Below are 144179 nucleotides of genomic sequence, written 5' to 3' on the forward strand. Positions count from 1 at the left end.
GGGGCCATGAACCCTTCGAAGATCAATTCTCCTCCGATATCGGCGACATAGATTAGGTTCCCGAAACCGATCTGATGACCAGGGGCGTAGCTATCGATCTGTTCAAGGTGGCCAATTGAGTTGGCACGCAGAACGAAGCCGCCGAACACAAAAATCTGGCTGGGGAGGAAAACTTCCCTGGAGACGGCATCATTGGTGATTTTTGATCGAGCCATCAAACCTTCTGTCGACAGCACAGTGGAACTCTCAATGAAAGCACCAATGTCGGTGTCAAAACCGGCCGATCTCGGGTAGGGGGTCCCGAACAGTGCGTCTGAGGATCGAAGGTAACAAGAGACAAGGGACACGATGTTTACCCAAGTTCGGGCCCTCTTAATGGAGGTAATACCCTACTTCCTACTTGATTGACTTTGATGAGTATAGGGGTTACAAGAGTTGATCTACCATGAGATCGTAATGGCTAAACCCTAGATGACTAGCCTGTATGATTTATCTTAGCCTCTACGGACTAACCCCTTCGGTTTATATAGACACCGGAGGGGCCTAGGGTTGTACAAAGTCGGTTTACGGAGAAAGGAAACTATACATCCGAACGCCAAGCTTGCCAGCCACGCAAAGGAGAGTCCCATCCGGACATGGGGGAAAGCCTTCTATCTTGTATCTTCATGGCCCACCAGTCCGGCCCATATCACATAGCCCGGACGCCCGGGGACCCCCAATCCAAGACTCCCCTAGGGGGCGCGGGTCTCACCATAGTCCATACCTTTGACTTGAGTGTAGCCTTGAGCAACGAGATGAGCCTTATTGCGTATGACTTGTCCATCCTCATCTTGCTTGTTCTGAAACACCATTTTGGTTCCGATGACGTTTTGCTCGTCTTTGGGCTTCTCAACCAATATCCACACTTTGTTCCTCTCGAAGTTGTGTAGCTCCTCCTGCATAGCTTTCACCCAACCAGAGTCTTCGAGGGCTTCATCAACCTTCATAGGTCAATGCTAGAGATGAATGAGTAATGCTCATAAAAATTAGCTAAATGATATTTAGAGCGAGTAATTCTCCCAGATTTGATGTCACCAAGAATTTGTTTGACAGGATGATGCTTGTCAATTCTTTCTCTAAATTAGGGTAACTTTTGCTTGGGTCGTGGTGATGCATCCTCATCATCTCATAGGGAACGAAGCAAGAAAATCAAAAAAATCCTATGAACACCCATGATCTATCTAGGAGAAGCATAGTAATGAGAGGGAGAGTGTCTCTACGTACCCTCGTAGACCAAAAGAGGAAGCATATATAACACGGTTGATGTAGTCGTACTGTTCGTGATCTGATCATGATCCAACCGATCTAGTGCAGAACGGATGACACCTCCGAGTTTAGCACACGTGCGGCTCGATGGTGCCTCCTCCTCCTTGATCCAGCAAGAGAAGGCAGAGAAGTAGATGAGATCACAACCAGCACGACAACGTGGTGGTGGTGGACAGACGGCAGCGCTTCACTAAGCGAAAAATTGTGGACGAGAACTATGCCGGGAGGGAGAGACGGGGCACCAGCCAAGGCCAATGTGTTGGGATGCCTTGCTGCGCCCCTCCCATATATTTATATGTGTGGGAGGAATGGGAGTCCAGCCCTACTCCTAATAGGAGTTGGCGCCAAGGAGGAGAGGACATGGACTTCAAGTCCAATCCTATTTCTACTAGAACTCCCCTTTTTCCCTTCCCTACACCACAAAAAAATACACATCCGTGACATGTTGGGCCGAACGAATTTTTTTCCTGTCATGCTTATGACACTTCTATGACGATAGTTGTGGCAAAAGCACGTATCATCATAGATGTTGTGGGCTCCTACTTCTATGACAAAAAATCATGATAGAAAATGGGCTTTTCGTCGTAGGCGGGCTGGGGACGCACCTGCATGACATTCTTTGGGCTATCCATGATGGAAAAATCATGGCAGAAGCGAGGGCGAGGAAAATTTCGGGGATTTCCCGGTGACGGTGGGTGGTCGGAGCCGAGCGATGCACGGAGGGATTGCGCGTTTCTATCGTACATGTACGCCCGTGTGTGCGAGGCGTTGGGTTCTAACTGAACCCGAACAAGGCATTCGCTTACTGAACCCGGGCGATTGCACTAGATACGCGTTACTGAACCTGAGCGATCGATTGATCCCTAGCTGTTAACTGAACCCGATCGAGGGATTCCTTCGCTACTGCTGCTAACTGAAGCAAATCAAACCTGTTGCCTCTTGATGAACAGTGAGTGTTGTTGGTGGTTGCATGAACAGTTCCCAGTGGGGGTTAGATGAACAGGACCCCGTGGTAGTAGAGGTCGTTGCCGCTGGTTGAACAGGACCCCGACCGAGAGGAGGCCGCCACACACCCGAGCTGGTTGGGTGGAGGAACAGGACCCTGTGGAGGGCTGGTTGAATAGGACCCCGTGTGGAGGGCTGGCAGAACAGTAGCCAGTGGAGGCTGGATGAACAGGACCCCGTGGTGAACAGTAGCTGGTGGAGGCTGGAGGAAGTCAGCGGTGGATAAACAGTAGTAGGTGCAGGCTGGAGGAAGTCGACGGTGGATGAATAGTAGCCCGTGGAGGCTAGAGCGAGGGAGTAGACAGTGGATGAGTAGTAGCCCGTGGAGTCCCGTTTTGCAGTATGCCACACCCCTCTCAATGAACAGGACCCCTGTTTCGACCGTAGGTGCTCCAACACAAGTCTGTTTCCTCCGTTTTGCGGTACGCCACACCCCTCCTGATCAACAGCACCCCGTTTTGACCATAGGCACTCGAACACAAGTCCGTTTCCTCCGTTTTGCGATACGCTAGACCCCGTTTCGGCTGTTCCGCCCAAGCCGGTTGGCTCCCGATGAACACGACGCATTCCGACCTAGTTTGTTGCCTCCTGATGAACACGATGTTGTTTCTCTGTTCCGACCCAGTCGGTTGGCTGCTGATGAATAGGATGCCGCCGTTGTATGCATTCGAGACCCCACCTGTATGTACGTACGTAGCCGTATTTACTTTCTTGCAGTGTGGCTGTAAGTATGTGTACACAATATAGACGAGACTGCCTGAACAGCTATTGCTCCTTACTGGGCCACGGTTCATCGTGGCAGAAAGACCGATGGACGAGTATGTACTTACACGTTTGCCACCAGAATGACAACGCTACGTACGCCTCGACCGGGTGGGTCCTGGCTGTCAGGGAGGATAAGGAGGTACTTCCTTGCGTGCGAAGATATTAATGGTGGGTCTGAGCTGACAGGGGGATAATTCTTTTGTTTGCGTAATAAGGAGGCACTTCCTTGCGTGCGAAGATGTAGCTGGTGGGTCCATCTATCAGCCTCACTGTCGGTGTCAAAACCGGCAGATCTCGGGTAGGGGGTCTCGAACTGTGTGTCTAGGATCGATGGTAACAGGAGACGGGGGACACGATGTTTACCCAGGTTCAGGCCCTCTCTATGGAGGTAATACCCTACTTCCTGCTTGATTGATCATGATGAATATGAGTGTTACAAGAGTTGATCTACCACGAGATCGTAATGGCTAAACCCTAGAAGTCTAGCCTATGAGTATATGTTAATGAATCTGTCCCTATCCGGACTACGCTCTCCGGTTTATATAGACACCGGAGAGATCTAGGGTTACATGAGGTCGGTTACATAGGAGGAAATCTTCGTAATAGGTCGCCTAGCTTGCCTTCCACGCCAAGTAGAGTCCAATCCGGACATGGGCATAGTCTTCGGTCTTCATGTCTTTACGGCCCATCAGTCCGGCCCATGGATAACAGGCCGGACGCCCGAGGACCCCTTAGTCCAGGACTCCCTCAATAGCCCCTGAACCTGGATTCAATGACGAGGAGTCCGGCGCGCAGATTGTCTTCGACATTGCAAGGCGGGTTCCCCTTCTTCCGAACCCCAAGGTAGTCTTCGGATGTGACGATTATATCCGGACCTGTGTATATAATTTGCAGAAAATACAATACTTCCACGAGTCCAATCTGCTGACAACTGTTTATGACATTGTATCACGCCTGCCCGGTTATTATTTCCAACCGTTGACTAGCCCGTCGCCCCACGTCTCGGGAAGCTGTTTTATTGGCACGTCTTTGTCAAACCAGAGATCATGTTCCCTTATTTGCGGCATTATCAACAATGAAGGTATGGGTAACCCAACCGTCCCCTGGGTACAACTCTTTGGGGATAGGTAAGTTTCAAGACCCGGGAGGGGACGCTCGATATTCTGGGCCTTCATATAGGGGCCCAGACATGTCTTCTTCTTCCGTGCTTGCTTCTTCCTCAACCCCAGCCACCTCGAGTTCTAGCCCTCGAGTTCCAGTCACCACCAGCCCCAATCATGTCTGGGTCTAGCCGTTCAGGCCGGTGGTGGCCTCTTCCGTCACGGAGGAGGATATTGCGAAGATCCGCGTAGCGAGGTACCCGACCCCAGAAATCCTTCAATGGCTTCCTGCCGAGGGGCAGATTATTCCCACCCCCAAATCCGGCAAGAGGGTAGTATTTGTGTCCCACTTCCTTCATGGGTTAGGTTCGCGCTTAACCCCTTCGTATGGGGGCTCATGTTCTACTATGGGCTAGATTTTCACGATCTGGCCCCGGACTCTGTTCTTCTCATCTCAGCATTCATCGTCACGTGTGAGGCCTTCCTCCGGATTTCTCCGCACTTTGGTTTGTGGCTCAAGACTTTCGACGTGAGGCCGCGGGTGACAGAGGAGGAGCGGGCAGAGTGCGGCAGCATTGTAATAAACAAGCTTGCCAGCGCAGTTTGGTTTGAAGGATCTTTCGCCGAGTCTTCCGAGCTATGGCACCAGGGGTGGTTTTATGTCAACGAGCCGCGGGGCTCCAAGTGGGCAGCTACGCCCGCGTTCCGACCCGGCCCTCCAACTCAGCTCGCTTCATGGATCAATAAGGGATTAGACTGGGGGTCCGCCAATGAGGTGCAAACTCTGCAAAGTCGCATTTGAAGCCTTACCGAGAAGGGCATCGAACTTGTGAATGTTGTTCAAGTAATGCTAGTCCACCGGACCCTGCCATGTCAGCGGCGGCCTCTCCGTATGTGGGAGTTTAATCCAGAAGGGCGGCGGACTCTTCAGCACTTCTTCGGCGCTACGCACGAAGGGATGTGGAGATTATATTTCGGGGAGCGAGAGCAATGGCCGGACACCACTGGAGACGTTGGCCTTGACTGCAATCATCCGGACACTCCGGTAAGTATTCAATATCTGAACACCTTTCATTCAAGCATCTCTTGACAAGATACTGAACGACCCGTCCTTATACAGGACTGGATAAAGAAAGCGGTGTTGATCTGGTGTCCGGCGCCCCTTCCCGAAGACCCCGCGTCCGCCCTGCTCACACTGATGTTAACTCTGACACCGTACCAGGTGTCTGCGGAGGGGGGTGAGAGCGAGGAGCCCAAAGGAGATGTCCGCCCTGAGGACGATTCAGACGCTGTGTTTGGGGAAACTGAAACCCTTTTGCCCAGGGGCAAAGGTGTAGAGGGGGCCTTCCATAGCAAGAAGAGGGCCGCTTCTGGAGATCGGGAGGGGAAACCTTCCAAGAAAGGAAAAACGCCATCGTCGGGCGGCTTGGGTCGGGCGAGGGATGTCGATGTAGAGCTTGATGATGAGGATGAACCTCCGGCCAGACCGTAAGTGACACAGGGTACTTTAACCATACCTCATTCCTTTCTTATTACTGAAGTAATCCTTCGACATATATACGTCCTCGCAAGTTAACGCCTGGTGTTTCTCAATCGCCCTCCTCCTCGGGAGACCTTCTGCCAGAGATGATGGAGAGTGACACGCCTTCTCAGGCCTCCTCGCCCAATAGGGCGGATGATCTTGAGGTGTCGTCCCGGAGGGCTCCTCCCAACCGGCAAGTAGCGCAGGAAACGAGGAAGGAGTTGCCCGAAGGTGGCGCCTCTGTCACTCAGGGTTCGGGGATCAAGAATGACGGCCCCGAACTATCTGGTTTACAGCCGGAGACGATTCTGGAGGCGGGTGAGCGGATTCCTTCAAAGGAGTGTCGTGCTCCGGCGGCGGTGTCCGAAGACCCAGGAGTGCCGGAGTCGCTGACGGACATGCTGCGACAAGCGTCCGTTTCGGAAGAGCACCGTGCCTTAATGGTTACGGTGGTCGAAAAAGTTCTCTCCGCGAAGAGTGGGTTGAACGAGGCCTTTACGAGCCTTCTAAGAGGTTTTGAGGTTTGTGATGTAATGTTGCCAATTGAATGACATTGACAGAATGCACCTGTTGTGTATGCAGTAGCCCCTGAGACTCGGATTGCCTTTCGAAGGAAGCAATCGGAGGATCAAAAAAGATATGCTCAGGTACTGATCTCGAATGAATTTGGAATGCAGGCTACCGCCCCTCCTGCCACCACTCGCAATACGGAAGTGGCCGAACTACAGCGAAAGCTGGATATTGCGGAGGATGATATTGCATTGATCAACAGGCGTCTTGACGACTCGCAAGGTATATATTTCGAGCATTCCTTACACCAATATGCTTGTAATGTAAGCCTGACTCTGAAGAGAGTTTGATATGAAATGTGCATCAATGCAGATGGTGCTGCCGCCGTGGAAGCCCTTCGGGCGGAGCTAGCCCGGGCCAAGGAGCAGGCCCGGTTTAGTAATGCGGCTGCCGAAAAGGCATCGACTGAATTGAAGGTCGAACAAGCCGCGTGGCGCCAGGACAAGGAGGCAATGTCCACCATGGCGCGCGAGTTAGAGAATGCGGCTGGCCGCTGTAAACTTCTTGAGAAGGAAAATGAAGCCAAAACGGCTGAACTTGACAAGGCCTTACAAGAGGCGAGGGAAGCGCGGTCTGAATCAAGAGCAGCCCGTGAGGAGATCTGGCAAGCTGGGGAAATTGTGGCTGGCAAGCCCTTTTTGCTACGGGCTAAGTACGGCGACCCGAACTATGCTCAGCTTAACCAAGTATGGAGTTCTCCGGACAATTTTTTAGACTTGCCGAAGAGTTCTTCCGATGCGGCGCAGTTTTATCAGGCGCAAGAGGGGTATGCAATGGAGAAGCTCTTCTGGTTGCAATTAGTCGCGTCGAAGCGCCCTCTGTTGCTGAATGAACAGATGTTCCAATGGGCCGAGCCGCGTGGGATATCCGGCGTTGCCATGAAGAACTTCTTAGTCCATTTGTGGCCGACTGAACCTATTCCGAGTAGTTACTTCGGCCTGGTGTAGCGGCTCACTGACGCAGTGCTGCGTATCGACGCTGTGAGGCGGTCGGCGTGCATTGAAGGTGCACGGATGGCCTTCGCCCGAGTCAAGATATTCTGGGGGAAGATGAAGGCCATCGAAGTTGCGATGAAGAGTCCACCCAAATGCAAGGACCGTCCGGAACCGGAGCATCATTTTGGAGACGTCCTAGAGGCCGCCCGCTTGATAGAGGGTCAATGCTCGAAAGACATAATATTCGAGTGATGTGTACAAGGGTTGTAACAGACAACTTTATAGTTAACTAGTAAGATTCCCGTGCTACGCTACGGAATGACAAAATATCGGGTGGAACATTATTTACTCAGTGTCATGAGTCTAGTAAACAATAAAAGATGTACCAAAACATTGATCAAAGTGATGATGCCATATTGTTGACAGGTACATCGACTAAAATGAAACATAAGGTTTCCAACATAAACCCCCTCAATTTTCACCTTGCAGAAGACTTTGGTTCTCCCTACCCAATTTTCTCATGGCTCTCCCATATTAAGGGGACAAAGAGCATATGACAAATAGAAAATCTGTCCACATAGCAGTTTGTTCATACAGTGCAAATATCTGACAGAGGCAACAACTGAGCTCCAAGACAGTTTTTTCTTAAGCCTAACAGCAGAACTATTGATTTCATTGATAGGAGCGAGTAATGTACAAACACATGTAAAGCAAATGAGAAAACACAGAATTGAGAGGGGCCACTAAGCTAGATTACTATCACAAAATGATGTGTGGTGTGTCAGCCTCCTTCCAACATTGGCTTCGTCAACGACAAGGCATGTAAGCATAGCAGCCGACGAATCCAAATTGTGAAAAATGCGGCAATTGCGCTCACGCCAAATCTCCCAAATCACCGGCACGGCCTGCGTTCTCCGGGTACATACTATCATGTACAACCTTAAAAGAACTATTGCAACATAACTGTTGTTTTCCTTGGAACAACTGTAGAAAATAAAACAATATATATTGTTACCTTTAACCAAGGATTCAACAATGTTGATTTCGCAGTATATTAGGCAAACAAGACTTAAATGTGAAGACAAATGGCAGGAATTAATAAAGTAAACGATGATTCCTTTTTTGGGGGGGTAGTAAAAGATGATTCTGAAACATATGTTGGATGTGGGGAACCATGCTTATGACATCTAGAGAGAAAGTATAGATATGGATACATAGATAAAGTTGTACCTCTCAAGATCATGGTCAAAAAACAGAGTCATCTCCACTTGTGTCGTACAGTGGAAGCCCAAGTCTATCAGACCATGATATCATGTGTGTCAAGCATACCTTAGGCATCTGTGTCGAGCATACCTTAGGCATGACTCATATTGTTAGTTCCAATTACTTAGTTACATACCTTAGGCATCTATCAGGCCACGGAATCATGTGTGTCAAGCATAGTATACCTTCTTTTAGTTGTTTGCCCAAAACATCTCTGCTAACAATGTTGGCCTTCGAGCTCTGGCTCCATCCATCTTCTCACCTAAAAGGACATCAGGTAATCAGTACTGCATATATATGATGGTCTGTAGTATATTTAGACAAAGGAAAAAAAACAAGGACCCTATAGAGGATATGTACTCTGTACTATATTTAGGCAAAGGAAAAAACAATGGACAACACTTAGTACATTTTGTACAGAGCAAAGAAAAAAATGTAAAGTAAAAGATGTTTTTGAATCATATGTATATAGAAGGGGTGAGTGCACATGTATGTACATAAAAAATATTAGTACTGTGGACTACTTGTAACTTTCTTACATCAACCAGGCTTCTGCAAAGAAAAAAACATGTTGATAACAGACATAGAGGAAACAAATATTCAGGTTGTGGCCTGAAAATTGGATGTGGAGCTACCAAGCAAAGGAAATGCACTGATGACAAAGCAACCTGCTGTCAGTGTTGTCCGAATTTTTTGAACAAAGGGAGTAACAAAGACAAATGATATGCACATGTATGGTAGCCAAAAAGTACAAATCAGAACATAGTAGTATACAGAAGTGATCAAGTATGAAAATTTCACAGCATTTTCTAAGAACCTATCACAATAAATTCCAAGCATGTATAATAATAAGCTTCACAACTTGCAATCTACAGCAAGAAAAGAAAATACGTTCACAGCAACATGCACAAAACTGTGAAGTATGAAACATGTTGCACTTCTTATAAATGTCTAGCACAACCACCAATCTTTAAATAAGTGCACATACTCTATATTCAACCTAACACAACCAGTATGCCCTGACCTTGTGGTTCTTCAGTCTCACACCAAAATCCAAGGGTTTTTCCTGACGACTTTTAATTTATGTTAGTATCTTTTGGACCTGCCATGTGGATCAAATTAGTGATTTGGTGAGAAATAAATCTATTTCTAGTTGGAGCTGCCACTGAGTATTGATGTGCATATTTGATTATTTGGTACCAATGCATATTTGGTCAACTTAAGCAACTCCTTCAAAATTTCAACTGTAAGCAATATTGCAATGCATATATAATGTGGTACCACAAAAGTATAAGATCTAGTGACAAGAATGTGACTATATGCAGTCCAGTAATCTACGCCAATAGATGAATAAAAGATCAGACTACTATTATATTCGCTAATTATCAGTGTAGCAATCATATTAGCATAGAAGAGGCTAGCATAGCAAATCTAACCACAGTAAACTATTCCTCTAATTACATCAGTGATTTCTGTCAAAGCACATATCTGCAATTCCACAAGTAGGAAGATTCACCCATACCAGAAGGCGAAGTCCTCACTGTCCATTCAATCTGAAGATTGGCGTGACCAGCGTCTGGCTTCTCTGGGTGCAGCAGCGTGAGTCCCATAGGCCTGCCCATTTGCTTTATATTTGTCTACAAGAGTAGTTTCTAGACAGCTCCACATTGGCGCACGGATTTGAACTCTGGATGACAGAAAATTTGATATATATTGGCCTGGAAGAGTGTTTCTACTTTCTAGACAGTTCCGCCGGCGTACCTATGCAGTCTGCATTGCAGGATAAGGGGAAGGGGTGGACGAGACATCAACGAAGGGGAGGTGGTGGCGGTAGTGGGCGGTGGTTGGTGGGAACTCTGCGGCAGAAAAAGAGGCAGAAGAAGCGTCGGCGGCGGACCTGCGTCGGTCAGGGTCGGAGGAGACAAGGGAGCGGGCGGAGCAGACGGCGACGAGGATGGGATCGTGGTGGCGGTGGGCGGTGGGGCTGAGAGAAGGCATAAGAGAGGCTGGGATTGTACAGCGCAGGCAGCGGCCACATCGCCGGATCGATTCCACCTCTGCCGGCGGTGGTTCTCACGGTGCCACCATTTTCCTTTTCTTTGGAGATGGCTGGATAAGGTGGGGAAGAGAGAGTAGAACGGGACAGATGGGCTGGGGTTGTGGTGGACATCGCCGGCAGCGGCCATCGCGCCAGATGGACTCCGATGCTGCCGGCCGGTGGTTGCACGGCGCCCCTTTTCAGATGGCTGGATGTGTCGGGGGGTGATGAGGCTGAGTGGGAGAGATGAGGCTGGAGGGGTTGTCTGCAAATGTTGATGGAGTTAGGGGCGGTTTTTTCAAAATTGCCACAGATCGCTTCATGTGCGTTCGATGAAGATCCGACCACCATAAGTAGATAATGGAAGGCACACCATCATCACCAACTCAAACTTTTATAGAAGTAGAGATCTATTTTTTGCTCGAAAGCTTGTATTCCTCCTGTGCGTCCGTTTTAATGTAATTTGAAAGTTTTCCAGTTGTCGGCTTCAGCCCCCTCGTAGGAAATACGGGGGTGTTCGAAAAGGCATTGAATCACTCTTTATCCAACATCTTGGTCCATAAAGGAGGTGATAATGCAGCGAACCAGGCAATCGGACTATAGGGTGTTAACACCTTCACTTAGCCATAGGAGTTTTATGGTGGGGCTACGACATAGCCCCTGGTATGTATGCGGCGTATCGTAATATTGTGCCTTACATGTTTTGATCTGAAAAAGATCCTTCATGTAACACGGAGAATCGCTAAAGATTTGGATTAGTCGTCAAGTGGTTGACCAGCTCTCGCCGCATCATGACAGTTAGTTTTTGGCTTTCTCTACTGAGGTGCTCATCCGGTCAAAGCCAGGGCACAATCGCAGTAGTTCTCTCTTTACTACCCTAGCCAATAGACCGGAACGTAGGGTATCAAGCACAGGAGCCGGGCAACCCAACTATTGACCAAAGACAATGATTCAGAGCTGATGCATATAAGGCCAAACTTGCGACACCGAAGTACGCTATAGAGTTGTTAGGACTTTTATTGGCGTCTCATTTGTTTCCATACCGAGCCCCTGGCAAGTTATGCCGAGGTGCGTCTTGTAACACCGCCGTTGCGGTCGTACTCGTTGTAGAAAGAGTATGGAAGATTAGTTCGGATGAAGTTTACTGGGAGTGAGCAATAAGCCAATGATAAATTCATATATATAAAAAGAAGAGAAAAACCACAACCCGGCTATTTGACATGCTCGGGGTCGGGAACGGAGGAAAAAGGCATAGTACAGGATCAAAATAACGAGTGCGGTCTACAAAAAAGCTGTTTTGGATCTCCTGTCGCACGTCTGCGCCGCCCGTCCTCGGGGAGGGGAGTCCTTAACAGAAGTGGCCCCTTAGGTGAGTGTACGGATCCGAACTCCGATAGAGTCCGATTAGATGTTGTCCTGATGGTCACCCTTTTTAAGAGATAATAAAGAAAAATATGGAAAACAGATAAAAAATGTTATGGGAATGTTTGCAGGGTTGGCCGTATTGTGCTTCCGCCGGTGCCCATGGTATCTTGAGCGCATAGTGATGTATGTGTGGTGTGAATCTTGCCGGTATAGCGGGTGGGTGGCGGAAGCCGAACTGCTATTTTCGTTCCGGGAGTGGTCGAACTTCAGAGGGAAACTGTTTCTGGCCCCGGGTGTTCGGCTGGCGAGCCGCTCCATCGTCTTTATCGCCTGGTGGCCTCCTCCCATTGTGTTTGGCGTTAAGCTTGCCTGCCTGCTTAAAGACCCAACAGTTTCTGTTGGTGTGATTAGCTGGCTTATCAGGGTGACCGTGAATCTGACAAGGTCGGTCCAATATCCTGTCGAGGGTGGATGGTCCATCCTGGTTTGCCTTGAATGGCTTCTTCCGTTGACCGGTTTTCGGATTGTGAAATCCGGCGTTGACCGCTGTGTCGCGTAACCTTTCATTATTGCTGCGACTGTTGTGTTCGTTTAGTCGTGGCTTGTTGTTGCCGTCTCGGATTTCAGAAGTGCCCGGGTCGCTGGCGTTATTGCTTTTACGAGCGAGCCAGTTGTCTTCTCCCACACAAAAGCGAGCCATTAGAGCGGTAAGGGCTGTCATGGATTTAGGTCCTTCCTGGCCGAGGTGACATGCTAGCCATTCGTCCCGAACACTATATTTGAAGGCCGCAAGGGCTTACGCATTCGGACAGTCGACAATTTGGTTCTTTTTGACTAAGAACCTAGTCCAGAGTTCCCTGGCTAACTCGCCGGGCTGTTGGACAATATGACTTAAGTCATCGGCATCTGATGGCTGGACATATGTTCCTTGGAAGTTGTCACGAAAGGCGTCTTCCAAATCTTCCTAGCTGCCAATAGAATTTTCTGGCAAACTGTTTAGCTAGTACCGCACTGGCCCCTTAAGCTTGAGAGGTAGGTATTTAATGGCATGAAGGTCGTCTCCGCGAGCCAGGTGGATATGGAGGAGATAGTCCTGAATCCATACTGCGGGATCTATTGTTCCATCGAATGATGCGATGTTGATGGGTTTAAACCCGTCTGGAAATTTGTGCTCCATTACCTCGTTGGTGAAACAAAGAGGGTGTGCGGCTCCTCTATGTTGGGCCACACTGTGAAGCACCTCCGGCGGACTCCGCTTACGGTTTTCGGACCGAGCATGCTCGGGTCTGTTGTGTCCGAATAGATAACCGTTATTACTGGCCGGGGCATGTCTCCGCGATCTGTGTGTCGATTTTGTGTGTCCTGTTCTACCCTCCAGGTCTTGTTGGATGCCGCGAGTGTTCCCCCGAGCTTCTTTATTCTTGCTTGGATGGCCGGATGGATTGGTATGGTGCTTTGCTTGGGCTGCTGCTTTGTCCGGACCGAACTATGGTCGGCCTACCGGCTTATTCAATGGTGGTGTGGGCTCCAACGCTTTGCCATCGTATTGAGGGAGCCACCTAAAGTTGCGGTGGCTTTTGTCTGGGCCGCTAAGGCCGTGTTCTTCGGCGGCCAGGACCTCGGTCCATTTGTCATTGAGCAGATCTTGGCTTGCTTGAAGCTGCAGCTGCTTTATTCTTAGATTCCTTGTCGTGGCTATTAGCCGGCGTTTAAAGCGCTCCTGCTCAAGAGGTTCCTCATGCACGATGAATTCCTCGTTGCCGAGGCTCTCCTCTTCTTCGGAGAGTAGGAGATAATTACTATCCTCCGAGTCTCTGAATGTGACTTGTTCATCAGGGCTATCTTGCCCGCTTTCCTGGTCCTCCTGTTCGGATCCTGTCTCAACAGGGCCTTCGTTGTCCGAAGTATTATCGCCTCCAGTGCTAGTATTGTTTTCTCTCGAGTGACGTGACTGAGAGTGGCGCCGGGGGCGCAGGTGTTCGGACTGTGTACCAGGAGGCTTATCCTCGACTGGATCCTCCTTGTCATCGTCGAGATCGTCGTTGGGTGTGTCTACCATGCACACGTCATACCAGGAAGTGGTCGCCCCGCGTCTAGCGGATAGTAAGCTATGGCCTTGCCCCTCATTGTCGTCCAGACCATCGATGTCTTTGGAGTAGAGGCCAGACGTGTTGGTTGGGTCTTCGTCGGTGGCTATGAAGTGGGTGGCGGGTGGGAAGCAAAATTCTCCATCGTCCGCTGTAAGGTCGAACCGTACATAGTTCGGCGACGAGCCGTCTGCCAGAGATAGGTTTTAGTGAGTTTAGTAGGTCGCCCATGGGCGAGTGTTGGAAGATATCCGCGACGCTGAACTTGAAGATCGATAGCCTATCGAGTTCAGTATCCGCGGGCTCGCAGGGTTTGGAACTCGATATCGGAGACAAGTCCGGGGCTCCGTTGATGCAAGTATCATACGAAGTGGAATCTGCATGTGGCTCCAGCGCCGCCGAATCGGTAGCCCCCGTGATGGGGTTGAGTTTCCCATCTTCAGATGACCTGATCTGTTCCGGATCTAAGGCCAGAGTTGTTACAGGAGCTATCTCCTGGGTACGGCCCGATGACAGGTTTAAGCCATGTTCATCGGGGCGAAGGGGAGCGGTTGCCGCGGTCTCGAATCCGTCGAACATCAAGTCTCCACGGATGTCCGTGACGTAGTTCAGGCTTCCGAATCTGACCTGATGGCCAGGGGCGTAGCTATCGATCTGCTCCAAATGGCCAAGCGAGTTGGCCCGCAGCACGAAGCCGCCGAATAGAAAGATCTGTCCGGGAAGGAAGGTTTCTCCTTGGATCATGTCATTACTGATGATTGAAGGGGCCATCAAACCTTTCGTTGACGGCACAGTGGAACTCTCAATGAAAGCACCAATGTCAGTGTCAAAACTGGCGGATCTCGGGTAGGGGGTCCCGAACTGTGCGTCTAGGATCGATGGTAACAGGAGACAGGGGACACGATGTTTATCCAGGTTCGGGCCCTCTCTATGGAGGTAATACCCTACTTCCTGCTTGATTGATCTTGATGAATATGAGTGTTACAAGAGTTGATCTACAAGAGATCGTAATGGCTAAACCCTAGAAGTCTAGCCTATGAGTATATGGTAATGAATCTGTCCATATCCGGACTATGCTCTCTGGTTTATATAGACACCGGAGAGATCTGGGGTTACATGAGGTCAGTTACATAGGAGGAAATCTTCATAATAGGTCGCCTAGCTTGCCTTCCATGCCAAGTAGAGTCCAATCCGGACATGGGCATAGTCTTCAGTCTTCATGTCTTTACGGCCCATCAGTCCAGCTGAGGGAGTCCTGGATTAGGGGGTCCTCGGACAGCCGGACTATATCCTTTGGCCGGACTGTTGGACAATGAAGATACAAGATTGAAGACTCCGTCCCATGTCCGGATGGGACTCTCCTTGGCATGGAAGGCAAGCTTGGCAATACAGATATGTAGATCTCCTCCCTTGTAACCGACTCTGTGTAACCCTAGCCCCCTCCGGTGTCTATATAAACCGGAGGGTTTAGTCTGTAGGACGACAACAATCATACCATAGGCTAGCTTCTAGGGTTTAGCCTCTATGATCTCGTGGTAGATCAACTCTTGTAATACTCATATCATCAAGATCAATCAAGCAGGAAGTAGGGTATTACCTCCATCGAGAGGGCCCGAACCTGGGTAAACATCGTGTCCCCCGCCTCCTGTTACCATCCGCCTTAGACGCACAGTTCGGGACCCCCTACCCGAGATCCGCCAGTTTTGACACCGACACCGGCCCATGGATAACAGGCCGGACGCCCGAGGACCCCTTATTCCAGGACTCCCTCACTCACCGCATACAGTCCTCTTCTGATGGCTGTCGTTCGTTGACACGTTGACCACGCCGCGCGGACAGCACCAGGTGGTGGACGATGGTGAGGCAAGGAACGACGCGGAGCGTGGGAACATGCGGAGGGTAGTACGAGGGTTGACTGGTTCAGCTACAGTGTGAGGTTGCCGTCGCCGCAGAATAACAGGGGGTGTGGGTGAGTAGAGAGATGGCCTGGCTAGAGGTGGGACTAGTAGGGGCGGTGAGGCCTGCGCGGCAGCTCCGCCGGCCAAAGGAGGTTGGAGCACATGGTGGTTTGGACGGCTGGAGCAAGAAATTCAGAGGTTGAAGAAGCAGGACGATCGTTGGATGTTAACAATCCAACAGTCCCTAGTGAAAGAATCGTTTGTTGACTAAGTTGACAAAGCCATGCATACGCGTCAACTTAGTAGGGCCACAAGTCAGCCTCCAAATCTGGTGGGCCCCAACTGTCATGGGGAGCACTCATTATTTTTTGCTTAATAAGGAGGCCCTTCCTTCCGTGCGAAGATATAGCTAGTGGGTCCCAGCTGTCATTGGGAGGATTCATTCTTTTTGGTGTAATAAGGAGGTAATTGCTTGCGTGCGACCATGGACCATGTGGGTCCCAACTGTCAGCCTCTCCATGTACATCCCTCTTCCGATGTTGTCATTTGTTGACAACGTTAACCAGCCGTACCGAGAACACCAACGTGATGGACGACGGCGAGACCCACGAAAGTAATGACCCGAAGGCGGCGAAGCCACAGGAGTGGAGGGATGTGGGTGAGTAGAGGGATGGCCTGGCCAGCGGTTGGAGTGGTAGGGGGCGGTGAGGCCTGCGCGGCAGCACAGCCGGCCACGGGAGGCAGGAGCAGGCGGTCCCGCCGGCGCTGGATTTGGCAGCTGGAGCAAGAAGGTCAGAGATTGAGGAAGCACCACGGCCGTTGGATTGACATCCAACAGTCACGTCTGCTAGAATCATTTGTTGACATATATAATAAGTAAAAAAATCTTGCATACACGTCAACTTAATAGGCCCATAAGTCAGACCATTCCCTATTTTTAAAATAATTTACAGCTCATTGCAACTTCTTATGCAATTTATTGCAGTCCGTTCATTTTGTTGGCCAGGGCCAGGGTTAAAAATTTAAACAAAATTTCGCATATTTCGGTGGGGTCCAAACTATTTTTAATACCGAAATGTGGAGCCAGATTTAAAGTACTTTGAAGATATATTTAAATTAGGTTAAAGCCCAGTGAAATTGGAATCTGAAAATGTGAAAAAATTCAGAAATTTGAAAGTAATTGCCAATTTGTCATCTGTTTTTTATATTTACAGCCCATTTCATATTACTTTCAAGATTTGCTGCCGTCTTGAAAGAGTTGCAACCAGCAGGGCATAGAAAAATAAGTAGGCCTGGATTGGGTATTCTTCAGAAAAAATAAACTGGGCTCATTTTCACAAAGAAAAAAATAGCTGGGTTGGTCATGTGGTGAACGTAAAATATAAGCCTGGGCTAGACGGGCCACAGCCCAGTTGAAACCCTGCTCCATCTCAACAATAACAAAAAAAATACTGCTCGAGCAGCTATGTCCCAGGTGTCATCCGGTCTTGTGCTGTTCTCTTGTCTATTGACTATACGCTGACAATGTCATGGGTCCCAGATGTCAGCAAACCACTAGGAGGAAGCATTTTCTTTTTCTATACGCTGACAATGGAGTGTATAACAAAAAATGAGGAACTTGCTTGCGTACGGCCATGGACATGGTGGGTCCCTACTGTCATCCTCTCCATGTACAGTCCTCTCCCGATTCCTCTTGTTTGTTCACCATGTTGACAATGCGAGAGGGCAGCGCCGCGACAAGCGCACCAAAGCACGCGAAGGACGATGGCGAGGCCTCGGATGTCGGTGTTAATGATTTAGGAGACGATGGGGCGGCGATGCGTGCGCTGAGGTGCGGCTAGCCGTGGGAGGTGGAAGCAGGCGGCCCCGCCGCGCTGGTTTGGTTTTGGCGGCTAGAGGAAGACAGGACAGAAGAAACACGACAGACTGTAAAAGCAGCAGGAGTACTTAACAACCTTAACTAAAACCAGCAGGGGCACTTAACAACCATAGCTGAAAGCAGTATGAGTACTTATATAGGTTCAACCATACAAAGCACGCCTTGAACAGTGCTACTTTGCCTACAGTTAACCAAGGGTGAGACCACCAAGCCCCAAGACAAGGCCCAGGCGCCACCCTGAGCATCCACAACCTTCTGAAAACGGCTTCATCTCACAATGTGGTCAATAAACAGGGTATTTGCTTTAAAGCCATGGAAAAGCATGAGCATAACCTTCTGTCCTATTCTCCAAGATGGACGGGCCTTCATTATTTGAGACTACCCATCAATAAGTATCTTTTCATCTCCAAGGGAAATGGAGTAGGTCGACATAAACATCATGTTGTGACCAAGCGCAAGTCTGACCCAGCCATGGTCAGGCATCTGTATAGGAACAATACAACTGGGCAGTTTCTGTTTCAAGAAGATCACAGTTGCAAACCTGTGTATAAGCAAGAGGTTATGAACAACATATATAACAGAAAACACCTCGTACCATAAGTTTCTCGACACAGTTGGATCTGTTCAACGTGTGCAGCAGTGGCACACATATCCCACGTGGCCTTCCACCATTGAAACGCCCCACAAGGACCTCAAGATGATCAATAAAGTGTAGGAACTAGTGGATGTCGTCCCAGTAAACTTCAGTGCCATCAGTAACAGTCGAGTTCTTATAGAATAACAAACAAGTAACGTGCTTAACTTTGAAATAACCTACACGTGCCACCAATTATAAGAAATATTAGTTAGAAGTGGCATCTTAGTGAGAGAAGGGAATCACAAATTGTTGCTACTTCTAAAGTTAAATTGTGATTATTTAGACAGAATAGGTGGATTAAGAAGTAATCGAGGCAACAAGCAAGAACTAGATACAAAACTAACATGGATGAACTACTGGAAGGACGTCAGGGTGGAAGATCACAGTGAAGATGAGACCATGTTCTGCTATTTCCGTCAACATTCGTGCGCCAACTTTCAGTCCGTAATACTTGAGAAAGTTTATCCAAGTTCGGCCATAAAAAAGCAGCGATCTTCTTGGTTCATGAACCCAGCTCGGAACTTATATCCATGATTTGTCTTCAGTGTGACCATTAAACTGGTGTATTCATTTATGGCAAGGCCGACCATCTTGAGTACATGTGTTCTAGCAGAGCAAGGAATGCACTGCAGGAAAAATAATATGAGAACACAATGTATTCGCTATCCAAATCTAGAAATAATTTCCTCCTTTACGTCAGTGTTGACCATGGTACTAGTAACTTTTATCCAAATATAGCAATCCAAATTTCCAAATTAGTCGACATCAAGTTCAAAAACCCCCACCCTCTCGGATAGAAAAGAGGATTCTAGGAACATACTGTGCGCATTTTAAAATCATGTGTTAGGATGAGAAGGAACAAGTGTGGCGTCTCACCGAGGGTGCAGAAACCAATAGGGTCCTTGTCGTGGGAAACCACGACCACCTATGGGACCAAGAGCCCCTTTCTGGTTCGGTGGGGGGATGGCACATTGCACAAAGAGCAGAGGAGTGTGGAACAACACGATTGAGATCACACGGGCAGTCTTTACCCAGGTTCGGGCTGCCACGAGGCGTAAAACCCTACTCCTGCTCTGGTGGATTGATGGTGGCAAAATGGTGGTGAGCGCAACGTGCTTGCCCAGCAGGGTTGCCTCCGGGCGAAAACAGCTACACACGTACGAGTCTGTGAGGGGATGGATTAGCCAACCCACCCTTTCTATGGTTGCCTTGGGCTTCCTTTTATAGATAAAAGGGTCACCACCGTGGCAAATCAGTCATTATGCACTGATTAGATAGCAAACAGTGCTATCATACCTAACTCTGCAGGCTGACAGAGTGCATTAAATGAGCCACTCAACGTCACATCACAGCTTGCCCGGCATGCCCTACAGGGATGTTTTGCCAGGTTCACACCTGTTTGTCCGACACATCGCAGGACGGATGTCGCTTGGAGGTATTTCCTGTAGGAAGTGGCTGCCATGTGGCGAATAGCATCCACTTAGTCACTTTGGAGGGTGACACCGCACTGATTGATGACATGCGTCGTGATGAGGTGGTGCGGTGGTGTGGCTCTGCCTCAGTAAGCCCCGGCAGGCCTGCCGGGACGACCCGAAGGCTTGCTTCCAAGGGTAACCACGTCCTTGCCGGGCTCGCCTGCCCGGCATGGGTGGTTTTTCCCTTAGTAGTATCCTGCTCTTCTGGCTAGTATTGGTCCTCTTGTGCTGCACGTTGGTCATTCGAAAAACTGATCCCTTGTGCTCCAATCTAACCTTGGTGCTGCGATCTTGTTCTCATGCCTGTGCACAGTCTAGGCAACGGACCCAGGGTTTGTTGCACCGACAGAAGCCCCCGGGCCTGGACCGAACGTGCTGCCGGGCATCGTCGGGGTAGGCCCTAACAAATGCATAGGCAGGGGCGAGGAAGTGGCTGGCCCCTTGAGATCTTCTTTGCTTCTTCATTAACTTCAGCCCGGGCCAGTTTCTGATTTTCCCGCGTGTCGTGTAAAGCCAATCGTGGTGGGGCCACTCTTGTAATGGCTTGTGAATGACTCTAATGCACGGGGGAGTAACTGCCAACTCACTCTTCCCACCATGCCCTTATCCTCAGCCACGTATGCTGCATGCATCGCGCGGGGTAGGTAACGGAGGCGCGTGGTGCGGGAGAGCATCAAAGGAGGGGCCCGGTCTTCTTGAATTGGTGGAGGAGGGCGGCTGTCACCCGTTGAGGGATTAGCTCTCTTCCCCAACCCGCCTATAAAAAGAGGGGCAGGGGAGAGTGGAGGTGAGGGAGTCCTGGATTAGGGGGTCCTTGGGCGTCCGGACTATGGTACATGGGTCGGACTGATGGGCTGTAAAGATACAAGACCGAAGACTATCTCCTGTGTTCGGATGGGACTCTCCTTGGCGTGGAAGGCAAGCTTGGCGTCCTGGTATGAAGATTCCTTTCTCTGTAACCAACTTTGTATAACCCTAGTCCCCTCCGGTGTCTAAATAAATCGGATGGCTTAGTCCATAGGGACGACAATCATACTCATAGTCATACAGGCTAGACTTCTAGGGTTTTAGCCATTACGATCTCGGTGTAGATCAACTCTTGTAATACTCATATTCATCAAGATCAATTAAGAAGGAAGTAGGGTATTACCTCCATAGAGAGGGCTCGAACCTAGGTAAACATTATGTCCCCCGTCTCCTGTTACCATCGACCTTAGACGCATAGTTTGGGACCCCCTACCCGAGATCCACCGGTTTTGACACCGACATTGGTGCTTTCATTGAGAGTTCCGCTGTGTCGTCATCAAGAGGTTCGATGGCCCCGTCAATCATCTACAACAATGTTGTCCAGGGAGAAACCTTGCTCCCCGGACAGATCTTCATATTCGGCGGCTTCGCACTGCGGGCCAACTCGCTTGGCCATCTAGAGCAGATCGATAGCTACGCCCCTGGTCGTCAGGTTAGATTTGGAAACTTGAATTACGTCACGGATATCCGCGGAGACTTGATCTTCGACAGATTCAAGACCACGGCAGCCGCTCCCTGTCGCCACAATGAACATGAATTAAATCTATCAACAGACCATGCCCAGGGGATAGCGCCTGTAACTGCTCTAGCCCTAGATCCGGAGCAGATTGCGCCATCCGAGGACGGGAGGCTCAACCCCACCACAGAATCCGTGGACTCAGCGGCGTCAGAGCCGCACACCGACCCAACCTCGAGTGGGATCCATGTCACCGAAACCTCGGACCCATTTCCGGCTACAAGTTCCGAACCATGTGCGTCCGCGCACGACGAGCTTGATCAGGCATCGATCATCGAATTCAGCTCTGCGGACATATTTCGGCACTCGCCTTTAGGCGACGTGCTAAACTCATTAAAAACACTCTCCTTAGCGGGGCACTCTCAGCCGAATTATATCCGGTTCGAACTGGAGGCTGACGACGGAGAATTTCGCTTCCCACTCCCCACCCACTAAAAGCCACTGTCGAAGACTTAACCGACATGCTCCATTACGTCTCCGAAGACATCGACGGTATGGACGACGATGCTGGAGAGGAGCAAGCTGAAAACCCACCGTTCACCGGACGATGGACGACCACCTCCTCATACGACGTATACATGGTGGATGCACCAAAAGAAAATAGCGGCGATGACAAGGAAGATCCAGTTGAGGATAAACCTCCTGAGATACAACCAAAGCGCCGGCGTCAGCGGCGCCGCTCTAAATCACGCGACAGCAAAGATAGCAACACCGGCACAGGAGAAGATAACACTCCGGACGGTGCCGAAGACAATGAAGACCCCGTTGAGGCAACTTCCGAACAAGATGAACAGGAAGACGGGCAAGTTAGCCCTGATGAACAGGCCACACACGAAGACTCGGAGGACTGTAATTATCTTCCGCTCTCCGAGGATGAGGTGAGCCTCGGCACCGAGGATTTTATTGTGCCGGAGGAACCTCTCGAGCAGGAGCGCTTTAAGCAACAGCTAATAGCCACTGCAAGGAGCCTGAAAAAGAAGCAGCAGTAGCTTCAAGCTGATCAAGATCTGCTCAACGATAGATGGATTGATGTCCTGGCAGCTGAGGAATATGGCCTCAAACGCCTTGCCAAAAGTTACCCGAAGCACAAATTGCTACCTCAGTTCGATGATGAGGCGCTAGAGCCCGTATCATCATCGCGCAATGCGGCTGACCGACCACCACGTGGTCGGGACAAAGCGGCAACTCAAGCCGAACACCAGCCCGCCCCACCTCACCATAAAGGCAGAGAAAAAACAGCTCGGGGACATACATATGACCTGCGGCAGGACTTGGACAGTAGAGCAGGTCAGAACAGATCAATCTATGGATCACGGGGACGTGCCCCGACACGCAATAACGGCTATCTAGCCGGACGCAATAATCATACTCACGCCCGGGCCGAGAACCGCAGATGGACTCCATCCGAGCTACGTCGTGACGTGGCCCGATATAGAGGCGCCGCACACCCCCTTTGCTTCACTGACGAGGTAATGGAGCACGAATTCCCAGAAGGGTTTAAACCCGTAAACATCGAATCATACGATGGGACAACAGACCCCGCGGTATGGATCTAGGATTCTCTTTTTCACATTCATATGGCCCGCGGGGATGATCTGCATGCCATCAAATACCTCCCACTAAAACTCAAAGGACCAGCCCGGCACTGGTTGAACAGTCTACCTGAAATCTCCATTGGTAGCTGGGAGGACTTGGAAGAGGCCTTCCTTGACAACTTCCAACGTACATATGTTTGACCTCCGGATGCCGATGACTTAAGTCACATAATTCAATAGCCCGGAGAGTCAGCCAGGAACTCTGGACTAGGTTCTTAAATAAAAAGAACCAGATTGTCGACTGTCCAGATGCCAAAGCCTTGGCGGCCTTTAAACACAGCATCTGGGACGAATAGCTCGCCCGACACCTCTGCCAAGAGAAGCTGAAGTCCGTGGCAGCCCTTATGGCACTTATGACCCGCTTTTGCGCGGGCGAAGATAGCTGGCTAGCCCGTAGCAACAACAATGCAAGCGAACCTGGCACGGCGGAAGCCAGAAATAGCAACGGCAAGCCCCGACGAAACAGACACAACCGTCGAAACAATGGTGATAATACCGACGACACGGCGGTCAACGCCGGATTTAGCGGCTCCAAGTCTGGCCAGCGGAAGAAGCCGTTCAAAAGGAACAATTCGGGCCCATCCAGCTTGGACCGCATACTCGATCGCCCATGCCAGATACACGGCACCCCCGACAAACCAGCCAATCACACCAACAGAGACTGTTGGGTTTTCAAACAGGACGGCAAGTTAAATGCCGAGAACAAGCAAAATGGGTCGCAAAGTGAGGACGATGACGAGGAGCCCCGTCCACCGAACACAGGTGGACAGAAGAAGTTTCCCCCCAAGTTAAAATAGTGAACATGATATACGCTACCCACATCCCCAAGAGGGAACGCAAGCGCGCGCTCAGGGACGTCTATGCGATGGAGCCAGTCGCCCCAAAGTTCAACCCATGGTCTTCATGTCCGATCACTTTTGATCGCAGGGACCATCCGACCAGTATCCGTCATGGCGGTTCAGCCGCACTGGTCCTCGACCCAATCATTGATGGATTCCACCTCACGCGAGTCCTCATGGACGGTGGTAGCAGCCTGAACCTGCTCTATTAGGATACAGCGCGCAAAATGGGCATTAATCCCTCAAGAATTAAGCCCACAAAGACTACCTTTAAAGGAGTCATACCAGGTGTAGAGGCCCGCTGTACGGGCTCAATCACCCTAGAGGTTGTCTTCGGATCCCCGGACAACTTCCGAAGCAAAGAGCTGATCTTCGATATCGTCTCCTTTCGCAGCGGCTATCACGCACTGCTCGAACGAACCGCATTTGGATGCTTCAATGCGGTGCCACACTATGCTTATCTTAAGCTCAAGATGCCCGAACCACGCGGCGTCATAATAGTCAATAGAAACACGGTCCCTCCGTACCGAGGAGCACACCGCTGCGTTAGCAGCAGAAGTACAGAGCGGCCTTCTCAAGCAGAACCTTAATTCAACGGCCGAGCTCCTGGACACTGTCAAACGAGTCCGGACTACTCTGCAGGAGGACAGCCCAACTCGTCAAGAGCTCGATTAGCAATTTGGCCTCCGTCCCAGTCCCAACCAAGTGGCGGCATTCGTACCGCGCGTACATAACAACGCACTCAAAATACCATGGGCATAGACGGAGGCATAACTAGTTTGTGATCCATAATACGGCTCGACCGCTCCTGGACACACATACTTGCAATTTTTTTCTTTTTATCCTCTTCATGTTTCTTTTCCGCAGGCTTCTTCTGACAACCTGATCATCGGTCCTCTCGACAGGATGGATACACCAAGATGGAAAGAAGCGCTGGCGTATAAGGGAATTTCTAGGTGGTCTCTTTAACTATCACTCTACCTGCTTTCAGGACCCGCACGCAGCTCTCCCTTGGTTGTGGCATGTCAAATAGCCCGGTTGCTTATTGCACCACTTGTACAAATACGCTTTGACGTATTAATGAAACTATAATGGAAACAGTCTGCGGCCCAGCTTATGCGGCAATAGCTTACTACCCCCCTTTTTTCCTTTCTTCTTGATAATCTTCTCAAGTTGCACCTGTGCACTTTGGTATGCTTTAAATCTGCCAGGGGCTTCATCACGACCCATAATACGGCAACAAAGTCCGAACACTTTTTACAATATAGTTCGGCACCCCGAATTTAGCATTATATGCATTGGCTCCGAATCATGTCTTAGGTTAATAGTTGGGTTGCCCGGCTCCTGTGCTTACTACCTTACGTTCCACTATATCGGCTAGGGTAGTAAAGGGAGAACTACTGCGATTGTGTCATGGTTTATCCGGATGAGCACCTCAGTAGAGAAAGCCGAAAACTGACTGTCATGATGCGGCGAGAGCCGGTCAGCTCGTCGGAGGTTCCAAATCTTTAGTGATTTTTCCGCATCATGCGATGAATCGCTCTTACCCGATCAGGTGTTTACTGTACCCTAGTTCGGATACTAGGGGCTGCGCCTAAATTTTCATTGTCAAACTCCTATGGCTAAGTGAGGGTGATAAAGCCACATAGTCTGATTGCCTGGTTCGTTGCGCTAAACACCTCCTTCAAGGACCAAACAATTGGATCAAGAGTGTTTAGATTCCATCCCGAATACCCCCGTACTACCTACGTGGGGGTTGAAGCCGACGACTGGCCAACTCTCAAAATTTCATAAACACGGTCGCACAGGAGGTAAAATATTAAACAAGCACTATATTACATAGCCAAACTTGTTTCATAAATACAGAGCGAGACAATATGAAAGTATTCATTCAAAGATTACATCCTTCGTACATTGCTCTGCCACAATGCGGGATCCCTCCAGGACATCGCTAAAATATCGCTCGGGCGTGCGGTGCTCCTTGCCCGCGAGCGGTCCCTCGGTCGCGACCGTGACGGCATTCATCTTCGCCCACTGCATCTTGACACAGGAGAAGGCCATCCGCGCACCTTCAATGCAGACCGACCGCTTGATGGCGTCAAGCCGAGGGCAGGCATCGACTAGCCGCTTCACGAGACCAAAGTAGCTGCTGGGTATGGCTTCAGTAGGCCACAGCCCTTTTACTAAGTCCTTCATGGCCAGTTTGGACACCCTATGCAGTTCGACCAGCTGTTTTAGCTGATCGCTAAAGGGCACGGATGTTCTGGCGCAAGGTATTGCAACCAGAACAGCTTCTCCGTCGAGCTCCCTTCTTCGGCTCAGAAGAATTCTGCAACGTCAGAAACACTGCACGGCAGATCCACAAACGCCCCCGGGGAACTCCAAATCCGGGTTAGTAAGAGATACCTCTTCTTCACATACTTGCTTTGGATACTAAAAGCCTTACCCGCCATGATTTTCTTGGCCTCCTGGATCTCCTGGATGGCGCCCTGGGCTTCAACCCGGGCCTCTTCTGCGCTTCGGTGAGCCTTGGCGAGTTTGGTCTCTTGAGCCGAAACATCACGCTCCAAGGACTCGCATTTCTTCACGGCATCCTGGAGCTCTTGTTGGATCTCATCAAGCCTGGCCTCGTGCTTCTCACGGGCGGCTTGTTCCTTGGCAGCTTTCTCCTCGGCCTCGGCAAGCGCCTTTTTAAGGACCTCGACCTCGGTCGCCGCTCCTACAAATATCATGGCACTACGATCAATACGAGTCATTCATTCTTTCCGAATGTACAGCAAGTTACCACATACCTTGCTTGTCCTCCAGCTGCCTTTTCACAAGGCCGGGATCTTCTTTGGCCCACTCCAGACTCTGCTTTAGTCCGTAGAACTCAGCAGCATGAGAGGTTGCGGCCAGCAACGATGCCTGCTTATTCACATAAGACATATTTAGTTAGTTTCCTGCGAAAATTACTTGATCCTCTGTCCGGCTTTTCTTTTCGAACACCGGACATTGTCTCAGGGGCTACTTTCTATACTATGACTTTCTCTTTTGCGTCGCTTACCTCAAAGCCTGTCAGCAGGCTGGTGCAAGCTTCGGTCAGTCCGCTCTTGACGGACTGAACCCTCTCAACCACCGTACCCATAAGGATACAGTGTTCCTCCACAATGGAAGCGCCTCGTAGCGCTTCTAGCAGATTATCCGGTGCCTCTGGATGGACAGAGGTCGCCGGTGAAATAGGCACACCTCCACCCTTCGGAGGAGGCTGCTCGCTTGATTCCACAGCCATGTAGGTCTCCGGGATGGTATCCGGCTGGGGGCCGAATTGGATATGGCCCCCATCGCGAGTCTCCATGGGGGCTTTCTCCCCCAGGTGTCCGGCGGCCGAGGGGTCATCCTCTGGCGCCGCCCTAACGGCCTCCTGAACCTCTCCCTAGCCGGGGAAGGTCCTTCGGGACAGCACCTCGGCGTCGCCCTTGGCCTTGGGAGAGTGAGCCGTCGGTGGTGACTCGCTAGCCATGGCCTTTCAATCCAGCGAATCCCCCGATGAGGACCGCAGGGAGCTGTCGCGGGCCGGACTGCAATTGCATAATTCAACATGTTAAAACAGTAAAGAAGAGAGGCCATATGGACGCATCCGGGTTTTTAGTACTTACGATGCGGCCAGGGGCTTGTTTCGGGGGCGCGGCTCTGGGCTGCTGTCAACATCCCACGCGGAGTTACCCGCGAGGGAACCCTTCCCCCTCTTGGACGCTCCTGCCTCCAGACTAGTGGAGGCTGCCCTCTTCTTCCTTCCCCCCTCAGGGGGAGAGTTGCTTTCTTCCTCCTCCTCGTCGTCGTGTTCAGCGGCAGAGGAGTGAGTCTTGTTGTCTTCGGACGACACGTCCAAAGATCCCTTGCGGGGGAGGCCACTTCTGGCCCCCTTGGCCTTCGTCTTGACCTTCTTCTCTGGCGCCTGGTGTCGTGTCAAAACCGGCGGATCTCGGGTAGGGGGTCCCGAACTGTGCGTCTAAGGTCGATGGTAATAGGAGACAGGGGGCATGATGTTTACCCAGGTTCGGGCCCTCTCTATGGAGGTAATACCCTACTTCCCGCTTGATTGATCTTGATTAATATGAGTATTACAAGAGTTGATCTACCACGAGATCGTAAGGGCTAAACCCTAGAGGTCTAGCTTGTATGACTATGGTAATGAATATCTCCCCTCCGGACTAAGTCCTCCTGTTTATATAGACACCGGGAGGATCTAAGGTTACACAGGGTCGGTTACAAAGAAGGGAATCTACATGTTTGATCGCCAAGCTTGCCTTCCACGCCAAGGAGAGTCCCATCCGGACACGGGTAAAGTCTTCGGTCTTTGTATCTTCACAGCCCATCAGTCCGGCCCATGACTAACAGGTCGGACGCCCGAGGACCCCTTAGTCCAGGACTCCCTCAGTAGCCCCTGAACCTGGCTTCAATGACGAGGTATCCGGCGCGCAGATTTGTCTTCGGCATTGCAAGGCGGGTTCCTCCTTCCGGACTCCAAGATAGTCTTCGGACGCATTGATCGTGTCCGGACCTGTAACACATGCACCACACACAACCGCAGAGAATATAATATTCCACGAGTCCAATCCGCTGACAACTTTTTGCAACATGACATCACGCCCGACCGGTCATAATTTCAAACCGTTTTTCGTCTGCCACTCCATGTTTCGAGACGCGGTTGCCATTGGCACGTCTCGTCGAAGCAGACATCGTGTCCCCTTATTGCGGGATTCTCATCAATACAGGCGTGGGTAACCCAACCGTGCCGTTTACCCAGCCCTTGGGAACAGGCGAGTTTCGAGGCGAGTGGGGAGGCGTTCAATATTCACTGCCTTTATAAGGAGATAAGAATCCCCTTTCTTCACCCACGCCTTCTCTTCCTATCTATCCTTCCATTCTCGAGCTCTAGCGCCCAAGTTCCCATCTTCTCCTTCTCAAGGAAGCACAAAATCATGTCCGGATCCAGAGGCCAAGGCAAGTGGATGGTCTCCTACGTCAAGGAAAAGGACATCACCCAGCTTCGGGCGGTCGGGTACCTGGCAAAAGGAATCGCCCACCGTCTGCCCTCCAAGGGGCAAGTCATCCCTACCCCGAAGCCTACTGAGAGGGTAGTTTTCCTCCCTCACTTCGTCCGTGGATTGGGGTTTCCAGTTCACCCCTTCGTCCGCGGACTGATGTACTATTACGGGCTAGATTTCCATGATCTAGCCCCGAACTCCTTCCTCAACATCCCGGCATTTATTATCGTGTGCGAGGCCTTCCTCCGCATGCATCTCCACTTCGGCCTATGGCTCAAGGTCTTCAACGTGAAGCCAAAGGTGGTGGATGGTCAGCATGCGGAGTGCGGAGGCGCCATGGTGAGCAAGATGCCCAATGTCACTTGGCCTACAGGAACCTTTGTGGAGACTGTCAAGGAGTGGCAGAAGCAGTGGTTCTACATCACAGAGCCGCGCGACGCCACTTGGGCGGCGGCTCCCGAGTTCAAGGCCGGAGCCCCAATGCGGCTCACCTCCTGGAAGGAGAAGGGCCCCAACTGGTCGGCGTCAGATGAGCTGATAGCGCTGCAAACATGAATTCAAAGTATGGTGGATAAAAACGTCAAGCTTGTTGACGTGATCCAGGTGATGCTGGTTCACCGGATTCTCCCCTGCCAAAGCCGAAGCTTCCCTTTATGGGAATTTGATCCGGAGAAGCACCAGACCCTGGGAGGGCTCTTCGGAACTACTCACGAAGATACCTGGAAGTTGCTCTTCAAGGGCAACGAGAAGCCGCTGGTCATAGATTCGGACCGCGGGCACGATCACTCCCATCCCGCCAATGAGGTAAGCTCTCCTTTTCTTAAGGCGTACCTTCTACTTGTTTGTTCAAGGAGGATGCCTAACCTTTGCTGTATTTTTTCAAGTGTGGACGGAGAGAGCGGATCAGATCCATAGTACGGCTCGGCTGCTCGAAGAGCCAGTCATCCCACTCCTGGCGAAGATGCTGGTTCCGGTGCCCTATAGGCCGCCGAAAAAGAAGGCCAAGAAGAAGGCCAAGGGGGCCAAAGGTGGCCCCCGTCGCAAGGGTGCTTCGGACGTGACGTCCGAAGACGAAGTAACCCTTTCCTCCGCCGCCGAGGACAACGACGAGGAGGAGGAGGAGGAGAACAACCCTCCCCCTGATGAGGGAAAGAAGAAGAGGGCGGCCTCCACAAACCTGGAGGCGGAGACGTCCAAAAAGGGGAAGGGCTCCCTCGCGGATAACCCCGCGTGAGACGTCGACAGCAGTCCGGAGCGACGCCCCTGCACTAAGCCTCGGGCTGCATCGTAAGTGCTAAGACTCATACATACCCATGAATCTAGCCTCTCCTCTTCGTTGTATTGACATAATTAGTTATGTTGTTGTAGTCCGGCCCACGACAGCTCCCAGCGATCCTCGTCACGAGGTTCGTTGGATTCAAAGGCGATGGCCAGCAAGTCACCGCCGACCGCTCACTCCCCCAAGGTCAAGGACGACGCAGAGGTGCTGTCCCGAAGGACCTTCCCAGGCCGGGGAGAGGCTCAGGAGGTGCCAGAAGGCGAAGCCTCTGTCGCCGGAGACCAGGGGGAGCCGATCCCCATGGAGAATGGTGATGAGGGCCGTATTCAATTTGGCCCTCGGCCAGATTCGATTCCGGAGACCGACACGGCTCCCGAATCCGGCGCGCAACCTCCTTCGAAAGAAGCGGGTATGCCTATTCCGCCGGTGACTCCTGTCCAACACCGGATAATTTGCTGGAAGCGCTGCGAGGCGCTTCTATTGTGGATGAGCATTGTGTTCTTATGGGCACGGTAATTGAAAGGGTTCAGTCCACCAAGAGCGGACTAACCGAAGCCTGCAGCAGCCTGCTGATAGGTTTTGAGGCAAGTGACGCGAAAAGAGAAAATCCCAATATAGACAGTAGCCCCTGAGACACTGTCCGGTATTCGGAAAGAAAAAGCCGGACAGGGGATCAATCCCTTATTGCAGGAAACTAACTAAATTTGTCTGAAATGAATACACAGGCGTCGCTATTGGCCGCAGCCTCGCATACTGCCAAAGTCCCCAGACTGAAGCAGAGACTGGAGCAGGCCGAGGAGGAGCTCGGCCAGGTGAGGAGGCAGCTCCAAGAAAAATAAGGTATGTAATAACCCGTTATATATTCGAAAAGAGTAAAATGATGTATAATGACCGAAGTGTCATGATATGTATAGAAGCTACGACCGAGGTCGAGGCCCTGAAAAAAGGTCATGGCCGAAGCCGAGGGGAAGGCTGTCAAGGAGCAGGCCGCCCTTAAGAAGCTCAAGGACCGGGTCAACGAGGTCCAACAAGAGCTCCAGGACGCTATGAGGAAGTGCGAGACCTTGGAGCGCGATGCGTCGGCTCGAGAGACCGGACTCGCCAAGGCTCGTCAGAGCGTGGAGACGGCCCGGAATGAGGCCCAGGGAGCCCTCCGGGAGATCCAGGAGGCCAAGAAGATCGCGGAGGGTAAGGCATTTAGTATGCAAATCAAGTATGTGAAGAGGAAGTATCTTTTACTAACCCGGATTCGGAGTTCTCCAGGGGCTTTTGCTGATCTGCCACGCAGTGTGTCCGACACCACAGAGTTCTTCCGAGCCGAAGAAGGGAGCTCCTCGGAGAAGTTGTTCTGGTCGCAATATCTTCCGCCAGAACATCCGGTGCCCTTCAGCGATCAGCCAAAACAGCTGGTCGAGCTGCATAGGGTGGCTGAACTGGCCATGAAGGATTTAATAATCTAGCTGTGGCCAGCCAAAGCTATACCCAACAGTTACTTCGGCCTCGTGAAGCGGCTGGTGGATGTCTGTCCTCGGCTGGATGCCGTCAAGTGGTCCGTCTGCATCGAGGGTGCGCGGATGGCCTTTGCCCGCGTCAAGGTCTGGTGGGCGAAGATGGACACCATCAAGCTTATGACCGAGCGGCCGCCCGCGGGCAAGGAGCACCGTATACCCGAGCGGTATTTTGGAGATGTCCTGGAGGGGTCTCGTACTGTAGCGACGCAGTGTTCGTAGAACATTATCTTTGAATGAATGTATTCGAGTTGCTTCTACCTTGTATGATAAAGCAAAGTCGGTTTGTAATATAATGCTTGTTATGTTTTAAATTTTACCTCCTCTGCGGCCGTGTTGTATGAAATCTGAGGGTTGGCCAGTCGTCGGCTTCTGCCCCCACGTAGGTAGTACGGAGGTGTTCGGGATGGAATCTAAACAATCTTGATCCAATTATATGGTCCTTGAAGGAGTTGTTTAGCGCAACGAACCAGGCAATTAGACTATGCGGCTTTAACGTCTCACTTAGCCATAGGAGTTTGACTATAAAAATATTGGCGCAGCCCCTAGTATCCGAACTAGAGTGCTATAAGCGTCTGATTCGGAAGAACCGATCCTTCTCATAATGCGGAAGAAATCTCCAACAATTTGCAACCTCCAAAGAGCGGACCGGCTCTCGCCGCATCATGACAGTCAGTTTTCGGCTTTCTCTACTGAGGTGCTCCTTTGGATAAACCAAGGCACAATCGCAGTAGTTCTCCCTTTACTACCTTAGCCGATATAGCAGAACGTAAGGTAGCAATCACAGGAGCCAGGCAACCCAACTATTGACCAAAGGCATGATTCGGAGCCAATGCATATAGTGCTAAATTCGGGGTGCCGAACTATACTATAAAAAGTGTTCGGACTTTTGTTGCCGTAGTGCGGGGTGCTATGAAGCCCCTGGCAAATAAGAAACGTACCAAAGTGTACGGGTGCTAACTGATAAGGTTTCCCACAAGAGAGAAAGAGAAAAAAGAAGAAAAGAAAATAGAAAGGGTGCAGAGGTGATAAGTTGGGGCCCTAAAGCTCGGGCCGCGAACCGTTTTCCATTGTAATTTGATTATTACGTCAAGGCGCATTGATACAAGTAGTGCGATAAGCAACAGGCTATTTAACATGCCAAAAACCAAAAGGAGAGCTGCATGTGGGTCCTGAAAAATAGGTAGAGTGATCGTCAACGGAACCACCTTGAAAATCGCCCATACGTCTGTGTTTCTTGCCGTTTTGGTTTGTTTATCCTTCAAGAGGACCAGTGATCAGGCCGTCAGATGGGGCCTGTGGGATTGAAACCTGAAAAGGAAACAAATAAAAGTGAAAGTATGTGTGTATTCGTTGCCGGTTGTACCGTGCTGTGGATCACAAGCTAGCTATGCCTCCGTCGATGCCCATGGAATTTTGAGTGCGTAGTTATGTACGTGCGGTGCAAATGCCACCACTCGAACAGGACTGAGACGGAGGCCAAACTGCTAGTCTAGCTCCTGACGAGCCGAGCTATCCTGCTGCAGGGTAGTTCGAACCCTTTTAATAGTGTCCGTGGGCTCGGCAGCCACATTAAGGTTCTGCTTGAGAAGGCCGCTCTGTGCTTCTGCTGCTAAGGCAGCTATGTGCTCTTCTGTACGGAGGGAGCGTTCCGTATTTCCGTTGACCGTTATGATGCCACGTGGACCGGGCATCTTGAGCTTGAGATAAGCATAGTGTGGCACTGCGTTGAATCGAGCGAATGCGGTCCGTCCGAGCAGTGCGTGATAGCCGCTGCAAAAGGGGACGATGTCGAAGATTAACTCCTCGCTTCGGAAATTGTCCGGAGATCCGAAGACAACCTCTAGAGTGATTGAGCCCGTACAGCGGGCCTCTACACCTGGTATGACTCCTTTGAAGGTAGTCTTTGTGGGCTTGATCCGTGATGGATTAATGCCCATTTTTCGCAATGTATTCTGATAGAGCAGATTGAGGCTGCTACCTCCGTCCATAAGGACACGGGTCAGGTGAAATCCATCAATGATTGGGTCGAGGACAAGTGGGCTGAACCGCCATGACGGATACTCGCCGGATGATCCCGATGATCAAAGGTGATCGGGAATGACGACCATGGATTGAATTTTGGGGCGACTGGCTCTATCACGTAGACGTCCCTTAGTGCACGGTTGCGCTCCCTTTTGGGGATGTGTGTAGCATATATCATGTTCACTATTTTGACTTGAGGGGGAAACTTCTTTTGTCCCCCTGTGTTCGGTTGCCGGGGCTCCTCATCGTCGTCCTCGCTTTGTGATCCCTTTTCTCTGTTCTCGGCGTTTAATTTGCCAGCCTATTTAAAAACACAACAATCTCTGTTGGTATGATTGGATGGTTTGTCCGGAGTGCCATGTATCTGGCATGGGCGATCGAGTATGCGGTCCAGGCTCGATGGTCCCTGATTGTTTCTTTTGTACGGTTTCTTCTGCTGGCTGGACTTGGAGCCGCTGAATCCGGCGTTGACTGTAGAGTCGTCGCTATTATCACCATTGCTTCGGCGTTTGTGTCTGTTACGTCGCTTGCCGTTGCAGTTTTTGACCTCGGAGGGGCCTGCCTCGCTGGCTGTGTTTTTACTACGAGCCAGCCAACTATCCTCACCCGCGCAAAAGCGGGTCATGAGTGCCGTAAGGGCTGCCATAGATTTTGGCTTTTCTTGGCTGAGGTGGCGGAGGAGCCATTCGTCGCGGATGCTATGTTTAAACGCCGCTAGGGCTTCGGCATCCGGACAGTCGATGATTTGGTTCTTTTTGGTTAGGAACCTAGTCCAGAATTTCCTGGCTGAGTCTCTAGGTTGTTGAACTATGTGGCTTAAGTCATCGGCGTCTGGTGGCCGGACATATGTACCTTGGAAGTTGTCGAGGAAGGCTTCTTCCAAGTCCTCCCAGCTACCGATCGAATTTTCAGGCAGGTTGTTTAACTAGTGCCGAGCTGGTCCTTTAAGCTTTAGTGGGAGGTATTTGATAGCGTGGAGGTCATCTCCGCGGGCCATGTGGATGTGGAGGATAAAGTCCTCAATCCATACCGCGGGATCAGTTGTCCTGTCGTATGATTCAATATTCACGGGTTTGAAACCTTCGGGGAATTCGTTATCCATTACTTCATCAGTGAAGAAAAGAGGGTGTGCGGCGCCTCTATACCTGGCCGCATCGCGACATAGCTCCGATGGAGTCCGTCCGCGGTTGTCGGCCCGGGCGTGACTAGGTTTGTCACGTCCGAATAGGTAGCCATCATCACGTGTCGAGGAACGTCCTCGCGATCCGTAAATCGATCGGGTATATCCTGCTCTACTATCCAGGGTCTGCCGAAGGTCTTATGTATGACCCCGAACTATTTTGTCTCTATTTTTATGTGGTGGTGGGGCAGGCTGCTGTTCGGCCTGAGTTGTCGCTCTATCCCGACCACATGGTGGTCGGTCCGCCGCACTGTCCCGACCACGTAGTGGTCGATCGGCCGTATTACGCGAGGGAGGTATGGGCTCCGGCGCCTCTTCATCGAACTGAGGTAGCAAACTTCGCTTCGGGTAACTCTTGGCTGGGCGTCTGAGATCGTATTCTTCGGCTGCCAGAACATCAGTCCACCTGTCGACGAGTAGATCTTGGTCAGCTTGAAGCTGCTGCTCCTTCTTTTTCAGGCTCCTGCGGTGGGTATTAGCTGTCGCTTGAAGCGCTCCTGCTCGAGAGGTTCCTCAGGCACGATGAAATCTTCGTTGCTGAGGCTTTCCTCATCCTCGGAGAGCGGACGATAACTACCATCCTCTGAGTCGTTGGGCCTAGCCTGTTCGTTGGGGCTAGCTTGCCCGTTTTCTTGCTCCTCCTGTTCGGATGTTACTTCAGCAGGGTCTTCATTCTTTTCGGCATCGTCCGGAGTATTATTTTCTCTGGTGCCAATATTGCTGTCTTTTGAATGACGTGACTTAGAGCGGCGCCAAGGACACCGGCGTTTTTGCTGTGTCTCAGGAGGTTTATTCTCAACTAGATTTTCTTTGTCATTGTCGTTGGTTGTTTTGGGTGTATCCACCATGTACACGTCGTACAAAGAAGTGGCCGTCCAGCGTCCAGTAAATGGCGGATTTTTTTTTTGCTCCTCATCGGCATCGTCGTCCATACCGTCGATGTCTTCGAAGCCGTAATCAAGCGTGTCGGTTAAATCCTCGACCATGGCTATGAAGTGGGTGGCGGGTGGGAAGCAAAATTCTCCATCGTCAACCCCTAGTTCGAACAGGACATAGTTCGGCTGTGAGCCCCCCGCCAAGGACAAGTTCTTTAATGACTTTAGCACATCGCCCAAGGGCGAGTGCTGGAAGATGTCTACGTCGCTGAATTCAAAGATCGACAAGCGATGAAGTTTGGCATCCGCGGACTCACATGGTTCGGAACTTATAACCAGAGACGAGTCCGGAGTTCCGGTGACACAAATATCGTTTGAGGTTAAGTCTATGTGCGGCTCCAACGCCGGGGAATCTGTGGCCTCCGTGGTGGGGTTGAGCCTCCCGTCCTTGGATGGCGCGGTGTGCTCCGGATCTAAGGCCAGAGCAATTACAGGAGCTATCTCCTGCATGCGGTCCGATGACAGATTTAGGTCATGTTCATCGAGGTGACCAGGAGCGGTCACTGTGGTCCCGAATCCGGCGAAGATCAAATCTCCATGTATGTCCACGACGTAGTTCAAGCTCCCGAATCTGACCTGATGGCCAGGGGCGTATCTATCGATCTGCTCCAGATGGCCGAACGAGTTGGCCCGCAGTGCGAAGCCACCGAACACGAAGATCTGTCCGGGGAGGAAAGTGTCTCCTTGGACAGCGTCATTGTTGTCGATTGAAGGGGTCATCAAACCTTTTGGGGACGGGACAGTGGAACTCTCAATGAAAGCACCAATGTCGGTGTCAAAACCGGCGGATCTCGGGTAGGGGGTCCCGAACTGTGCGTCTAAGGTCGATGGTAACAGGAGACAGGGGTCACGATGTTTACCCAGGTTCGGGCCCTCTCTATGGAGGTAATACCCTACTTCCTGCTTGATTGATCTTGATGAATATGAGTATTACAAGAGTTCATCTACCACGAGATCGTAAGGGCTAAACCCTAGAGGTCTAGCTTGTATGACTATGGTAATGAATATCTCCCCTCCGGACTAAGTCCTCCGGTTTATATAGACACCAGGAGGATCTAGGGTTACACAGGGTCGGTTACAAAGAAGGGAATCTACATGTTTGATCGCCAAGCTTGCCTTCCACGCCAAGGAGAGTCCCATCCGGACAGGGTAAAGTCTTCGGTCTTTGTATCATCACAGCCCATCAGTCCGGCCCATGGCTAACAGGCCGGACGCCCAAGGACCCCTTAGTCCAGGACTCCCTCACCTGGTAAGGCACCGGGACCAGCATCATCGTCAGAAGCGGGATGGCTGGTTCCTCGGGTAGCGGAGCCGGAAACTTAATCCGCTCTGCTTTCTCTATCCATACCTGAAAAAATAAATAGTGAGGTTTAGATATCTTCCTCGGCTAAGCATGTAAAGTGTGTGCCTTGAAGCGTGAAATACTTACCGCATTGGCGGAACGGGCAAGGGCGTGCCCACGGTCCTCGGTTATCTCCGGCAGCGTCTCGTTGCCCTTGAAGAGCAACTTCCAGATATCCTCGTGTGTGGTTCCGAAGAACTGTTGCAAGGTCTGGTGCTTGGCCGGATTGAACTCCCATAAATGGCAAGTCTGGCTCTGGCATGGAAGGATCCGGCGAACTAGCCTCACCTGGATCACATTGACGAGCTTAATGTTCTTGTCCACCATGCTCTGGATGCGCGTCTGCAGCGCTATCAGCTCGTCCGATGAAGACCAATTCAGTCCCTTCTCTAGCTAGGAGGTGAGCCACATTGGAGCTCCGGACTTGAATTCAGGAGCCGCGACCCAGGTGGCATCGCGGGGCTCTGTGATATAGAGCCATAGTTTCTGCCACTCTTTGACCGTCTCCACAAAAGTACCTTTGGGCCATGTGACATTGGGCATCTTGCTCACCATGGCACCTCCGCAATCTGCGTGTTGGCCGTCCACCACCTTCGGCTTCATGTTGAAGATCTTAAGCCACAGTCCGAAGTGGAGTGGAATGCGGAGGAAGGCCTCGCACGCGACAATGAATGCCGAGATGTTGAGGAAGGAGTTTGGGGCTAGATCATGGAAATCTAGCCCGTAATAGAACATGAGTCCATAGACGAAAGGGTGGAGAGGAAACCCTAACCCGTGACGAAATGGGGGATGAACACCACCCTCTCATTGGGCTTTGGGGTGGGGACGATTTGCCCCTTGGCCGGAAGCCGGTGGGCGATTTCTTTCGCCAGGTACCCAGCCTCCCGAAGCTTGGTGATGTCCTTCTCCTTGACGGAGGAGGCCATCCACTTGCCTTGCGCTCCAGATCTGGACATGGTCGAGTGCTTTCTTGAGGCGGAAAAGATGAGGACTTCGGCGCTGGAGCTCGAGAATGGGAGGGCAGAGAGAGAGAGAAGGTGTGGGTGAAAGAAGGGAATCCTTATCTCCTTATAAAGGTAGTGAATATCAAGCGCCTCCCAATTCGCCTTAAAACTCGCCTATTCCCAACGGCAGTGCAAACGGCACGGTTGGATTACCCACACCCGTATTGATGAGAATCCCGCAATAAGGGGACACGATCTTTGCTTTGACAAGACGTGCCAATCAGACCGCATCTCGAAGCGGCAGGCCGAAAAACAGTTCGAAATAATGACCGGCTGATGACGTGGTGTCACATTACCAAAAGTTGTCAGCGGATTGGACTCATGAAATATTATACTCTCTGCGGTTGTGTGTGGAATTTGTTTTGCAGAGCCGGACATGTTCGTTGCGTCCGAAGACTGTGTTGGAGTATTCGGAGAAGGAACCCGCCTTGCAATGCCGAAGACAATTTGCGCGCCGGACACCTCGTCATTGAAGCCTGGTTCAGGGGCTACTGAGGGAGTCCTGGATTAGGGGGTCCTCGGGCGTCCGGACTATGGTACGTGGGCCGGACTGATGGGCTATAAAGATACAAGACCGAAGACAATCTCCCATGTCTGGATGGGACTCTCCTTGGCATGGAAGGCAAGCTTGGTGTCCTGATATGAAAAGATTCCTTTCTCTGTAACTGACTTTGTATAACCCTAGTCCCCTCCAGTGTCTATATAAACCAGAGGGCTTATTCCATAGGGACGAGAATCATACTCATAGTCATACAGGCTAGACTTTTAGGGTTTTAGCCATTACGATCTCGGGGTAGATCAACTCTTGTAATACTCATATTCATCAAGATCAATTAAGCAGGAAGTAGGGTATTACCTCCATAGAGAGGGCCCGAACCTGGGTAAACATTGTGTCCCACGTCTCCTGTTACCATCGACCTTAGACGCACAGTTCGGGACCCCCTACCTGAGATCCACCAGTTTTGACACCGACAGGAGGCATTCATCCTCGCATCCTTTCTCCTCCATCCTCTGCTTTCTGCTGGTTATGCTGAAGAGAAGGGCCTGGGGCCAGGCCCCAGGCAGTAGCTTGAGGTTGGCGGCACCCAATGCTCGTGCTGATGCTTGGGGAGTGAGTCTGGTCCAAGCCCGGAGAAGACGCGGCGGACAAGTCGTCCGTCGTGTGGGAGATATCAAGCTTCCCCATTGCGGGGAAATCCTTGTCTCTTCTGCCACAGTTGGTAGTCCGTCAGGTAATGCGGCATCCTGCCTTGGCCTGCTGCCGATTGTAGGCTTGGCGACCAGGTTCTTGGCGCCTCCGATGCTCGCTCGGGAGGCAGGGCTGGGGGTCGTTGGTAATCCCAGCACTGCCCCTTCCGGTGGATCTGGGGCTGATGTTGAAGGGAGGCGCGCCTTCCTGCCTGCCAAGGTGGGGAGTGGCATGCCCCGAGCCCCCTGGTCGTCTTGGCTCTTGGCTGCTCCTCCGGGGAAGTCGTCGGGCTGGGGCCTGGCGTTTTTCCGGAGCAGTGGTGATGGAGAGAAAACGAGGGAAGACAGAGAAGGCGGGTGGCAGGGCGTCGGGACGGAGTATGATGGCGTTGACGCCTTCGTCTCCTACTGGCAACCTGTCACCTCATCTTTTTGCTCTTCCCCTCCCTCCCCGGCACCATCAGCACCAGTCTCTTTGGGTGATAGCTGGGGAGGGATGTTCCCTTGGTGCCTTCGCCTCCCCTCCAGCAGTCTTCCAGATGAGCTTTGGTGGATGATGTTGGGAAAAGTAGCATGCAATTTCAAAAAAATTCCTACGCGCACGCAAGATCTATCTAGGAGATGCATAGAAATGAGAGGGGGAGAGTGTGTCCATGTACCCTCGTAGACCAAAAGCAGAAGTGTTGGACAACGCGGTTGATGTAGTCGAACTTCTTCTGTTCCGACCAATCAAGCACCGAACGTACGGCACCTCCGAGTTCTGCACACGTTCAGCTCGATGGCGTCCCTCGAACTCTTGATCCAGCAAAGTGTCGAGGGAGGGTTCCATCAGCACGACGGCATGGTGACGGTGATGGTGAAGTGATCCGCGCAGGGCTTCGCCTAAGCACTACGAAGATATGACCGGAGTCGTAAACTGTGGAGGGGGGCGCAGCACACGGCTAACAATTGTTGTTGTGTGTTCTAGGCGCCCCCTCCCCACGTATATATAGGTGGGAGGGGGAGGGGGATATCCAAGGGGCGCCGCAAGCAGGAGGAGTCCTACTTGGGGGACTTGTCCAATTCGCCCCCCCCCTTACCATATCCACCGGAGGGGGAAGGAAAGAGGAGGGAGGAGGGAAGGAAGGGGGAGGCCGAATCCCTCCCCTTCCTTCTCTCTTCCCCTCTTTCTCTTTCCCTTAGGTGTGGCCCATATGGGAGGTGCAGCAGCCCATGCTGGCTGCTGCGTTTCCCCTCTTGGCCCATTAGGCCCATATCTTTGCCGGGGGTGCCCGGAACCCCTTCCGGTGACCCGATATGTACCTGGTACTCTCCAGAACACTTCCGGTGTCCGAATACTATCGTCCTATATATCAATCTTTACTTCTCGAACATTTTGAGACTCCTCGTCATGTCTGTGATCTCATCCGGGACTCCGAACAACATTCGGTCACCAAATCACATAATTCATATAATACAAAATCATCATCGAACGTTAAGCGTGCGGACCCTACGGGTTCGAGAACTATGTAGACATGAATGAGACACCTCTCCGGTCAATAACCAATAGCGGAACCTGGATGCTCATATTGGTTCCTACATATTCTACGAAGATCTTTATCGGTCGAACTGTTATGACAACATACGTTTTCCCTTTGTCATCGGTATGTTACTTGCCCGGGATTTGATCGTCGGTATCTTCATACCTAGTTCAATCTCATTACCGGCAAGTCTCTTTACTCGTTTCGTAATACATCATCTTGCAACTAACTCACTAGTCACATTGCTTGCACGGCTTCTTATGATGTGTATTACCGAGAGGGCCCAGAGATACCTCTCCGATACTCGGATGACAAATCGTAATCTTGATCTATGCCAAACCAACAAACACCTTCGGAGATACCTATAGAGCATCTGTATAATCACCTAGTTACGTTGTGACGTTTGATAGCACACAAGGTATTCCTCCGGTATCCGGGAGTTGCTTAATCTCATAGTCGAAGGAATATGTATTTGGCATGAAGAAAGCAATAGCAATAAAACTGAACGACCGATATGCTAAGCTAACAGATGGGTCTTGTCCATCATGTCATTCTCCTAATGATGTGATATCGTTCATCAAATGACAACACATGTCTATGGTTACGAAACTTAACCATCTTTGATTAACGAGCTAGTCTAGTAGAGGCTTACTAGGGACATGGTGTTTTGTCTATGTATCCACACATGCATCAAGTTTCCGGTTAATACAATTCTAGCATGAATAATAAACATTTATCATGATATAAGGAAATATAAAATAACAACTTTATTATTTCCTCTAGGGCATATTTCCTTGAGTCTCCCACTTGCACTAGAGTAAATAATCTAGTTCACATCGCCATGTGATTTAACACCAATAGTTCACATCTTTATGTGATTAACACCCATAGTTCACATCGCCATGTGACCAACACCCAAAGGGTTTACTAGGTTCAATAATCTAGTTCACATTTCTATGTGATTAACACCCAAAGAGTACTAAGGTGTGATCATGTTTTCCTTGTGAGAGAAGTTTTAGTCAACGGGTCTGCCACATTCAGATCCGTATGTATTTTGCAATTTCCATGCTTACAATGCTCTGCATGGAGCTACTCTAGCTTATTGCTCCCACTTCTAATATGTTTCCAGATTGAGACTTAGAGTCATCCAGATCGGTGTCAAAGCTTACATCGACGTAACTCTTTATGACAAACTCTTTATTACCTCCAGAACCGAGAAATATTTCCTTAGTCCTCTAAGGATAATTTTGACCGCTGTCAGTGATCTACTCCTGGATCACTATTGTACGCCCTTGCCAAACTCATGGCAAGGTACACAATAGGCCTGGTACACAGCATGTCATACTTTATAGAACCTATGGCTAAGGCATAGGGAATGAATTTCATTCTCTCTCTATCTTATGTCGTGGTCGAGCTTTGAGTCTCACTCAACTTCACACCTTACAATACAGGCAAGAACTCCTTTGACTAATCCATATTGAACTTCTTCAAAATCTTGTCAAGGTATGTGCTTTGTGAAAGTCCTATTAAGCGTCTCGATATATCCCTATAGATCTTGATGCCCAATATATAAGTAGCTTCACTGAGGTCTTTCATTTAAAAATTCTTTATTCAAGTATCCTTTTATGCTATCCAGAAATTATATATCATTTCCAATCAATAATATGTCATCCACATATAATGTCAGAAATGCTACAGAGCGCCCACTCACTTTCTTGTAAATACATGCTTCACTATAAGTCTGTATAAAACCATATGCTTTGATCACCTTATCAAAGCGTATATTTCTACTCCGAGATGCTTGCACCAGTCCATAGATGGATCGCTGGAGTTTGCACACTTTTTTAGCACATTTAGGTTCGAAAAAACCTTTTGGTTGCATCATATACAACTTTTCTTTAAGAAATCCATTAAGGAATGCAGTTTTGATATCCATTTGCCAGATTTCATAAAATGTGGCAATTGCTAACATGATTCGGGCAGACTTAAGCATCGCTACGAGTGAGAAAATCTCATCGTAGTCAACACCTTGAACTTGTCGAAAACATTTTTGTGACAAGTCGAGCTTTGTAGATAGTAACACTACCATCAGCGTCCGTCTTCCTCTTGAAGATCCATTTATTCTCAATGGCTTGCCGGGCATTTGGCAAGTCCCCCAAAGTCCACACTTTGTTCTCATGCATGGATCCTATCTCAGATTTCATGGCCTCACGCCATTTGTCGGAATCTGGGCTCATCATAGCTTCTTCATAATTCGTAGGTTCGTCATGGTCTAGTGAGATGACTTCCAGAATACGATTATCGTACCACTTTGGTGCGGAACGTGCTCTGGTTGACCTACGAGGTTTGGTAGTAACTTGAGATCTAAAGTTTCATCATCATTATCATTAGCTTCCTCTCTAGTTGGTGTAGGCATCACAGGAACGGCTTTCTCTGATGTACTACTTTCCAATTCAAGAGAAGGTACAATTACCTCATCAAGTTCTACTTTCCTCCCACTCACTTCTTTCGAGAGAAACTCCTTCTCTAGAAAGGATCCATTCTTAGCAACAAAGATCTTGCGTTCGGATCTGTGGTAGAAGGTGTACCCAACAGTTTCTTTTGGGTATCCTATGAAGACGCACTTCTTCGATTTGGGTTTGAGCTTATCAGGTTGAAGCCTTTTGACATAAGTGTCGCAACCCCAAACTTTAAGAAACGACAGCTTAGGTTTCTTGCCAAACCACAGTTCATATGGTGTCGTCTCAACGGAATTAGATGGTGCCCTATTTAATGTGAATGCAGTTGTCTCTAATGCATAACCCCAAAATGATAGTGGTAAATTGGTAAGAGACATCACAGATCGCACCATATCTAATAAAGTACGGTCATGATGTTCGAACACACCATTACGCTGTGGTGTTCCAGGTGGCGTGAGTTGTGAAACTGTTCCACATTGTTTTAGATGAAGGCCAAACTCGTAACTCAAATATTCGCCTCTGCGATCAGACCGTAGAAACTTTATTTTCTTGTTATGATGATTCTCCACTTCACTCTGAAATTCTTTGAACTTTTGAAATGTTTCAGACTTGTGTTTCATTAAGTAGATATACCCATACCTTCTCAAATCATCTATGAAGGTCAGAAAATAACGATACCCACCATGAGCCTCAACACTCATCGGACCGCATACATCGGTATGTATTATTTCCAATAAGTCATTAGCTCGCTCCATTGTTTTGGAGAACGGAGTTTTAGCCATCTTTCCCATGAGGCATGGTTCGCAAGTATCAAATGATTCATAATCAAGTGATTCCAAAAGTCCATCTGCATGGAGTTTCTTCATGCGTTTTACACCAATATGACCTAAACAGCAGTGCCACAATTATGTTGCACTATCATTATCAACTTTGCACATCAATATTATGAATATGTGTATTACTACGATCGAGATTCAGTAAACCATTCACCTTGGGTGTATGACCATAGAAGGTTTTATTCATGTAAACAGAACAACAATTATTCTCTGACTTAAATGAATAACCGTATTGCAATAAACATGATCCAATCATATTCATGCTCAATGCAAACACCAAATAACATTTATCTAGGTCCAACACCAAACCCGAAGGTAGAGAGAGTGTGCGATGGTGATCCTATCAACCTTGGAATTACCTCCAACACACATCGTCACCTCGTCCTTAACTAGTCACTATTCATTATGCAATTCCCGTTTTGAGTTACTAATCTTAGCAACTGAACCAGTATCAAATACCCTGGGGTTACTATGAACACTAGTAAAGTACACATCAATAACATGTATATCAAATATACCTTTGTTCACTTTGTCATCCTTCTTATCTGCCAAGTATTTGGGGTAGTTCCGCTTCCAGTGACCATTCCCTTTGCAGTAGAAGCACTCAGTTTCAGGCTTAGGTCTAGCTTTGGGCTTCTTCACGGGAGTGGCAACTTGCTTGCCATTCTTCTTGAAGTTCCCTTTCTTTCCCTTGCCTTTTTTCTTGAAACTAGTGGTCTTGTTAACCATCAACACTTGATGCTATTTCTTGATTTCTACCTTCGTCTATTTCAGCATCGCAAAGAGCTTGGGAATCATTTTCGTCTTCCCTTGCATATTATAGTTCATCACGAAGTTCTAGTAACTTGGTGATAGTGACTAGAGAACTCTGTCAATCACTATCTTATTTGGAAGATTAACTCCCACTTAATTCAAGCGATTGTAGTACCCAGACATTCTAGCACATGCTCATTGCCTGAGCTATTCTCCTCCATCTTGTAGCCAAAGTACTTGTCAGAGGACTCATACCTCTCGACACGTGAATTAGTCTGAAATACCAGTTTCAGCTCTTGGAACATCTCATATGCTCTGTGGCGTTCAAAATGTTTTTGAAGTCTCGGTTCTAAGCCGTTAAGCATGGTGCACTAAACAATCAAGTACTGATCATACCGAGCTTGTCAAACGTTCATAACGTCTGCTTCTGCTCCTACAATAGATATGTCACCTAGCGGTGCATCAACGACATAATTCTTCTATGCAGCAATGAGGATAATCCTCAGATCACGGACCCAGTCCGCACATTGCTACTATCATCTTTCAACTTAGTTTTCTCTAGGAACATATCAAAAATATATAGGAGCTATATCGCGAGCTATTGATCTACAACATAGATATGCAAAACTATCAGGACTAAGTTCATGATAAATTAAGTTCAATTAATCATATTACTTAAGAACTCCCACTTAGATAGACATCCCTCAAGTCATCAAAATGATACGTGATCTAAATCAACTAAACCATGTCTGATCATCACGTGAGATGGAGTAGTCCTCAATGGTGAACATCTCTATGTTGATCATATCTACCATATGATTCACGTTCGACCTTTCGGTCTCCAGTGTTCCAAGGCCATGTCTATACATGCAAGGCTCGTCAAGTTTAACCCGAGTATTCCGCATGTGCAAAACTGCCTTGCACCCGTTGTATGTGAACGTACAGCCTATCACACCCAATCATCATGTGGTGTCTCAGCACTATGAACTGTCGCAATGGTGCATACTCAGGGAGAACACTTATACCTTGAAATTTTAGTTAAGGGATCATCTTATAATGCTACAGCCATACTAAGCAAAATAAGATGCATAAAAGATAAACATCAAATGCAATCAAAATATGTGACATGATATGGCCATCATCATCGTGTGCTTTTGATCTCCATCTCCAAAGCATCGTCATGATCTCCATCGTCACTGGTGTGACACCTTGATCTCCATCGTAGCGTCGTGGTCATCTCGCCAACTATTTCTTCTACAACTATCGCTAACGCATAGTGATAAAGTAAAGCAATTACATGGCGTTTGCATTTCATACAATAAAGAGACAACCATAAGGCTCCTGCCGGTGGTGAGTGACTTTTACAAAACATGATTGTCTCATACAATAATGTGTATCACATCATGTCTTGACCATATCACATCACAACATGCCCTGCAAAAACAAGTTAGACGTCCTCCACTTTGTTGTTGCAAGTTTTACGTGGCTTCTCCGGGCTTCTTGCAAGAACCGTTCTTACCTACGCATCAAAACCACAATGGTGATTTATCAAGTTTGTTGTTTTAACCTTCAACAAGGGCCAGCCGCAGTCAAATTTGATTCAACTAAAGTAGGAGAAACAGACACCCGCCAGCCACCTTTATGCAAAACTAGTTGCATGTATGTCGGTGGAACCAGTCTCATGAACGTGGTCGTGGTCATGTAAGGTTGGTCCGGGCTGCTTCATCCAAAGATACAGTCGAATCAAAATAAGACATTGGTGGTAAACAGTATGACGTTCACCGCCCACAACTCTTTGTGTTCTACTCGTGCATATCATCTACGCATAGACCTGGCTCGGATGCCATTGTTGGGAAACGTAGCATGCAATTTTAAAAAAATTCCTACGCTCACGCAAGATCTACCTAGGAGATGCATAGCAACAAGAGGGGGAGAGTATGTCCACGTACCCTCGTAGACCGGAAGCGGAAACGTTTGACAACGCGGTTGATGTAGTCGAACTTCTTCTCGTTCCGACCAATCAAGCACCGAACGTACGGCACCTCTGAGTTCTGCACACGTTCAGCTCGATGACGTTGCTCGAACTCTTGATCCAGCAAAGAGTCGAGGGAGAGTTCCATCAGCACGACATCGTTGTGACGGTGATGGTGAAGTGATCCACGCAGGGCTTCGCCTAAGCACTACGAAGATATGACCGGAGGCGTAAACATTGGAGGGAGGCGCCGCACACGGCTAACAATTTTTGGTTCTAGGCGCCCCCTCCCCACGTATATATAGGTGGGAGGGGGAGGGGGACAGCCAAGGGGTGCCCCAAGTAGGAGGAATCCTACTTGGGAGCCTTGTCCAATTCGCCCTCCCTTACCATATCCACCGGAGGGGGGAAGGAAAGAGGTGGGAGGAGGGAAGGAAGGGGGAGGCTGAATCCCTCCCCTTCCTTCTCTCTTCCCCTCTTTCCCTTTCCCTCATGTGTAGCCCATATGGGGGGCGCAGCAGCCCCTGCTGGCTGCTGCGTTTCCCCTCTTGGCCCATTAGGCCCATATCTTTGCCGGGGGTGCCCGAAACCCCTTCCGGTGACCCGATCTGTACCCGATACTCTCCAGAACACTTCCGGAGTCCGAATACTATCGTCCTATATATAAATATTTACCTCTCGACCATTTCGAGACTCCTCGTCATGTCCGTGATTTCATCCGTGACTCCGAACAACATTCCGTCACCAAATCACATAACTCATATAATACAAAATCATCATTGAACGTTAAGCATGCGGACCCTATGGGTTCGAGAACTATGTAGACATGACCGAGACACCTCTCCGGTCAATAACCAATAGAGGAACCTAGATTCTCATATTGATTCCTACATATTCTACGAAGATCTTTATCGGTTGAACCGTTATGACAACATACGTTATTCCCTTTGTCATCGGTATGTTACTTGCCCGAGATCCGATCGTCGGTATCTTCATACCTAGTTCAATCTCGTTACCGGCAAGTCTCTTTACTTGTTCCATAATACATCATCCCGCAACTAACTCATTAGTCACATTGCTTGCAAGACTTCTTATGATGTGTATTACCAAGAGGGCCCAGAGATACCTCTCCGATACTCGGAGTGACAAATCCTAATCTCGATCTATGCCAACCCAACAAACACCTTCAGAGATACCTGTAGAGCATATTTATAATCACCCAGTTACGTTGTGACATTTGATAGCACACAAGGTATTCCTCCGGTATCCGGGAGTTACATAATCTCATAGTCGAAGGAATATGTATTTGACATGAAGAAAGCAATAGCAATAAAACTGAACGATCAATATGCTAAGCTAATGGATGGGTCTTGGCCATCACATCATTCTCCTAATGATGTGATCCTATTCATCAAATTACAACGCATGTCTATGGTTAGGAAACTTAACCATCTTTGATTAACGAGCTAGTCTAGTAGAGGCTTACTAGGGACACCGTGTTTTGTCTATGTATCCACACATGTATCAAGTTTCCGGTTAATACAATTCTAGCATGAATAATAAAAATTTATCATGATATAAGGAAATATAAAATAACAACTTTATTATTGCCTCTAGGGCATATTTGCTTCAGATGACTCCATCGGTGCTCAAGCCGGGGCTTCTTGCTGCTCCTGGAGGTGGTGACGAGGGCACCGCCACGCTGCTCTCCGTGCCTCTCCTTCGCGGCCTCGCCACTCCCGATCTTGTCAGGCCGCACCCGACAGGTCGTGGCGGGACCGGGATGGGCTCCTGCTTGGGTGCTTCTTTAGTCCTCTCCTCGTCCCACCACAATACCCGGCGGAGGGAAAACAAAAAGAGGAGATTATGGCGCACTTATCTTTTTTCAATCTTAAATCCATAGGCATTTGCCAAATTTTAGTTCAAATAATGTAATCTCTTGAATCCATGTCTATGTCCTGTAAGGTCTGTACTTGTTTGATCAGCATATAAATGAAAAGGATGAACCTTGCCGGGGACTCGTGCATATATATGTTCATGAAGTGGTGGAATGCCTCTATATTTTAAATAAACGAGTTTCCCCCGGCAGGCCATCCTGCCGGTACCCTCTATTTTGTTGTCGGGGACTTAAGCCTACCGGGCACAAATTGTGATGAGGGACCAGCCCTCGCCAATATTTTTTCATCAAAGGCCACTGCGACCACCCTGACCGAAGCAACAATCGTGTCAAGGGATGGGAGCACCTAAGTTTCAAAAAAGCGGTGAGGTTCTCTTATGCACAAGACTTTGCTTACAGAACACGTATGGACAAGAGATAGAACTTCTCTATTTGGCTTGCCGGAGATCGCAGTGCTGGTTCATCTTTTCCAGCTTCCCTTAGAGGCCAAGTTCTCAGCAGGAACCTGCAGTTTTATGCAGATGGAAATGATGCAAGATGCGATCTTATCTACATGAAAATGCAACTTGTTGGGGGGGCCCCAGCGCTTCATTTATTTCTCTGTTGCTCAAGGTCTGCGCCTGGCTTTGTACAAGGGCTTAAATGCAATTGAGGCAAGGCCTATACAAAAGGGTGGATGCCGGGCAGGGCCCGACAGTCGCGCCTTATGGGTAGAACTTGCGGAGATGCTCAATATTCCATGAGTTTTGCAATTAAATGCCATCTCCGGTCTCCAGACGGACTGCACCAGGTCTGGTGACTCGAACTACCCGGTAAGGGCCTTCCCACTTTGGCGTCAACTTGTTTTTACCCTTGGCGGATTGAACGTGCCTAAGGACAAGGTCCCCTTCCTCAAAACACCAGGCATGAACCCTGTGGCTGTGATAGCGACACAGGGCTTGCTGATAGCGTGCAACACACGTAGCAGCCCGGAGATGGTTCTCCTCGAGAAGCATACCATCGGCATGCCAGTGCTAATCCTGCGCCACTTCATCGTAGGCAAGCACTCGAGGTGACCCGTAAATGAGTTCCGTGGGGAATAACTGCTTCTGCCCCATAGACTAGGGAGAAGGGAGTCTGCCTGGTAGCTCGATCTGGTGTCATTCTGAGGGACCAGAGGACTACCGGCAGCTCATTGATCCATTGCCTGCTGCACTTCTGTAGCATATCAAATGTTCTTGTCTTGAGTCCTCGCAATACTTCAGCGTTCGCCCTCTCATCTTGTCCATTGCTTCTGGGATGTGCAACAGAGGCAAATGATATCTTGCTTCCGAGGGCATGTGTCACATCCCTAGCCTTGCTATGCACTTGGACTAGCTTGGTTGTTGCATCATGTCTAAATTTACTTGAAAGTTGAAATGGGGATTGCTCAAACCCCTAGCACCATAACAATGCAATAGGTTCAACTTAAAAATATTTTCAATGAACCCAAAATGCCCTTCAAAAATGTTCATAATTTATGGAACAAGATGATAACCTAAACCAAAAATGGTGGACACTTTTCCAGGACATAAATGGGCTTTGAATTAATCCAATATGTATTTGAATTGGAGCTTTAAAATTATATAAATATTTTTACAGCTCCAAATGTTTCGAAACTTTCTGAGGGTCTCTGAAATAATTCAGTTAGTGCCCATAAGAAGTTCAGAATTTTACAAATGGTTTAGTGTCAAAACTAAATCAAAAACAATTACATAAAATAGAAAACAGGAAGCAAAACAAAAAAAAAGGCAGAACCTCACCTGTAGCTTACCTGGCACCCAGTTGGCCCAGCACTGTTGGAGGCCCAGCCCACCTGGCGACTTGCCAGTCGTCATCAACCTCTGCCAGTAGGCAGAGGCGAAGGCGGGCACGGCGCGCGCTGAGGCCGCCACCTCCTCCCTGCCTGCCTCACGCCCCCGTGGCCTTCTCGCAACGCCCAGGAGACGTGGACGAAGCCCCGCACCGATCCCCTCCTCCTCCGGTCACTCTTCCCCTTCCCCCTGCTTGATCTCGAGCTCGACCGAATGAGCCCGTCGGCGCCGCTCGTTGCCACCGCGGCCACCAGCCAGCTCTAGCCCCTTGGACGTGTTCCCGAGCTCAGTTTTCTTCCTCTACGTCGTCTGCCCCAAGACACGCGACGCCGGACGCGCTGCAACGCCAACTACGCCATCGTCCTCGTCCTCTGCATCCGACGGCCGCCGTCGCACGATTCGCCGCCTCCAGAGCGTCCCCGAGCCTGCTGACCGCCCCCTCGAACCCGCTGTGAGCTCCTGCTCCTCCCCCCTTTCTCACCCCCTCCGTTCTCGCCCGTTAGCCGCGGCCCCCGCGAAACCGAGCTCCGGCCATCGCCATGGCCAGCGAGCCCCGCGCTCCCGAGCTCCTCCGCTCGCCCCAGAGCACCCGCCTGCTAACCATGCTCTCAGGAGCCGAACGCACGCACCAGCTCCCTCTCCCGTGCACCGCAGCGTCGTCCTCACCGACGCCCGAACTCCGGCCGCCGCGCAAGTCGCTGCCGCCGTCGACTTAGGCCACTGGAGCCGCTGCTGCGTGCACCACTCGACGCGGACGAGCCTCCCCGTCGCGTAGATGCCCTCCGCCGGCCATTTGGTCGCCGTAGGAGGAATCCCGAGCCCCTCCGACGTCTCTGGCCCTGCCGGCGACGAGCCTCGGGTCAACTCCGGCGAGTTTGACCCGGGTTGACCCTGTTTGACTTCCCCCTGAGTCACTAACATGTGGGGCCAACCCCTAACTAATTTCTAGTTTAGGATTAAATTAGTGTTAATTAACCCTGTCAATTAGCTGACCAGATGACATGCGGGCCCCACTGTCAGTTTGACCTGGACTGCGCGTTGACCTGCTGAGGTCAGCATGACGCAACGCTGACGCAGTAAAACACTTTCTGAATTTAAGTTTATTCAGGAAATTCCAGAAAATAGTGCAAACTTCTAAAATTCATAGAAATTCAACCGTAGCTCCAAATCATACAAGTTATATATGAAAAATGATCAGAAAAATCCAATCTACCCATCTGTACTGGTTTCATGCATGTTAGAGCAACCTAACCATGCCGTTTAGATGAAACAAGATAATGCACTTATATGACTCTATAAAATGGGTTTGCATTTGAATCTTTGGTTCAATGGACTCATCCCAATCTGTTCTAGCTTGCATTAGCCCAAAACACATTCATATTGCCATGTCGTGATCATGCATCATATTGTGCATTGCATTGATTGTATTTCTTCTCTGTTGCCGGTATTAGTCCCCTCTCGGTAGACGATGTTCCGGCGTTGTGATCGTTGACACTAATGAAGACTCAATGCTATCTTCAGAAGTGCCAGGCAAGCAAAACCCCCTTGTTCATTCCGATACAATCCCACTCTCCCGCTCCTGCTCTCTTTTATTGCATTAGGACAACAACGATTCAACTGTTACATGCTGCGGTAGTTGAACCCCTTTCCTCTGCATGACCTGTCATTGCCACAGTAAATAGATGAAACCCACTAGCATGAGTAGGAGTTGTTTGAGCCCTGATGTGCCTACTCATTCATGCTTGTTTGTCATGCCTGCTACTGCTTAGAGTTGAGTCAGGTCTGATTCATCGGGGATGAATTGGAATGTGGTGAACATGTCCTACTGTGTGTGAGCTAAGTGTGTGAACACGATTTGGTAAAGGTAGCGGTGAGAGGCCATGTAGGAGTACATGGTGGGTTGTCTCATTGCAGCCGTCCTCAGGAACTGAGTTCTGTGTTTGTGATCCATGAACAGTTACTACCACACATTGGGTTCCGGTAACTCGACCCCTCTCGACTTATTAATCAACTTGATCTCTGTCCAGGAGTTGCAACTAGTTTCTGGTGTTTGTAGGTAGTGTTAGTAGTCTACCAAGTGGCACCCGGTACAGGTGGGCTTGGGACAGACTAGGCACCGTGGCACGGTGTACCAAGCGTAGATCCATCCGTCGAGGTGGGCTTGGGAACCCTGTTCACATCGTTTGGGGCCGTGAGCGACACCCCGGCCGGATCTCCTTGCGGATGGAACCCGAATAGGCGATAAACCTGGACTAGAGACTTGTGTGGTTAGTCAGGTCGTGGCCGACTCCCTCGCCAGGCTTCCGCTTGAAGGTTGCCGAGGTACACGACGTGTACATGGTGGTAAGTGGCGAGAGCGTGTGTGACGAAGTACACCCCTGCAGGGTTAATATGATCTATTCGAATAGCCGTGTCCGCGGAAAAGGACTTCTGGGTCGCCTGTACAGTTCATAGACAAGTGAAAGTGGATACTCTAAAATGCGCAAGATAAGCGTGAGTGCTATAGATGGCGTTCTCGTAGGGAGACGGGAGCGGATCCATAGTGGTGTATTGATATGGTGAATATGTGGACTCGTGTGCACCACCCCAAAATAGTTGCTTGCAGTCGTAGTTCAGGTTAGCCACTGAGTCAAAGCTGGCTTGCTGCAGTTAAACTCCACCACCCCCTTTGTAGATACCGATGCATATGTAGATAGTCCTGATGTAAGTCTTGCTGGGTACATTTGTACTCACGTTTGCTTATTTTATGTTTTGCAGAGAGACGTCAGTCTCGCTAGTAGTTCCGTGTGGACTTCGACGTTTAGCTTGATACCTCAGCTACGATCTTGTGCCCTCGGCAGGATCTGGTAGATAGTCAGGCTTCTCAGCCTTTTTCATTTGTAGACGTCTGTACTCAGACATGTTAAGCTTCCGCATGTGCTTTGACTTGTATGCTCTGAATGTTGGGTCATGAGACCCATGTTTGTAATATCTGGCTCTTCGGAGCCTAATGAATAAATACTCTGAGTCGTAGAGTCTTGTTGTGATGCCATGTTGTATTTGCACATATCGAGCATATTGTGTGTATGATTGAAATGCTTGGTATGTGTGGGATCCGACAATCTAGTTGTCTATCCTTAGCAGCCTCTCTTATGGGGAAATGTAGTCTAGTGCCTCCTTGAGCCATAGTAGTCCGCTACAGCCCGGTTCACCGGAGTCCTGCTAGCCCAGCACTACTGCTCTGGACACTTGACTGGCCGGCATGTGTTTCATATCGTTTCTGTGTCTGTCCCTTCGGGGAAATGTCACGCGGTGACATCCGGAGTCCTGCCTAGCCTGCTACAGCCCGGGTTCCCGGAGTCCTGTTAGCCCAGTGCTACAGCCCGGATTCGCACGCTGCTGACCGACACGTTCGATGTTGATTCATGTATGCCTGTCCCCATACGTTAGTGCCACTTTGGGTTCACGACTAGTCATGTCGGCCCGGGTTCTCTGTCATATGGATGCTAGCGACACTATCATATACGTGAGCCAAAAGACGCAAACGGTCCCGGGCCATGGTAAGGCGACACCCGTGGGAATACCGTGCGTGAGGCCGCAAAGTGATATGAGGTGCTATCGGCTAGATCGATGTGACTTGGAATTGGGGTCCTGACAGCATGAACGTATTGCATGAAGGCGCGACTCGTGAACTGGGTGTCATTGTCGGTGATGATCCGGGAAGGGACCCCGAAGCGGCATGCTACCTCTTGAGCTTGCGTTGGTTTTTCCCTTGAAGAGTAAAGGGTGATGCAGCAAAGTAGAGTAAGTATTTCTATCAGCTTTGAGAACCAAGGTATCACTCCAGTAGGAGATAACACAACAAGCCATCGAATACCTACACAAAGAAACACCAACTTGCACCCAATGCAATAAAGGGGTTGTCAATCCCTTCACGGTTATTTGCAAAGTGAGATCTGATAGAGATGGATAAACGGTAAAGTAATATTTTTTGTATTTTTGGTTTATGGAACGGAAAGTAAAAGATTACAAACAAAGTAAAAATAGGAAACTAAAATTGTATATCGGAAACTTATATGATGGAAAGTAGACCCGGGGGCCATATGTTTCACTAGAGGCTTCTCTCAAGATAGAAAATATTATGGTGGGTGAACAAATTACTGCCAACCAATTGATAGAAAAGCGCAAAGTTATGATGATATCTAAGGCAATAATCATGAATATAGGCATCACGTCCGTGTCAAGTAGACCGAAATGATTCTGCATCTACCACTATTACTCCATACATCGACCCCTATCCAGCATGCATCTAGAGTATTAAGTTCATAAAGAACGGAGTAACACCTTAAGCAAGATGACATGATCTAGAGGAATTAACTCAAGCAATATGATGAAAACCCCATCTTTTTATCCTCGATGGCAACAATACAATACGTGTCAGTTCCCCTTCAGTCACTAGGATCCAGCACCACAAGATTGAACCCAAAGGTAAGCACTTCTCCCATTGCAAGAAAAACCAATCTAGTTGGCCAAACCAAATCGATAGTTCGAAGAGACTTGCAAAGATATCAAATCATGCATATAAGAATTTAGAGGAGATTCAAATAATATTCATAGATAAGTTGATCATAAATCCACAATTCATCAGATCTCGGCAACACACCGCATAAAAGTATTACATCGAATAGATCTCCAAGAACATCGAGGAGAACTTAGTATTGAGAATCAAAGAGAGAGAAGAAGCCATCTAGCTACTAGCTATGGACCCGCAGGTCTGTGGTAAATTACTCACGCTTTATCGGAGAGGCAATGGTGTTGATGTAGAAGCCCTCCGTGATCGAATCCCCCTCCCGCAAGACGCCGAAAAAGGCCCCTAGATGGGATCTCACGGGTACAGAAGGTTGTGGCAGTGGAAAAGTGGTTTCGTGGCTCCCCTGGAAGTTTTTGGGATATTTAAGAATATATAGGCGGAAGAAATAGGTCGATGGAGTCACGAGGGGCTCACAAGGGTGGGGGGCGCGCCCTACCCCCTTGGGAGCGCCTCCCAACCTTATGGCCGCCTCGTGGCTTCCCTGACGTGCACTCCAAGCCCTCTGGATGTCTTCTGGTCCAAGATTGCGAAAGTTTCATTCCTTTTGGTATTCCTTTTCTGCGAAACTCTGAAACAAGGAAAAAACAGGAACTAGCACTGGGCTCTCGGTTAATAGGTTAGTCCCAAAAATCACATAAAATAGCATATTAATGCATATAAAACATCCAAAACAGAGAATATAATAGCATGGAACAATCAAAAGTTATAGATACATTGGAGACGTATCACGTCACACCAATCCTTTCAAGAACTTGATAGCTGATTGAGCAGTCACCTTTCTCACGGCATCTACTTCCGGCCACTTTGTAAACTTGTTGATGGCAACAAACAAGAATTCAAAGCCCCCAGCAACTCAGGGGAAAGGGCCGAGGATATCGAGCCCCCAGACAGAAAACGGGCATGACAAAGGGATTGTCTGAAGAGCTTGTGCAGGGAGATGGATGTTCTTGGAATGGAACTGGTAGGCTTCACACTTGGTTACTAGCTCGACCGCATTTTGGAGGGTTCTGGGCCAATAGAATCCTTGTCGGAATGCTTTCGCAACTAATGCCCATGATCCAATGTGGGAGCCGCACATGCCTTTGTGTATTTCCGCCAGCAATTCCTTTCCTTCTTCCCGGCAGATGCACTTCAATTTCACACCATTGGGCCTTCTTCTGTATAGAGTGTCATCGACAAACCGATACATACTGGCCCTCCGGGCTACTCTTTCAGCTTCCTCTTGCTCATCGTCAAGTTCTCCGGTTTGGAGGAAATGGACTATGTGCCTTGCCCAAGTTGGAGCCTGGGGCTCGACAACAAGGACTAGCGGCACCTCCCCATCTGCGGGAGCGCGTTCCTCGACTGCAGGGACCAGTGGCCCGGCAGGAGAGCGCAGCCCGGCAATCGATGGGGAGTTGTTTCCGGCAGGGTCCCTACCAGGAGCCCCGGGAGGCTCTACCGGAATAGGCTTACCTGAGTCCAACTTCCTCCTCTTTCAGGCCATTGTTGCGGGGGATACGGAGGACTGAGTAAGATGGAGAACAAAAGTTCCTGGTTCCACGGGAAGTTTTTGCGTAGCACACTTTGACAGATGATCAGCTATGCTATTTTCTGCATGGGGTACGTGCTCTGTTTGCAATCCGTCAAAGTGCTCCTCCAATATTCTCACCTCCTCAACATATGCCTCCAGTAATGGACTTTGGTAATCCTAGTTGACTTGTCTCACCACAAGTTGTGAATCTCCTCGAATGATCAGCTTCTTGATTCCCAATTCTATGGCAATCCTGATCCCGGCAAGGAGCCCTTCATACTCTGTTGTATTGTTGGTTGCCTCCTCCTGGGGAAAATGCATCTGGATGACGTACTTCAAGTGCTCCCCTATGGGAGCAACGAGAAGCACGCCAGCCCCTACACCTTGCAAGGAGAAGGCACCATCGAAATACATGATCCATTCTTTGGGTGCTTCCTTGCCAGGGGTAACTGTTTCCAGCACTTCTTCATCAGGGGTTGGCGTCCATTCTACAATAAACTCTGTCAATTGCCTACTCTGAATTGTTGATGTGCTCTCAAAATTCAGGCCAAAGCGGGATAACTCCAAAGCCCACTCCACTATTCTGCCGGTATTCTCAGGGTTTCGGAGTATCCTTTGCAATGAAAAGCAGGTGACAACCGTGATCTCATGGGCTTGGAAGTAGTGGCATAGTTTCCTTGAGGCCATGATGAGGCCAAAAACCAACTTTTGCACACCAGAGTACCTCGATCTAGGCCCCTATAACAAGGAGCTAACGAAGTACACTGGGCGCTGCACCACTTTCTTCTTTGCCGCGTCCTTGGGGTTGCCCCTACTGTCGTGCTCTTCTTTGCCTGATCCTCATCCGGTCCTGCCAGGCTTTGCTCACTCTCTGTTTCCTCTACTTCCCGTTGTGCCACTAGGGCTGCACTAACCACTTGATTAGTTGTCGCTAAGTACAGTGGCAACGGCTCTTGTGGTTTAGGGGCAACCAAAGTGGGCACAGAGGACAAGTAGGCCTTCAAATCTTGCAGAGTTGCGTCTGCTTCCGGGGTCCACTTCATAGGTCCTGCCTTCTTCAAAATTTTGAAGAACGGCAGGTCGCGCTCGGCAGACTTGGAGATGAATCTCCTAAGTGCGGCAACGCACCTTGTCCGACGCCTCACATCTTTGACTGTCCCGGGTGCCTGTATCTACTAGATAGCCTTGATCTTATCGGGGTTGGCTTCGATCCCACGATGGGATGCAAAGAACCGAAGTAGCTTGCCGGAGGGAACGCCAAACACACACTTCTCCAGATTTAGCTTCAAGTTGATCTTGTGCAGATTAGCAAATGTTTCCTCCAAATCCTGGATGAGGGTTGATCTGTCATTGGTCTTGACCACAGTATCATCCATATAAGCCTCAATGTTTTTGTGCAACTATGGTTCAAAACCAATCTGGACTGCTCTTGCAAAAGTGGACCCGACACTCTTTAACCTGAAAGGCATGCGTACAAAGTAGTGCGTACCATATGGGGTGATGAATGAGGTCTTCTCTTCGTCTTCCTTGGACATGAAGATCTGATGATACCCAGAGTATGCATCTAGAAGGGAGAGCAAAGCACAACCTTAAGTGGAGTCCACGATCTGGTCGATGCGCGGCTAGGGAAATGGGTCCTTCGGCCAAGCCTTGTTGAGATCTGTGAAATATATGCAAAGCCTCCATTTTCCATTAGCCTTGCGTACAACCACTGGGTTTGCTAACCATGTTGGATGTAGTAGTCCTCTGACCAGACCAGCTGCCTCAAGCTTCTTAATCTCTTCGGCAATGAACTGCTGCCTCTCCAAGGCCTGCTTTTGAACCTTCTGCTTGACGGGTCGGGCATGTGGGCAGACAACAAGGTGGTGCTTGATTACCTCCCTGGGAACACCGGGGATATCAGATGGTTGCCAGGCAAACACATCGATATTCGCTCGCAGTAAGGAAACAAGCGCACTTTCCTATTTTTCATCAAGGGTGGCACTGATAGTGAAGGTACCATCAACGCCAGCCAGCCCTGTCGGGACCTTCTTCACATGTGGTGCAGTGACCTTGGATCTCTTGTTGTTGGACCTCCCGGCAAGTCATCAACAGGCGCAGCACACTCCAAAGAGGTGCGCTTCCCGGACTCCTTGCTGGTGTCCCTGCTATCCCTCTTCTTTCCTCTGCTTTCCTTGGCGGGAGCTGCCGCTATCGTGGCCTCTGCCGCGAATGCATCCCGGTACATCTTATCCACACAGATGATTGTGTCCTTCTCGTCTGACAGAATGGAAATCACTCCTACCGGCCCTGGCATCTTCAAAGTGTTGTAGGCATAATGGGATGCCTCCATGAATTATACCAGAGCTGGGTGTCCAAGGATCCCATTGTACGGCAAGGGGAGGTAGACCACATAAAACACAACCTTCTCAGTCCGATAGTTCAATTCTCCCCCAAATGTCACTGGCAACATGACCTTTCCCTTACGATGACTCCGGCTGGAATTGACTCCTTGAAACGTGCCCATGGCCTTTAGTTCTTCCTCTGCTATCTGAAGCTTGCTCATAACCTTTGGGGAAATCAGATTCAACCCGGCCCCGCCGTCAACCAACATCTTTGTGACTTTGATGTTGCTAATCGTTGCAGAGACCAACAACGGCAAACACCCTACCGCGGTGGTGCGGTCAGGATGGTCCTCTTGATGTTTCTTCAAACAACCAATGTAGATATCATGTACATGCACCATTATTAGTCTTGCATTCAAATTCATTAGTCTTGGATGATTTAAGGTTCTATTATGAAGTAATACATGTAATGTTCATATATGAATTCAACGGTACGCAATTTATGAAATGGAGGCTATGTAATCATATGAGGTAACACTTTTAAGTAGCGGACTACAATATCCATTTCTTTTGTGGGACTAGAATATCCATTTCTTTTTGTGTGCCTCTACAATAACACGTCAATGAATTATGTTTAAAGTAAATAACCAATGGCACTAAATTATCTATTTACACGAGAAATACATAGGCTGAGTGTTTGATCCCTTTTTTGTGAACGCGCCTCTACACCCATACAATTGGCCGCGCCCATGTGAACGTCCAAGTTACCGATGCATCATCCCAAGTTATTGTCTTTTTTCTGGGGTGGACTTCACACCAGTTATTAACTGCTGACGCGTGCCCCGTGTACACAGTCTCGCATGACCTTCCCGCTAGCACTATCCAAAATTAGTTGAAACTGGATACGAACGATCCCGCGGGCGGCAAAATCTCCCGCCTCCTTCTAAAATTTCCGCCACCTAGTCTTTAGCATGCCAAATTTCCCTTTTGTCCTTGGTGCATGGAGAACAACAGTTACAATACCGCCCTCATTTACATAATAGGTCGGGGCTGCTTTGGTAACTTCCGGTTCCCCCCACCACACGGCACCCCCATTTCTTCTCCCCCTCCTAAAAAACGACTAACTCCACAGCACCAGAGCATCTTACATCACGTCGTCCGTACTTCATCAGCCTTTCTACCCCGCCCGTCTCGAAACCCTAGACTGCTCATCCACCGGCGTCCCAGAGCCCATTCACTGCCGGCGGCGTCCACCTCGCCAGATCTGCTTCTGTGGCCGCATCTACCCCTCCCACCTCCCCTAGAAACAAGTAGACTGCTCATCCACCACTGTACCACAACCCATTCAGTACCGGCCTTGTCCACGGCGCCGGATCTGCTTCACCGGTACTCCCGTCAACCATAGCGCATCTGCAGCGGCTCCTTCGTACTCCCCGCCGGAGACACTTCGCCCACACCCCCCGGAGCCGCCCCACCGACGTCCCCGTCGACGGCCTCTGATCCTCTTCGCCGACACCTTCCTCAACCCTACCGGAGCTGCTTCGCCAACACCATCGTCAATCCTACCGGAGTAGCTTCGCCCATACCATTCTCAACCCTACCGGGGCCGCTTTGCCAACTCACGAGTCCATGGCCTCAGATCCGCTTCGTCACACCCTCGTCCAACCTACCGGAGCAGCTTCTGACGCCCCGTCCATGACCGCAGATCCGCATCGTCGACACCATCCTGAACCCAACCACCGGAGCAGCTTCACCGACGCCCTCGTCCACGGCCTTAGATCCGCTTCGCCCACACCGTAGTCCACCCTACCGGAGCCGCTCCACAGACACCCTACTTGACGATTCTGGATCTCCTTACCAGACCCTGACAGCCAGCGCAGCGTCATCACCCTTGACGTTTCTAACCTGATTCCCACCGTCTGGCAAGATGCCAAGCACCCGCCACGGCCTAGGTACTTGTCACCTTTAAACCCGTCCAGCATCACCTACCCGATGTACTTCAAATATACTAACAGGTCGTTGTTACATTATGCAGCTGGCAAAAACTACAAGGACAATGTTTCTTCTAGATCTAACAACTTGGCCAACCAAGATCCTGGACTGAGGCATTGCTATTATCTTGTAAGTGTGTCTCTCTCTCTTGTATTGTTCTGTGCCTGCCAGAGTGCTTTGCTAGGATTTTCGACCAGTAATCCCTTTGTGCAGATAATGATTTCTACTACTGGCTGCTAAATTAGATATGTAGATGTCATACATGATACTACCTCTGTTCCTAAATATAAGTCTTTCTAGAGATTCCACTATAGGCTACATACAAAGCAAAATGAGTGAATCTACACTCGAAAATGCATCTATATACATTTGTATGTGGTCCATACTGGAATCTCTACAAAGACATATATTTAGGAACAGAGGTAGTACTTTACACAAAATCATAGGTGGCATGCAGGAATTCCAGTGCACTACATTAGGCTCCCTTAGAGTGCTCCTAGTCCAGCACACAGAGTCATGGCTAGTTTATGCTACGCACACAATCGTTAATTGGTGGTTTAAATATGCGCAAGGGATATGCAATGTATTATCATGTAAACATGTCTGAAATTAGCCGTGTCAACTTGCAGATAGGGTTACGCAATGAAAAGTACAAGATGTATGTGGCAATTTCATGGAACATCGCAAAAAAGGAGAGGTAACAGTGAGCCTATACAGTGTGCTATGGTAGGTCACTCCGACCCAGTTCTTTTGCAGGATTCTCCCAGAATATGCCCCTCTCTAGCTTCTCCTAGAATCTTTGACCCCCTTTTGTTTTACAATCCTACCTAATTAGACCCTAACTAGATAGGATTGTAAAACAAATGGGGCTCAAAGATTCTGGGAGAATCTGGGTAGGGTCAGATTCTGGGAGAATCTGGCAAAAGAACTGGGCCTCCATTGCAATCATCGTTGTCGGCGTTCTGGGAATGGGGGTCCCCAGACTTGCCTGCCTGCGGCCCATGGCGTGGCCAAGTCAGCGGGCCGTACGTCCCATCTTCATCAACGAGGCATCCAAGACCCTCGCGAGGGGCCAAGCCTCGCGAGGCGGACGACGCAAGACCTCCTCAGGAGTGGCCTAGTCAGTGTAGGAGATATGCCCTAGAGGCAGTAATAACAGTTATTTTGTATCTCCAAGTTTGTAATGAATGTTTATGATCCATGCTATAACTACAATGATTCTCGAGTCTACAATATCCACGAGGCTCGAAGGGAACTCATATGCACGTGTGGTATAATAAACGGTAAAATATATTCCTAGTCTTGCCTCTAAGATTAGCTCAAGTATTGCATGATGATCCTGTTTTCCTGATCATGGGCATGACTATGCCGGCAATTTTGAGGGCACAATGTTGGTAGAACGCTTGTGTTGAATCAACCCGGATTGATGTTATGCTATGAGATACCTTCATCACAAGTTTATGGTTAATATCATTGAGATAGTTAATGTTTGCATAATTCCTTAGACCATGAGAGTATCAAGTTCCTTCGTGCTTGCTTCATGAACTTTGGGGTTTGTTAAACGTCATCCGTAACTGGGTGGCTATTACGGCAGCTTTCGGGTTCACGGAAAAGTATAGGAAGTAACAAGATAGCTCAAGATTGGGATTTGCTCCTCCGACGATGGAGAGATATACTCGGGCCCTCTCGGTGTAACGGTATCCATCATCGTCTGGCCAGACACATTGTGATTTGATCACTGGGATGCCGGAACACGGAAACGAGAAAAGAGAACAAAACCGGTAACGAGGTAACTTGCATGCTGGACAAATTGTTGATCCACAGGAATTCAATAAATCTCACCTCGGGTGTTTGTGACATATCACGAAGCAAAAGGAATAGCTCACTGCAACTGGAGGTTCACTCGAATATTTATTCGTGTGGGTATAGGGGTTAATATGGGTGTCCACGGCTCCGATGTTGATCATTGATCGGAAGGGGTTCCGGGTCATGTCTATACTTCACCGAACCTATAGGGTCACACGCTTAAGGGCCGTCTATCTGCTGAATACTAGACAGGGAGTATGAGAGAAAATCACCGAAAAAGTTTCGGACACCGGAAAGGTTTCGGACAGCGGAATCGTACCGCAGAGAGAGGTCATCGGATAAGTTTCGATGGTACCGAAAAGTTGTTTCGGGATATACCATTAAGTCAGATTGGTTTCGGCAAATGCCTGATAATTCTTGGAGGGTGACAGAATTATTCTGGAAGCTTTTTGGAATTTTCTGAGATAAAAACCGGAAATGTTCCGGAGCTGCCGGAGCCACTTCAGATGCGTTTCGCAGATGAAAATCACTAAAACTGGAATTGTTTCGGAACGCGTTGAAAATTATTTTAGTGGGTACTGGAAATGTTCTAAGCCCACATAAATATTTTCAGTTCAAACGGACGCTGAAAAATGTCATCGTGAATAGTGAAAGTGCTTTTTGGGATTATTTTGGAGAGCCACCTTTTTGACTTGGTCAAAGTTCTAGAAGGAAGTGGCTTACAAGGGAAGGAACCCCATTTGGGGGGGCCCCCTAGGGGTGGCCGGCCATGGGTGGTGGAGCTCCTTCGAGCTCCACATGGCATCCCATTTTGTCCTTAACACCCTCATGTGTGACCTAATGCATGGGGTTTTTTGGTAATTTGTGGAGGCACACTACCCCTTGGTTTTCCTATAAATAGAGGAGGTGAGGGCTGCCATCTCTTCATCCCTTGCTCTCATACACATGCCATGCATTATCTGGCTTCTTCTCTCCCTCCCACGAAAAGAGTTTCGTAGATCCGTAAGGCTGTCTGGGTTCCGGCAGGAACTAGTTCTGGACGGCGAAGCCCTGCCGGATAGCTGACACCGTATGTGTGCAACCCCGTAGAGAGATTGTAGTTTCGATCTTTTGCCCGAGGGGCTGTTCGAGTGTCCTCCTGAAGGGCTGTCCGAGTCTCCGTCCGAGTTTCGAGGGTCCTCCCGAAGGGCTGTCCGCGACATTGTCCGGGGGACTGTCCGACCGCCTCCCGAAGGGCTGTCCGGAGAGGGAGTGCATTCTCGCGGTTGGGAGGTTGTAAATCCTAGCTGCGGGGATCTGCACCGACGATCTACACCGACTCTTCTTCCGCTGCGCTTCGAGTCGGTACGGATCAGATCAAACCTTGTATGCAGTCTCCATAGTGGTCCTGGGCGTGCTCGCTATACCGAATATTTTCGTTTTCTGTCGCGTTCCCCTGCAGTCAGGCAGGCTCACGAGGAGCGGAGATATCAAGGCGGGGCGAACCTCACGAGGCTCTCGTGACGTGAGCCATGACGATCGACGCCAGCCAGGCGCCAGGCGGGCACCAGAGCGCGCAGCGTCCTTGTTTCCTCTTTGGTGCTAAGGAAGCCAGCGCAGGCAAGGAGTACCGAGGCATCAGGCAAAGTTTGCTATAACGGTGCAACAAGACCAAGACCAGAAGGACGGCAAGACGGAGGTCATCGTGGAGCCCAAGACGGCGTCACCACCAGAGGCTTTCGCAGGCGAAGACCACTTTTGTCAGGAGATCTTGTACTAGCTGTCCCCCTTCAAATTTGCCCGCCGTTGTTGGCTCCCTTCCCGCTCAATATTTGGGAAGAGGACCAGGGCCTATATAAGTAGAGCTAGCCACCACAGTAGAGGGGATCGAGTAGTTCATCCAGCTCTCACCCGCTAAGACACCAAGCACAAGAACACCTCAACCTCAGGAGGCTGTTCTTCCCTCTGTACTGTTCATCATCAGCCCAAGAGGCAATCCACCACCACCACACTGGAGTAGGGTATTACACCACAACGGTGGCTTGAACCAGTATAAATCTCGTGTCTTTCTGTGCCGTGAGTTCGTCGAGTTTGTCCGCGAGGTCTTAGCGAGCTAGGGCGTAGATCGGTAGGAGGGAAAGACTTCGCGCGCACCCCAGGGTTCGAACCTTAAGGGTTTGCCGGAACCCCACATCCGACATTTGGCGCGCCAGGTAGGGGTGCGCCGTAGCTTCCCTCTAGTTGATCAGTCGCTCCGTCGTCTCCATGGCGGATGCTCGCCGAGCTCGAGCTAAGCGCCGGGCTGCCCTCACCACCCGCGTTGCTCAGACAGCTCCCGTCGGCGGGCCACCTCGTCGCTCTCCGTCCCCTGCCACCAACGCTGCCATCGGCCCTGCGGGGAACAAGCAGCAAGCATCTTCGGTGCATCCTTCGGTGCGGCAGGACAGCCGCACCGCCACTCCGTCGCTGACCCCGGCCAGTTCTTCCTCTCACGCACGCCGCGCTCCCATGGAGGTGCGGGCCGCACTCCTCGCCGCAAACGAACTCCTGCGCTACCGCCCAGCCGACGACCTCTACAAGGAGTGGCTCGACCGCGTCGCCGAGCTCGTCCGCGCTGCAGGGGGCTCCCCGGCGCCGTCCCTCTCTCTACCCCACCCTCAGCCAGCCATGGGCGACGAGGCTCATGGCGCGCCTCCACCACCTCTGCCCCAAGACAGTGCCTTGGCACCAAGGCGCGCGGCCCCGCGGCGTGATCCGCCATGCCCGGCGCCCGCGCGCGAAGAGAGAAGCTGCCAAGAAATCCCGCGGCCGCGAGAAGCTGCACCCGCGCTTCCCGCGCCGCCTCGTCAAGACTGCACACCGTCCGCAGCGGCGCCATGTGGACCTCATCAAGACCAAGCTCCACCTCGGAAGCGGGCCCCAGCAACCACGGCTGGCTGCCGCGCCTTCACCCCCAAGCTGCGTAGCGTCGCTTGGCCAGGCAAGTTCAAGCCGGATCTGCCTCCTCACTATGACGGCACCGCCGACCCCGCGGAGTTCCTGCAGCTCTATGAGCTGAGCATCGAAGCAGCCAACGGCGATGAGAAAGTCATGGCGAACTGGTTTCCCATGGCTCTCAAGGATGGAGCCCGCTCCGGGCTCCTGAACCTGCAGCACGGCTCGATCTCCTCCTGGGACGAGATGCGCGACCGCTGCGTCGCCAACTTCCAGGGCACTCGCGACCACCCGCCGGCCGCGGGTGACCTGCGCCGCATCAAGCAACAACCAGGAGAGACCCTCCAGAAGTACATCCAGCGCTTCAACAACACTCGCCTCAAGATCCCCAAGGTCACGGATGAGGCCATCATCTCCGCGTTCTCCGACGGCATCCATGACGTCAAGATCAAGGAAGAGCTCACTATCCACGAGGAGCTCTGCACATCTCAGGAGCTGTTCAACCTGGCGACCAAGTGCGCAAGAGCTGAGGAGGGGCACCTCTCCCTCCTCGAGCTGCCAGCTGCGGGAGCGGAGGAGAAGAAAGCCAAGGCCAAGGACGTGAAGCGCAAGGAAGCGGCAGTGCTCGCAGCGGAGCCCGACACTAAGCGGGGTAGAGATCAGCCCGAGTCATCCAAGAATAGCCGACCGTTCTGCGCCTTCCACAACATGAACACTCATAACACCAGTGACTGTCAAGAGCTCAGAGCCATTCATGAGGGACGCTTCGGTCGACGCCCCGAGCGCAGGGACCGGGGCTACGGCCGTGGAGGAGGACGTGGAGGCGGACGCTGGGACGACCATGGCCCGCGCCAGGAGTGGCGCGACAGGCCTCGTGAGGACCGCTGGCAGGACCATCCTTGCGAGGAGGCCTGGAGGGACCAACCTCATGAGGATCGCCCCCAAAGCAACGCCGGTCTTCCCCCACTGCCGCCACCAAGAAGGAGCGACGACCACCATCAGGACAAGGGGGCTGGGGGCTTCCAGGAACCGCGTGCAATCGCCTACATCTTGGGCGGCGCCCAGGCCCCAGCCTCTCAGCGCATCTTCAAACAGTTCGCTCGCGAGGTGAACGCAGTGCTCCCCAAGCTCGAGGCCACGCGCCCGCTCAAGTGGTCCCAATGCGCCATCACTTTCAACCCGGTAGATCAGCTCAAGTGCGCGGCCACCGCTGGCGCCCTCCCGATGTTGTCCTCCCCAGTCATCCGCAATGTGCAGGTTACCAAGACCCTCATTGACGGCGGCGCAGGGCTCAACGTCCTGTCCGTCGACACGTTCGACAACCTCCAAGTGTCGTATGAGCAGCTCCAGCCTACCAAGCCTTTCTCAGGGGCGACCGACGGTTCCACCACACCGATAGGGCAGGTCCGCCTGCCTGTCACCTTCGGAGAGCGCAAGAACTACCACACCGAGCTCATCGACTTCGACGTCGCGCACATCCGCCTGCCGTATAACGTCATCCTCGGGTATCCGGCCCTGGCCAAGTTCATGGCAGTCACCCATCACGGCTACAACGTCCTCAAGATGCCAGGAAGCGGAGGAATCATCACGGTCCCATGTTAAGAGAGAGACACAGTGTGCTCCCTCGAGCACGCCTTCCAAGCTACAGCAATCAATGATCCCGACAGCAGAAGTGAGGGCCCTTCGGAGGCCATCCCCAAGAAGAAGAAGCTGCGCCGCGCAGGACCTCAGGAGGATGGCATCGCGGCAGGAGCCTCATCAGGATCAGCGTCCGTCCCAGGGGCGCCTCCCTCCATCGCATAGGAAGGCGCGCCCAGCGCCCTCCTCGGGCAGGGCTCGGGGGCTCTCTTCTGGAGGGCCTCAGACCTTGCCAACCTCACGAGGGAGGCGCTTGGGCACCACTTGGAGGCGTGCTTCGCGGCACGTGTCCCTCAGGAGAGCACAGGAGAGGAGTGCCCACCACTCAGGAGTTCATCACCAAGACCACTCAGGAGCTGCAAGACGCAAGAGCCATGCGCGGCAACAGCCGCTCACGAGGCGCAGCTCCCCATCCAGGCGAGGAAGCTGGGTTGCGTGTCTGCATCGACATCCCAGGGCTCAACAGGGCCCATCTCAGGAGCGCTACTGGCCTTCGCGTGTGGGCCGCTGCGAGGGCCCGCCACACAGCTACGTCCGCATGCCCTTCGGCTTGCCGAGCATGGCGTCAGCCTATCAGCGCAACATGCGGCGTGTCCTGGCGGCTCAGGAGGCCAGGTACCATGTCGTCCTGGAAGAGATGGAGACGGTCTTTAGGGAACCTCCCGAGCCCCCAGAGCCTCCCGAGGCTCGGGGCCCCGGTGGCTCGTGAAGAGTCATTCCTTCGACGCACGCCTTCAGCTGCACCAACTCTACCTCGTCTACAGAAGTAGGTGACATCTTCCAAGCTCGTTTAGCTGGGAGCGCCCCTCGGGCTGCCTCTTTCCCAGCCCACATGGGTCCGTCCCTGTGGCATGTATCCCTTTTGCTTATGTCTTTAGCTTACCTTGCTGGGGGCGCCCCTCGGGCTGCATCATCCCCAAGCCGTTCGGGCCGGACCCAGTGGCATGTGTCTTCCTGCATTTACCCAAGTTGATCTGCTCTCCATGCTTAACCTGCCTACGGTCATCGCCTGCTCAATCGCCACCCGCCACGGGTCCGTTCATCCTGTGCAATTCGCTTGCGCGTTAAAAGGGGGGCTCCTGAGCATCGCGACTCAGGAGCTCTTACTGGCTCTCCAGCCCTCACCCCCTGGCCTTGACCACGGCATCGCGACCTGGCATACCAGCGGCGGCTGAGCTCGCTCGAGGGCTGGGACCTGAGGACGTAGAGTGCTTGCACCTAACCGCCTTGCAGGAACACACAGTCACCAAGACTCAAGACCAGGTGCAACCCGCCTTGAGGTAGGGCCTCGTGAGTCCCGCGCTGGCTCACGAGTGCCCAGATATACCTCGCAGCCCGGCCGTGCAAGCCACGTGTCAGGGCGGGGTTGTACACGCCCCGGGGGCTCCTCCCGGAGGGGGCCCCCATCCCACGCACAAGTGGAAGCACCATGCTCCGCGCTGGCCGTCGACACTGCCGAGGAGCGACTATGCCCGTGCACAAGCGGAAGCACTATGCTCCGCGCTGGTGATAAACAACTGAGGGCGGCCCCACGGTCGTACCAACCTCAGGGAGCCCAGAGCTCAGCGTCCAGCCTCACCGCAACGCCTCCCCTCTGGAGAACCGCGCGAGGGGGCTGGGCACGGGGGCTGCGCTCGGGTCACACCCAAGCGCACACCACCCAACCAGGTCTCCCGGACCTAGGCGTCGCGCGCCCCTCCCGAGGCCTCGGCGAGGGCAGGTATGGAAATGGTTTGCACGTCAAGGGGGGCTCTTGAGCATCGCGACTCAGGAGCCTAACTGGTCACGTAGCCCCTCACTCCTTGGTCCGTCCTAGTCTCCGGTCGGCCCAATGGCGGTTGAGGTATGCGCGGGGCCGGGCTCTGCCGACATAGAACATTAATCTATCCTCGCGAACTCTCCCTATAAGCTGTTTGCGCGTCAAGGGGGACTCCTGAGCATCGCGACTCAGGAGCCTAACTGGTCACGTAGCCCCTCACTCCTTGGTCCGTCCTGGTCTCCGGTCGGCCCAATGGCGGTTGAGGTATGCGCGGGGCCGGGCTCTGCCGACGTAGAACGCAAAGCAAATAGGAAGGAAATCGCAAAATCTCGAAGCAAATATTACAAACATACTGTCCTCACAGTATCAAATGAAAAGTTTAAACGCCTCCACGAGGCCTGATGCATGGTGCAGGAACAAAACAGGAAACTAGCTGCAGTTCACCCCTGAACACCGTCGTCACCTGCAGAAGGTGCTCCATCCCGGGTAGCGACGCCCTCACCTGCACCGCCAGCCGCAGGGTCGGAGGCATCGCCAGACAATGGCGAGGAGGCAAAACCGCAGAACTTCCCCAGCAGGGCCTCCACCTGACCTTGCACAGCTGCGGCGGCGGCTTCGCAGTCATCCTCAGCCACAGGCTCCAGCAGCTCCTCAAGGCAAGCGTTGGGGTCGCGAAGGTACAAGTGGCTGAAAACGCGGGTCAGTGCAGCCGAAGACAGGATGCGAGCCTCTGCCTCCGCCATAGGACCGACGCCATCAACGACTTCCTCGAGCACCTCCACCGGCTTCGGTGCCGCAGGAGCTCCCGGGAGCGCCGGCAGCACCAGCCCGCGCGCGTCAAAGGTCGGCCTGGAGGCGACAAATTCCTCCCGGTCCTTGCGTTGGAACAGGGGAACGAAGGCGCTTGGTGGGTACTCCTGGTTGTCCCCAACTATGAGGCGCAGAACAGCGACCAATTCATCGTCAGGCAGGGCCCCCGGCCTCAGGCGGGTCTTGTTTCCCTCTTCTTCAAGCTCCCATAGGGGGCGTGCGCGCGCCTGGAGCGGGGCAACTCGCAGTGTCAAGAACTCCCTCAAGAGCATGACCCCCGTCACCTTGGTCGCCTTCGCGTTGCCCAGCTTCAAGTCGGTCATCATCTGCCCCAACACTAACGATGCCCGATCATTAGCAAGCTCCGCCTTGGGCCACCCCCTGTTGGAAGAGGGCGCCACCGTTGGTAACACCAGACGCGGATTTGCGCGCTTGGCGTCCATCATGACCCACTTGGATCGAATGTTGTTGGCCCTCTTCCCGGTGCCCGAGATCGAGTTGGCCTTGCCGGATGCGACGAAATTAGCGCATCCGGAGATGTGCCCCTCGCTGACACGGAGGAAGAAGAAATGGCGCAGGAGCACCACGGATGGCATCACGCCCAGGTACGCCTCACAGTAGTAGGCGAAGATGGACAGGAGGAGGACAGAGTTGGGATGGAGATGCAACGCCTGCAGCCCGTAGTGGTCGAGGACTTCATAAAAGAAATCGGAGAAGGGAGGAACCAACCCGACGGCAACACTGCTCGAGAAGAAGGGAAAGAAGGCGCTTTCCTCAGGCTCTGGCATGTCGGAGGCAAGCCGGAGCTCGGTCTCTCCCCACTCATTGCTCTCACCCGCCGTCAGCAGGCGCACGGAGGCGAGGATCTTCTCCGTGACGGTGGGCGCCTCAAGGGCCGGCTCATACCAAGCCGGTGCTGAGGAAGTCCTGACTTTGCGCGGCTCCATAGATCGCAGATGCAGGATGAGATTGGAACGGATCTGGAGGTAGCGGCGGGAAGGAGCGAGGAAGGGGACCTGGAGCGAGGCGACGAAGAAGTAATGAAGGCAAGTGCCGAGGTAGCGTGAGGAAGTGAAGACGCCCACGTCCAATCAACCGCCACGCGTCAACCGAGGCCGCAGGCTTTTGGGGCCCGCGGTGCTCCGTACTTGACCTTGGCTTCGCCGCGAAGCCAAGCCAAAGCGCACCTTGGGCCCGGGGGCTACTGTCGGCGTTCTGGGAACAGGGGTCCCCAGACTTGCCTACCTGCGGCCCACGGCGTGGCCAAGTCAGCAGGCCGTACGGCCCATCTTCATCAACGAGGCATCCAAGACCCTCGCGAGGGGCCAAGCCTCGTGAGGCGGACGACGCAAGACCTCCTCAGGAGTGGCCTAGTCAGGCAGGCTCAGGAGGAGCGGAGATATCAAGGCGCGGAGAACCTCACGAGGCTCTCGTGACGTGAGCCATGACGATCGACGCCAGGCGGGCGCCAGGCGGACACCAGAGCGCGCAGCGTCCTTGTTTCCTCTTTGGTGCTAAGGAAGCCAGCGCAGGCGAGGAGTACCGAGGCATCATGCAAAGGTTGCTATATCGGTGCAACGAGACCAAGACCAGAAGGACGGCAAGACGGAGGTCATCGTGGAGCCCAAGACGGCGTCACCACCAGAGGCTTTCGCAGGCGAAGACCACTTTTGTCAGGATAGCTTGTACTAGTTGTCCCCCTTCAAATTTGCCCACCGTTGTTGGCTCCCTTCCAGCTCAATATTTGGGAAGAGGACCAGGGCCTATATAAGTAGAGCTAGCCACCACAGTAGAGGGGATCGAGCAGTTCATCCAGCTCTCACCCGCTAAGACACCAAGCACAAGAACACCTCAACCTCAGGAGGCTGTTCTTCCCTCTGTACTGTTCATCATCAGCCCAAGAGGCAATCCACCACCACCACACTAGAGTAGGGTATTACACCGCAACGGTGGCCCGAACCAGTATAAATCTCGTGTCTTTCTGTGTCGTGAGTTCGTCGAGTTCGTCCGCGAGATCTTAGCGAGCTAGGGCGTAGATCGGTAGGAGGGAAAGACTTCGTGCGCACCCCAGTGTTCGAACCTTAAGGGTTTGCCAGAACCCCACATCCGACAATCATGACATGTTATTTTTATGTCATTCTATTGGCCAAGTTTCTTAGGGACAGTTATTACGAGTTATCCTAAGAAAATAAGCACATGTGAATATAAGCTCCGGGTAATAAGCCAACCAGTTCTTTTCATTGACTTCCTTTTCAGCTTATCTTTGGTATGATCAGTGAAAAGTCTAGATTGCATTATATTTTGTCATTTTGCTGTCCATGTGAAAATTAATTTGACTTGCAAACATCACAAATTGAACCCAATGCAGTAATTAATATGATAGGAAAACAGACCATCAATATTTGTTCAAAATGCAAATACAAAGATACCATCTACTTGGCACAATATACTTTGGTCAATGTCTTCCATATATAGAGATCCCATTGCCTAATTTAAGCGAATAATGCATGACCCAAATTTAAATAAAGAACAATTATTTATCAAAATTCGATGGTGTCGGTGTGCAAAAGTAGGGGCGCACCTTTGTGCCCCTTTACTTGTGCACGGGCAGTCAGAGCCGCGCACCACGGCCACACGTAGCAGGGCAAAGGAGGGAAGCCGGAGAGAAGCCGAAGCCCAACACAAGACGGTCAAGGAAACGCCAAGGCCAAGAACACAAAGAAGCAGAGGGACGGAGTAGTTTCCCCCGGCAAGACCCTTGCCGTGGCAGCATGCCCAAACGCCAACAGAGCGAGCCGCCCTTGGGCCACAGGTTCCAACCCAACTGGCTACGATTCGGCCAGGGCTCGGGAGGCACCTCTGTGGTGGCATGCAGATCTTTGTCAAGACCATAGATATATGAGATCAAGATGAGGACCAGAAGAAGGCAACCCTTGGCAGGATCCTTGCCGAGGAAAGCCACAAGATCCCCGGCAAGATCCTTGCCGGGGACGACTATGCACCGCGGCAAGACCCTTGCCGGGCCACCCGACAAGACCCTTGCCGAGAACGCCAGCAGGGCCACCGCCAGGGCCGCACCAGCCAAGCTTCCACCGCCAGGGCCGCACCAGCCAAGCTTCCACCGCCGTTCGCATGCAGCTGCCAGCCCAACCAGCTGGGTTGGCACCTGCGTGGCAACATGCAGCTCCCAGGCCAGATCAGCAAGCGCCTGTGTGGCGGCATGCAGATCTTCGTGAAGACCCTACCACCGCGCCAGCTCAGCTGCACGCCTGCCTACATGGTGCCGCATGCATTGCTGACCAGGGCGCGTGTCGAAGCGAGGGGGGCGGCGACGGACGGGGCGGGCCTCGCTCCCGTCCCCGATAAAGCTAGGGGACACCTAAGCGACGCATTAAATGCATCTTGTCCTGTAATACGAGCGATAAGCTCGCAGTACTGTATGCCTTTCCACGTCCTGTGTGCCACTGTGGCAGCCCCTTTCGACTATAAAAGGAGGCCCATGGCGTACTGGAGGGGGATTCGGCTCTTTGGAACTACTCAGCAACCGTAGCTAGTTCGAGGGCTCAAGAACACTCAATACATCCACCAAAGCAGGACTAGGGTTTTACGCATCCTCGCGGCCCGAACCTGGGTAAACGATCCTTGTGCTGATTACTAATCCTGCTCTTCTTGCAACCCTGCGCCCCTGCAACCGTAGTAGGGATTCTTGTGATCCCACAGGTGTCGTTTCCCACCGACATCTTTGGCGCGCCAGGTAGGGGGCGCAATTGTGAGAATCTGGTCTAGTAGTTAGCCTAGCGGTTCTTCATCGCCATGGCTCAAGAAGAAGACGGCCACGGCGATCGGCTCGTCGGGGGCCGAACGGCCCGTGCCAGTACGTGCAAGCAGCGGCCCGGTCGCGGACAGGACCCGGACCGCAGCCCGAGAGCACCAGCATTGCCCTGGCAGTCAGAGCCTGGCGAGCGGCGCCGTTCGTGCGCCAGGCGACGGGACGCACGCCACCAAATCCAAGGACGGAGCTGGGGCCCCCGCAGGCGGCGCGGGGCCCTCTAGGAGTGTCGTTGTGCCACCCACGGGCGGCGCAGCAACCTCCAAGACGCCCACACCAGCGCCCACAGCACGCTCTTCCCAGGGCGCACGCGACGAGCAGCGCCACCACGCTGGAGACTCCAGACATCGCCGTGGGAAGAGCCCTGTGCATCGTCCTCGGGACGAAGGAGTCCAGCATGCTCACCAAAGTGCTGGCGGAAACGGCACGCAGCCGCTGGGCCATGGTAGAGCTCCTTCTAACATAGTTAGAAGTCGAAGCGCGCCACGGTCCACGCAGCTGTCACCACCGCCCACGCCAGCAGAAGCTTTGGCGCGTGCACAGCTGCTCCTCGACTTCCCTCCTGTTGCAGAGAAGCTCGACGAGTGGAGGGCCACCATCCGGAGCCTCGTCGCCGTCGCCAACAAAGATGATCCGCGACCGGCGGGACCCTCGGGCCGGCGCTCCACCGAGCCACCACATGCCAGCGCTGGGAGGACCGGGGGTGCTGCGGTCACGGTGCACTCTCCACCTTCTCGCCAGCCGCCGCGGGCGTCGGCCCGTCGTGACGATGCTTGTGATAACATCTCTATAGCGTCGTCCTACCCGCGGACCTACCGCGACCAGCGCCAAGTTCTTCGAGAACGACCTCACAAAGATGCTCGAACCACTATCGAGCGCCGGCGTGATACATGCCACCAGTCGGACAAGCGAGCGGGACCCGCTATGGACCGCCCAGCACCGGGGGGCTCTAGCGGCCTACCTTACGAGGTGGGCTGCCCAGCCTTTACCCATGAGCTGCGGCAGTTCCAGTGGCCGTCCCACCGCACGTTCAAGCCCGACGTCGGCGAGAAGTACACTGGCAAGACCCATCCGTCCGAGTTCCTCGGCATCTACACCATCACGATGCAGGCTGCCGAAGCTCGCGACGACAAGGTGCTTGCCAATTACTTCCCATTGGCACTGAAGCCCAATGTTATGTCTTGGTTGATGCACTTGTCGGCGGATTCCATTTCTTCTTGGTCGGATCTGTGCCACGAGTTCGCTGGCGCCTTCATAGGAGGCCACCAAGCTCATGGCCAGGCCAGTGATCTGCATATCATTCCCCAGAAGGAAGGGGAAACCATGCGCAAGTACATCCAGAGATTCAGCCGAGTGCCGTACAACATCCCCGACGTCCATCTCACCGTCGTGATCAGCGCGTTCCATCAGAACGTGTGAAACCGCAAGATGCGCAAAGAGCTAGCGATGACCAAGGTTAAGGATGTGGCCGAACTCTATGTTCTGGCCGATAGGTGCGACCAGGATGAAGAGGGAAGGAAGTACCCCGGCGACGACGCTGGCACGGAAACCGACTCTACTGATGAAGACACCACCGTCCCAACGAAGAAGGGCCGGCGTCACAACAGGAAACGCAAGGGCAAGGCTGTGCTTGCCGTTGAAGGATCTAACGACACCGGCGCTGGCAAGAAGGTCAAGGTAGACGACCCCGGCAAGGAGATCGCCGGGTGCGCCGCCTACCGGGCCTTAGCAGCTGCTGACAAGCCAGGGGGCTCCGGCAAAAAGTACTGCAAGATCCACCGCACCAAGGGCCACGACCTCCAGAACTGCCGGCATGTCGAGCTGCTTGCTGAGAAGCAAAAGGCCGAGTATGAAAGGAGGGACAAGGAGAAGGGCCAGGACGGTGCCGAGGGATCCGGCAAGAAGCGTGGCGGCCAAGGAGGCCGCCGCGGCAAGGAGAGCCAGCAAGAGAGGCCCGCCCGGGGCCGTGATAAGAAGCAAGAAGATGATGATCATGACGAGGACGACGAGTCCGGCGAGCAAGAGTTCCAGAAGGCTACAGAGGCCATGTGCGTCGATGGTGGCGCCTCGCTGTATACTTCTCACTGCCAGCTCAAGCAGTGGGCGCGTGAGATTACAGCAGCGGAGCCGTCGTTCGACGCTCAGAAGCCGCTGAAGTGGTCCAGCACGCCCCTCATCTTTGACGCCGAGGACCACCCTGACCGCACAACCGCGGTCGGGTGTTTGTCGTTGTTGGTCTCACCAACGATACGCAACCTCAAGGTGAACAAGATGTTGGTCGACGGCGGGGCCGGCCTCAACTTGATCTCGCCCGTCGTGATCAAAAGGCTGCAAATTCCTGATGGAGACCTCGAGGAAATGGGCACATTTCAAGGGGTCAATCCGGGGAGGAGCCAGCTGAAGGGGAAGGTCACACTGGCCGTGACGTTTGGAGGAGAGTTGAACTACAGGATGGAGAGGATCGTCTTCGACGTGGCCGAGATCCCCTTGCCCTACAATGGGATCCTCGGCCGCCCGGCACTAGCCAAGTTCATGGCGGCGTCGCACTACGCCTACAACATGCTAAAGATGCCCGGGCCGTTGACCATCATCTCCGTCCCCTCCGACAAGAAGGACGCGCTGATTTGCGCCGACCAACTCTACCGGGAAGCAGTTACAGCAGCTGCCGTCAAGGCACTTGCTCCTGCCGCTGAAGGCCCGGGAGGGAAGAAGAAGCCCGGCAAGACCTCTCGCGCCCACTCCGGCAAGCGCACCTCCTCGGAGTGTTGTGCTACCGTCGAGGACGTGCCAGAGAGCTCTACCGGCAAGAGCAACAAATCCAGAGCTGAGCCACCGCAGACCAAAAAGGTGTCCGTCAGGGAGGATGGCACGGGGGGGCTTTCACCATAGGCTCCACCCTCGACAGCAAATAGGAAGGCGTGCTCGTCACCTTCCTGCGGGCGAATGTCGACGTGTTCGCGTGGCAAGCATCCGACTTCCCCGGTGTTCCCAGGGAGGTGATTGAGCACCACCTAGCTGTCTGTCCTCATGCGCGGCCCGTCAAGCAGAAGGTCAAAAAGCAGGCTCTGGAGAGGCAGGAGTTCATCACAGAGGAGATCAGGAAGTTGGAAGTGGCAGGTTTGGTGAGAGGAGTGCTCCATCCGACATGGTTGGCCAATCCGGTAGTGGTGCGCAAGGCAAATGGGAAGTGGAGGCTGTGTATTGACTACACAGGTATCAATAAGGCTTGTCCTAAGGACCCCTTCCCGTTGCCGCACATCAACCAGATTGTCGATTCCACGGCCGGGTGTGATCTGCTGTCATTCCTCGACGCCTACTCGGGCTACCACCAAATCTTCATGACAAGAGAAGATGAAGAGAAGACAGCATTCACCACCCCATGTGGTATGTATTGCTTTTTACGGATGCCTTTCGGGTTGAAGAGTGCTGGCTCGGCGTTTGCAAGAGCAGTCCAAATTGGTTTTGAACCCCAGCTCCATAGAAATATGGAAGCTTACATGGATGACATAGTGGTCAAAACCAAGGACGGGGCAACTCATGTGCAAGATCTAGAAGAGACATTTGCCAACCTGCGCAAGATCAACCTTAAGCTGAACCCTGAGAAGTGTGTCTTCGGCGTTCCATCTGGCAAGCTTCTCGGATTCTTTGTGTCGTAGTACGGGATCAAGGCAAACCCAGACAAAATCAAGGCTATTGAATAGATTGAGGCGCCCAAGCGGATCAAGGATCTGCGTTGGCTCACCGGCTGCATCGCCGCCATGAGCCGATTCATCTCCAAGTCCGCCGAGCGCGCCCTTCCTTTTTTCAAAATCTTGAAGAAGGCAGGCCCAATGGAGTGGACCCCAGAAGCCGAGGTAGCGTTGCAGGATCTGAAGAAATACCTTTCCTCCACGCCAATACTGGTTGCACCTAAACCACAAGAGTCGTTGCTGCTGTATCTGGCGGCGACGAATCAAGTGGTTGGCACTGCACTGGTGGCGCAGGGGAAGGTCGACGAGGAGGCAGTGGTGACGGCAGAACCAGCGGATGGCAAGCCAAAGATTCCCCCGGCAGGGCCTGGTGCCGGCAAGGTGAGGCCCCCGGCAGAGTCTGATGCCACCAGGGCAGGGCCCGCGTGGTCGAGTGAGGTGGTGCAGAAGAAGAAGATGATGCAGCACCCGATTTACTTTGTCAGCTTCCTCTTGCAGGGGGCTAGGTCGAAGTACTCCGGTGTGCAGAAATTGCTCTTCGGCCTCCTTATGGCCTCGAGGAAGCTGCGTCATTACTTCCAAGCCCACGAGATCACTGTCGTCACCCGCCTCCCGTTGCAACGGATACTGCATAACCCAGATGCGACTGGAAGGATTGTGGAATGGGCTCTGGAGTTGTTGAGCTTTGGGTTGAAGTTTGAAAGTACCTCGTCAATCCAAAGCAGAGTCTTGGCGGAGTTCATTGCAGAATGGACCTCAACGCCCGACGAAGAAATCCAGGAGACCGCTCTCCCCGGCGAGGAAGCAGACAGCGACTGGATCATGTACTTTGATGGGGCTTTCTCGCTGCAAGGCGCCGGTGCCGGTGTGCTGCTTGTCGCACCCACCAGAGCGCACCTCAAGTATGTGATCCAGATGCACTTTCCCAGGGAGATGTCCACAAACAACACTGCTGAGTACGAGGGGCTGCTTGCCGGTCCCAGGATCGCGGCAGACCTCGGGGTGAAGAAGCTCATCATCAGAGGTGACTCCCAGCTTGTTGTTAGACAAGTCAACAAGGATTACCAGAGCCCATTGATGGAGGCCAACGTAGATGAAGTGAGGAAGCTTGAGGAGCTCTTTGACGGTATCCAAGCAGAGCACGTTCCCCGAGCGGAGAACGACATCGCCGATTACCTGTCGAAGCATGCTGCATACCTTTTTGCTCCGGTTAACTCAGCCATCCGTCAAACCGCAACGGGGCAGAACAAGCGGAGGAAATCAGGTCCCGGCAAGTACTTTCCCGCCGAGCCCGCTGGGGCTGCCAGCAAGGATGTTGCCGTGCACACTGAGCCTGCCAAAGAGCAACTGGCTCCGGCAGGGCGTCAAGCCCTGGCCATGGAGACAGCCGCTCCCATGGCAAAAGAGATGCCTTTGGTCCTTGCCGTCGAGCCCCAGGCTCCGGCATGGGCGCAGCATACCGTCCGATTCCTCCAAACAGGGGAACTTCCTGAGGAGCAGGAAGAAGCGGAAAGAGTAGCCCATCGGTCTGCCCTGTACCAGTTCGTCGATGACGTCCTGTACAGAAGAAGGCCGAACGGTGTGAAATTGAAGTGCATCCCCCGGGAGGAAGGACTGGAGCTGTTGGCAGAGATACATGGAGGCATATGTGGATCCCACATAGGGTCAAGGGCCCTTGCCGGCAAGGCATTCCGGCAGGGTTTCTTCTGGCCCACCGCCCTCCAGGATGCAACAGCACTAGTAACCAAGTGTGAAGCGTGTCAGTTCCATTCAAAGAAGCTTCATCAACCAGCTCAAGCCCTCCAAACAATCCCTCTCTCCTGGCCATTTTCGGTCTGGGGGCTCGACATACTGGGGCCCTTCCCCCGTGCTGTCGGGGGCTTTGAGTACTTGTACGTTGCAATCGACAAGTTCACAAAGTGGTCGGAGGTGGAACCGGTGATGAAGGTGACAGCACAGTCAGCCGTCAAGTTCTTCAAGGGACTAGTCTGCCGTTTTGGTGTGCCAAACAGAGTCATCACCGACAACGGCACGCATTTCATGAGCAACACCTTCATGCAATGCATTCAAGACCTCGGCAGCAAGGTCTGTTTTGCTTCCGTGGCACATCCACGGAGCAACGGCCAGGCGGAGAGGGCAAACGCTGAAGTGTTGCGAGGCTTGAGAACGAAGACTTTTGACAAGCTGCACAAGAGCGGGAGGCGCTGGATTGATGAGTTGCCGGCAGTTCTTTGGTCGATCAGGACGACACCAAATCGAGCCACCAGCCAGACACCCTTTGCCCTAGTATATGGGGCAGAGGCAGTTCTACCCACGGAACTCATATACGGGTCACCTCGAGTGCTCGCTTATGATGAGCTTGATCAAGAGCAGTTGCGGCAAGATGACGCAACGCTCCTTGAGGAAGATCGTCTTCGGGCGGCTGTGAGAGCTGCACGCTACCAGCAGGCCTTGCGCCGCTACCATAGCCGCAAGGTCCATGCCCGAAGCTTTGAGGAAGGCGACCTTGTTCTTCGGCGCGTTCAGTCGGCCAAGAATTCCAACAAGTTGACGCCAAAGTGGGAAGGCCCTTATCGGGTAATACGAGTCACCAGGCCTGGCGCAGTCCGCCTGGAGACCGAAGATGCTGTCCCAGTGAGCAACTCCTGGAACATCGAGCATCTTCGCGAGTTTTACCCATAAGGCACGGCTTGCCGGGCCTCCTGGCAAGCCACCGTACAAGCTTTGTCGGCAGGGCATGTAACCCTCTGTACAAAGCCAGGAGCAGACCCTGAGCATAAATAAATGAAGCGCTGGCACTCTAAGTTATAGCATGCATGCTAGGTTGAGTCTCTTCCTCGGTTAGGGTTGATAGTGCTTAGCAGCGACTAACCCCTAGCCTAGAGGTCGAGTGTGCATCTTTCTGTTTTCTTTGGTTCGCATGGCACTTCTGCTGAGCCACTTGGGAAAAGGAGAACGAACTGGCGCTCCGGCCCCAGCAAGGCAAGGTTGCCGGGGGCTGAAGATGTAAGGGTCCAACCACGGCGAGCCAAGGTTGCCGGGGGCTGCAGATTCAGATAAGTCTTTCATCCCCCTGCTATGCGTTTCCATATGGAACTGGGACATGTGAAGCCTCGTTTATGTCTTAAAACCACCGTGCTCCCTTTTTCCTATACCCGAGAGTTACTTCCTGGGTCGGAATTTGGTAGTAGTTGCGGTGGCGAAGAGATGAACGAGGAGCCTAACTCTACTTCGCCCCTGCCTCCGCCAAAAGCGCGAGAACGGTCGGCTGAAGAACAGAAACGGCAAGGCCTATTGCCAGGCGATAACGTTTATTATAAAAATAACAAGGATTCATCCTTGGCATGGGCCTCGCTCACGCACGAAGAACCCAGCAAGCACCCTTTTTCATTAAAAATGTCCCATACAGGTACAGTTCGTACGGAAAGAAAAACAAGAGCAAGGGGGATTACAAGCTTTAAATCTAACAAGTGCCCGCAGGCTTACAAACTAAAAAGAGACAAAATGCCCGTAATCCCTTTCTTGTCCCTCTCCTCAGAAGATGGAACAGGACAGCGGCAGGGCAAAAAGAGCGCCTAGGCCAGGTGCGAGGAGCAAAAAGCTGGAAGATGAGGCAGCGGCTCGCCAATACGCGACGAAGGCGTCGGTGCCCGCGTACTCCGAGTTGATGGCCGCCACCCGCCTTCTTCGCCTTCTCCGGCCCTCCTACGCTAGCCGCCCAAGGAGACGGTGGGGAGCACCCCGATGGAGAGCTTGACGAGGAAGGCCCTCGGCAGGGCACGAGACCGGGGGAGGGGCGGCGCAGTCAGTCGGAGTCGGAGTCAGCGTCCTGCCGCCCGGCCCTCTCGTCGTCGTTGTCGCTGTCCTCCTCATCACTCCCACTCGAGGAAGAGTCTTCATCGTCGGAGGAGCTCTCCACGCAGCACTTCAGGTGAGTTCCAAGATCTCCGAAGACCTTGACGGAGAGCAGGCCGCCCTCCATTAACTTGAAGTAGAGGACGAGCCCCACCATCAAGCTATGGATGCGGGCAAACGTCTTCCACCCACGACGGAGATACATGACATGAGGAGCGGGGAAGTCGACGTCGACTCGCGCGCCGCCGGTCCCGCAGCCCCTCATGTGCAACCTGAGGGTCTGGGCAGATTGAGCTCCATCTCCGCTGCGAAGGGGGTGGGGAGACGGAGACGACGACGCGGTGGCTGGCGCAGCCTGATGAAGAACTCTCGGGGCCGGTCCCCGACGTGACCCTCCATCGCGGGAGGCACCGCTGGCAGAGGCACGGCCGCCGCGCCACCTCGTGCCCCTCTCCCCGGACCGCCGCGGCGACCTCGGCCACACCCCCTCCCCCTTCCTCTTGTTGCTGGCTCCGCCGCCACAGGCTCGAGGGAAGGAGGGACACGCTGACGAGCAGCGACCCTCGCTGCCACCGTCGAAGGCCCAGCACCTCCTCTCGCATGGCAGGTGGAAGAAAGAAGCAAAGATGAAGGAGGATGGATACTGAAGAATGTGGGGTGGCGCCCACTCTCCCCCTCTTTATAAAGGAGCGGGGTCGAGACCCAGCCGCCCCACTCAGCCAATCCAGCCGGCGGAGGCGCAGGGAATCAGGACCGACCCGCCGCCCCAATCAGCGATGGCCCGGTTTCCCGCCTCCACAGCCCACCACTTGCATGAAGGACGCGTGGCGAACATGCAGGGTCCAAAGGACGGGTGAGGCGACCGTTCCCCCCCCCCCCCCCCGTGATCAAGGGGCATGGGCGCCTTGAAGACTGCGACCCGAGTCCATCCAGTAAATGAGCTGCGCCTCCACGCCTCCCTATTTATGGGGAAGGCGCGAGCCGCCTCTTTACCACGATGCGACGCATGCGTGCGGAAACCGCCCCACGCATGCCGCCCACGTCACGCGCACCACTCCATGTCGCGCATTCAACGCGGGTCGTGGGGAAGCGCAGCGGACGAAGAGTTACCATGGTAAAATCCGCTCCTCCTGCCCATGCACCGTTCTGGGCCTGGCCCAATAACGTGTCGCGTGTATGTGTGGCCCAGGCCCGGGGGCTCCTGTCGGTGTACAAAAGTAGGGGTGCACCTTTGTACCCCTTTACTTGTGCACGGGCAGTCAGAACCACACGCCACGGCCACACATAGCAGGGCAAAGGAGGGAAGCCGGAGAGAAGCCGAAGCCCAACACAAGACGGTCAAGGCAACGCCAAGGCCAAGAACACAAAGAAGCAGAGGGACGGAGCAGTTTCCGCCGGCAAGACCCTTGCCGGGGGCAGCCTCAGCAGCCCCAACAAGACCCTTGCCGGGGCAGCACGCCCAAACGCCAACAGAGTGAGCCGCCCTTGAGCCACAGGTTCCAACCCAACCGGCTACGATTCGGCCAGGGCTCGGGAGGCACCTCTGTGGTGGCATGCAGATCTTTGTCAAGACCATAGATATATGAGATCAAGATGAGGACCAGAAGACGGCAACCCTCGGCGGGATCCTTGCCGAGGAAAGCCACAAGATCCCCGGCAAGATCCTTGCCGGGGACGACTGTGCACCGCGGCAAGACCCTTGCCGGGCCACCCGGCAAGACCCTTGCCAAGAATGCCAGCAGGGCCGCACCAGCCAAGCTTCCACCGCCATTCGCATGCAGCTGCCAGCCCAACCAGCTGGGCTGGCACCTGCGTGGCAACATGCAGCTCCCAGGCCAGATCAACAAGTGCCTGCGTGGCGGCATGCAGATCTTCGTGAAGACCCTACCACCGCGCCACCTCGGCTGCATGCATGCCTACATGGCGCCGCATGCATCGCTGACCAGGGCGCGTGTTGAAGCAAGGGGGCGGCGACGGACGGGACGGGCCTCGCTCCCGTCCCCGATAAAGCTAGGGGACACCTAAGCGACGCATTAAATGTGTCTTGTCCTGTAATACGAGCGATAAGCTCGCAGTACTGTATGCCTTTCCACCTCTTGTGTGCCACTGTGGCAGCCCCTTTTGACTATAAAAGGAGGCCCATGGCGTACTGGAGAGGGATTCGGCTCTTTGGAACAACTCAGCCACCGTAGCTAGTTCGAGGGCTCAAGAACACTCAATACATCCACCAAAGCAGGACTAGGGTTTTACGCATCCTCATGGCCCGAACCTGGGTAAACAATCCTTGTGCTGATTACTAATCCTGCTCTTCTTGCAACCCTGCGCCCCGGCAACCATAGTAGGGATTCTTGTGATCCCATAGGTGTCGTTTCCCACCGACAGATGGTCCAAGTTGCTGGTTATTACCATATAGAAGCACCACCTAAAAGCATCATATAGCAGCAGCAACAACAACAATAGCAGCTCATAGCAACTCATCATACAGCAACAGCAGTAGCAGTGTGCAATTCATCATATACCAACAGCGTCTCATAACAATTCATCATATAGCAGCAGCAGGAGCAACTCATAGCAATTCATCATATAGCAGCAGCAGCAGCTCGTAGCAATTCATCATATAGCAGCAGCAGGAGCAGCTTATAGCAACTCATCATATAGCAGTAGCGGCTCATAGCAATTCGTCATATAGCAGCACCAGCTTATAGCAGCAGCAGGAGCAGCTCATAGCAATGCATCATATAGCAGCAGTAGAAGCAGCTCATAGCAATTCATCGTATAACGGATCAGAATGAAAATTTGGCAAAAAAATCAAAGGAGATCCTCACCTTGTTGGATGAACTCATCCTTCAACAGCACCTCAAGGCCATGGCCTGGGAGGAGGGGAGGGGAATGAGGTGCCTTCTGCCGCAGTGTGGCATCGGCCGTAGTTGTGTGGCGCCCGCCCGGGTAGTGCGTTGGACGGACCACAGTGGAGCAGTAGCTGGAGACCATGAGAATGAGGGGCGGCGCCAGAGGGAGGAGCAGCCAGGGAGATTTGGCCCTACCCGCCGGCCATGTAGCCTAGCTGGACAGAGCATCGTCAAGGACCAGGCCAGATGGGACCAGCGGCAACGGCTCGCAGGAGGAGCCCTAGCACTGCAGGCAGGGGATCGAGGTAGAGGGAAAGGGGAGAGGAGATGCAAGCGGGCAGGGCAATGAACGCTTGCGTGTTTGTTTTTACTTGAGGGTGAGGTGTGACGTGGGCGTGCGCAGTGGCATTTTGAGTGTAATATAGGTAGACAACAGAGTCATTTCACTATTCCCCTTCCCTTCAATTTTTAGTGAGCTTCTACCTGAAACACCCCCCTCCAAAGCGAAATAAGATAAGCCCAAGCCCATAACTCAAAAATGACTTGTTTACATCTTTTATGGCTTATTTTGACAATAAGCTCTGAAAAGGCAGAATAGAACTGGCCCTTAACCTGCAATTCAATTGTGCGTGCAATGATGAATCACTCCTGCCTACTATAGTGTACATTTAGGCATCATCATACATGGCATAACCTAATACATGTGCATTTCATTGTAGAATCTGGAATATGCAATGTTTATGTTAGTTCATACGTTGCACATGATGTTTAAATGCCCCTTAAATCTGGTCAGTCAAGTGATGGTCTTTAAGCCTCCTTCTTTGCTTCTTTTCTTGATATGTAAAATTTGCTCACACATCTGTTCAATTGCTTGTTTGTATCAGCCAGCCATACTAGGACCGTTTGCTTTGATTACTTGTTGTTCTTGAACTAACACTCTAGCAAAGCTGGTCAACAATTTAAGCACTAAGGGCTGCTGTAGTGGGGGCTTGTCTAACTCATAGGTGACATAAAGGTTTGGATGTACACTAAAGTAGGCTCTCCAAGAGTACCTGGAGATCCAGTTCGAAGGTATGCCTAGTTTTTATTGTATTGTGTAGGATTATACTACGTTTCTATGCCTTAGTCTTTTTATTGTATAGTGTATGTTTTTTAGAGGTGATAGTATAGAGTAGGATAATTATTTGAATATGCTATATTGTTGAAACGGGGGCCAACAAACCCAAACATTTCCTGGACGCCATACAAACGAACAAACATGTGCAGTCAAAGCGGGCCTTAAATGGGAGAAAATCGGCTATTTGCCACTTTCAATATTGGGCTTCTCAAAACTGCCACTCTCAAGATTGGCTTCACAAAAATGCCATCCAGCCCGTGTGCACTTTGATTACCATGCCATTTCCTCTTTTCCATTGCTTTTCTTTTTCTTTTCCCATTTTCTGCCACCTGAAGAGACCAAAATACCCCTAGGCACCTTAAAAAACCCTAGGCTGTGCGCACGTACTAGTTTCTTTTGCATCTGACTTGAAACAAGGCTATTCAGCGCCCGCCGCCCGCCGAGATCATCACTCACGAGTTCGCCAAGCCCCTCCTCCCCAAGATCCACCGAGGCTTCTACCTGCGCATTGTGGGGCTGCTCTTGCTTGCCGATTTGTCCGGGCGTCGCATGCCGCCGATCGCCCAGACGTCGCATGCCGTCGATTTCCGCTCTTCGCATTGATCTTCAGATCGCTGGGTTCTGCAGCGGCGGAATGGAATTCAATCCTTCTGCACAGTATTGTTCTACCTGTACCTTTGGTTATGTCATTACTTGTGTTAACCTGCACATAGAGACAACTTACAGTTAGTCGAAGTATACTAGGGAAAATTTAGAATATGTAAATTATATTCTACATGGTTCAGTTAGCATGATGTCATGTTATCCTACAAGTTTATGATTTGTTCTCCCTCGCTGGTGTTATGTACATGCCACTGGAACCACATTAGATTCAGGCAGAGTGTACAAGCCAATTTTTTGAATCTCTTAATTTCTAGATGCTACAGTATGTTAATGCATATCTCTCTAGATGTAGTTTTGGTGATTGATGACAACATGTTTGCGGACTAATCATGTGCTTTGAGCATTTCAGAGATTCATCCTTTGGCACGTGATGATTTCTTTCCCCTCGGAGTGTCAATCAAGACGGTGTAGCTCTTTCGCTTCTTTTTGGTGGACTAGTTTCGTAGGAGTCACCGTACTATCAAGAGGGGGTCCGCTTTGGTAAGGCTAGGGTGGAATCAACATGTACACGTCCTTTTTGCACCCTCTGAGCCTTTCCGCTTCAATGGAGATCTCCTTCCCCTTCTTTGGGCTGTGTCTGGTCTCAGCGGTAGTACCGCGGTACCCAGCGGTAGTACCGCTTAGGGGTCATAGGCGGCAGTACCACTCCGCAGCGGTAGTACCGCCGGTGGGTCCTCAGCAGTAGTACCGCTGCGGTACCAGGCCCCTACCACGTCGACTCGAGGGGTCATTTCTCGTGTCGGATTGTGCGGTACTTTGCAGCGACAGTAGAGCGGCAGTGCCGCTCATGAGCGGTAGTACTGCCCTACCACTGCGGCAGTACCGCTCGGGTCCGTCTCTCCTGCCCTCCAAACTTCACGGTAGTACCGCCCGGGGGGCGGTAGTACCGCTGTGCTCAGCGGTAGTGCCGCTGCCTCCTGCGGTAGTGCCGCCCTCTGCGGGGCTGTTTTGAGGGGTAACGGTTGGATTGTTCCCCCACTATATAAGGAGGTCTTCTTCCCCAAAGTTGACTGACCTCTTCCCCCAAAAGCTCCATTGTTGCTCCAAGCTCCATTTTCGCCCGATTTCTCTCCCTAGCCAATCAAACTTGTTGATTTGCTCGGGATTGGTTGAGAAGGCCCCGATCTACACTTCCACCCAGAGAAATTAGATTCCCCCACTTATCCCTAGAGGATCTTGTTACTCTTGGGTGTTTGAGCACCCTAGACGGTTGAGGTCACCGCGGAGCCATAGTCCATTGTGGTGAAGCTTTGTGGTGTCGTTGGGAGCCTCCAATTAAGTTGTGGAGATTGCCCCAACCTTGTTTGTAAAGGTCCAGTCGCCGCCTTCAAGGGCACCAATAGTGGAATCACGGCATCTCGCATTGTGTGAGGGCGTGAGGAGAATACGGTGGCCCTAGTGGCTTCTTGGGGAGCATTGTGCCTCCACACCGCTCCAACGGAGACGTACTTCCCCTCAAAAGGAAGGAACTTCGGTAACACATCCTCGTCTTCACTGGCTCCACTCTTGGTTATCTCGTCCCTTTACTTTCGCAAGCTTACTTGTGTTAAATCCCTTGCCTTCTTGTGTGCTTGTTGTCATTGCATCATATAGGTTGCTCACTTAGTTGCATATCTAGACAACCTACTTTGATGCAAAGTTTAAATTGGTAAAGAAAAGCTAAAAATTGGTAGTTGCCTATTCACCCCCCCTCACTATATCGATCCTTTCAATTGGCATCAGAGCCTCGTCTCTTTATTAAGGACTTTACCGTCCGAAGAGTATGGTTGACGTCATAGACGGTGTGGAGGAGCACTCCGGTGTGAATCCGGTCTCGTCTATGGGAGATGGGGGAACCGCGGTCTCTCGTGAGGAATTCAATGTGGCGTTGGACACATTGAAAACCTCCATGACGACCGAGGTCGAAAGCATGTTTAATAAATTCTTAGAAGGGCTTAAACTTTCCACCACACCGTTGAAAGTGGGTGATCCCGCTAACAAGGTGACAGATGCTACCTCCGACAAGGGGGAAGATACTAGCGAGAAAGCTCCTTCTTCTAGTGGTAAAAATGGCACCGGCATCTTTGCCCATGTGGAACCTCCACTTGTCTATGGTGGACCTCTTCCTTCCACTCATTTGAATCATGCCGGCCCGGCCCCTAAGATTAAGAAGAATGTAGAATTTGATTCTTGGGTCTATCGTTTTAAGCGTCATTTAAATCATGTGAACACTAACCTTTGGAGAATCATTGAAGAAGGTTTCTATCCGCATGACCAAAGCAACTTCACTCCTAGAGAAGTCGTGGACCATCAATTCAATGAGAATGCTCTCTTCATCATCCAAGAAGCAATCCCACCTGAAGATCTTCCTCATCTCCGGCCCTACACCATTGCCAAAGATGCTTGGCAACAAGTGATTTCCCTCTATCGGGGAAGCGCAAGCATTCAACGCTCCAACTATGAAGTGGTGCAAGATGAAGCCGATGAGTTTGCAATGAAAGAAGATGAAGAACCTCGTGAGCTTTATCGGAGAGTAACCAAACTCGCGGTCTCTCCCCGACATCATGGAAGTAATGACACGGATGACAATTGGATCAAGCGCAAATTCCTCAAGGCAATGATGCCCTACCACAAAGCCATGTCCTCCGTCATTTGTCAAAGGCCGGACTTCCACACCTTGTCCTCAAGTGAAGTGTTGGATGAGTTCGTTGCTATGAGCATCTTGGACAAGACCGCCGACAATGTGGTTCTTCGCTCTCAAAGAGTAAAGAAGCCCAACCTTGCGCTAAAGGCCAAGGTGAGTATGGGGGAAGAGGATGAAGAGGAAGAAGAGGAGAGCAACCTCGAAGATACGAAGTATGCCTATCATGAACACATGGCTATTGCTTCAAGGCAATTTTGGAGCAAGAAGAACTCAAGGCCAAACTTCAACAAGAACAATTCAAGTGGTGCAAAGGGCAAGCAATGAGAGAGGACTTGCTTCAATTGTGGCAATGTGAGCCACTTTGTTGCGGAGTGCCCTTACGAGAAGAGGAAAGACAATGGTGGCAAGCTCATCCGAAAGGACAAGGCCAAGTCGTTCCCCAACAAGAGCAACTTCACCAAGAAGACTCCTCCCAAGGCATTGGTGGTACAAGAAGATTACAATGAGGATGATGACGATGATGAAGATGGTGAGTCGGTTTCCATGGCCTCCGTTGCCATTGCGATGACTCCACGGATGTCTCTCTTCGACTCACCCAATGAGAACATCACCGCCAAGTGCCTCATGGCTAAAGCCACCAACAAGGTAACCCCCAACATCAAAACTACCATCATTAATCATCCTTCTTCGACGGATAGCATTGATGAATATGAGGGGACAAATGTGGAGGAGAATGAGTTTGAGACCTTTATGGGTAAACTCAAGGGTAAATCCAAGAAGCACTTCGTTGCTCTCTTGGAACAACTTGGTGAAGCCAATGACATGATCGAGGCTCACGAAGATACCATCTCTAAGATGGAGGGGCATAGTCGTGACTATGCCGATGAGATTTCGGATCTTTCCAATGCTCTTGACGAAGAGCGTGGTCTTCGTTTGGCTGTTGAGGAGTCACACAACGATGATCATGCTAAGTTAAAGAAAGATCTTGATCATGCTCTTGTTGTGTCTCGTGTGCTAAACTCCGAGAAGGCAAAGCTTGGGGTTGATCTTGCTAGACTCAAAGAGGAGTTTGACATTCTCGACAAGGCTCACAAAGTCTTGAAGGGTGTTCATGCTCGCCTCAAGGAGTCTCATGATCAACTCCAAGTGAAGCTAACTAAGGAGAAAGCCACCTTTCCTCAAATGGTGTTAATTGATAATGCAAATGCTACTAACCCTTGTTGTGAGCATGTGCATCTTTTTGAGGAGAATGCTAAGTTGAAGGAGCAACTTGAGAAAGGCCTTGTGTCATGCATACAAGGTGAGAAGAACCTCAACGACCTTTTGAGCAATCAAAAGGAAGTTGTGGCCAAGGAGGGTATTGGGTTCGCACCCAATCCCAAGAACAAGAAGAAGAATGACAAGACCAAATGACCTCCTCCTCTCAAGCAAACTTTTGTGAAGGAGGGAGAGGGTGCTTCGAAGGAGAAGAAGAACAATGCGAAGGGTGGCGGTGTCAAGAAGGGCAATGCCACCCCTTCCAACAAAGCCGGCGACTTTAATCCTTCTTATGTGTTATGCCGTGCTAGTGATGGGCATGTTTATGCCAAATTTGTTGGTTCTCCTCATGAGTATATTGAATGGTTTATTTGGGTTCCTAAGACCCTTGTTACTAACATCAAAGGACCCATTACAAAATGGGTACCTAAAACCAAGCATTGATCTCTTGTAGGTGTTTGCTTCCGGTGGGGGATCATGGTTGCTCGTTAGTGGAGCTACAAATCATATGACCGGAAGCAAGGACTTGGTGGTGGACGTGCACAAGATTCCATCTATGCCCACCAATGTCGAGTGGGGTGATGCCTCGTCTTCTAAGGTATTGGGACTCGGCAAAGTTGTCATTTCTCATGATATCACGATCGAGAAGGTCATGCTTGTTGAGTCCCTTGCATACAATTTACTTTCCATTTGTCAACTTGCAATCATGGGTTTTGCCACTTTCTTTGATATTGATACCGTGGCCCTCTTGTGGAGCAAGACTCTTAAAGTAGCCTTTGTTGGGCATGTCAAGAACGGTCTCTATGTGATTAACTTTTCGGAGCGACCCACTAAGACCGCGACATGCCTAATGGCTAAAGTTGACGTGGGATGGCTTTGGCATCGCCGTTTAGCCCATGTCAATATGAGATCTTTGCAAAGTCTTCTCAAGGGGGACCATGTCCGTGGACTAACGAACGTTAGTTTTGCTAAAGATCGTGCTTGCAGTGTTTGTATCAAAGGAAAGCTTCATGAGAAGGCTCACCCTCCCACGACTCTCATTTACTCGAAGAGGCCTTTGGAGCTCCTTCATTTGGATCTCTTTGGGCCTCCATCCTTTGATAGTCTTGGGGGTAGGAAGTATTGCTTGGTGATTGTGGATGACTATTCAAGATACACTTGGGTGTATTTCTTCAAGAGGAAGAGTGAGACCCAACAAACCGTCATTGACTTTGCAAATGAAGCCCAACGTCAACACAATGCAAAGATCTTGACAATAAGAAGTGACAATGGCACCGAGTTCAAGAACTACACCTTGGATGAGTTTCTTAGTGACGAGGGGATCAAGCATCAATATTCCGCACCTTACACCCCTCAACAAAATGGTGTTGCGGAGAGGAAGAACCGGACGTTGATGGATGCCGCAAGGACCATGATGGCGGAGTTCAAGTCTCCATACAACTTTTGGGCCGAAGCCATCAACACCGCATGTCATGCATCCAATCGGCTCTACCTCGGCAAGGGCTTGAACAAGACTCCATATGAGATACTCACCGGTAACAAGCCCAACCTCAAGTACTTTCGGGTGTTCGGGTGTAAGTGTTTCATTCTCAAGAAAGGTGTTCGGTTGTCTAAATTTGAGGCTAGAGCTTATGAGGGCATATTTGTTGGTTATGCTACAAACTCTCATGCTTACCGTGTCCTCAATAAATCCACGGGACTTATTGAGGAGACGTGTAACGTGGAGTTTGATGAGAATAACGGCTCCCAAGTGGAGCAAAGTGGCACTTGTGATGTAGGTGATGAAATTCCTCCTCAAGCCATAAGAACAATGGTGTTGGTTTTATCCTACCCATTTAGGAACCTATTGTGGCCGAAGGAGAAGGACAATGCTCCACTCAAGTGGAGCCATCACCAACCCAAGGCCCACACGCTTCCGAAGACAAAGTGAAGGTCCTCAACCTCATGAACAAGACCAAGGGCAAGATCATGCTCAAGACGGTGGTGACACACCAAGTGATGCCCAAGGTCAAGTTCTCTCCTCCGAGCAAGTTCAAGATCAAGAACAAGCTCAAGACAGCGCTCAAGATGATCAAGTGGCCGCTCCTCAACTCACCACCGAGGAGGAATTGGAGCGTCGTGCCGCCAAGATTGCTTCCAAGCTCTCCACCAAGGGTCATCTCATGAAGAATGTGCTTGGAAGCATTCAAAAGGGGGTAAGCACTCGTAGACAATTGGCAAACTATTGTGAACATCACGCGTTTGTCTCTTGTGTGGAACCCCAAAAGGTATATGAAGCACTCGAAGATCCGGATTGGCTTAATGCCATGCATGAAGAACTCAACAACTTCGAGTACAACAAGGTGTGGAGATTAGTGACAAGGCCAACGGGGAACCACAATGTCATTGGAACCAAGTGGATATTCAAGAACAAGCAAGATGCTCATGGAACCATCATCCGCAACAAGGCACGATTGGTGGCACAAGGCTACTCCCAAGTCGAGGGTATCGACTACGGTGAAACCTTTGCTCCCGTTGCTCGCCTTGAATCTATTCGTTTGTTGATTGCTTATGCTTCTCATCACAACTTTAAGTTGCAACAAATGGATGTGAAGAGTGCTTTTCTTAATGGTCCTATTAATGAGTTGGTTTATGTCAAGCAACCCCCGGGGTTTGAGGATCCCTACTTTCCCGATCATGTGTATCAACTCGATATGGCACTCTATGGCCTTAAACAAGCCCCACGTGCGTGGTATGACCACCTTACCGAGTTGTTACAAGATCGTGGGTTTGAAGTTGGGCTAATCGACCCCACTCTTTTTACTAAGAAGGTCAAAGGGGAGTTGTTTGTGTGCCAACTATATGTTGATGACATTATCTTTGGTTCCCCTAACAAAGCTTTCAATGAGGAATTTGCCGCACTCATGACCTCAAAGTTCAAGATGTCTTCCATGGGAGAGTTGAAGTTCTTTCTCGGTTTCGAAGTAAAGCAAAGAAGAGAAGGAACCTTCATCAACCAAGCCAAATACACTCAGGACATGCTCAAGAGATTCAAGCTAAGTGATGTCAAGCCGGCGTCCACTGCAATGCTCACCAAGTGCCAACTTGACATCGATCCCAATGGTAAAGCGGTGGATCAAAATGTATATCGCTCCATGATTGGTTCCCTGCTTTACCTTTGTGCATCTAGACTGGATATCATGTTGAGTGTGGGAATTTGTGCACGTTTTCAAGCCACACCTAAGGAAAGCCACTTTGTGGTGGTCAAGCGAATCTTTCGATATTTGGCTCATACCCCAAACTTTGGCTTATGGTACCCAAGAGGAGAAAACTTCAAGCTTGAAGGGTATTCGGACTCCGATTGGGTGGGAGACAAAGTGGATAGGAAGTCCACTTCTGGAGGGTGCCAATTCCTTGGTTGCTCTTTGGTAAGTTGGTCATCTAAAAAGCAAAGTTGTGTGTCTCTCTCGTCCACCGAAGCGGAGTATGTGGCGGCCGGTAGTTGTTGTGCACAACTCTTATGGATGAGGCAAACTTTAAAGGATTACGGTGTCATTTGTGACAAAGTGCCTCTTTGGTCTGACAATGAAAGTGCCATCAAGATTTCTCTCAACCCGGTGCAACACTTCAAGACGAAGCATATTGAGATTCGGTATCACTTCATCCAGGATCATATTAGGCGAGGGGAGATCGAGCTCAACTATGTCAACACTCATGATAACCTTGCAGATATTTTCACGAAGCCGTTGGATGAAGCAAGATTTCGCGAGTTAAGGCATGAGCTAAATATCATTGATTCGAGCAATGTTGCTTGAGCACTTGCACTCCCCACCATACTCAACTTGTTATCTTGTTTAGGTGTAGGCATGGACATAGGGGGAGTGTTGTTCTCTTAATGAACTCTCCCTCCCCTTATTATGCATAAATTGATCAACTCTTTCACATTAGCCATTTTTTATGGTACTTGTGCTTCAAAGACGAGTTTTGGTCATGGGCCCAAGGATAATTCTTCGTGGTGCCATACCAATTGACTCAAACATAGGTGGCTCCGGCCACCGCCCTCTCCTTGGAGAGGTTGTGTCGTGTGGTTGGTCCTTGTTGTCTCTTGCCTTTCTTTCTCTCTGCCTTGTCCTAGTCTCCTCTTCGTGCCGTTTGTTTTTCCGTTCCTTTTGAGCCAAGCCTTCCTGTCTAGTAGTTGCATCTCGCTGGGCGGTACTACCGCTGGTGGTGCGCGGTACTACCGCTTATGTTGACAAGCGGTACTACCGCCCACCCGAGCGGTACTACCGTTGGGGGGCGGGACCAGGGGGTTATGTCGGGGCAGGGGAGGTTTCTCCTCTCCCATACCCATTCGCACCGCCCCCTCGTTCCTCTTCCTCTCTCCAGCGTCGCCTCGTCGCGGGAGGGCTCCGGCGGGCCGCCGTCTCCGGGCCATCCCTCTCCATTCCCTTTGGTGGAGTCGATCCCCACCTCGTCCTCTTGCCATGGATGCCGGTATTGCCTTGTTCCTTCTCTCTTTTTGTCTAGTTCTCAGATCTAGCGTTTTTGGGGCAATAGTGGTTGCATCTCTCGTTTTTGGCTAAATCCCGGCTTGAGTAGTTTGGAGAAGGCGTCTAGACTATGTGGATTAAGTTTTGGTAGGAGTATTTTTGAATTTGGCAGTCCGGTAGTGCCGGATCTGACCACGGCAGTAGGAACCGCCGTTTCCCAGTCTTGAGCGGTACTACCGCTCCCACTGGAGCGGTACTGCCGCCTATGGCCATCGGTACTACCGCTGCTTGCCCGATTCCATCATTTTCCTACCACTGTTTGATCCATGTTGTTTTGTTTGGAGGCTTATGCTCTTTCTTTCGTGTTGGCTCTTCTGTTCGTGTGTTTGGTTCCAAGTGATGAACATCAAAGCGCTACCCCTTGGCTTCGGCCTGTTGGCAAGTTCGCTGTGTCAACCCCGGACGTGCAACATCAAAGCGCTACCGCACCTCTGAGTCAGCAGGTGCTTCCTCAAGTGCGGCACCTCCGCCTCAACTCCACAAGAAACCTGCCAACAGGCCGAAGCCAAGGGGCAAGACTGTGACTGAGTTTTCTGCCAAGGAGTTCTGGGAAAGGCGTCGCCGCAACCCCTATGCGGAAGACCAAGAACCCAATTTGGTCAACCGCCCATTCTGGAACCGCTTTCAGTTTGCCATCTACTTTGATGTGATCAAGGCCAAGAAGAATCTCTATGTTGATGTTCGCTCCATCGACACGGATGCCATGGAAAAGGATCCTGAGTACTTTGGTGAAGCTCTTCAGATGTGTGCTCAGCTAAACATTCTCAGAATCATGAAGTTCAACAAGGACTTTGATGCAGATTTGGTGGCTCAATTCTATGCTACTGTCCATCTTGGCACTGATGAAGAAAGGACTCTGACCTGGATGACAAATGGCAAGTTACTGCCTGTCAAGTGGAAGGCCTTCATGGAGTTACTTGAGGTGGAAGATCACGGGCTTGAGACTCCTGTCGGCTTTCGCCCTCACCGCAATGTCAACTCCACTCACAAGCAAGCCCTCTGGCCCTACTGCACTGTGAAGGTTCACCCTGTGACTAAGAAGGAAACCTATGAGCTGTCTACCTTCCTGGAAATCCTTCATCGTGTCTTTCGAGAGACCCTCTTCCCTCGCATCGGGAATCTGGATATGGTCCACTCCTATCTCGTGGATATGCTTCTCTTCTACCAGCATGAGAAGGAAGCAAACACTGGCGAGTCCCTGGACATTTCTCATGTTATGTGGTCTAAACTTCTTACTGCCATTTCTGAGCGCAAGTGCCCGATCTATGGTCCGTTCATCATGTTGCTCATTGAGAAGGCCTGGGCACGTGTCTATCCCCAGGTGATGCTGGAAACTGGAGAATTGGTTTCTCATGAGATCAAGCGTCTGAGGAAGAAGGACAATTGGGGCACCCCAGCCCCTAAATCCGGGGGTCCATCTACTGCTGCTGACATGGAGACCGAGGACGGGGCTGAGGCCAATGATGACGATGAGGACTATGAGCCTTCTGGGACAGAGCCCTCTTGGGCAAAGAAGCTCAAGCACAAGATGAAGAAGCTCTTCTGCATGGAGTCTCATGGTCAGTACATGACTCATGTGGCTGAGAAGAAGGCCAGGGGGCGTCACAAGGAGCTCATGCGTCAGCTGGGTGCGACCGTTGTCAGTGGGTCTGAGGGCCAGATCACTGAGGAAGAGGAGTGGATTCAGCAGCACTGTCCGTGGACCGATTCCGACACCGAGCAGTTTCCGACTGAGGATGGCAGTGCAGATGACCCTGCCAGGATGTGATGAGAGAGCTCCTCAGTTTGCTTTCACCTGGAGCCGTAGCGTCGCTCTTTGCCCTTTTGGTGTCTCGATGCCAAAGGGGGAGAGAGCTTAGGGATTTGTGCTTTCTGGTGTCGTCGTTTGTCGTTGTGTTTTCTCGCCATTTGCTTTGTTTGGTTTTGTGCCAGTGAGACCTAAGTTCCAGACATATGGTGTAAGACATATGCTACCTTATCTTTATCCATGTCTTTCTAGTACTTTGGTATCTTATGAGTGGCTTGTCTATCCTGTTATATTACCTGCTCTCAAGTATCCTTTGCTTAGGCTGTTGGACTATAAAATATAGGGGGAGTGTTGATCCGAATGTGTGTGTCTTACATTCCAAAGGCACTACTAACTAGGTGCACACATTCAGGGGGAGCCCGTCTATATTTTGTAGTTCTAAGTATCTTTACTTTCATGATATATCTTTGTGCAAATCCCTGGTTGTCATCAATCCACCAAAAAGGGGGAGATTGTTAAGGCATATCTCTCTAGATGTAGTTTTGGTGATTGATGACAACATGTTTGCGGACTAATCATGTGCTTTGAGCATTTCAGAGATTCATCCTTTAGCACGTGACGATTTCTTTCCCCTCGGAGTGTCAATCAAGACGGTGTAGCTCTTTCGCTTCTTTTTGGTGGACTAGTTTCGTAGGAGTCACCGTACTATCAAGAGGGGGTCCGCTTTGGTAAGGCTAGGGTGGAATCAACACGTACACGTCCTTTTTGCACCCTCTGAGCCTTTCCGCTTCAATGGAGATCTCCTTCCCCTTCTTTGGGCTGTGTCTGATCTCAGCGGTAGTACCGCGGTACCCAGCGGTAGTACCGCTTAGGGGTCACAGGTGGCAGTACCGCTCCGCAGCGGTAGTACCACCGGTGGGTCCTCAGCAGTAGTACCGCTGCGGTACCAGGCCCCTACCGCGTCGACTCGAGGGGTCATTTCTCGTGTCGAATTGTGCGATACTTTGCAGCGGCAGTAGAGCGGCAGTGCCGCTCATGAGCGGTAGTACTGCCCTACCACCGCAGCAGTACCGCTCGGATCCGTCTCTCTCCTGCCCTCCAAACTTCACGGTAGTACCGCCCGGGGGCGGTAGTACCGCTGTGCTCAGCGGTAGTGCCGCTGCCTCCTGCGGTAGTACCGCCCTCTGCGGAGCTGTTTTGGGGGGTAACGGTTGGATTGTTCCCCCACTATATAAGGAGGTCTTCTTCCCCAAAGTTGACTGACCTCTTCCCCCAAAAGCTCCATTGTTGCTCCAAGCTGCATTTTCGCCCGATCTCTCTCCCTAGCCAATCAAACTTGTTGATTTGCTCGGGATTGGTTGAGAAGGCCCCGATCTACACTTCCACCAAGAGAAATTTGATTCCCCCCACTTATCCCTAGCGGATCTTGTTACTCTTGGGTGTTTGAGCACCCTAGACAGTTGAGGTCACCGCGGAGCCATAGTCCATTGTGGTGAAGCTTTGTGGTGTCGTTGGGAGCCTCCAATTAAGTTGTGGAGATTGCCCCAACCTTGTTTGTAAAGGTCCAGTCGCCGCCTTCAAGGGCACCAATAGTGGAATCACGGCATCTCGCATTGTGTGAGGGCATGAGGAGAATACGGTGGCCCTAGTGGCTTCTTGGGGAGCATTGTGCCTCCACACCGCTCCAATGGAGACGTACTTCCCCTCAAAAGGAAGGAACTTCGGTAACACATCCTCGTCTTCACCGGCTCCACTCTTGGTTATCTCGTCCCTTTACTTTCGCAAGCTTACTTGTGTGCTTGTTGTCATTGCATCATATAGGTTGCTCACTTAGTTGCATATCTAGACAACCTACTTTGATGCAAAGTTTAAATTGGTAAAGAAAAGCTAAAAATTGGTAGTTGCCTATTCACCCCCCCCCCTCTAGTCAACTATATCGATCCTTTCACAGTACTAGTTCAGGATGGTGGTTAACATGCATTTAACCAGTCACTACATATATGCGTTATCAAATCATGATTTTTGACTTGTTTACGACCGCTAACTCAATCTTGTGTTCATGTTTTTATAATTGTGTCAACTAGACGTGATTCCGAGGCCGCATTGGCAAGTGGTACTGATATTCCATTGTTATTCACTGATGCTTCTTCAACTGTACAAACAACAACAACTATCCCAGAAGTCGATTGGGATAACTTACAAATAGTAGAGACGCATGATGATGAAGGTAGAATTGAACTGGTGAGTGAAGATCAACTATGTGAGATTTTGGGCTTGAAGGATGAGGAAGAGAGATCAAAGACGACTGAACCAAAGGGTCGTAGAATGGTTGAGCAGGCAGGTGATAATGAAGGTGCTGCCATTCCTGTTAGTGATGCCATACCAAATGAAATAGTGATTACATATGATAAGGACCACCCAAAAATGGAACTTGGCACTATGTACCCATCAATGAAGGAATTTAGGTTAGCAGTGAGGCAATTTTCCATTAATGAGGAGTTTGATCTAGGCACGGAAAAGTCAGATAAGAAGAGATTTACAGGGTTCTGCAAGTCAAGTGAAGATTGCCCTTAGAGAATTGTTGGCAGCCTACAAGATGATAAATGCACTATAAAGGTGAAATATGGCTAACCATCTAACCTCCATTTATTATTGAAATTATGTATGTGTCTATTTCTATGTCCTATTGTACTATACAACTTCCATTCATTTTAAAATTCTAAATCTACAGGTCACAGTTTTAGTTGATCAACATGATTGTATTTCAAGCAGCCGGGTGAAGACCATAACACCATCTCAAAATTGGGTAGCTAGCAAGTCCGTGAGTATCCTTAGGGATTCACCCAATATGGGGACTAAAGAATTGTAGAAAAAGTTGCATGAACAATACTCTACCACAATTTCATATGACACAGTTTGGAGGGGAGAGAAAAAGCTCTCACGGAGGTTTATGGTAAACGGGAAGAGAGTTTTGAGATGTTATACAGATGGAAGGCTGAGGTACTGAAGAGGTCACCTAGAAGTGTTGTGGAGATTGAAGTACTAGAAACAGATGGTAATGTGTATTTTCATCGGTTTTTGTGCACTTAAACCATGCATTGATGGTTTTCTAGAAGGATGTAGGCCACATCTAAGTATAGATTCTACTGCATTGAATGGAAGATGGAATGGCCATTTAGCCGCAGCTACAGCAGTTGATGGTCACAATTGGATGTATCCACTTGCTTTTGGGTTCATAGCATCTGAGAATGAAGGCAATTGGACTTGGTTTATGAATCAACTTAAGAAGGCAATAGGAGACCCTCCACTTCTTGCAGTGTGCACAGATGCGTGCAAAGGCTTGGAGAATGCGGTGAAGAATGTGTTTCCGAATGCTGAACAAAGGGAATGTTTTTACCATCTTATGAAGAATTTTGTGAAAAGGTTCCATGGGTTTGGAAGGATGTATCCGGCAGCAAGGGCTTATAGGGAAGAGGTGTTCACAGAACATATGGCAAAAATTATTAAAGAATCAAATGAGGTATGGAACTGGCTAAGTCAATACCATACTCTCAAGTGGATGAGGTGTGTCTTCAATCTAGATATCAAGTGTGACTACATCACTAATAACGTAGCAGAAGTTTTTAACAATTGGATCCGGGACATTAAGGACTTACCTATTGCTGAACTAGCTGACAAGATTAGAGAGATGATCATGCTTTTGTGGAGGAAGAGGAGAAGGATTGGAGAAAGACTTCTATCCGGACGGATACTGCCGACAATTATGGTTCAGCTGAGGGCAAATACAAGAGGTTTGGGGCATCTGAAAGTTGTGGAATCTGCCAATTGGAGTGCAGAGGTGTGGGACAATAGCAACAATTGTGAAAGGCATATTGTGAAGCTAAATCAGCAAACATGTACTTGTCTTGAATGGCAGCACATTGGTAAGCCTTGTCAACATGTCTTGGCATTTGTGACCTCACAAAAGAGAGTAGACCTTGAGCAGTTTGTGCATGAGTACTACTCTGTGGACAGATTCAATGCGGCTTACGGAGAGAGAGATTCAGCCAATGACAGATAAATCACAGTGGCCACGAGTGGAGCTGCCATTTGCCGTGGGGGCACCACTTGCAAAAAGAAATAAAGGAAGGAACAGAAAATTGAGGATCAAAGGGTGTCTTGAAGGTGGCCACAAGAAGAAAGGCGCCAATGATGGTGTCAATGACGGCTCCAATGATGGTAGCACTGCTCTAACGAATTCTAAGGGGAAGAAAATGATTAGAGGCCCAGTGACTTGCAAGAAATGTGGTGAAAAGGGTCATAGGCAAGCTAGTTACAAGTGCCCACTGAATGGAACCAAAAAGAGGCAAGTGTTTTTTATTTCTATATATCAAAGATTAAATTATCACCTCATGGTAAGATATTGTTTTGTCTAATTTGCAGGAAGAGGAAGCCTAGAAAGAACGTTACAAAAGCTAGGCCAGCTGAACCTAGCACTCCGCAAAGGCCAACTAGAGAACAAATACTACAAGACAGCCCAGGCATGGTCACTAGAAGGTAATCAACAATGACAAATATCTCTGTGTTGAATAATATAAAAATGAGAAGCAAAATATTCATCTCATTGTGATAACACATATATGTGCAGCCGCCTTGCTTTCTTGCTGGGAGAGGGTACTTCTTCACAAGGCACAACAACTACTCCAGAGAGGATGTCCACTGCAGCTCCAGCAAAGAAGTTGACTCCAAAGAGGAAGCTACAGATTGGATGAATGATCTCTATGCAATTGATGTTACAGTTATTTGAGATGTGAACTCACAAGTAGTTTTCTTCTATGTGAACTTAGTTTCTCCAATTTCCGTGAGCCGTGAGCTATATTTTTTGAGCTGTGAACTCATTTCAGTTTTATCTATGAACCATCGTTTTATTTTGTGAGATGTGAACTCGGTTCAGATTAATCTATGATGTAGGCAAAGGCCATCAGTAAGTTAGTAAACTGATACGTCGCCAAGGATGGTCAAAGTTAGTGAGCTTCTGTTTTATTTCTTCTTTTCTTGTTTTTTCAACCGTGTGCACTCACTCACTTACTCTTTGAAACATCTAGTGGATCTGTGTGGCATACTTATCTGGCTTCCTCTCTAGAACAAAGGAGCGAGGACGCACTGCTTCTCCTTATGATTTGTTCGTGTGCCTCTTGATTTTCTGATCTACTAACTTCTCCCGTGCATTAATCTATGAATCATGGTTGTAGTGTTTACGTGTATCTCCTTTGCCAATATACTAAAATTTGAGGTCTACATGTTTTTGCCACTACACGCTACAATTCCATTTGTGGCATTTTTTTCCTTGAACAAGCTACAACAAGTGCAGCAGAACGGGTTGCAGCAAGTAGCTTATAGGCTGAAATTTGTGGCATTTCTTTCTTGTATTGCTCAGTTGATCGAGGCCATGAAACTAAACGTGACATGCTATTCTTAATGTAATTTCCAAATTGCAATCCAAGAACAAGTAAATGCTTACATAAAACATGACTTACAAGTTGCTTGCATTCTACATTTTCAGCACCTGCACACGCGTTCGTCTCCTCCTCACGGACCATCAAAAGGGCCTCCAGTTGATGCCGCCATGGTGCTGGTGGTGTTCAGGGACACGAAGTCGCTGGCGCACCTCTCTAGCATGCCGCACGGCGAGCTCTGCCAGCACGCAGGCGAGGGAGAGTTGCGGTTGCTCGCGCAGGACCTGGGCAGTGAGTTGCGGCGACTCGCGTAGGCATCAGAGAGGCGAGGGCGAGCTATACCCGCTCGTGCAGACTTGGACGAGCAAAGGCGACGAGCTACGAGAGCTCGAGCAGGCATAAGCGAGGCGACGGCGAGCTCCGTCGGCGCGCGCAGGCTTGGGCTAGCAACGGCGGGCGGCGGCGAGCTGCAGTTGTTGGCGCAGGCGTGGGGGAGCTAGGGCGGTGAGCTGCTGTGGCTCGCACTGGCATCGGTAAGCTACGGCGGCAGGCTATGGCGGAGACAAGGACGAGCGCCTCAGAGGTCAGAGCAAGCCGACCCAACCACACACACATCAGATAAGGTTGAAACAGCCTAGGGGTATTTTGGTCTCTTCAGGTGGCAGAAAATGGGAAAGGAAAAAAGAAAAGCAATGGAAAAGAGGAAATGGCATGATAATCAAAGTGCACATGGGCTGGATGGCATTTTTGCGAAGACAATCTTGAGAGTGGCAGTTTTGAGAAGCCCAATATCGAAAGTAGCAAATAGCCGATTTTCTCCCTTAAATGGGTTGGTCAAAATAATATTTAGTGGATCCCAAATGATGTGGCCTACCGTAACAACGGCTCTTAGCAGGCCGTTAACAGGCCAAAAGCTCGATAGGGCCGTATAAATGGAAATGGCCCGCGGGCCTCTAACAGGCCGAAATAAATGTCAATTTTGTCTCTGCCCTTTTCCTTTACGGGCCATTAAGAGGCCAAAAGTGTTATGGGCCAGAGGAGGCCCAATTTGCGAACTAGGCTTTTAACAGGCCGAAAGTCGCGTCGGGCTGAAATTTTGCCCTGCAGAACGTGGGCCCCTAATGGACTCAAAGTCAAAAGCCCAACTGTTGTGCGGGTCGTTAACAGGCCGAAAGACAAAATGGGCTAGGAATTGGACCATTTACCGAATGGGCCGAGGACATGCCTAAAGTCACAACAGGCCAGAATTGGCCCAACTGCAAAATGGGCCGAGAAAAGGCCGAAAGACGTTCCGGGCTGGAACTGACGATGGGCTGCTAACGGGCTGAAAGAAGCTCGGGCCGTAATTGGGCCCAAAGACGTAGCGGGCCATTAACGGGCTAAAACTGGCGATGGGCTGGAAATTTTCAAATCTAGAATGGGCCTTTGATGGGCCGATTGTGTGTAACTTGTATGGGCCGTGCTTGTGAATGGGACTGACTCAAGTAGGCCACTAATGGGACGGCCCGCTTATTTTGACAGGCCCGGCCTTTTAACCTGAATGGGCCATTGTTGGGTCGAGACACGTGTCGACGTATCATAGGCGCGTTCCGTCCATTCGCTGGATGACAACTGTCTGAACGCCGGGCCGGCACATGGATCTGCCGGCGAATGAGAATTTTACACATGGAAAATCCCCATTGGTCCGGGCTATTAATGGGTTATCGGATCCAAACTGGAACCCGATAGCTTAACAGCGACCCATTATGGTGGCTTCCACGTGTCGGTCACCCTTGACGAAAGCACTTCTATGACGCGCGATTTATCGTCATGGAAGTGGACACTTCTGTGATGATAATTTTGGTAATGTCATGGAACACTTCTACGACAACACAGGTATGACTATCTTGATTCTGTCATAAAATCGTCATGGATGTACATGCATGACAGAAAACGTGACCTACTGTGACAAACACGTATCATCACGCAAGTGTATTTTTTATAGTGGATAGTGATTGACAGAGTTCTCTAGTGTAACATCCCAAATTTTCAATTTGGAATGTTATACATAGATCATCATTGCATATCATGTTTTGTTGCATTTTGACAAATCCTCGATAAATCCTAAGCAACTCAAGGACCCTCGGAGAGAGTTGGGGATTTTTCTCGTATTTTCAATTTGATTTTTCAAACGAGGATTTTGGTTTTAATTATTTTTCTCACCGGAAAAATATTTCAATTTTAAATAAACGAGAGGAGAAAATATGACTTCTCCAAAACAATTGAAATACTGGAGGAAAAATGTTAAAATCATTATTTGGAATTTATTTGGATTTTATTTGCAATTTTTATTGCATTTAAAAATATGCATGTTTTCAAAGTCTTTATTTTTTATTTTAAAAATGTTCACCCTATTCTAGATTTTCTAACTAGACGGGGAAATTTTATTTCATATTTTTCTGATTTTTACTTATTTTCCTACGCAATATTTTTCGCGGAACTTATTAAAAAAAAACAAACGCACCGTGCCGACTGGGCCGAGCCCAGCCGACGGCCCGCCCCGTCGCCCCTCTCCTCTTCCCGCACGCCTCACCGCCGCCGGAGTCCGCCATCGCCACGGTAGCCGCCGCCGCCTTGGATGCCCCTTCCCCAAGCCTCCCTAGCCCCCCCTTCCATAAATAGCCCCCCCTCCGTTTTCCTCACCACCGCCGCCGGAGGAGCCCGCCGCCGCCGCCCGCATCTAGCCCGCCGCCGCCGCCGCCTTTTGCCTCGCCGCCGCCGCCGGGAGTCGCCGGAGCCGCCGCCCCCTCGCCGCCGGAGCCCCCTCCCCGAGCCCCGCACCCCTCGCGCCCGAGCCCCGCCCGCCGGAGCCCCTCGTCAAGCCGCCGTTGAGGTACTGCCGCCGGCCGTCTTCGTTGTGACCGGTTTTCTGAAAAAAAACCTTTTGTTTTAAAAAAAACCCTAGATCGGTTTTTTTTTGGTTTTCTTATTTCGCGAGCGTTCACCGAACCGTTCGTTTTAACGAACGCGTTCATCGGTTTTTTCTCTGTTAACGAACGTCCGTTATTTAACCGTTCGTCCGTTTTTCTTTTTCGTCGGATTTTCTCGTTATTTTCTTGGATTCGATTTCTGATCGAATTTTCGAATCTGTTTAACTTTTCGCTCGTTTATCGGAATCAGGCGATTCAAGCGCCTAGAGTTTCATCTCGAAATTCTCTTTCCGTTTAACCTACTCAAACAAGTTTTTGCTACAGTAAAATTTAACCTAGATCCAGATTAGCAAACGAAGTTTCTTTCTTTCGCCGTTTGACTTTCGTTGTTTCTTTCGAGTTGATTCTTTTTGCAAACCGGAGTTCTTAAGTTGAACTTTCTGGTTGGATCTTTCATTCGAGTTTTACCTGTGCATTAGTTGAGTACTGATTGTATGCTTGTTTGTTTGCGATAGAGTACCCGGAGTGTGCCGCTTGTTACTTCGACTCGTTAGGTTTTGCGGATCATCAGCAAGGCAAGTAACACTTTGACCATACCCCGTTCATACCCAGTTTTATTGCATTAGATCTTTTCCCTCAAACATTGCATGATTAGGATCTAATTAAACTGTGAGTATTGGGAAGTAGTTGAGGTAGTACCTATTACCTGTTCTTTATCAAACCCTTGGGAGTTACTTCTACGTTGCTTTTATTATCGCCATGCTATGCTCGTAGACGTGGATTGGGTTTGAGAGATATTCATGACAGATGTGAGATTGTTAATAATGGTTCAACTTAAGGTGGCAACTAAAACTCACATCTGGGTGGATTGAGGCACCTGGAGAACCCAGTGTTGTCTGTTTGTATAAGGTCCGCCACCCAGGCTCAAAGGGATCATAAGATTATCATGCTAGAAACTTCCGTGTGCAGCCACAAGCTATTATGGGCTCTAGCATAGCTGAGTAGGTTACAGGATCTCTTGAAGAGGTGGACTAGCAGATGTAGGGGAAAGTAGGTGTACCGGTCCATCCAGAGTAAAGAGTGATTGTTTCTGAAAGACTGTATCTCGGTCATCCGTTTCTCAAACATCATGTAGTGCGAGAATCAAGCGGAGGTGATCGAGTCTTGTGGGGAAAAGTGCACAAACCTCTGCAGAGTGTACAAACTGATCATGATTAGCCATGTCCCCGGTTATGGACAACTTGAGTATCTAGTATCTGGATTATCATTTGAATCTCATCAGCGTGATACTTATAATTAATTTTGTTGGGTTAATGATGACACTTAATTGGGATTGAGTTGGAGGTACCTTCTCAATGTTTCAACCACCATGATAGTTAAATAAAATTTATTCCTTTGCAGTAGGATAAAATTGGCTTTTCGCAAAAACTGTAACCATAGAGCCTTTCCACCAGCCATATATGCATATAGTATAGCATTACTATTGTTCATTGCTCTCTATGTGTTACATTGCCAACATATTCTATGTGCTGACCCGTTTCGGGCTGCAACGTTTCATGTTGCAGACTTTTCAGACGACGAGTAAGGTGCCTTAGGTCGTGGTCTTAAACTCAGTGATGCCGCTGGAGTTGATGGACTCACTTATCTTCCAAGTCTTCCGCTGTTATCGTTATTAGATGGCCTTAAGCCATGCCTATCATACTTAATCTCTTCGGAGATATTCGATGTAATAAGTGTGTGATTGCTACTCTGTTATAAATCCTCCATTTGTACTGTGCGTGTCAGCATTACTGATCCAGGGATGACACTGGTGCACAGCAGCACAGGCCATTTGAGGTCTGGTCGCTACAAAGTTGGTATCAGAGCACACGCTGACTGTAGGACACGACCACTAAGCTTAAGCCCTAGAAAACTTCTCTCTTCTCATTTCTGACCCCTCTCCACTTTCTACTCTTTTAGGAATGGCGAATGCAAGGAGCAAGTTCATGCAACCAGATGAAGACACGCCGTTTGGACGACATTTGAAGGAAGTCACCAAGTACTTGAACATAGGAATACCAAGCGTCACCGGAACCTACAACGCCACCTTACCTGAAGAGGAGAGCTGGAAGATTCAAGTTATCATTCCAGGAAGGATGTTTAGTGCCATGAGATTGGTTTTCGAAGCACCAACTTGGAGTTTAGGGAAGAGCATGGCCGCACACATCGCCATGGGACGCATTGGAGAAGTCTATCACCAGGAGCTTAAGGATACAATTTATCAAATTTGTGGACATCGAGACGCGCAATGGGAGATGATCAAGACCAAGAAGGATGGAACAATTGCAGCTTTCATCCAGGAGCAGAACCAACATATTCGACGCCAGGAGAATGAGATGTGCACGGACAAGGAAGAACTGAAGAAGGCATTCACGAAGATCAAGGAACTCCAAGAAGAACTCAAGGCTACGCGCGAAGATTATTTGGAGGAAATCAACGCACTAGTCGGGAAGATTGACGACCTAGAGAATAAGATTGGAGCATTCGTGGGAAATCCAGTGCCAAAAGCAGAAGTCGACGAATGCACTTGTCCGGATAACTACATCATCATCGACGACACCGACTCGGAACCAAGTGAAGACGAATGGATTGATGAAGCTGGAGCGGACATCATGGAGTCTTCAACGGATCAGAATTTCTAGTAGACCACCATATCAGTAGTAGTTTTCCCCCATTTAGTAGTATAGCTCAAGCACTTTGTAACGCTAGTTAGATCGATTGTTTTGCCTTGTTTGGATTGATTGAGTGATATTGATTGTATTTGTCTCATGAGCATATGGGTAGTGTTTTCTCTCTAGACCTCATTCTATTCTTAATTCTCATCTTTTCTAAACCTATCAGATGCCTCCGAGACGCGACCCCGGATTTGTTTTCCCGCCAGAGATCACCCAGTTGATTCAGCAACAGAATGCCCTAATGCAAGTGTTAGTGCAGAACCAAGGCAACAACAACAACAACAACAACCCACCGCCACCACCTGTTGATCACTTAGCCCGTTTCTTAAGGCTAAACCCGCCGGTGTTTTCCAGTAGCACCGAGCCGATAGTTGCAGATGATTGGCTCCGCAAAGTTGGAAGGGAGTTGACCACTGCAGGATGCACAGATGCGGAAAGAGTGTGTTTTGCCGCACATCAGCTTGACGGACCCGCAGCATCATGGTGGGAGAATTATATAGCCACGCACCCTATTGACACTGTCACATGGGACCAGTTTCAGCAAGCTTTCCGTACAGCTCATGTTTCAGCAGGAGCTATGGCTATGAAGAAGCGTGAGTTTCGCAACCTACGCCAAGGAGGACGCACCGTAGGCCAGTATGTGGAGGATTTCAGTAAGTTAGCACGTTATGCACCAGATGACGTTGCTACGGATGCTGCCAAGCAGGAGAAGTTTCTGGAAGGATTGAATGATGAGCTGAGTATGCAGTTGATGGTAGCAACTTTCAACAACTACCAGGAGCTGGTAGATAGAGCTCTCATGATTGAAGGGAAGCAACAGCAGATTGAAAACCGCAAGAGGAAGTATGGACAGGGGAAGTACAATTCTGGAGCCCAGCAGAATCCACGATTTACCCCGAAGCCGGGAGGACGGTTTCAGCATACCCATGGAGGAGGTAGTTCTCACAACCATAATGGCTCCAAGAATGGTAATGGGAATGGAGGAGGAAACGGACAGAACCGCACCAACCCATCTACCCCAACCAAGAGAGATCTAAGTCACATTACCTGTTTTAAGTGCCAGAAGACGGGACATTACGCTACTGATTGTCCCGAAGCCCAAAATGGAAATGGCAATGGAAGCTCTGGGAAGAAGCCGAACCCGTTCAACAAAGGACATGTGAACCACGTGAGCGTGGAGGAGATTGAAACTCAGCCGGATGCAGTAATAGGTAAGTTTTTGGTTAAGTCATTTACTGCAACTATTCTTTTCGATACTGGTGCAACGCATTCATACATATCAAGGGGATTCGTAAACAAGTTTAAGATGTCCACCCAAGTTCTCAAAACCCCTATGTTAGTAACCTCGCCAGGAGCAGAGTATATGGCCACCCAAGGATGTTTTCAGATACCGTTGGCCATTGGAAGGCATGTTTTCCCCTCAGACCTCATTGTTTTGGAATCACAAGGTTTGGATGTGATTTTGGGAATGGATTGGCTATCGTTGTATGGAGGAAACATCGATTGTGCCAGCAAGACGATTTTGCTTACCACCCCGGAAGGAAAAAGGATCAAGTATGTATCCCGGCATATGCCGAAGAGGACTCAAGTGAATTCCTTATCAGGAGTTGTACAGGAGGAAGTACCAGTGGTGAAGGATTATCCAGATGTATTTCCAGAGGAGTTGCCAGGCATGCCACCAGATAGAGACATTGAGTTTTTGATTGAACTTTTGCCAGGCACAGGGCCAATATCTAAGAGACCGTACAGGATGCCCGCAAATGATTTGGAGGAAATTAAGAAGCAGATCAAGGAGTTACTAGATAAAGGCTATATTCGCCCAAGTTCGTCACCTTGGGGATCACCAGTACTTCTAGTAGAGAAGAAAGATGGATCACTAAGGATGGTTGTTGATTACCGAGGATTGAATGAAGTGACCATCAAAAACAAGTACCCAGTGCCGATGATCAATGATTTGTTTGATCGCCTACAAGGAGCTAAAGTATTTTCCAAGATCGACCTACGATCAGGATACCATCAGTTAAAGATTCAAGAGCAGGATATACCTAAGACGGCATTTACCACCAGATATGGATTGTATGAGTATACCGTTATGTCATTTGGACTGACTAACGCACCTGCCTATTTCATGAACCTGATGAACAAAGTATTTATGGAGTTTCTGGATAAGTTCGTCGTGGTGTTCATTGATGATATTTTAATCTTTTCCAAGGAGAAGATGAGCAAAGGAAAAGCCAAGGGATTTCGTGAGGATGAGCACGATACCTTATGGTTCGAGGACCGCGTATATGTGCCAAATGATCCGGAGATCAGGAAGTTGATTTTGCAAGAAGCCCATGATTCACCGTACTCGATTCACCCAGGGAATACCAAGATGTATTTGGATCTGAAGAATACTTTCTGGTGGACCGGAATGAAGAAGGATATTGCGGAGTTTGTAGCAGTTTGTGATGTATGTCAGAGAGTGAAGGCAGAGCATCAGAAGCCAGCAGGATTGCTATAGCCATTGCCGATACCCGAATGGAAGTGGGATAAAATAGGCATGGATTTTATCACAGGATTACCCAGGACTCGTTCAGGCTATGACTCGATATGGGTTGTAGTCGACCGTTTGACGAAAGTGGCTCATTTCATTCCAATAAAGACCACCTACACCAGTGCTAAGTTGGCAAAGATATACATGACCAGATAGTATGTTTGCATGGAGTTCCAAGGACCATTGTATCAGACAGAGGAACCCAATTTACCTCGAAGTTTTGGAAGCAGTTACATGAAACATTTGGAACCAGGCTGGAATTCAGTACAGCATTTCACCCACAGACAGATGGACAGACCGAGAGAGTCAACCAGATTTTGGAGGACATGTTGAGAGCATGTGCGCTAGATTATGGATCTAGTTGGGACGACAATTTGCCATATGCGGAGTTTTCATATAACAACAGTTATCAAACCAGTTTGAAGATGGCCCCTTTCGAAGCTTTGAACGAAAGAAGGTGTAGAACACCGTTGTTATGGGACGAAGTTGGAGATCGTCAGTTGTTTGGACCAGATTTGATTAAGGAGTCTGAACAGAAAGTAAGGTTGATTCACGATAGGCTCAAGGTAGCCCAGTCCAGGCAGAAGAGTTATGCTGATTCTAAACGCAAGGAGACAGTTCACGAAGTCGGAGACAGAGTGTATCTTCGAGTATCGCCACTTCGAGGAGTGAAGCGCTTTGGAGTTAAGGGAAAGTTAGCGCCCCGTTTTATCGGACCATACAGAATTTTGGAACGTATGGGAGAAGTTGCCTACAAGCTGGAATTGCTCGAAGGATTGTCTGGAGTACATGATGTATTTCATGTTCCGCAGTTGAAGAAGTGCCACGCAGAGATGGCTGAGATACCACTGAGAGATACTGTGCCACTGGAAGCGATTCAGCTGGAAAGTGATTTGACCTATGAGGAGAAGCCAGTTAAGATTCTCGAGTATGCCAGCCGAGTTACCCGCAGCAAGGTTATCAAGTTTTGCAAAGTTCAGTGGAGTCACCACACAGAAGATGAGGCCACCTGGGAGCGAGAGGAAGATCTACGGAAAAACCACTCCCACCTGTTTTCTAGCCAACCCGAATCTCGAGGGTGAGATTCATCTTAAGGGGGGTAGGTTTGTAACATCCCAAATTTTCAATTTGGAATGTTATACATAGATCATCATTGCATATCATGTTTTGTTGCATTTTGACAAATCCTCGATAAATCCTAAGCAACTCAAGGACCCTCGGAGAGAGTTGGGGATTTTTCTCGTATTTTCAATTTGATTTTTCAAACGAGGATTTTGGTTTTAATTATTTTTCTCTCCGGAAAAATATTTCAATTTTAAATAAACGAGAGGAGAAAATATGACTTCTCCAAAACAATTGAAATACTGGAGGAAAAATGTTAAAATCATTATTTGGAATTTATTTGGATTTTATTTGCAATTTTTATTGCATTTAAAAATATGCATGTTTTCAAAATATTTATTTTTGATTTTGAAAATGTTCACCCTATTCTAGATTTTCTAACTAGACAGGGAAAATTTATTTCATATTTTTCTGATTTTTACTTATTTTTCTACGCAATATTTTTCGCGGAACTTATTTAAAAAAACAAACGCGCCGCGCCGACTGGGCCGAGCCCAGCCGACGGCCCGCCCCGTCGCCCCTCTCCTCTTCCCGCACGCCTCGCCGCCGCCGGAGTCCGCCATCGCCACGGTAGCCGCCGCCGCCTCGGATGCCCCTTCCCCAAGCCTCCCTAGCCCCCCCTTCCATAAATAGCCCCCCCTCCATTTTCCTCACCACCGCCGCCGGAGGAGCCCGCCGCCACCGCCCGCATCTAGCCCGCCGCCGCCGCCGCCTTTTGCCTCGCCGCCGCTGCCGGGAGTCGCCGGAGCCGCTGCCCCCTCGCCGCCGGAGCCCGCTCCCCGAGCCCCGCACCCCTCGCGCCCGAGCCCCGCCCGCCGGAGCCCCTCGTCGAGCCGCCGTCGAGGTACTGCCACCGGCCGTCTTCGTTGTGACCGGTTTTCTGAAGAAAAAAAAACCTTTTGTTTTAAAAAAAAAACCCTAGATCGGTTTTTTTTGGTTTTCTTATTTCGCGAGCGTTCACCGAACCGTTCGTTTTAACGAACGCGTTCATCGGTTTTTTCTCTGTTAACGAACGTCCATTATTTAACCGTTCGTCCGTTTTTCTTTTTCGTCGGATTTTCTCGTTATTTTCTCGGATTCGATTTCTGATCGAATTTTCGAATCTGTTTAACTTTTCGCTCGTTTATCGGAATCAGGCGATTCAAGCGCCTAGAGTTTCATCTCGAAATTCTCTTTCCGTTTAACCTACTCAAACAAGTTTTTGCTACAGTAAAATTTGACCTAGATCCAGATTAGCAAACGAAGTTTCTTTCTTTCGCCGTTTGACTTTCGTTGTTTCTTTCGAGTTGATTCTTTTTGCAAACCGGAGTTCTTAAGTTGAACTTTCTGGTTGGATCTTTCATTCGAGTTTTACCTGTGCATTAGTTGAGTACTGATTGTATGCTTGTTTGTTTGCGATAGAGTACCCGGAGTGTGCCGCTTGTTACTTCGACTCGTTAGGTTTTGCGGATCATCAGCAAGGCAAGTAACACTTTGATCATACCCCGTTCATACCCAGTTTTATTGCATTAGATCTTTTCCCTCAAACATTGCATGATTAGGATCTAATTAAACTGTGGGTATTGGGAAGTAGTTGAGGTAGTACCTATTACCTGTTCTTTATCAAACCCTTGGGAGTTACTTCTACGTTGCTTTTATTATCGCCATGCTATGCTCGTAGACGTGGATTGGGTTTGAGAGATATTCATGACAGATGTGAGATTGTTAATAATGGTTCAACTTAAGGTGGCAACTAAAACTCACATCTGGGTGGATTGAGGCATCTGGAGAACCCAGTGTTGTCTGTTTGTATAAGGTCCGCCACCCAGGCTCAAAGGGATCATAAGATTATTCATGCTAGAAACTTCCGTGTGCAGCCACAAGCTATTATGGGCTCTAGCATAGCTGAGTAGGTTACAGGATCTCTTGAAGAGGTGGACTAGCAGATGTAGGGGAAAGAAGGTGTACCGGTCCATCCAGAGTAAAGAGTGATTGTTTCTGAAAGACTGTGTCTCGGTCATCCGTTTCTCAAACATCATGTAGTGCGAGAATCAAGCGGAGGCGATCGAGTCTTGTGGGGAAAAGTGCACAAACCTCTGCAGAGTGTACAAACTGATCATGATTAGCCGTGTCCCCGGTTATGGACAACTTGAGTATCTAGTATCTGGATTATCATTTGAATCTCATAACCGTGATACTTATAATTAATTTTGTTGGGTTAATGATGACACTTAATTGGGATTGAGTTGGAGGTACCTTCTCAATGTTTCAACCACCATGATAGTTAAATAAAATTTATTCCTTTGCAGTAGGATAAAATTGGCTTTTCGCAAAAACTGTAACCATAGAGCCTTTCCACCAGCCATATATGCATATAGTATAGCATTACTATTGTTCATTGCTCTCTATGTGTTACATTGCCAGCATATTCTATGTGCTGACCCGTTTCGGGCTGCAACGTTTCATGTTGCAGACTTTTCAGACGACGAGTAAGGTGCCTTAGGTCGTGGTCTTATACTCAGTGATGCCGCTGGAGTTGATGGACTCACTTATCTTCCAAGTCTTCCGCTGTTATCGTTACTAGATGGCCTTAAGCCATGCCTATCATACTTAATCTCTTCGGAGATATTCGATGTAATAAGTGTGTGATTGCTACTCTATTATAAATCCTCCATTTGTACTGTGTGTGTCAACATTACTGATCCAGGGATGACACTGGTGCACAGCAGCACAGGCCATTTGAGGTCTGGTCGCTACATCTAGTCACTATCACTAAGCTATTAGAACTTCATGATGAAATATAATATGCAAGGGATGACGAAAATGATTCCCGAGGTCTTCATGATGCTGAAATCAGCGAAGTTAGAGATCAAGAAAGAACATCAATTGTTGAAGGTTAACAAGACCACTAGTTTCAAGAAAAAGGGAAAAGGGAAAGAAAGGGAACTTCAAGAAAGACATCAAGCAAGTTGTCGCTCCCATGAAAAAGCCCAAAGCTAGACCCAAGCCTGAAACTGAGTGCTTCTACTGCAACGGAAATGCTCACTGGAAATGGAACTGCCCCAAATACTTGGCGGATAAGAAGGATGGCAAAGTGAACAAAGGTATATTTGATATACATGTTATTGATGTGTATTTTACTAGTGCTCATAGTAGCCCCTGGGTATTTGATACCGGTTCACTTGCTTATATTAGTAACTCGAAACAGGAGTTGCAGCATAAATAGAGACTAGTTAAGGGCGAGGTGATGCTTGCCAAAAGAGAAAAATAAAAAGGAATAGAGAGAAAAACTTTGACTCTTTGCATAAAATAAAATACTGAAAAGTAAAAGATAGGCCCTTCGCAGAGGGAAGCAGATGTTGCCATGTGCTTATTTGTTTGTATGCTCAACCCCTTAGTGCAAAAGAATGTCACGTTATATTGCCCCTTATGATAGCAACCTTTATTATGCAGTCTGTCGCTTTTATTCTTTGCCATCACAAGTTCGTACAACGCTCAATTTTCTCTTAGACTAAATAATCTAACTCTTTTAGAAGCAATTTTTATTGCCTTATTGCACCGATGACAACTTACTCGAAGGATCTTATTCAATCCTTAGGTAGGTATGGTGGACTCTTGAAAATAAGATTTGGGTTTAAGGGTTATTGGATGCACAAGTAGTATCTCTACTTGGTGCGGAATTTTTGGCTAGCAAAAATGGGGGGGCAAGCACCACATGTTGAAGGATCTATGACAATATAATTTCTATGTGAATATGAACAAACATAAACCATTACGTTGACTTCCTTGTCCAACGTCAAATTTTTTGGCATATAATATTTTGATGGGGGCTCACAATCACAAAAGATTTCCAGGATAGTATATTTGCATGTGGAAGTTCTCTTCCTTCTACTAATTATTCATGAATTGCTTGTATGACCAATATTGTGATTGTCAAGCCTCAAAAGATTTCACTTTCTAAACCCAATGTGAAGCTACCACTAGGCATGATATGATTTCAACTTCATGAATTCAATTTATTCAACAATTTACTCATAGGATATAAGTGAAGCACAAGAGTAAATGACAAGCTACTCCAAAAAGATATAAGTGAAGATCAAGTGAGTAGTTAAGTAAATAGGTAGCTATTTGAGGACTCTCTCTTATTCAAAAACTTTCAGATCTAAGTATTTTATTAAAACATCAAGCAAAAACAAAATAAAATGACATTCTAAGAATAGCACAACTCATGTGGTGAAGTAAAAACTTAGGCTCAACCGATACTAACCAATAATTGTTGAAGAGAAAAGGTGGGATGCCTACTGGGGCATCCCCAAGCTCATATGCTTGAGATTTCTTGAAATATTATCTTGGGATGCCTTGGGCATCCCCAAGCTTGAGCTTTTGTGTCTCCTTAATTCTTCTCATATCACAGTTTTCCTAAATCTCAAAAGCTTCATCCACACAAAACTCAACAAGAACTCGTGAGATAAGTTAGTATAAACCAATGCAAAAACCTTGTCATTCTCTACTGTAGCAAATCACTAAAATTATTATTCAACATTGCATACTAAATGCCTCTGCATATTTAATATACCTATCCTGAAATAGGATCAATAAACAAGCAAACATATGCAAACAATGCAAACATAACACCAATCTGCCAAAACAGTACAGTCTGTAAAGAATGCAAGAGTATCAATACTTATTAAACTCTAAACATTATGAAATTCTACCACACTGTAGAAAAATTATCAGAGCTTATTATGCAAAAAGTTTCAACATTTTATCACACTCTGACTTTTCTAGGGAATTTTTTGCGACAACGGTAAACTTTCTGTTTTCAAAAAGCAACATGTAGACTAGTAAAATAAGCATAGAAAGGCTATCAATGCCACTTTTATTGAAATAAAAGATGAAAAACATTATTCTAAATAACAGCAAGCAAATCTTAACAAAATAAATTGACGCTCCAAGCAAAACACATATCATGTGACGAATCAAAACATAGCTCCAAGTGAGGTTGCCGATAATGTTGGAGACGAAAGAGGGGATGCCTTCCGGGGCATCCCCAAGCTTAGTTGCTTGGATCTTCCTTGAATATCACCTTGGTCTGACTTGGGCATCCCCAAGCTTAGGGTCTTGTCACTCCTTATTCTCCTCATATCGACATCTCACCCAAAACATGAAAACTTCAATCACACAAAACTTAACGGAACCTCATGAGATAGGTTAGTATGATAAAGAGCAAACCGTTTCACTTTGCTAATGTCAAAGACAAGATTCATAATTGTTTCCACACAATTTATAATGTAGCATATCATTTCCACAATTTATATTGAGCAATATAAGCCATAGAAACTAGAAAACAAGCAAACTATGCATTGAAAACAGAATCTGTCAAAAAAACAGAATAGTCTGTAGTAATCTGTACTCAAACCATACTTCTGCTACTCCAAAAATTCTGAAAAAATACGACCACGTGAGAAATTTGTATATTAAACTTCTTCAAAAATAATCAACTCAAAATCACTCTTCTGTTAAAATGATAAGTATTTTCGTGAGCGCAAAAGTTTCTGTTTTTCAGCAAGATCAAATCAACTATCACCCAACATGATCCCAAAGGCTTTACTTGGCACTTTATTGAAACAAAAGCAATAAAACATGATCAATACAGTAGCATAATCATGTGAACACTCAAAAACAGTAGGTAAAAGTGTTGGGTTGTCTCCCAACAAGCACTTCTCTTTTATGCCTTTTTAGCTAGGCATGATGATTTCAATGATGCTCGCATAAAAGATAAGAATTGAAACATAACAAGAGCATCATGAAACACATGGCAAGCACTTTAAGCCTAACACACTTCCTATGCATAGGGATTTTGTGAGCAAACAATTCATGGGATCAAGAATCAACTACCATAGGAAGGCAAAACAAGCATAACTTCAAAACTTTCAACACATAGAGAGGAAACTTGATATTATTGCAAGTCCTACAAGCATAAGTTCCTCCCTCATAATAATTTTTAGTAGCATCATGAAGAAATTCAACAATATAACCATCACATAAATCATTCTTTTCATGATCTACAAGCATAGAAATTTTCTTACTCTCCACATAAGCAAATTTATTCTCATGAATAGTAGTGGGAGAAAATTCAACAAAATAACTATCATTGATTGAAAATTAAAATCATGATGGCAAGTTTCATGGTTATCATTATTATTTATAGCATACATGTCATCACCATAATCATCATATATAGGAACTTTGTTATCATAGTCAATTGAAGCCTCATCCAAAATGGTGGATTCATCACTAAATAAAGTCATGACCTCTCCAAATCCACTTTCATCATTATAATCATCATAAATAGGAGGCATACAAACATCATAATAAATATTATAATCAAAACTTGGGGGACTAAAAATATCATATTCATCAAATATAGCATCCCCAAGCTTATGGTTTTGCATATCATTAGCATCATGGATATTCAAAGAATTCATACTAACAACATTGCAATCATGCTTATCATTCAAATATTTTGTGCCAAACATCTTATTGACTTCTTCTTCTAACAATTGAGCACAATTTTGCGATCCATCATTTTCAAGAAAGATATTATAAAGATGATCAATAATATGATGCAACCTCAATTCCATTTTTTATGTAGTTTTCTTTTTATAAACCAAACTAGTGATAAACAAGATACTAAAAGATTCAATTGCAAGATCTAAATATATACCTTCAAAGCACTCACCTCCCCGGCAACGGCGCCAGAAAATAGCTTGATGTCTACTACGCAACTTTATTCTTGTAGACAGGTGCTGGGCCTCCAAGCGCAGAGTTTTGTAGGACAGTAGCAATTTTCCCTCAAGTGGATGACCTAAGGTTTATCAATCCGCGAGAGGTGTAGGATGAAGATGGTCTTGTTGGAAATATGCCCTAGAGGCAATAATAAATGGTTATTATTATATTTCTTTGTTCATGATAATCGTCTATTGTTCATGCTATAATTGTATTGTCCAGAAATCGTAATACATGTGTGAATGCATAGACCACAACGTGTCCCTAGTAAGCCTCTAGTTGACTAGCTCGTTGATCAACAGATAGTCATGGTTTCCTGACTATGGACATTGGATGTCATTGATAACGGGATCACATCATTAGGAGAATGATGTGATGGACAAGAGCCAATCCTAAGCATAGCATAAAAGATCGTGTAGTTTCGTTTGCTAGAGCTTTTTCCAATGTCAAGTATCTTTTCCTTAGACCATGAGATCATGCAACTCCCGGATACCGTAGGAGTGCTTTGGGTGTGCCAAACGTCACAACGTAACTGGGTGACTATAAAGGTGCACTACGGGTATCTCCGAAACTGTCTGTTGGGTTGGCACGGATCGAGACTGGGATTTGTCACTCCGTGTGACGGAGAGGTATCTCTGGGCCCACTCGGTAATGCATCATCATAATGAGCTCTATGTGACTAAGGCGTTAGTCACGGGATCATGCATTGCGGTACGAGTAAAGAGACTTGCCGGTAACGAGATTGAACAAGGTATTGGGATACCGACGATCGAATCTCGGGCAAGTAACATACCGATTGACAAAGGGAATTGCATACGGGATTGATTGAATCCTCGACACCGTGGTTCATCCGATGAGATCATCGTGGAACATGTGGGAGCCAACATGGGTATCCAGATCCCGCTGTTGGTTATTGACCGGAGAGGCGTCTCGGTCATGTCTACATGTCTCCCGAACCCGTAGGGTCTACACACTTAAGGTTCGGTGACGCTAGGGTTGTAGAGATATATGTATGCGGAAACCCAAAAGTTGTTCGGAGTCCCGGATGAGATCCCGGACATCACGAGAGGTTCCGGAATGGTCCGGAGGTGAAGAATTATATATAGGAAGTCAAGTTTCGGCCACCGGGAAAGTTTCGGGGGTTACCGGTATTGTACCGGGACCACCGGAAGGGTCCCGGGGGTCCACCGGGTGGGGCCACCTATCCCAGAGGGCCCCATGGGCTGAAGTGGGAAGGGAACCAGCCCCTAGTGGGCTGGGCGCCCCCCCATGGGCCTCCCCCATGCGCCTAGGGTTGGGAACCCTAGGGTGGGGGGGTTTCCCACTTGCCTTGGGGGGCAAGGCACCCCTTCCCCCCCTTTGGCCGCCGCCCCCCACCCTAGATGGGATCTGGCCGGCGCCCCCCCCCCTCCCAGGGGGCCTATATAAAGGGGGGGAGGGAGGGCAGCAACCGACAGCCTTGGGCGCCTCCCTCCTCCCCTGCTACACCTCTCTGTCTCGCAGAAGCTCGGTGAAGCCCTGCCGAGACCCGCTACATCCACCACCACGCCGTCGTGCTGCTGGATCTCCATCAACCTCTCCTTCCCCCTTGCTGGATCAAGAAGGAGGAGACGTCGCTGCACCGTACGTGTGTTGAACGCGGAGGTGCCGTCCGTTCAGCACTCGGTCATCGGTGATTTGGATCACGGCGAGTACGACTCCGTCATCCACGTTCATTGGAACGCTTCCGCTCGCGATCTACAAGGGTATGTAGATGCACTCCTTTCCCTTGTTGCTAGTATACTCCATAGATGCATCTTGGTGAGCGTAGGAAAATTTTAAAATTATGCTACGATTCCCAACAGTGGCATCATGAGCCAGGCCTATGCGTAGTTACGATGCACGAGTAGAACACAAAGCAGTTGTGGGCGTTGAGTTTGCCAATTCTTCTTGCTGCTACTAGTCTTTTCTTGTTTCGGCGGCATTGTAGGATGAAGCGGCCCGGACCGACCTTACACGTACGCTTACGTGAGACAGGTTCCACCGACTGACATGCACTAGTTGCATAAGGTGGTTAGCGGGTGTCTGTCTCTCCTACTTTAGTCGGAACGGATTCGATGAAAAGGGTCCTTATGAAGGGTAAATAGAAATTGGCAAATCACATTGTGGTCATACGTAGGTAAGAAAACGTTCTTGCTAGAAACCTACAAACCACGTAAAAACTTGCAACAACAATTAGAGGACGTCTAACTTGTTTTTGCAGCAAGTGCTATGTGATGTGATATGGCCAGAAGATGTGATGAATGATATATGTGATGTATGAGATTGATCATATTCTTGTAATAGGAATCACGACTTGCATGTCGATGAGTATGACAACCGGCAGGAGCCATAGGAGTTGTCTTTATTATTTTGCATGACCTGCGTGTCATTGAATAACGCCATGTAAATTACTTTACTTTGTTGCTAAACGCGTTAGCCATAGAAGTAGAAGTAATCGTTGGCGTGACGACTTCATGAAGACACAATGATGGAGATCATGATGATGGACATCATGGTGTCATGCCGGTGACGAAGATGATCATGCTGCCCCGAAGATGGAGATCAAAGGAGCATGATGATATTGGCCATATCATGTCACTATTTGATTGCATGTGATGTTTATCATGTTTTTGCATCTTATTTGCTTAAAACGACGGTAGTAAGTAAGATGATCCCTTATAATAATTTCAAGAAAAGTGTTCACCCTAACTGTGCACCGTTGCGAAGGTTCGTTGTTTCGAAGCACCACGTGATGATCGGGTGTGATAGATTCTAACGTTCGAATACAACGGGTGTTGACGAGCCTAGCGTGTACAGACATGGCCTCGGAACACACGCAATACACTTCGGTTGACTTGACGAGCCTAGCATGTACAGACATGGCCTCGGAACACGGAGGACCGAAAGGTCGAGCATGAGTCGTATAGAAGATACGATCAACATGGAGATGTTCACCGATCTTGACTAGTCCGTCTCACGTGATGATCGGACACGGCCTAGTTAAATTCGAATCATGTATCACTTAGATGACTAGAGGGATGTCTATCTGAGTGGGAGTTCATTAAATAATGTGATTAGATGAACTTAATTATCATGAACTTAGTCTAAAATCTTTACACTATGTCTTGTAGATCAAATGGCCAACGTTGTCCTCAATTTCAACGCGTTCCTAGAGAAAACCAAGCTGAAAGATGATGGCAGCAACTATACGGACTGGGTCCGGAACCTGAGGCTCATCCTCATAGTAGCCAAGAAAGATTATGTCTTAGAAGCACCGCTAGGTGATGCACCAATCCCACAGAACCAAGACGTTATGAACACTTGGCAATCACGTGCTGATGATTACCCCCTCGTTCAGTGCGGCATGCTTTACAGCTTAGAACCGGGTCTCCAAAAGCGTTTTGAGAAACATGGAGCATATGAGATGTTCGAGGAGCTGAAACTAGTTTTCCAAGCTCATGCCCGGGTCGAGAGATATGATGTCTCCGACAAGTTCTTCAGCTGTAAAATGGAGGAGAATAGTTCTGTTAGTGAACACATACTCAGAATGTCTGGGTTGCATAACCGCTTGTCTCAGCTGGGAGTCAATCTCCCGGATGACGCGGTCATTGACAGAATCCTCCGGTCGCTTCCACCAAGCTACAAGAGCTTTGTGATGAACTTCAATATGCAGGGGATGGAAAAGACCATTCCTGAGGTATATTCAATGCTGAAATCAGCTGAGGTAGAGATCAGAAAAGAACATCAAGTGTTGATGGTGAATAAAACCACTAAGTTCAAGAAGGGCAAGGGTAAGAAGAACTTCAAGAAGGACGGCAAGGGAGTTGCCGCGCCCGGTAAGCCAGTTGCTGGGAAGAAGTCAAGGAATGGACCCAAGCCTGAAACTGAGTGCTTTTATTGCAAGGGAAGTGGTCACTGGAAGCGGAACTGCCCCAAATACTTAGCGGACAAGAAGAAGGCCGGCAACACCAAAGGTATATGTGATATACATGTAATTGATGTGTACCTTACCAGTACTCGTAGTAGCTCCTGGGTATTTGATACCGGTGCGGTTGCTCATATTTGTAACTCAAAACAGGAACTACGGAATAAACGGAGACTGGCGAAGGACGAGGTGACGATGCGCGTCGGGAATGGTTCCAAGGTCGATGTGATCGCCGTCGGCACGCTACCTCTGCATCTACCCACGGGATTAGTTCTAAACCTCAATAATTGTTATTTAGTGCCAGCTTTGAGCATGAACATTGTATCTGGATCTCGTTTAATTCGAGATGGCTACTCATTTAAATCCGAGAATAATGGTTGTTCTATTTATTTGAGAGATATGTTTTATGGTCATGCCCCGCTGGTCAATGGTTTATTTTTGATGAATCTCGAACGTGATGTTACACATGTTCATAGTGTGAATACCAAAAGATGTAAAGTTGATAACGATAGTCCCACATACTTGTGGCACTGCCGCCTTGGTCACATTGGTGTCAAGCGCATGAAGAAGCTCCATGCAGATGGACTTTTGGAGTCTCTTGATTACGAATCATTTGACACGTGCGAACCATGTCTCATGGGTAAGATGACCAAGACTCCGTTCTCCGGAACAATGGAGCGAGCAACCAACTTATTGGAAATCATACATACCGATGTGTGCGGTCCAATGAGTGTTGAGGCTCGCGGAGGATATCGTTATGTTCTCACTCTCACTGATGATTTAAGTAGATTTGGGTATGTCTACCTAATGAAACACAAGTCTGAAACCTTTGAAAAGTTCAAGGAATTTCAGAGTGACGTTGAGAATCAACGTGACAGAAAAATAAAATTCTTACGATCAGATCGTGGTGGAGAATATTTAAGTCACAAATTTGGTGCACACTTAAGGAAATGTGGAATAGTTTCACAACTCACGCCGCCTGGAACACCTCAGAGAAATGGTGTGTCCGAACGTCGTAATCGCACTCTATTGGATATGGTGCGATCTATGATGTCTCTTACCGATTTACCGCTCTCATTTTGGGGTTATGCTTTAGAGACTGCCGCATTCACATTAAATAGGGCTCCGTCGAAATCCGTTGAGACGACACCGTATGAATTATGGTTTGGGAAGAAACCTAAGATGTCGTTTCTAAAAGTTTGGGGATGCGATGCTTATGTCAAGAAACTACAACCTGAAAAGCTCGAACCCAAATCGGAAAAATGCGTCTTCATAGGATACCCTAAGGAAACCATTGGGTATACCTTCTACCTCAGATCCGAAGGCAAGATCTTCGTTGCCAAGAACGGGTCCTTTCTAGAGAAGGAGTTTCTCTCGAAAGAATTGAGTGGGAGGAAAGTGGAACTTGATGAGGTGATAGTCACCCCTTCCGAACCGGAGAGTAGCGCAGCGCGGGAAAATGTTCCTGTGGTGCCTACACCGACTGGGGAGGAAGTTAATGATGATGATCATGAAGCTTCGGATCAAGTTACTGAACTTCGTAGGTCCACAAGGACACGTTCCGCACCAGAGTGGTACGGCAACCCTGTCCTGGAAATCATGTTGTTAGACAACGGTGAACCTTCGAACTATGAAGAAGCGATGGCGGGCCCGGATTCCGACAAATGGCTAGAAGCCATGAAATCCGAGATAGAATCCATGTATGAAAACGAAGTATGGACTTTGACTGACTTGCCCGATGAGCGGCGAGCCATAGAAAACAAATGGATCTTTAAGAAGAAGACGGACGCGGATGGTAATGTGACCATCTACAAAGCTCGACTTGTTGCTAAGGGTTATTGACAAGTTCATGGGGTTGACTACGATGAGACTTTCTCACCCGTAGCGAAGCTGAAGTCCGTCCGAATCATGTTAGCAATTGCCGCATACTATGATTATGAGATATGGCAGATGGACGTCAAAACGGCATTCCTTAACGGCTTCCTTAAGGAAGAGTTGTATATGATGCAGCCGGAAGGTTTTGTCGATCCTAAGAATGCTAACAAAGTATGCAAGCTCCAGCGCTCTATCTATGGGCTGGTGCAAGCATCTCGGAGTTGGAACATTCGCTTTGATGAGATGATCAAAGCGTTTGGGTTTACACAGACTTATGGAGAAGCCTGTGTTTACAAGAAAGTGAGTGGGAGCTCTGTAGCATTTCTCATATTATATGTGGATGACATACTATTGATGGGAAATGATATAGAATTCTTGGAAAGTATAAAGGCCTATTTGAATAAGTGTTTTTCAATGAAGGACCTTGGAGAAGCTGCTTATATATTAGGCATCAAGATCTATAGAGATAGATCAAGACGCCTCATTGGTCTTTCACAAAGTACATACCTTGACAAGATATTGAAGAAGTTCAATATGGATCAGTCCAAGAAGGGGTTCTTGCCTGTATTGCAAGGTGTGCAATTGAGCACGGCTCAATGCCCGACCACGGCAGAAGATAGAGAAAAGATGAGTGTCATCCCCTATGCCTCGGCCATAGGGTCTATTATGTATGCCATGCTGTGTACCAGACCTGATGTAAACCTTGCCGTAAGTTTGGTAGGAAGGTACCAAAGTAATCCCGGCATGGAACACTGGACAGCGGTCAAGAATATCCTGAAGTACCTGAAGAGGACTAAGGATATGTTTCTCGTTTATGGAGGTGACGAAGAGCTCGTCGTAAAGGGTTACGTCGACGCTAGCTTCGACACAGATCTGGATGACTCGAAGTCACAAACCGGATACGTGTATATTTTTAATGGAGGAGCAGTAAGCTGGTGCAGTTGCAAGCAAAGCGTCGTGGCGGGATCTACATGTGAAGCGGAGTACATGGCAGCCTCGGAGGCAGCACAGGAAGCAGTCTGGATAAAGGAGTTCATTACCGACCTAGGGGTGATTCCCAATGCGTCGGGCCCGATGACTCTATTCTGTGACAACACTGGAGCTATTGCCCTTGCGAAGGAGCCCAGGTTTCACAGGAAGACCAGGCATATCAAGCATCGCTTCAACTCCATTCGTGAAAGTGTTCAAAATGGAGACATAGATATTTGTAAAGTACATACGGACCTGAATGTAGCAGATCCGTTGACTAAACCTCTCCCTAGGGCAAAACATGATCAACACCAGGACGCAATGGGTGTTCGATTCATCACAATGTAACTAGATTATTGACTCTAGTGCAAGTGGGAGACTGTTGGAAATATGCCCTAGAGGCAATAATAAATGGTTATTATTATATTTCTTTGTTCATGATAATCGTCTATTGTTCATGCTATAATTGTATTGTCCGGAAATCGTAATACATGTGTGAATGCATAGACCACAACGTGTCCCTAGTAAGCCTCTAGTTGACTAGCTCGTTGATCAACAGATAGTCATGGTTTCCTGACTATGGACATTGGATGTCATTGATAACGGGATCACATCATTAGGAGAATGATGTGATGGACAAGAGCCAATCCTAAGCATAGCATAAAAGATCGTGTAGTTTCGTTTGCTAGAGCTTTTTCTAATGTCAAGTATCTTTTCCTTAGACCATGAGATCGTGCAACTCCCGGATACCGTAGGAGTGCTTTGGGTGTGCCAAACGTCACAACGTAACTGGGTGACTATAAAGGTGCACTACGGGTATCTCCGAAAGTGTCTGTTGGGTTGGCACGGATCGAGACTGGGATTTGTCACTCCGTGTGACGGAGAGGTATCTCTGGGCCCACTCGGTAATGCATCATCATAATGAGCTCTATGTGACTAAGGCGTTAGTCATGGGATCATGCATTGCGGTACGAGTAAAGAGACTTGCCGGTAACGAGATTGAACAAGGTATTGGGATACCGACGATCGAATCTCGGGCAAGTAACATACCGATTGACAAAGGGAATTGCATACGGGATTGATTTTCATCCGATGAGATCATCGTGGAACATGTGGGAGCCAACATGGGTATCCAGATCCCGCTGTTGGTTATTGACCGGAGAGGCGTCTCGGTCATGTCTACATGTCTCCCGAACCCGTAGGGTCTACACACTTAAGGTTCGGTGACGCTAGGGTTGTAGAGATATATGTATGCGGAAACCCGAAAGTTTTTCGGAGTCCCGGATGAGATCCCGGACGTCACGAGAGGTTCCGGAATGGTCCGGAGGTGAAGAATTATATATAGGAAGTCAAGTTTCGGCCACCGGGAAAGTTTCGGGGGTTGCCGGTATTGTACCGGGACCACCGGAAGGGTCCCGGGGGTCCACCGGGTGGGGCCACCTATCCCGGAGGGCCCCATGGGCTGAAGTGGGAAGGGAACCAGCCCCTAGTGGGCTGGGCGCCCCCCCATGGGCCTCCCCCCATGCGCCTAGGGTTGGGAACCCTAGGGTGGGGGGGTTTCCCACTTGCCTTGGGGGGCAAGGCACCCCTTCCCCCCCTTTGGCCGCCGCCCCCCCCCCCCCCCCCCACCCTAGATGGGATCTGGCCGGCGCCCCCCCTCCCAGGGGGCCTATATAAAGGGGGGAGGGAGGGCAGCAACCGACAGCCTTGGGCGCCTCCCTCCTCCCCTGCTACACCTCTCCGTCTCGCAGAAGCTCGGCGAAGCCCTGCCGAGACCCGCTACATCCACCACCACGCCGTCGTGCTGCTGGATCTCCATCAACCTCTCCTTCCCCCTTGCTGGATCAAGAAGGAGGAGACGTCGCTGCACCGTACGTGTGTTGAACGCGGAGGTGTCGTCCGTTCGGCACTTGGTCATCGGTGATTTGGATCACGGCGAGTACGACTCCGTCATCCACGTTCATTGGAACGCTTCCGCTCGCGATCTACAAGGGTATGTAGATGCACTCCTTTCCCTCGTTGCTAGTATACTCCATAGATGCATCTTGGTGAGCGTAGGAAAATTTTAAAATTATGCTACGATTCCCAACGGGTCTCTCTCAAACGACCCTGCAATCAAATACAAGAAATCTCTTGTGTCCCCAACACACCCAATACAATTGTAATTTGTATAGGTGCACTAGTTCAGCGAAGAGATGGTGATAAAAGTGTAATATTGATGGTAGAAATATATTTTTATAATCTGGATAAATAAAAATAGCAAGGTAGCAAATAGTAAACGGGCACAAAAACGGTATTGCAATGCTTGAAAATGAGGCCTAGGATCCGTACTTTTACTAGTGCAATCTCTCAAGAATACTAATATAACTGGATCATATAACCACCCCTCAAAGTGCAACGAAGAATCACTCCAAAGTTCCTATCTAGCAGAGAACATAAGACGGAATTGTTTGTAGGGTACGAAACCACCTCAAAGCTATTCTTTCCGATCAATCTATCCTAGAGTTCGTACTAAAATAACATGAAGCTATTCTTTCCGATCGATCTAACCAAGAGTTCGTACTAAAATAACACCAAAGCAAATTCATATTCATAATATTCAATCCAACACAAAGAACTTCAAAGAGTGCCCCAAGATTTCTACCGGAGAAACAAAGACAAGAACGTGCATCAACCCCTATGCATAGATTACCCCAATGTCACCTCGGGAATCCGCGAGTTGAGTGCCAAAACATATATCAAGTGAATCAATACGATACCCCATTGTCACCACGAGTATTCAATTGCAAGACATATATCAAGTGTTCTCAAATCCATAAAAGTATCCAATCCGATAATAACGAAATCTCAAAGGGAAAACTCAATTCATCACAAGATAGAGAGGGGAAAAGACCATATGATCCGGCTATATTAACAAAGCCCGCGATACATCAAGATCGTGACATCTCAAGAACACGAGAGAGAGAGAGAGAGAGAGAGAGAGAGAGAGAGAGGGGAGATTAAACACATGGCTACTGGTACAAACCCTCAGCCCCGAGGGTGGACTACTCCCTCCTCATCGTGGTGGCTGCAGGGATGATGAAGATGGCCACCGGAGATGATTCCCCCCTCCGGAAGGGTGCTGAAACGGGGTCTAGATTGGTTTTCGGTGGCTACAGAGCCTTGTGGCGGCGGAACTTCTGATCTAGGTTAACCCCGAGGGTTTTTGGAATATTTGTGAATTTATAGGGTAAAGAGGGGGTGCGGGAGGCCACCGAGGTGGGCACAACCCACCTGGGCGCGCCCTGGTGGGTTGTGCCCCCTCGGGGCACCCCCCAGGTGTTGCTCTGGCCCATTGGTGGTCTTCTGGTCCATAAAAAACCACAAAAAATTTCGAGGTGTTTGGACTTCGTTTGATATTGATTTCCTCCGATGTAAAAAACAAGCAAAAAACAGCAACTGGCACTGGGCACTGGGTCAATGAGTTAGTCCCAAAAAATGATATAAAGTTGCTATAAAATGATTGTAAAATATCCAAGAATGATAAAATAGCAGCATGAAAACTTCATAAATTATAGATACGTTGGAGACGTATCACATACCGATGGACAAAGGGACTTACGTATGTTGTTATAAGGTTCGACCGATAAAGATCTTCATAGAATATGTAGGAGTCAATATGGGCATCCAGGTTCCGCTATTGGTTATTGATTAGAGAGGTGTCTCAGTCATGTCTACATAGTTCTCGAACCCGTAGGGTCCGCATGCTTAACGTTCGTTGACGTTATAGTACTATATGAGTTATGTATGTTGGTGACCGGATGTTGTTCGGAGTCCCGGATGAGATCACGGACATGACGAGGAGCTCCGGAATGGTCCGACGGTAAAGATTGCTATATAGGATGATATGGTTCGGCCAAGGGTAAAGCCCACGGGGCTTTAGGTTGGTGCAAAAGTAGTTTTGCGGAGGCCATGGGGCCAAACGTCGGAGACCCTGGCGTCTGGCCGGGCCAGACGCCAAGGTTTGTGGCATCTGGTCCTGGAAGTCCGAGAAGGACTCTTCCTTGCGGGCAAAACCGACTTTGAGGAGGCTCTTTCTCCAAGTTTCGACCCCATGGCTCAACATATAAATAGAGGGGCAGGGCTAGCACCCGGAACACATCAAGATACACAAAGCCGTGTGCCAGCAACCGCGTCCCTCTATTTTATCCTCTGTCATAGTTTCCGCTGTGCTTAGCGAAGCCCTGCGGAGATAGTTCTTCACCTACACCGTCACCACGTCGTCGTGCTGCCAGAACTCATCTACTACTTCGCCCCTCTTGCTGGATCAAGAAGGCGAGGACGTCATCGAGCTGAACATGTGCTGAACGCGGAGGTGCCGTAAGTTCGGTACTTGATCGGGACAGATCGTGAAGGTGTACGACTACATCAACCGTGTTGGTAAACGCTTCCGCTTACGGTCTACGAAGGTACGTAGACACACTCTCCCCCACGTTGCTATGCATCTCCATGGATAGATCATTGCGTGTGCGTATACTTTTTTTGTTTTCTATGCAACGATTTCCAACACAAATTTGGTTCCGTGGGAGCCACGTATTTACTTCTAAAAAACATGCTTACACGAGAAGCACATATTTGCTTGCTGTGGAGGCATAAATTTGCTTCCGTGAGAAGCGCAACTATGCTCCTAAAAAAGTGTGCTTCTGCAAGAAGCACAATTTACTTGTTATGGAAGCATAGATTTGCTTCCGCGAGAAGCACAACTGTGCTTCTCAAAAAGGGGTCTTTAAGAAAAAATGCAACCGTGCTTCCGAGCTCCAATCCCCCCTCCCTTGCCACTTTTTTATTACCGGTTTTTTGGTTCTTGTTTTTATCGAGCTTTTATATATATTTTTTTTAATTTTTTTAAAACCTATTAACTTGTGATTTAGTTTGAGGATTTTGAGGAGAGAAATCCAACAGTTAAAACGGTTGGGGATTTGGACGAGCGATTCAAAAGATAAAACATTTTGAATAAATGAATGTAAAAAAAGGTAAACCTCTCATATTGCGACAAGTGGCGCACAACATTTTCGTCACTTGTCAACACTTAAAAAGGTGGGAGTGATCTTAGCAGGGGATAAACCTTAACTAGTGATTTTGTGAAAACACCCACACTAGCAGAAAGAAATATATAATATTCTAAAAAACGCAAAGAGAAGATCACAACAAAAGCCCAACCGGCTCACACAGAGGATAACTCGTGAAGATGGGCTTCTCCGCATCGCGGCCCAACAAACCTGGCCCTCAAACTTGAAAGGAGAAAACTCTCTATGCCAGCATGAATTCTGAGAGCAACTAGTTAATGAGCGCTCCTTCGGGAGCCTCGCAACGATAGCGCCACTTGGCGCGCTCTCAGCCGCCCGCCACGTGTTGCACTCTGGGCGCTTCCTTCAGATTTTTATTTTATTTTTTCGCATGCGTTTTCGGCTTTTTAAACGGGTTTTTGGGTTTTTTCGACGTTTCGGTTTTCAACCGGTCTTCCTTAGCTTTTGGGTCAATTTTTTTTCCAAAAAAAATCTTTTTTTACACGAAAAAGACGTGTTTTTTTCTTTCGCGAGAGTCACGGTTTTGCTTCCGCGAAAAGCACGGTTGTGCTTTCGCGAGAGTCACGGCCGTACCTTTCGGAAACAAAAAAATACATTTCCTATTTTTTTCTTCCGCAAGAGGCATGGGTTTTGCTTCCGCGAGAGGCACGGTTGTGCTTTCGCGAAAGTCACGGCCGTGCCTTTCGGAAACAGAAAAAAACATGTTTTCTATTTTTTTCTTTCGCGAGAGACACGGTTTTTCTTCCGTGAGAGGCGCGGTTGTGCTTTCACGAGAGTCACGGCCGTACCTTTCGAAAAAGGAAAAAACGTGTTTTCTGTTTTTTTCTTCCACGAGAGGCATGGTTTTGGTTCCGTGAGAGGCACGGTTGTGCTTTCGCGAGAGTCACGGCCGTGCCTCTCGGAAACAAAAAAAACGCGTTTTCTGTCTTTTTTCCTTCCGTGAGAAGTACGGTTTTGCTTCCGCGAGAGGCACGGTTGTGCTTTCGCGAGAGTCACGGTCGAGCCTCTCCGAAACGAAAAAAAACGCGTTTTCTTTTTATTTCCTTCCGCGAGGCACGGCTTTGCTTCCGCGAGAGGCACGGTTGTGTTTTCTTGAGAGGCACGGCGTGCCTCTTTCGAAAAGGAAAAAACCCGTGCTCCCGAGTCAGTTTTTTCGTCTGATTTTTTTCGTCTAGTTTTTTCATAAAAAAAGTTCATCAAAACCTATCAACATGGGATCTGGTTTTAAAGATCTCGACGCGAGGAATCCAACGGTGAAACAGTTCACGATTTGAATGTACGGTTTAAGAGATAAAATGTTTTGAATAAACGGATCTACGAAAAAGGGAAAACTCTCAGGTTGCGACAAGTGGCGCACATGCAGCGTCACTTGTCACAACCTGGGAAGGTGGGAGTGATCTTTCTAACGAGTACCCCTCGACTAATGATTTCGATGAATTCTGGCTACATTTTTCAGAGGAAAATTTCTTACTACGTTGGCCCAACGGATAACAGAGATTTAACTAATGCGCAGCCTTCTTTTTAGGGAAACATCCCATCTATTAATCATCCGTAGTCATGGCACTACATTGAATATCATAAATAGCAAAAACTTGTATCTAGGCCTATAAGGGCATGTCCAATACTGGACTCTTAACGAGACGCTTATGAAGAAAAATAAATAAATACCATAAAATAGAAAATGTCTAAGCGCCCTAGCTCCCAATGCATGGCGCTCCGTAGCCTAATGAGAGCTCCTGTTCGGCGCCTAATGCGTCCGAACAGGTTTCTGGCGCCCAACACCTTCTTGGGCGGGCCCGGTAAGAAAAGCGCAAAAAGCTGGTTCTTCCGAGATTCGAACTCGCAACACCACATCTTTATTCCTCCTTAGCTATCCACTACACGCATTGAAGACTTTTGTCTAGTAATGGCACTTATAATACAGTATAAGAACAAGTGTCGCTGCGGCCTTTGTTTATTGCTCAGATTTTGTTAAAATCATGAATTTGAAAATGTTCGTCGATTTTGAGCCAAAGTTCATCATTTTTGATGAAAAAACTCACAAACCTAAAAAAATCATCGATTTTGAGACAAAAGTTCATTATTTTTTAAGAAAAGTTCACGAACTTAAAAAAACTCATCGATTTTTAGAAAAAGTTAATCATTTTTTAAGAAAGTTTCATCGATTTTTGAAAAAAATTAATCGCATTTGAAAAATAGTCATCAGATTTGAAAAAAGTTCATCGGATTTGAAAAAAGTTCATGAATTTGAAAAAAGTGCATCAAATTTGAAAAAAGTTCATCATGGCCAGAAAAATGTTCATGAATTTGAAAAAAGTTCATCGAATTTTAAATAAAAGTTTATTGGATTTGAAAAAAGTTCATCAAATTTGAAAAAAAATTCATCAAAGGTCAAAAAAATCTCATCAAATTTGAAAAGAGTTCATCAAGTTTGAAAAAATGTTCATGAATTTGAAAAAAGTTCATAAAATTTGAAAAGAAAATCACGAATTTGAAAAAAGTTCATCAAGTTCGAAAAAATCGGGAGTTGGAAAAACATCATCGAAATAGGAAAGAATGAAAAGAAAAACCGAAAAAAGAAAAAAGAAAAACAGAATAAAAAAAGAAAAGAAGATAAGAAAACGGAACGATAGAAGTAAGCGCATAAATTCGCATGGTGGAGTGGTTACTCCGTTGTGCAGTTAACCACGAAGTCCATGGTTTGATTCTCAGAATTGTCATATTTTTTACGGTATGAGAAAAAGAAAAAAATATTTTTTGCGGTACGATAAAAACAAAAACAAAAAAACTAGATGGGCCCGACCCAGGGGGAGGGGGGGTCTGCGCCCGTTTGCAAATTGCCTTGTAACGGGCGCAGAGGGTGCCGAATAGGATTCGCGTAGCCTAATTAGGGCATGTCCAACGCGGACGCTAGCGGAGGGGCGCCAGGATAGGTATCCTGGTCAACTGGCAGTTCCGCTTTTAATTCCTGGCGTCGCTCAAGCATCGATGCAAGAAGTAGCAGCGAGCGCTTCAGCCACTTTTGCTTTGCGGGATAACATGCACCGATTATATTAGCGCCTATAAACTAGCGCCTTGCGTTGAAACAAACCAACGCTTAGATAGTTTTCTGATTTTATGATATATTTTTATTTCCCTAAGCGCCCGTATAAGCGGCTTGCATTGAAGATGCCCTTACGCAATCAGGGGCGCTTGGTGTAGCCAAGAAAAGGGCCAAGCATCGGATGCCAGCGTTTGCGTCGATGCCGCACTTGACAATGGGATTTGACGGCCCAGCCGCTAATTGGCTGGGAACTCGATGGGATAATGATCCTGGCGCCTGTATAAGCGTTCAGCGTTGGACATATGCCCTAAATCATCTAGCAACGACTACAAATACTGGAGCGAGTCAAAGGCGCATTGTCGCCAATCATCCCTTCCTCGCCGGTCAAATCTAGTTGTAATAAACAGTCCAAATGTCATCGTGCTAAGACCCATAGAACCAGCGCATCAGAACAACAATTGTCTGATGAAGAAAAGCGTATGCAACAAAGATCAAACCTCTAGACACATGACCGAAGACGAATGAATACTGGGTCCAAACAAATCCACTTAAGACCAGCATCGATCGAATCCATGAAGACCTGACTGAGACATACCACCACAAGCCCTCCGAAGACGGTAAACACACCATCAGAACGGGACAGATTGGGACACATTATTCCTACTAGGAGGCATTACTGCCGCCACACAACTTTAACCAAGACGCTAAACCAAACAACAAGAAGAGCGGGATCCCCCCGCCGGCGAGGGATCGGGGTTCCTCCGCACCTCCACGGCCCAAAGGCCATCAAAGGCAGGGCAGACCGGTGGGTTCAACGATGGGAGGACGGAAAACCCTAATTGTTTGGGAGCCGCTTCTCGCGAGGAAGAAAATTAGGCATGGTCTGGGAGTAACTATTTCTTAGTTGACTGTGAATTAGTAAATCCATATTTTGTTATTCATGCAAGACCAACTGACACAACCACTATGACATCCAGTGTGTCTTCAAACATCTTTTGTATTCAGGCTGAATCAATTAAGAAGGTGGGAGATAATTTAATTGCGAGCATGGTTAGTCATGTTCGGAATTGTATTTTGGCTCGACAGCAAAAACAGGTTGTGGACTCGGATAAATTACATAGAGGGAAAGATGGAAGAGTACGCATGATTTGTGGTCCTGAGATTATCGAGTCAAATAGAAACAAATGTGTTGTGCCTGCTAGACGTCAAGATCAAAAGAAAAATACATGTGTCGAGAGAAAAATGTGGTGCAAGGTTATATCAAGAGTTCTAATTGGTTTAACGTGTAAAGAAAGGAGTCGGTACATGCATAAGAAAGGAGTCGGTACATGCATGCGTTCAACAATTAGTTGATTAGCCAGGAGGAGCCACGACCGGCTACAATAATTCCCAACTTTCGTACTCCTCAATATATAGTTTTTGTAGGTTCAATTCCAATCGTAATTAGTACTTGATTATTAGCCTTAATTTGTACGTGAGTTACAAGAAGTCTAGGAGGGCATGACTTTTTATCATATAGGAAAGAGAAACAGCATAGATCTTGTGCGTTCGTTTTGGTAGGTAAGATTTAGTTTTCCTTTCTTCTTATCTATAGAGACCAGGTTGGCGTGTGTTTGTGCCATATAGAAGGCAAAGGCTTCGGCCGTGTAAAGGGGAGATTTGAGTTTTATTCGTGAGTTATGAACAAGGTTCAGAAAACGTCCAGTTTTTTGGAGATCTAATCTTGAGTATTTTCTATGATTTTCCAATTGAGGAAATTACTAGCGATGGAGGGTTGACCATCACATCGACGCCTACGAGCTGATCCGAGGGGGTCATTATCTTTGTTCGCGTACCGTTCGTGCATGGGTAGAGATTGTTATTGAAGGTTGCGAGGAGGAACACCGGGAAAGAACTGCTGATCTTGCGTCGCCGTGAAAGGTCGGGCCGTCTTCACGCACGAATAAGCATCTCGCTTGTCCGTGCCTTATCAGTGGTATTCAGAGCAAAGGTTAGTCACGGCGACTCAGTTTGCAATATTGTCTGGAGTTGAGCATCAACATGTTGAGCAGGAACATATTGATGGAGGAGGAAGGCATTGGCGAGGTCACTCTTTTTCACACTCGTTGCATCATGAACGAACGCCGTGTCAATCTGACGATCGATGAGGGTATTGCAGTCAACATGGTGAGCATCGAGGTGGTGAAAAAATTGGGGCTGAAGATGTCACCTCTTGAAAGACCGTATACGCTGAAGTGGTTCAAAAAGGTGAAATCAAAATTACGCATCAGCTTTATCTAATTTTTCATCTGGGAAAATATTGTTGTGCGGAATTTTTTCATGTTTGTCCTTTGTCCATGGTTTCGTGCCATCGGCTAATTGCGGACCCATGGTGCAAGCGTATTAGGGCTGTTTGGAATTCCAAGAAAAATAGTTACTCTCTATCTTGGAAGGGCCATGTTACCTCTTGAGCATGCGTTGGTTTTCCCTTGAAGAGGAAAGGGTGATGCAGCAAAGTAGCGTAAGTATTTCCCTCAGTTTTTGAGAACCAAGGTATCAATCCAGTAGGAGACTACACGCAAATCCCTCGTACCTGCACAAACAATCAAGAACCTTGCAACCAACGCGATAAAGGGGTTGTCAATCCCTTCACGGCCACTTGCAAAAGTGAGGTCTGATAAAGATAATAAGATAAATATTTTTGGTATTTTTGTTGTATAGATTAGAAAGTAAAGTTTGCAAAATAAACGGCGACAGAAATAGCACGTTGGTGGGAGATTAATATGATGAAAAATAGACCCGGGGCCTTAGGTTTCACTAGTGGCTTCTCTCAAGATAGCATAATCTACGGTGAGTGAATAAATTACTGTCGAGCAATTGATAGAAAAGCGCATAGTTATGAGAATATCTAGGCATGATCATGTATATAGGCATCACGTCCATGACAAGTAGACCGAAACGATTCTGCATCTACTACTATTACTCCACACATCGACTGCTATCCAGCATGCATCTAGAGTATTAAGTTCATAAGAACAGAGTAACGCATTAGGCAAGATGACATGATGTAGAGGGATAAACTCAAGCAATATGATATAAACCCCATCTTTTTATCCTCGATGACAACAATACAATACGTGCCTTGCTGCCCCTGCTGTCACTGGGAAAGGACACCGCAAGATTGAACCCAAAGCTAAGCACTTCTCCTATGGCAAGAAAGATCAATCTAGTAGGCCAAACCAAACTGATAATTTGAAGAGACTTGCAAAGATATTAAATCATGCATAAAAGAATTTAAAGAAGAACCAAATATTGTTCATACATAATCTTGATCATAAACCCACAATTCATCGGATCTCGACAAACACACTGCAAAAAGAATTACATCGAATAGATCTCCAAAAAGATCGAGGAGAACTTTGTATTGAGATCCAAAGAGAGAGAAGAAGCCATCTAGCTAATAACTATGGACCCGAAGGTCAGTGGTAAACTACTCACACATCATCAGAGAGGCTATGGTGTTGATGTAGAAGCCCTCCGTGATCGATTCCCCCTCCGGCGGAGCACCGGAAAAGTCCCCAAGATGGGATCTCACGGGTACAGAAGGTTGCGGCAGTGGAAATAGGGTTTCGTGGTGCTCTCGGATGTTTTCAGGGTATATGAGTATATATAGGCAAAAGAAGTAGGTCGGTGGAGCCACGAGGGGCCCACGAGGGTGGGGGCGCGCCTCCCTACCTCGTAGCCGCCTCGTTGCTTCCTTGACATCCACTCCAAGTCTCCTGGATTGTGTTTGTTCCAAAAACGATCCTCGTGAAGGTTTCATTCCGTTTGGATTCCGTTTGATATTCCTTTTCTGCGAAACACTGAAATAGGCAAAAAAAACAGCAATTTGCACTGGGCCTTTGGTTAATAGGTTAGTCCTAAAAATAATATAAAAGTACATAATAAAGCCCATTAAACATCCAAAACAGATAATATAATAGCATGGAACAATCAAAAATTATAGATACGTTGGAGACGTATTAAGCATCCTCAAGCTTAATTCCTGCTCGTCCTCGAGTAGGTAAATGATAAAAATAGAATTTTTGATGTGGAATGCTACCTAGCATAATCCTCAGTGTAATTTTCTTTATTGTGGCATGAATGTTCAGATCCAAAAGATTCAAGACAAAAGTTTAATATTGACATAAAAATAATAATACTTCAAGCATACTAACAAAGCAATCATGCCTTCTCAAAATAACATGGCCAAAGAAAGTTCTCCCTACAAAATCATATAGTCTGGCAATGCTCTATCTTCATCACACAAAATATTTAAATCATGCACAACCCCGATGACAAGCCAAGCAATTGTTTCATACTTTTGATGCTCTCAAACTTTTTCAATTTTCACGCAATACATGAGCGTGAGCCATGGACATAGCACTATATGTGGAATAGAATGGTGATTGTGGAGAAGACAAAAAGGAGAAGATAGTCTCACATCAACTAGGCGTATCAACTGTTGGGGAATGTAGTAATTTCAAAAAAATTCCTACGCACACGCAAGATCATGGTGATACATAGCAACGAGAGGGAAGAGTGTTGTCCACGTACCCTCGTAGACCGACAGCGGAAGCGTTATCACAACGCGGTTGATGTAGTCGTACGACTTCACGATCCGACCGATCAAGTACCGAACACACGGAACCTCCGAGTTCAGCACACGTTCAGCTCGATGACGTCCCTCGAACTCCGATCCAGCCGAGTGTTGAGGGAGAGTTTCGTCAGCACGACGGCGTGGTGACGATGATGATGTTCCACCGACGCAGGGCTTCGCCTAAGCTCCGCAACGGTATTATCGAGGTGTAATATGGTGGAGGGGGGCACCGCACACGGCTAAAATATCGTATATCAAGTGTGTCTAGAGGTGCCCCCCTGCCCCCGTATATAAAGGAGCAAGGGGGAGGCCGGCTGCCTTTGGGCGCGCCAAGGAGAGGGGGGAGTCCTCCTCCTAGTAGGAGTAGGACTCCCCTTTCCTAATCCAACTAGGAAGAGAGGGGGGAAGGAAAGAGAGGGAGAGGGAGAGGGAAAGAGGGGCTGCGCCCCCCTCCCCTAGTCCAATTCGGACTCCTCATGGGAGGGGGCGTGCCACCTCCTGGCTGCTGCCCTCTCTCTCCCCTCAAGGCCCACTAAGGCCCAATACTTCCCCGGGGGGTTCCGGTGACCCCTCCGGCACTCCGGTTTTATCTGAAACTTCTCCGGAACACTTCCGGTGTCCGAATATAGTCGTCCAATATATCAATTTTATGTCTCGACCATTTCGAGACTCCTCGTCATGTCCGTGATCACATCCGGGACTCCGAACAACCTTCGGTACATCAAAACATATAAACTCATAATATAACTGTCATCGTAACTTTAAGCGTGCGGACCCTACGGGTTCGAGAACTATGTAGACATGACCGAGACACCTCTCCGGTCAATAACCAATAGCGGAACATGGATGCTCATATTGGTTCCTACATATTCTACGAAGATCTTTATCGGTCAGACCGCATAACAACATACGTTGTTCCCTTTGTCATCGGTATGTTACTTGCCCGAGATTCGATCGTCGGTATCTCGATACCTAGTTCAATCTCGTTACCGGCAAGTCTCTTTACTCGTTCCGTAATACATCATCCCGCAACTAACTCATTAGTCACAATGCTTGCAAGGCTTATAGTGATGTGCATTACTGAGTGGGCCCAGAGATACCTCTCCGACAATCGGAGTGACAAATCCTAATCTCGAAATACGCCAACCCAACAAGTACCTTTGGAGACACCTGTAGAGCACCTTTATAATCACCCATTTACGTTGTGACGTTTGGTAGCACACAAAGTGTTCCTCCGGTAAACGGGAGTTGCATAATCTCATAGTCATAGGAACATGTATAAGTCATGAAGAAAGCAATAGCAACATACTAAACGATCGGGTGCTAAGCTAACGGAATGGGTCAAGTCAATCATGTCATTCTCCTAATGAGGTGATCCCGTTAATCAAATGACAACTCATGTCTATGGCTAGGAAACATAACCATCTTTGATTAACGAGCTAGTCAAGTAGAGGCATACTAGTGACACACTGTTTGTCTATGTATTCACACATGTATTATGTTTCCGGTTAATACAATTCTAGCATGAATAATAAACATTTATCATGATATAAGGAAATAAATAATACTTTATTATTGCCTCTAGGGAATATTTCCTTCAGTCTCCCACTTGCACTAGAGTCAATAATCTAGATTACACAGTAATGATTCTTACACCCATGGAGTCTTGGTGCCGATCATGTTTTGCTTGTGGAAGAGGCTTAGTCAACGGGTCTGCAACATTCAGATCCGTATGTATCTTGCAAATTTCTATGTCTCCCACCTGAACTAAATCCTGGATGGAATTGAAGCGTCTTTTGATGTGCTTGGTTCTCTTGTGAAATCTGGATTCCTTTGCTAAGGCAATTGCACCAGTATTGTCACAAAAGATTTTCATTGGTCCCGATGCACTAGATATGACACCTAGATCGGATATGAACTCCTTCATCCAGACTCCTTCATTTGCTGCTTCCGAAGCAACTATGTACTCCGCTTCACACGTAGATCCCGCCACGACACTTTGCTTAGAACTGCACCAACTGACAGCTCCACCGTTCAATGTAAATACGTATCCGGTTTGCGATTTAGAATCGTCCGGATCAGTGTCAAAGCTTGCATCAACGTAACCATTTACGATGGGCTCTTTGTCACCTCCATAAATGAGAAACATATCCTTAGTCCTTTTCAGGTATTTCAGGATGTTCTTGACCGCTCTCCAGTGATCCACTCCTAGATTACTTTGGTACCTCCCTGCTAAACTTATAGCAAGGCACACATCAGGTCTAGTACACAGCATTGCATACATGATAGAGCCTATGGATGAAGCATAGGGAACATCTTTCATCTTCTCTCTATCTTCTGCAGTGGTCGGGCATTGAGTCTTACTCAATCTCACACCTTGTAGCACAGGCAAGAACCCTTTGTTTGCTTGATCCATTTTGAACTTCTTCAAAACTTTGTCAAGGTATGTGCTTTGTGAAAGTCCAATTAAGCGTCTTGATATATCTCTATAGATCTTAATGCCTAATATATATGCAGCTTCACCAAGGTCTTTCATTGAAAAACTCTTATTCAAGTATCCCTTTATGCTATCCAGAAATTCTATATCATTTCCAATCAGCAATATGTCATCCACATATAATATCAAAAATGCTATCGAGCTCCCACTCACTTTCTTGTAAATACAGGCTTCTCCAAAAGTCTGTATAAAACCAAATGCTTTGATCACACTATCAAAGCGTTTATTCCAACTCCGAGAGGCTTGCACCAGTCCATAAATGGATCGCTGGAGCTTGCACACTTTGTTAGCTCCCTTTGGATCGACAAAACCTTCCGGTTGCATCATATACAACTCTTCTTCCAGAAATCCATTCAGGAATGCAGTTTTGACATCCATTTGCCAAATTTCATAATCATAAAATGCGGCAATTGCTAACATGATTCGGACAGACTTAAGCATCGCTACAGGTGAGAAGGTCTCATCGTAGTCAATCCCTTGAACTTGTCGAAAACCTTTCGCAACAAGTCAAGCTTTATAGACAGTAACATTACCATCAGCGTCAGTCTTCTTCTTGAAGATCCATTTATTTTCAATGGCTTGCCGACCATCGGGCAAGTCAACCAAAGTCCATACTTTGTTCTCATACATGGATCCCATCTCGGATTTCATGGCTTCAAGCCATTTTGCGGAATCTGGGCTCACCATTGCTTCTTCGTAGTTCGTAGGTTCGTCATGGTCTAGTAACATAACCTCCAGAACAGGATTACCGTACCACTCTGGTGCGGATCTTGATCTAGTTGACCTACGAGGTTCAGTAATAACTTGATCTGAAATTTCATGATCATTATCATTAACTTCCTCACTAATTGGTGTAGGTGTCACAGAAACTGATTTCTGTGATGATCTACTTTCCAATAAGGGAGCAGGTACCGTTACCTCATCAAGTTCTACTTTCCTCCCACTCACTTCTTTCGAGAGAAACTCCTTCTCTAGAAAGGATCCATTCTTAGCAACGAATATCTTGCCTTCGGATCTGTGATAGAAGGTGTACCCAACAGTCTCCTTTGGGTATCCTATGAAGACACATTTCTCCGATTTAGGTTCGAGCTTATCAGGTTGAAGTTTCTTCACATAAGCATCGCAACCCCAAACTTTAAGATACGACAACTTTGGTTTCTTGCCAAACCATAGTTCATAAGGCGTCGTCTCAACGGATTTCGATGGTGTCCTATTTAGAGTGAATGCAGCCGTCTCTAAAGCATAACCCCAAAACGATAGCGGTAAATCGGTAAGAGACATCATAGATCGCACCATATCTAATAAAGTACGATTACGACGTTCGGACACACCATTACGCTGTGGTGTTCCGGGTGGCGTGAGTTGCGAAACTATTCCGCATTGTTTCAAATGTAGGCCAAACTCGTAACTCAAATATTCTCCTCCACGATCAGATCGTAGGAATTTTATTTTCTTGTTACGATGATTTTCAACTTCAATCTGAAATTCTTTGAACTTTTCAAATGTTTCAGACTTATGTTTCATTAAGTAGATATACCCATATCTACTCAAATCATCTGTGAAGGTGAGAAAATAACGATATCCGCCACGAGCCTCAATATTCATCGGACCACATACATCTGTATGTATGATTTCCAATAAATCTGTTGCTCTCTCCATAGTTCCGGAGAACGGTGTTTTAGTCATCTTGCCCATGAGGCACGGTTCGCAAGTACCAAGTGATTCATAATCAAGTGATTCCAAAAGTCCATCAGTATGGAGTTTCTTCATGCGCTTTACACCGATATGACCTAAACGGCAGTGCCACAAATAAGTTGCACTGTCATTATCAACTCTGCATCTTTTGGCTTCAACATTATGAATATGTGTGTCACTACTATCGAGATTCATTAAAAATAGACCACTCTTCAAGGGTGCATGACCATAAAAGATATTATTCATATAAATAGAACAACCATTATTCTCTGATTTAAATGAATAACCGTCTCGCATTAAACAAGATCCAGATATAATTTTCATGCTCAACGTTGGCACCAAATAACAATTATTTAGGTCTAAAACTAATCCCGAAGGTAGATGTAGAGGTAGCGTGCCGACGGCGATCACATCGACTTTGGAACCATTTCCCACGCGCATCGTCACCTCGTCCTTAGCCAATCTTCGCTTAATCCGTAGCCCCTGTTTCGAGTTGCAAATATTAGCAACAGAACCAGTATCAAATACCCAGGTGCTACTGCGAGTATTAGTAAGGTACACATCAATAACATGTATATCACATATACCTTTGTTAACCTTGCCATCCTTCTTTTCCGCCAAATACTTGGGGCAGTTCTGCTTCCAGTGACCAGTCTGCTTACAGTAGAAGCACTCAGTTTCAGGCTTAGGTCCAGACTTGGATTTTTTCTCCTAAACAGCAACTTGCTTGTTGTTCTTCTTGAAGTTCCCTTTCTTCTTCCCTTTGCCCTTTTTCTTGAAACTAGTGGTTTTACTGACCATCAACACTTGATGCTCCTTTTTTATTTCTACCTCCGCTGCCTTTAGCATTGCGAAGAGCTCGGGAATTGTCTTATCCATCCCTTGCATGTTATAGTTCATCACGAAGCTCTTGTAGCTTGGTGGCAGTGATTGAAGAATTCTGTCAATGACGCTATCATCCGGAAGATTAACTCCCAGTTGAATCAAGTGATTATTATACCCAGACATTTTGAGTATATGCTCACTGACAGAACTATTCTCTTCCATCTTGCAGCTATAGAACTTATTGGAGACTTCATATCTCTCAATCCGGGCATTTTCTTGAAATATTAACTTCAACTCCTGGAACATCTCATATGCTCCATGACGTTCAAAACGTCGTTGAAGACCCGGTTCTAAGCCGTAAAGCATGGCACACTGAACTATTGAGTAGTCATCAGCTTTGCTCTGCCAGACGTTCATAACTTCTGGCGTTGCTCTTGCAGGAGGCCTGGCACCTAGCGGTGCTTCTAGGACGTAATTATTCTGTGCAGCAATGAGGATAATCCTCAAATTACGGACCCAGTCCGTGTAATTGCTACCATCATCTTTCAACTTAGCTTTCTCAAGGAACGCATTAAAATTCAACGGAACAACAGCACGGGCCATTTATCTACAATTAGCATAGACAAGCAAGATACTATCAGGTACTAAGTTCATGATAAATTTAAGTTCAATTAATCATATTACTTAAGAACTCCCACTTAGATAGACATCCCTCTAATCATCTAAGTGATTACGTGATCCAAATCAACTAAACCATGTCCGATCATCACGTGAGATGGAGTAGTTTCAATGGTGAACATCACTATGTTGATCATATCTACTATATGATTCACGCTCGACCTTTCGGTCTCCGTGTTCCGAGGCCATATCTGCATATGCTAGGCTCGTCAAGTTTAACCTGAGTATTCCGCGTGTGCAACTGTTTTGCACCCGTTGTATTTGAACGTAGAGCCTATCACACCCGATCATCACGTGGTGTCTCAGCACGAAGAACTTTTGCAACGGTGCATACTCAGGGAGAAGACTTTTATCTTGAAATTTTAGTGAGAGATCATCTTATAATGCTACCGTCAATCAAAGCAAGATAAGATGCATAAAAGATTAACATCACATGCAATCAATATAAGTGATATGATATGGCCATCATCATCTTGTGCTTGTGATCTCCATCTCCGAAGCACCGTGCTCGTGATCTCCATCTCCGAAGCACCGTCATGATCACCATCGTCACCGGCGTGACACCTTGATCTCCATCGTAGTATCGTTGTCGTCTCGCCAACTTATTGCTTTTACGACTATCGCTACCGCTTAGTGATAAAGTAAAACAATTACATGGCGATTGCATTGCATACAATAAAGCGACAACCATATGGCTCCTGCCAGTTGCCGATAACTCGATTACAAAACATGATCATCTCATACAATAAAATATAGCATCATGTCTTGACCATATCACATCACAACATGCCCTGCAAAAACAAGTTAGACGTCCTCTACTTTGTTGTTGCAAGTTTTACGTGGCTGCTACGGGCTTAGCAAGAACCGTTCTTACCTACGCATCAAAACCACAACGATAGTTTGTCAAGTTGGTGTTGTTTTAACCTTCGCAAGGACCGGGCGTAGCCACACTCGGTTCAACTAAAGTGAGAGAGACAGACACCCGCCAGTCACCTTTAAGCAACGAGTGCTCGCAACGGTGAAACCAGTCTCGCGTAAGCGTACGCGTAATGTCGGTCCGGGCCGCTTCATCTCACAATACCGCTGAACCAAAGTATGACATGCTGGTAAGCAGTATGACTTATATCGCCCACAACTCACTTGTGTTCTACTCGTGCATAGCATCAACGCATAAAACCTGGCTCGGATGCCACTGTTGGGGAACGTAGTAATTTCAAAAAAATTCCTACGCACACGCAAGATCATGGTGATGCATAGCAACGAGAGGGGAGAGTGTTGTCCACGTACCCTCATAGACCGACAGCGGAAGCGTTATCACAACGCGGTTGATGTAGTCGTACGTCTTCACGATCCGACCGATCAAGTACCGAACGCACGGCACCTCCGAGTTCAGCACACGTTCAGCTCGATGACGTCCCT

At 48.9% G+C, this 144179-nt stretch overlaps 1 pseudogene; it reads left to right on the forward strand.

The window, feature by feature from the left end:
• The first annotated feature begins 30277 nt into the window (after positions 1-30277).
• Positions 30278-101309, forward strand: LOC141027261 (uncharacterized; annotated as a pseudogene).
• The last annotated feature ends 42870 nt before the right edge of the window (positions 101310-144179 follow it).

This window comes from Aegilops tauschii, chromosome 7, assembly GCF_002575655.3.
Source record: "Aegilops tauschii subsp. strangulata cultivar AL8/78 chromosome 7, Aet v6.0, whole genome shotgun sequence".
Lineage (NCBI taxonomy): Eukaryota > Viridiplantae > Streptophyta > Magnoliopsida > Poales > Poaceae > Aegilops > Aegilops tauschii.